The following is a 144179-nucleotide window of genomic DNA, read 5'->3' on the forward strand; positions in this document are numbered from 1 at the left end:
GGAGAGGTTGGGAGTGACTATAAATAGAATACATTGTATAAAATTCTCAAAGATTTAAGAAAAAATATTACCTTTTCAAAAATGGCTATTTGTAGTGACACACACCTTTAATCCCAGCATGTGGGAGCAAGAGCCAGGGGGATCTCTAAGTTCTAGACCAGCATAGTCTACATAGAGAATTCTTGGAGGCCAGCCAGAGCTATATAGTGGGTCTCTGCCTCTAAATGAATAAATAGCAAATTATTGAAAAGGAAAAAATAAAAGACACATTTCTCAGTATCCACTTTTGAAGAGACACTCAGATCACACAAATATTCCTAGAAAAATTAGTGAAACCAAGTATCTTCCTTGCTTAAAATTCTTAAAGTCTTACTCTGTTATCTACACAATATACTATGAACTTTCTGGTATAAAATATAGAGATCTTCGTGTTCCGAACATTTTTTTTCTCATTGGATATTTGTTTATCATTCATTCTGTGCTATCATTGGAGAAGGCAATTGGGCTGGAATTTTTATATGCATATATATTCACACATACATATATTTATGTATTATATACATATATTTATTTATGTTACATATTTCATTGTAGCATAATAAAGACAATCTGTATTACACAGCTCTGACAAAATAATATAGCAAAGACACTGAGAAGCTAATTTTAGTAGAAAGATTTCTTTAAACAACAAGCATTCTTTAGACACATACTTTGATAGGCATGAACAGAGACCTTTTGCTTTAGAATGCCAGAAAAGGTATCAAAGAAGTGAAGACATTTGAGTAATTAAGGAAAAATTTGTCAAATGAACTGAGGGGAAGAAGGCACTCCAATCACAGACAGTAAGTAATGCAAACAAAGACAAGAGGCCCCCAAGAACTTAGAAATTGTGTGTAGAGAGATGAAGGCATCTGTTGGATGATAGTACAAGGTAGAGTAGTGAGGGGCAGTTCCTAGAGAAGAGATTGATGAAGTCTGCTAGGTTAGGTTTGGGAGATTATTTGTGCAACACTAATGGTTTGAAACTTACCCTTACGTAGGAACCTCAATGGGTCCTATTACTCAGAGGCTAGTGAATGAAATTGCATGTGAAATAGACAACCTGGTGATCTATTTCAGTGATAAGGGGAGACTGGAGGACCAGAGATCAGTATGAAGGCAAGGGGATAGGACTTAGTGTGAGAGGAGTTAAGACCGTGAAGATTAAGGTAGTGTTGACAGCATTGAAGAACATAGGGTGAATTCCAAAGGCTGTGAAGTTTAAGTGAATAATAACTTGGTTGACTTAAGTAGACATTCAAAGTGAATAGAATGGTGAGCAAGAAAGAAAGAGAGGCATGGTTCCTTACCAGTGGACAGGAACTCCTTGACACCCAAGGTAATGAATGAAGCTTTGAGAATCAAAAACGGCAAATAAACAGAAACCAGAAAGACATTCTATAGTCGTATTTGTACTGCTACAGATAAAGAGGACTTCTTGTGCCTACTCAAAAACTTGTACCATCATGAAGACAATAACAAAGTGAAGGCAAGACTGATGTGTGCCAGTTCAGTGGGAAATAGCCTAGCAGTGGAGTTCAGGTCCCATAATAATTTTTTAAACCCCAATTTAATTTTTATATGCCTTAGGTCACCCCTCTCTTCAATTCTTTGTCTGTGGAGGCCAGAAGGGAGCATCAGATTACCTGTAAGTGGAGTTACATATACCTGTGAGATGCCCTGTGTGTGCTGTGAATCAAACATGGGTCTTCTGGAAGAATTGCCACAGCTCCTGACTGATGAGCCATATCTCCAAGTCCATGCTAGAGAATTCTTTCGGAGATTTTCATTCTCATTTCAGTGAACACAGCCATGTAGACGGGTAGATGTCAGCTCCACTGATCTTGGCAGAGATGATTAATTTCTGTTAAATACCAAGTTCTCAGAACTTAGCTTCTCAAACTGTGAGCTGCAACCCCATATGATGTCATCACGTATTGGAATGTGGAGTGGGGGAGTCACAAATTTTGGCAACAGTGAAAGGTTTCTGAACATGCAATGACCAAAAAGTAAGTTAAAGTCAATTATGCACTGAATCTGAGGTGTTCCTAGCAACAAAAGCCTGTGTTGCACTGAATGCCATTGTGACAGCCATGTCTCTGAACACACAGAATGTACTCTTTATGCTGCACATATCATCACATCACATGTTGTCAATGAACACTGTCTAGTACAACTGCAGTTGTTAATACTGATTGCCAAGTTGACAGCATCTAGAGTCAACTAGAAGACATAACACTGTGCATATCCATGAAGGAATGTCCAAATTCCATTAATGGAAGTGTAAAGACCCAGCCTAAATATGGATGCAGGCATTCCATGGCCTAGGTCCAGACTGAAAATCTAGGAGAAAGTAAGTAAAACATGAGCATTTGCCTTCCTCTGCTAGCTGACAACTGATAACACTGTCACCAGCGGGCTGCCTTACAGTACTGCTCCCATAATTTTCCCATCAAGAAAAATCGTACCTTCAAACTGTTAGCCAAAATGAACCCCTTTCTTCTTCAAGCTGCTTTTGTGAAGCCTGTAGCCATGGAAATGAGAAAAATTATTAATAGAACCCCTTATCTCTAACTCAAGAATAACAATGACACACAAATGCGTGAAGCATTCCACATTAAAATGAAAAGAATATTGTTTATCAATTGCAGTGTTATCCCTTGTACTTACAAGGTTTTCTGTGCTTATTGAAATATAACGGTTCAATTACAGAAAAGAAAAACTTTATCCGTTTCCTACTGTCATTCCTCAGAGTATATCAGTAAATGATTGTATGCCTATATAGCAATCATTGCATAAAACTTTCCCAGGTAGAAAGTGGTCCTAAGTGGGAACTGTTTAAGATGCACCAGTCTAGAATACTACTCAACATTCAGCACTTGCCCATCTGATTCTTTAAGTTGATGATTGAGCTGTATGAATGGGTTACAGGAGTCCTGTCACTGCAATCCTTGCATCCCACATCAGCAGCAGTTTTCTGTTATTTAACAAACCCATAAACTACATTGTGCCATCAACCTAAACTGTCAGCTGTTGGTTTCCATTTTAAAGGAATGTATTCATTTCTGCTAGATAACCATGTTCTTAACACCTGTCGATCAACCTTTGCCCATCTCTCCTCGTTCCCCCCTTTCCTCCAGCCTCCACATATTATCATTCTGCTCTTCTTTTCCTTGAGGTAAACTGTTTTAGGTTTTACGGAGGAGTGAGATAGTGCATTACGTTTAATTCCGTCTCTCCTATTTCATTCTGAAGTTTTGTCTTTGTTGCAAATGCAGTGTTTCATCATTTTTATGGCTGAGTACCACTCCATTCATTTACCAGCTCTTCAGTAGATAAGCACTTAGGTGCTTTCCATTTCTTGATTCTTAAGATTGTGCTATATGCAGCTCAGGCAGTTCTGTCATGCAGCATTAAGACTTCTATTCAAGCATTGTCTCACCTGGGTTCTATAGCATTTCTTTGAGACACTCAAATGCTGGCTTCTGGGGAGATGCTTCCCATATCAGTGTGTGCTCTATGCTCTTCCTTACTGAAGTTGGACTTTTTCTCTACTCCTCTTTTCATGTCTTGTCCCTTGACCTTACCTGCAACTGAAGGCTGAGACTGATTGATGTGAAGGAAATCCTAATTCCCCAGGGAGTTACGAGGTTGGAATGACCTGAACTCAATGAAAGCCAGTGGGCCATCCATCAGGAGCTTCTAGGAAAGGTTCCTTCTCTTAAATGATGACTTCATACTTAAAATTACTCTAGTCAGTTGGCCCTTACCTGAGGATGATGTAAATTCTGCAGCTGAGTCACTCAGTCTTGAGGCTTGCTCTACCTCTAGACTTCCTGTTATGTGAGAAAATAAATTTCTGTGTACTAAGGTCTTTATAATTGGGACAGGATTCTTTCAAATGGGCCATTTTGCAAACTATGTTTCAATAAGGGAGTTCCAATTCCTATGATAAAGAGGGCTTTCTGAGGCTATTCAAGGCGCTAAAAGGTCTGTATGAGCATTAAGTGTCATTTATGAAAACTTCTGACTTACATAGTCCTTTAAAAATATTATTTTATAAGTTTTAAAATGTTTCTAGTTTATTACTTGAGAATTTTGTGCAATACATTTTTTTATCATATTCTCTTTCTTCCGCCAACTTCTCCTAGATCCTCCCCTCTCCCTACCGACACAACTACATGTTCTTTCTCCCTATTAAAAATAACTTTATTTATTGCTGGGTAGTGGTGGTGCATGCCTTTAGTCCCAGCACTTGGGAGGCAGAGACAGGCAGATCTCTGAGTTTGAGGCCAGCCTGGCCTACAGAGTGAGTTCCAGGACAGCTAGGATGGCTACACAGAGAAACTCTGTCTCTAAAAACTGAAAAAAAAAACCCAAACAAACAAAAAACCAAAACCAAAACCAACAAAAAACCACTTTATTTAGTTAGCCAATTAATTGACTGGGTTTTTGTTTTTCATTTTGAGACAGGATCTTTCTTTGTAACTTAAGCTGGCATGTAATTCACTATAAAGACCAAGCTGACCTAGAACTTGTGGGTTTCCTCCCTCACCCTCCTGAATCATGGGGTTGTACTACTATGCCTGGCCTTATCTTATAATGTGAAACAGCATATTCTATAAATATGAAAAACATTAATGAAACTATTGATATTTACTCTTGAGGAATGAAGTTCATGTTTCAAAAAAAGATCTTCACGTATAGAATGAACTTCTTCAGTTCCTTTACAATGGAGCTCAGGAAAAATACTCAAGCTCACACTACCACAGGCACTGTAATGAAATGAGAAAATCCATCATTGGTTTGCCATTGTGAGTAAGCAGTGTGATATGAGAAATAAAAAGGCCTTCATAAATAAAGATGTAGTCCCAAAGATGCTAGTACTAAATGATATATCCACTCACCATGCTTTTCTTCCCTCACATTGCTTCTTCACAACAGCTGTCCAGGCAGTACCATGAAGAGTGTCCCCTTTTCTAGTTGTTAGTTTCCCACCTGCTCTCTGGCTATTATTACATTAGAATGAAAATGACACCTCCCAAATTCTTGAACATCTAATTTTTGCTACATGTTGAGTAAATGGGAAGGATTGTAGTTCATTATCTCTGCCTCACTATAAATCAAAGGCTCAGTAAAAATTACCACATTCATCATTTGCAGGTTTTATATCTAGAATTGTTATTTGAATTGCATAAGAGAAAGATTCACATATGTGTTCCACAATAATTTCTGGCAGATTTAGGAAAGGTAAACACAAAAATATAAAGTAATCACCTGGGATTTAAACAGCAAAACAGAACACAGTAAGTCACGACACTAAGCTGTAACAGGCACAGGCTCGGGGAGGTGAGCCAGCCCAACTCCATAGATGTGTTTATCTTGGAAGATCCATGCAGGAAGAAGGAGAAAGATTACAGTTCCCAAGAAGTAAAATTAGGGCAGGTCTGATCCACATTATGAGAATGCATTATCTTATAAGGATACAGCTGAAGTAAGCTTGGTTATGAAAGCCAAGGCAAAATTACATATAAATACACTTACATATGTTTACTTATATCTACATACGCATATACAGGCACTTAAAACTCACATACTTGAATGGTTCTAATAACTAGATATTTTGCAATTATAGACTGACATCAGTAATATCCAACAGATTATCTCATATGTTCCTTATAAGACTGGGACTTAGATAGGGCGGTTGAGCTTTCCAATATGAATAAAGGAACTACATCTGAGAAATAGTTAATTGAGATAGCTTTTTACTTTCTTGTTTTTTTCTTTTGCACTCTATAAGTAAGTATGGCATATATGCATGGTATAAATGCATGTATGTAGAAACCAAAAGAGGATTTTCAGTGTCACTGTTGACCTATTCTATTGAGAGATTCTCTACTGAACATGGAGATAGATTGATAGTCACCAAGCTCCAACAAGCCTGCCTCTGTCCTTTGCAGTGCTGGGGTTATAGATCCACACAGCTATGCCGGTCTTTTTATGTAGAGACTGGGATTTGAACTCAAATTCTCACTCTTGTGCAGCAAGCATTCTTACCCACTGAGCCATCCCCTTATCATCTTGACTTGAGATTTTAAACTGAAACTTTTGGACTCAGATTCTTATCTAATAAATGCTCTATTTGGGAACACCAAGTCTCATTGTTTCAAGACATCTTAAAATGGTCTAGCTTAACTCATTTTTGATTCAAGGACCAATTCTACACTTGATTATTTGGTTGATAAGTTCATCATGTCCTGTGGAAAATAAAAAGAAAACACAAAAATTACATGTAGAGAGATTTGTCAAGTTTCTACCAACACCTTTCATCGAAAAGAACAAAGATAATGCACACAATCATCATCCTGAAATGATGATCCTTTGCTTTGTTCCAGTGAATAAATAATTATTCTGGTGGAAGCTCCACCTCAACTCCCCTCCCTCCTCTCTTTCCCTAAACTTGCCCCTTCAAAACCCACCAAACACAGCTCCTCCCCGAAAGAGGCTCAAGACCACCCCTGCAAGGTATGTAAGCTGCATCCCAGAAAACAGACATGTGGTTTTTCTGGTCTCTCATCCCAGTCTCCTCTCTGAGGGGCCAGGGAATCACCCGGGAATGCTTTACCCTTTAAACCTGGGCTTTTCCAATTTGGTCTGGTTGGGTTTAATTTGGATTGAGGAGAGGCCTTCAGAGTGCAAAGACTTACAAATAATAAATAAATAATCAAGTCTCATATTTGCTAATTAGATAAAATATAAAACATAAACAAGAAAATCTTCACGTAACTTCTGAGTAGAAAGGAAACTGTCATGGGTGCACATCGCCTCAGTTTGGCAGTGCTTAACTGTGTGACCTTTGGCAGATCAATTATTCTTTCTGTGCATGGATTATATAATGTGCTAAATGACTGGGTTAAAAGAGATGATGCTTCAGGGCTTTTCTACTCAAAGGCTTTACATCACCCAATGAGTTGAATATAGCCAGTAATGTGGCCAAACAAGGGTAGTACTTGAGTGGTCTCTCTTGTCCTCTTGTGATTTTTAGGTGAATTATTACAAGAGTTGGGCAGAATTCTGTTGAGTGGTGTTGATTGTGTTACTCTGGAGCATATTAGATATTGAGTTGGCTTAGCAAAAAGTAATTTTAAAACCTAGGCCAGCCTTGAAAGTAATTTTATTTTACCAAGATAAGCCTATTAACAGAATCTTCCCTGATTTCTGTCCAGAACTACCCCAGGATTTTACCTGTTACTTGTGGAGGTCCATAGAAGTTTCTTAGTGAGATCTGAGCTTGCTTTACCCAGCAGGACTGCATTAGAGGATGGCTTGACCATGTGCACGATTACCAGGTGATTGGAAGGGTTTTTGCACTTGGCTGTGCTAGGGGGAAATCTTTTGCTCCTCCCCTTAGCATTCTTATAAAAAGCCCTTTTGAAGAGACAGAAGGGGCTGGTGGATAATGATCCAGGCCCTCCCAAGGCTATCCTGTGTTTCTATCTGTTGCTCTCCCCTCTATCCTTCTATCTAAATATTTCTCACTCCTCCTTCCTCAAGAGTACCCTAGAGAAAACAGTGGGAGCAGGCCTCCCACAGAGAAATAGGTAGGCCTCCCACAGTTACTTCATTGAGTTGTTCTTTTCCTTCTACTCATTACATAATGTCATTTAAAGTTACTGGGTCATAGACCGTGGACTAATTGTGGCTGCTTCCTACACTGACTAGACAATTGATTGTTCTAGTACATGGGATAATGTGGACAATGAGGCAGTGAGTAAGGGTGGGGAGGCTGGTGATGCCTTCGCCCCAAGCAACTGCACAGCACTTCATCTGCATGCAGTTTAACACAGATATGGATGGGACGCTATATGTTTTCCCAATTTCTTAAGTATCTTGGATGAATTTGTGGAGAAGTGAATGTACAATGCTTTCATGTTTCAGGACAGATAAACTAGGTCAGGTTATGGTTTTACCACTGTCTGATTATATTAAACACAGACAAAGTATCTATGTCTTAACATTATCTATAGAATGGGACTTTGGATATATATGTTATCAATTCTGCAAAACTTTAAGGAAGATTCTGTAGGTGATGTGTCACATCCCAGGACTAATTCTAGCCATGACCTTTTGATGGCTGGGAGACGGCTAGAATGAGGAATTCTGTCCACCCATTGCAATGGGAGAGTGGTGGGCAGAGACTCTATTATATATCTATTAGGAGTTCCAAGTCAGCCAACACAGTTTAGTATGTATAGGAAAGATATGGTTAAAGACAAGTGATAGTTACCTCGTGTAGTTTACTTACTTCTGGGATCAGTTATCTACATAGTTCTTAAGAGTTAAGAGACTCACTAAATCCCAATGTCAATCAATATATGTAATAACTTGTCCTGTGACCTAAGGTAAGTATCTCTTCCCCTCAGACATTCATCAGCAAATGAAAGCACTGAACTAAGTAAACACTAAACTTTCAGTTTAACAGGTCTAAGGTCAAATATACTACTTGTTAGCTATGGAAACTTAATCTTTCTAAGCCCCAGTTCACATACCTTCAAAATGAAAGCAATAATTTTTATACAAAATTTCTGTGAGAAAACTCATGTGACATACTCAACAATCTCTTGGAAACAAAAATTATGTTGCTGCTGTCATTTGGTGTCGCTTGTTAAATCTGAGACAGTGATTCCTCATGGAGGTGGCTGAACATTATGAGGGAAATTGACGAACCGTTCCTTGGACATCAAGTCAAGTTGAGAGTATTGAATTCTACCAGCAAAGAAGTAGGCTTGTTCTTTGAAAAGCAATTTAGTATTGGATTTAAGGGGGCTGGATATTACTTGAGTAGATAAAACTGGAAAAGTAGGAATCAAATTCACTATATTTGACTCTAGTGGATAACAAAAAATATAGGGAAAGTGAACACTCTTGGGACTCCTGGAGCACTTAGCCAAGATGAATATAAATCAGGAGTCTCTAAGCCTCAGTAGCATCATAGTCATGAGCAGGATGGGATCTGATTAAAAAAATCATTGAGTACCCATTGAAAACTACACATAATAAACTTAGCATGAGATACTATTCATATTTATAGAAGAAATTAAGACTCAATTTCATTCCTGGAAAATGAGCACCGGTGATGTTGGCCTGTGATTTCATCCAGTTGTCTGCAGAGAAATACCTATGGAGAGAAGGATTCACAGAAACTGAAAGAAGTTTGACTTTTTTTGTCTTAGCCCTTTGTTCTATTGTATAAATAAGGAAAAGTAGGTGTTATAACAATACATACCATGTTTTTAAAAAATGAGATCGAATATTTGTAAATAGTGGAGTCCTGAGATGTCCTCGCTCTTGAGTCCCTAGAGGACTGATTCCTCTCCTGGTTCTTAGTATTTGTTGGCCACTATTGTTGTTTGCTTTCCTCGGTATCACTCAAAATATGAATCCTTCTCTATCCATCTGGATCATGGTTTTCACACTTCATAAGGGTTATCTGAAGAGTGCATTAAAAGGCAGCTTTTGCAACATTTCTCCAAAAATTCCAATTTATGATGGGTAGGAAGCCATGGTACTCAATATTGAAAATTTTATAATACAACATACTAGGCAAGAAATAATAGGCAGGTAAACAATAAGTGAACAAATAATTATAGATGTGATAAATGACACAGAGGAAGCTCATGGTACTTCACTAGAAAACTATGGTAACATTTCATGTGAGATATTAAATTTGAGAGATGTAAGCAATAGAAAATCCTAGCATATAGCACATAGTTTTTATTTGTAATGAAAATGATGATGACAATGATAATACTAAAAGTAATGTTTTCACAATGATAGTAACTTTAAAGAATTACTTTTGGGGCCTGGAGAGATGGCTCAGCAGTTAACTACACTTGTTGCTCTTTTAGAGGTCCAAAGTTCAATTCCCAGAATCCATATTAGGCAGCTTACAACTGCCCAATTTCAGATCATCAGACATCATCTTCTTGGCCTTGTTGGCATCCACACACGTTGCATACACTTTCATAGATACACACACACACACACACACACACACACACACACACACACACATACACACACACACATTTTAAAAAATGCCTTTTATTTAGAGCCATTTAGCTATTTATATAGAATCAATCAAAAGAAGTGTGGGTATCACAAATAAAGATAAAACAACTATTTAGAACTTCAAAAGCCAGGTGAAAGAACTTGGCAGCTTGATGTCCAGGTGCTGGTGGAAACTGACAGGATGCCATATGGGTTCATGTCTGTCAGAAGCTATATTTTGAACAGTAGATGATGTGTTGCTCATGGCAATTGAGAGAAACAGAAAACAAGGACCACACCTATGATTTTGGCATGATGAATTATATGTAACTGTAATCTGGCACACTGGGGTTAAAGGATATCTGGAGATAAGAAAGGTTAAGAGCTATACTTTAAAGAAATGAAAGCAAGCAGATGAGCATGAGACACTTGGTAATAGTAATAATAATAAATACACTATTAGTATACTTCGGTAATAATAATAAATCAAGGTTTGGGATGTCTTGGATAGAACTGATAAGAAGTTATGACCAGTTAGAAGTTCTTGAACAAAATAGATATTGAAAACAATTTGAAAGTTTCAAGGTGGTGGTGAGGAAGTTCTGAATACAAGGAACCAAAGAGGACGAAGAGTTTTTTCATGAGTTAGAAACAGTAAACTTGGATTTGAATATATGTTTAATAGTGTTTCATTAAAAGAAGTTTGGGTCAAGAGTAAGGTTAAAATGGGAAATACAGATTTGGAGCTATGTATCCTGAATACTATAGAGTTTCCTCCACTATCATGCTGTGTGAACCCAGTTCCCACAGGACTTTGTTTACTCCCCTGTGGGGAATGCCTCTGCCTGTCCAAAAAATGATACCAGCAAGGTTCCTCCTGACACCCCAGCAATACAGCATAGTCAAGGACGTTGTGCAAACAGCCCCTGTCTGGCAATGAGATTTTCTACCCCCTGAACACACCTGGTAAAAGCGATGAGAACTATTCAGTATGTTTATTATTCATTCTCTGTCCCAGATACGAACCCTGAGCTATCCTGGAACTAATGCCTCAGAGAAGCCCAGTAAAGGACTCTTGAACAGTACAGCCTAGAGTCTCCTGCTCCTGGTGAATCTCGAATTCTACTTCAGTTCTTCAGTACTGGTTATTTGAGGTCAGCATAGGTTATCTGCATGTATCAGAAGTGGTGGATCAGATACTAAATTTCAAAAAGTATCATATTTAAGAGTAGGCAATGAAATTCGAATTTTCATGAAATTCGGAATGTTGATTTCATTTGATAAGTTCCCATCATATATCTGATTGTTGTCTCACAACATGCTCTATCTGGAGACATACAGAACCAAGGCACATAGAGATGGAATAAATGGTCTCAGCCTGGATTTAGCCAATGGAAGAAGTGGAAGTCTAGGTTAAATATATCTAAATCCGAAGCTTTACTATCATGTGAAAATTGCTTGACTTTATTGATTAGAGTCAAAAATTTCTAAGAAATAACTGAAGTTAGTTCAAAATACTATAGCGCAGAAGAAGATCGAATATTTAGAATGCCGGAATGTTGCCTTTATTGGAATAAAGAGATAGCAAAGCTAAGAAAGAATAGCTATCTTGAGATCATAAGAGAGGGAGAAGAGACTTTGCCTATGATTATGAGGAAGAAACTGATTAGGAGTTACAGATCAGGGAAGACAGAGAGAGACATAGAGTAAGAAAGAGGACTTTAGATTTTGCATCTTGAAGGTGGAGGGATTCCTCATATGATGAAGCATAGGGTGTATCTTGGTGTATAAGTTACTAATTCAGGTAATTCAACAATAAAAAGTTATTGGAGAACACAAAGAACCTAATTAAGGGAGCAATCAGAGGACATAACAATACTTTGTGTGTTGTTTAATCCAAATTAAGTTTTATGCAACCTTTTGTATTCAGAGAGGCAAATTATATATTTGTAGATGACTTTTAGGATATTTTCTTAGCACAATCCCCTTGGATTTTATGTCATATGGGTAGGTAGAAATTAATACCCAATTATTTAGAAAACTTAACTATATTAAATAATATTCTCTAAAAGATTGGCTCCTTGATATCTCACTTAAAAATATTTTTTCTTTACCATTAGGTTCAGTGTATGAGGTAGCCAATTGTGTAACTAGACTTTCTGTTGCATGTAGCCAGCTACCCATGGGTCTTTGAGTTGCAGTGCTAATAGGGGCAGGAGTCTCCACATTTCCAAGGTCCTACATTCTTTAGTGACAGATCAACTGAACTTTCTTTCCACCACCGTGTCTGAGAAGGTATTTTTCCTCCTTCAGATGACATTTCAGGAAGTTGACACACTTATTCCACCTAGAGTCACAGCTACTTCCTTCCTACTCAAATACTTTTCGAGTCCTATAAATATCTTCTTTCATCCAGCCCTCCTGTCTTCTTATTGAAACAAGTGAATAATTCTCAGGAAGAAAAACAAGCCTCCATAAACAAGAGCTTTCACAAAACTTGGTCCTTGTGGTCCTAATGTGGGAGAGCCAGGGCATTTCCAGTTCTCTAACTAGTTAGAGACAGCAATACCTTGCCTAAGCTTCTTTATCCTAGTTAGTAATGGTGGCCATTTGGAGAAACTTGATTTTGAAAATCCAAGCTCAATTTCCAAAAGCATCATCTAATTTGTACAGTAAATTCAGAGATGAAAACAACACATTTAGGTAATAATGATGTCACCTTTCCATTTACTGATTAAAAACTTTACCCTCAATGTTTTCAGCAAAAGCAAACAATACATCTTCTTTCTCTTCCTTTCCCTACCCCCTCCTCCTTCTCTTCCTCCTCCGCATCTTTACCCTCTTCCTCCTACTGTTCTTTTTCCCCTTTTTACTTTCTTTTAAGATTTGAGTTTATTTCATGGAGGCCAGAATATGGCACATGATCCCCTAGAGCTGGAGTTACAGGCAGTTGTGAGCCACTGAGTGGATGTGGGTGCTAGGAACCAAACATGTGTCCTCGAGCACTTTTAACCACTGAACCCTCTCTCCAGCCTTCCCTCCTCTTTATTTCATTACTAAAATATTCCTTGCATATCCCCTTAAGTACTCACGCATTGAGTGGGGACATCTGAATATCTGTTTCAAAGAATTTTTTTTCCCTAGAATGAAAAACTTTATTCAAAGTTAAGGAGGATATGCAATAAATAACAGTTACTAACAGAAGAGTAAATGTCCACTCTAAGGAAAAAAAATAGCTATTGTACTTTAAGCACATTTCTAGTTTCATTTCAGATCCTCTCAATAGGCAAAAATCCTTGCAAAGTAGATATGTGATATTCTAAATATATGAGGAATTTTGTCCTCTTGAGATGACATTTTTCCTTTCTTAGGTCCATTCATCTAGGTTTATTAGATTTTCCTCTATAATGAGATAAAATGTTCTCTGTGTATCTTCTACCCATGGACCTCTACCCATTACCTACAGCCACATGCAGCACCCACTTTCCTGAGGCCACCTTTTAGTCTTTCCAGGTCCTCTACTCAGAGAACAGTATCACTATTACTTATGAATCTAAAGAATGTATCATCCAGTTTCCTTTAGGGAAATCTCCTGTTTCCTTTTGGGAATACTTTATTGATTACATCCTTAAAACTTGATAATAACAGTTTATTATAGTTTTTAATGTGTTCCTTCAATGAGTTATAGCACAATTCAATTTTATCCTTCCATTATTACAGTAACTTGTTACTATAAGTCCAGAGTCCATGTTGATATTTTGGGGTAGCCAACAATGATCCACATTGATAATAGAGTGAATTATAAATATGAATGTCTTTTCCTATGATCACTCTACAATAATTGTGTCTCTGTACTCAGATTCCTAGTAAAGGCTCCTCAATCTCTTTGTAGAAATAATCTCTTAAACTGGAAAGTTGACATCTAGGGACTTTCAGTTAGAAATTTATGCCTCATTTACATAAAACTCAGCAATTCTGGATGTTTCACTTATTAACTAATGTATTTAATTTATTAACTTGGTTGTAACAGTGCTAGTGTAAGGGAAATAGGATCCCTTACAACAGTTTGGACTTCTATGACCACTGATATATTTCACCTGCTCTACCATAAAAAAGAGAATATAATTCCCTGTCATCTTTTATGTATGCGTTCTTTCAATCATAATATGCTACTGAGATTGATTCAAGTTGCTATGAAAACTTTTAATGCCCCAAAGACCTCCATTTCTAAAGAATGAAGTAGAAATGATCTGGGTAGATCAACTGTGAGGCCTTTTTTGAGTTCTGGAAGTCAGTGAAAAGCTCTCTCCTTTGTTTTGCAATAATTAAAATGTAGGAATTTTGACCTGAATCAGTTGCCATGACACCATAACAATACTGGGAATGACAGTTTTGATGCGTAATCCAGTGAGAGCATTGACATTGCATGTCTGGTCAGGGAACATTTTATGCACCTGCATTATGTAAGGTTAGAACCAGTGTTCCAGCTATGGATGCCCTCACTGACATCTGAGTTCTCCCACATCCAGCATTCTTCCCGGGTGACTTGCTAAGTTGGATTACACACATCGCAATTAAAAAAAAAATTGATAAACAGGATTAAAATAAAACTCAATTCAAAACTCCTACTTACTTCTGTTTGGCAATATACATTTGTCATGTTTAAGAATAAATCTACAAGGTCAGGCAGACTGGTATTCAAATTCTGGTTCTTAATTCCTATCTGTAAGACCATGGACAAACTGGTGAAATCGAGTCTACATTTCTTCATCTGAAAATGAGATAAGGATAGCTACCTCCCAGGTTACTATGAGGGATTGATGAAATAATGCATGTAAAGTGATCAGAGTTCCTGGAACTAGGATCCTGTGTAGTTTAAGCTGGTCATGAGCGCTGCTGTTTTTCTACAGTCAGCAATCCTATGATCCTGCAATTCTGATTTCTCAGGGATAGTCCATCTCGATGGCTCTTCACATTTGATGGAAAAAGATTGGTGTAATCACTGAGTTGTGGACTGCCAAATGGTTTTTAACCAATGCTATAGAGAGGGAACATTCTAAAGAGAATGGATTGGAGCAATAGAATGAACAGTAAGAACAATGGCCTGAGAATAGGAGCCCTGATTCCTTATGATTTCTCTAGCAATGGGACATTTCATGATTTTTGAATGAACCATTACATTTCTTTGGGAAAAGCAAAATCCTTAATGGTTTAGAGTACAGTATTTTTGTTTGTTTGTTTTTGTTTTTCCCCATTTGAACCATATTTTACCACTTAATCTCAATTTTCTTAAACATTTCCAAAGGAAATTTCCCCTTAGGCAGGGCAATATTGCACAGAAGTTAAGAAAATGGGTTAATTCTCAGTGTCAACGTTGCTATTACCAATACGGATGAGATTCCACGGAGTTTATTTGATTTCTCTGTTCTTTGACTTCTTGATTTTAAAATGAATTTCTATGAGTTGGCTAAGAACATTTTAAATGATGTCTCACCCAGAATAACCTGTTAACGAATGTTAAGTATTATTTGGAGAACAGCCATTATGGCATTTACCTCTTCAGATTGTTGAGCATATCCAGATGAGACAGGATACTCTAAGTGTCTGGGACAGATCCTCAAGCTACCTCACATGCTATTGCTAAACATTGTGACTTATGAAAACACAGTTTGGATAGATGTAATGAGGAGATGTGAGGAAAAGTCAAATTTCCCAGTATTGAAATAATAGGATCATTATTTTTTTCAGTGAGAGAATAAGGAAACATGAATGGGAGAAACTGAAATTGCAAAATCCATGATACAAAAGAATGATTTTCGTTTTTGCTTTATAACAGGAAAAATCAAGCAGAAATTCTCAAATCAGTCAATAAAAGTTTATAAAAAATAATAGTGATAATAATACCAATAAAATATGTTTGCATGAATAAACAGTTCTTTATAAGGTAGAGGCCTTGCTCTATGTAGTTTGTGTTCTCTGCAGAAAAACAAACACTAAAGAAATAAGTATAGTCGTAAAAAGGGACTCAATATGGTGATTGCTCTACAGAGGTAAGAAGATAAACAACACGTTAGAAAGTGACTGGGCTTGGAAGTGAGCAAAAGAGAGTCTGATTTAGATTTTTGTAAATAGAAGTCTCTGAAAAACTAACAGTTACGATGAATGATGTATAATGGTACAGAACCAGGCATTCATAACACCATGTTTTCTGGGCAGATGGAGCACCTGACCTATGATACTGAAGTAGAAAGGGACTGCACATGTTGGAAGAGCTGGAACAGTGTGGATGGCTCTAGAATGTAATAAATGAGGCTTTGAAATAACAATATGATTTGATATTGGAAAATTCATAATCACCTTGTGAGACACAGCTAGGGCTTGTATCTAATTCCACATGTGAAGTTTAATGGAAAATAAATAAAAGGCTGTAAAATTTAACCCAACTGCCCTAATGTATTTTTTTTTCTGATTAGTCATCTCATGCTATTATGTGAAAAATGGCTTGATAGCAGTATCCAAATAAGATCAAGAAAGCTGAGAAGGCTGGAGCGATATGAGTAGGGCAAGACATAAGTAGCTTCCTTCAGAGGACTGGGGAGAGGTGGAGAGATTCATAGGGGTTTCCAGTGAAAGATTTTATAGGTTTTATTGGAAGAGTGGACATCCAAAATCAGATAAGAATTCTAAGAAAATTGAATTTTCTGGGAAATTGAATTTCTGTTGCAGCCACTTCCAAGGATAGGCTAATGTGATGGAGGTTGGGACTAGAGAGTTGAGGGGATCCAGCCTAAACAGCTGTATCACTGTTACTTTACAAGTAATTTTAGTGGTACACCTAAGGTATTATTTTTTTAGTGGTAAATCCTATAATTATACTTATTTTATGTCATTAGTATAAAAGAACAAATTATTAGATTGAGATTACCTCATTTACAATATCTACTGATGTTGAATGCCTGAATAGGCATTCTTGAACAATAATATGCAAATGTCCAAAAATATCTGACATAATTCTTGACATGATTAATCAAAAGAGAAGTTAAAACCAAGATCATAATAAGATATCGTTTCTTTTCATTTAGAATGTCTATTATCACAAAGATCAAGAAATATTAGCTAAAAATTTTAGAACTTCAATTAGTGTTGTCAATGCAGAAGACAAAGGATGGAATTCTCATATACCATCGGTAAAAATATAAATTAGTATAGTTATTATGGAAAATATGAAATTTCATATATATATATACAGAGAGAGAGAAATATAACTGTTATCCAGATATCAATTCCTTGACATACATCAGAAAAAGGGAATTACTAATATTGAGAGAATATTATATTCTTACCAAACCAATATTTTGAAAAAAATCAAGATTATAGGATCAATCTAGATGACCGTTGACAGAAAAAATAGATTAAAAAAATGTGGCCTTTCTGTGCTCCCGCGGGCCTAGTGAACAGGCACCACCTGAACATGCAGAACGATGCCAGTGAGTTTGTGGGCCTGCATGTGCCACGGAAATGCTCCATGAGCAACTGCATCATTGGTGCCGAGGACCACGCATCCATCCCAATGAATGTGGCCCAGGTTGACAGGGTCACAGGGTGGTGTAATACCCAGTTAAAAACCTATGCTCTCTATGGGGCCATTTGAAGGATGGGCAAATCAGGTGACTCTATTCTCTGATTGGCTAAGACTGATGGAATTGTCTCAAAGACCAGAAGAGATCGGGGAATATTTGTCATGAATAAAAGTGAGAAAAAAGAAAGAAAGAAGGAGAGAGAGAGAGAGCGAACGAATGAAAGAAAGTGGTAAACACATGCAATAGAATATTATCCAACCATAAAACATTCTGTTATTTTCAGAAACATGTACAGGATCAGAATATAGTAGGTTAGGAGAACCATATTTAGCACAAAAAGGCAAATGCTTTTGTCACTTGTATGAGGAAACAAGAGTTGATCTCAAAGAAGAGAATAGCGTAGTGGTTATCAGAATCTGGGATGGGCATTAGGTGCAGAGGGATGATGAGACGATAGTAGAAGCAAGTGTGGGAAAGGAATTGGAAAATGCAGATGGATAGAGGACAATTAGTGGAAGCAAATGCACAGTTACATACAAAGAATAATGTCTAATGTTTTATAATACAATAGATTATAATTGATACCAATTTGTTGAATATTTCAAAAATAGATGTTCCTACACATAAATAATTGATATCTGGGTCCAAGGAGATGGTACAGTTCACAAACTACTTTTTTCCCAATCATATATCCAGCACTTGTGTAGAACTTGAACATGGCAACCTAAATTCCTGTAATCCCAACGCTAAGGAGGTGGAGACAGGAGAATTCTTGATGTCCGTTGGCCGGATAACTTCACCTCATTGAACCAGGCAGTGGTGGTACACACCTTTAATCCTAGGACTTGGAAGGCATAGGCAGGTGGATCTCTGAGTTCAAGGCCAGTCTGGTCTACAGAGTGTGTTCCACGAGAGCCAGGGCTACACAGAGAAACCCTTTCTTGAAAAAACTAAAAACCAACCAACCAACAAACAAAAAGCCAAACTTTACCTTCACCTGATTATGAGGTCTAGGTTCAATTGGAAACCTTACCTCAAAAAACAAGAGCAATTGAGGCACGTGGGCATATCCCCGGACTATTGAACAGAACAAAATAATCATACTGTCTAATACCTACTGAGACCTTAATACAGCAGGAACTGCCATAAAATTTATATAATATAATTTACTTAATTTTAACTTGTGTAATCATGAGATAGCAACTGTAAAATCCATGAACAATTAGAGATAAGAAGTAATGTAACCTGCCTACATTTCCAGATGCAGAACCATGGAGAGTCTGCTTTCATCACCATGGTCTTCTGACTTTCAACAAGACATTTGAGCATTTTCCTCACAAATAGGAAACAGCCTGAGACTATATATGTGGCCTAGTCCTCAAGCACTGTAGTAGTTATGAGAAAATACATATAGGCTACATAATACATTGTTTTGCTCAAGGATGATCTGGTTAGAACTTGGTTGAAGCCCTGAGAGTGACCATTTCTGCTCTTTGTATTTGTGCAGGTGACCAGTTATACTCACTCACCACCATTATTAACAACTATTGGGAGTTTCTAGGTGCTGTGCACATATTTATAAGTACTGTAGGTATTAGCAACAATCTTCATATGAGCCTTACCCTCCCTTAGATGGAACAAGGCTAAGCCAAATTCACAAGATCCAATAGCATGAAGTACCAAAGGCTGTGTTTGAAGTTTGCCTGTCTCTAGCTTCAAAATCCCAACATTTCATCAATGGAAATTGAATGGCTATGCACAGCCAGTGTCAAGGATAAAGGGTTGATTTGCATATATTCCAATTATCACATTATGTGGACTTTGAAAAATAGAGAAAAAAAAAAAAACCTTGGCTAAGAAGAGTTACTGGAAGATGTTTTCAGGGGAAGAAAGAATGTAAGAGCTGGAGGATGGGGAGGAGAGCTGTGAAATGCTGTCCCCTGGATATGACACGACTGTTGCACACATGGAGTCACTACAGCTGTGGTTACCTACACATGATCAAGCCAGTTAAAGTTTCTCCAGCAGGAAGGGGAGGGACTACTCCTGGCTGAGATCCTATTGAAAGTTGACAGTTGCTGAGGAAGAAAAATCACTTTTCTTTGAAGTGTGGCTTCTGGTAGGTTGTCCATGCCCCTATGGATGATACCATACCCAAACTCATATGGGTAGTACCAATTGGACTCAGTGGGTGGGTGGATTATGAAAAAGACTAGAAGACATAACATTGTAAGGAAGATGTGTTGGGGGAGAGACAATGAAGGAAGGGAGGTAGACAAGATCAAAATGTACTATACGTATATATGAAAATTTCAAAGTATAAAAACGTATAGAAACATCAGATTACTCCTAATTTTAAGAGAAAATCACAAAATAAGACTTTTAAAAAATAACTAGGAATGGGTATCATTTATTGAGTGATGCTAAATCTCAAGAATATTCACGTTTTACCTTATTAATACAATAACTCTAAAATCCTACACTAGTGGAGTTGATATGTTCACGGCCATTCAATGTTGGGTTCAGGATCCTGGCACTAAGCTATAATGCTAAAGCTTTTGCTTTGTTTTAATGTGTTCCTGTTACAGTAATGCAGTTGGACAACGCTTGAAATTGAGAGTGGTGGGAGCATGCAGGGCAATGGGGTCATCCTCAAGGAAAAAGATCCCAAATAAATCCCAGTTCACAAGAGCATGTAGAAAAATGTGTAGTTTTTCTAGTTGGCCTTTTCTTTCTTATTTCTTTTAAAATTTCACTTCATTTATCTTTCTTGAAAAAGCCAAAGATAGTTCATTATTATAAAGGTTTTTTTTTTTATTTACCAACTTAAACTTGTTCGTGTAAGGATGTGTTTTATATATGTTTGGCAGAAGAATGTTGTGGGGGGGCATTATGTGGTATGTGTGTCTGTGTGTGTATGTGTTCCATGTGTGGGAATGGTGTGGAAATGTGATGTGAATGTGGCAAATGAATGCACTTGTTAAGTGCTTAGGGGTGAAATTATATAAACAGTATTTACAGCTTCAATTTGATTCTGAGCTATAGAAGAGATTTAAATGAGATATAGTAAGAAAATGGATACTGAGTTGAAAGTAATTAATACTTAGGAAGGAAAAGGTATACCACATATTTGTGCTTTAATCTTCATTATGATGTTTCTTGGACATTTTATCCTGAACTGAACTCCTAGCTGCTAAATGTAAGTAAAAACATTTACTTCACAATATGAGTATAAGAATGTTTAATGTGCTTTATAAGGTCTGATTCTGACATTAGTAATTAAGAGATTTTTTCTGAGCCAGAAAATAAGTCATAATTTTTAATTCATTCTAAGCAAACTAAAGTTTTAACTAAAAAAACTTTGGAAACTTAAAGAATGAGGTTTTTTTCTTATCACTGAATATTCATTTGTCATTGCAGTTAGACTGATTCCATCCTGTTAGAGATAGAACTAGAAAAAGAAATATCGACTTATCATTCAATCACTAAAATTATAATGTCAACTGGGTAATCTGAATTTAATATCTGTGTGCAAGAGGATGTCGTAGAAGAGTGTGGTCAATTACTCTAGCACTCAGATTTTACAGCTCTAGATCCAGGGCTCAGAGAGAAAAACTGCTAAAACTTAGCTTTTAAAAATAATGTAGTCAATGCTTAATTGACTAATTAAGTCTAAATGCATTTGGTTTCTAGTCTGCTTTTTCTCGGCTCCTCCTCCTATCCCTTTTATCTGTCATTATCGCCCTGAAAAACTACTAAATGGATAGACCGCTTCATCTGTATGTTTTTATTTATATACCGAGAATTTGATTTAAGAAAGCAGTCGTCTGTTTTGGTTGCTTCTTAGAGGAAGCTGGGGTAGAAATAAAATGATTAAGTGAACTTAAATATATATGGGTACTTCTGCATAAAAAGACATCCTCTAAATCCAATAATTGACCAGAAATATGTACAAAGTCCAACAAAGACATAATTTGCCAGAATTTTAAAAGGATTTTGACTTTTCCCCACCGGGGCAGGATTTCTGGGTGTAGCCTTGGTTGTCCTGGAACTTGCTTTGTAGATCAGGCTGGCCTCCGAACTCACAGAGATCCACTTGTCTCTGCTTCCTAAGTGCTGAGATTAAAAGCATGTGTCATGACCACCCAGTTATAATTTTGATATTTTATGGTAATATGTGCATAATCGTGAAAGGAAAACATATGTTAGACTGTTCTCTTGTTTTGAAGCTTCACAATTTTACAATTTTGAGTTCTGTATCATGTAAAAAGTATGTGTCATATAATCAGAATTGATTGAGAAGCGTTTTCTTCATCTCAGGGAAAAATGGGTTTTCTTGCTCCCAATGTTCTTGCTTTCAGTGATAAACTTGAGTGTTATTCCTCTTGCTCTTGACTTTTTATTGGTTTCCTCTATGTTACACTCTCAAATTTTAGCAATACAATTGCTTAGTTAAAATAATATCCATAACCTTTATTTAGCAGATGTCTTTTCACATGGCATCCTCAGTCAATAGATAGTCAGCTTGAGGACTGTGCATCTACCTTAGGCCATTTATTGGCTAGGTCACTCATGATCAAAGAAAAGCCTGTAACTTCTCTTTCCTTACATAATCAGGTGAGACAGTTTCCTGCAGACATGGCAAGTATTGTGGAAGACATCATTTTCATCACTCTTATATTTGGAGATGGAAGGGAATTTGGTTCTCTCTTCATGGAATAAGAAATCTCTGACAGAGAAGAAATAAATTTTGTCCTAAAACAGTTGTCTTAAAATTGTTATCCAAGCAATTGCATCTAGTCAGTGTATCATATCTGGATACTTTGAAATGTTTCTCCTCTGCTTGGTATTAACAGTCTGGCAATCGACTTTGTTAAAGAACACTATCTTGTATTGAACACTTTCTTTGTGAGGTATCAATTTTTTGTTGTATTTGTGAAAACAACTGTTATCCCTGAATGTGTTGGTAGATGAAGAGAGATTGGTGTGTGCAAATATAGATTGTGTGTGTGTGTTCATCCGTCCTGGGGATTGACTCCAAGACTGTGCTCACAATATTCAAGTGCCCTGCCTTTGAACTCCAGAACTAAACCCTGCTTAAGCAACTATAAAACTTTTAAATTCTATTTTCTTCCAATTTCGTTCATATATCTTGGCTGACTACCAATAAGATTCTTTATGCAGTTTCACTTTAATATGTTATTTTATGAACTTTGAACAAATTTTAATGACATGTCACTATTGGTTATATAAAATCAGTAAGTTTTTATTAATCGTGATTTTTTAACTTGTGAAGCTATACTTCAATTTGGAATGCAAAAAAATATGGATGCATTCAACAAATATTCAAAGTAAGAAAGTTATCAAAGACATCTATTTAAATATAACATTGATTTCAGGTAGGTCTTCTGTAAAGAAGAGGTTAGATATTGATGAATTCTAGATGGGACAGCCATGGCAAATAAGTCACATTCAGAGCAGAACCTAGGTGTGGTATCCCTTTTAGATCCAGTGCATTCTTAAATTCCATAATCATTTAAATTCATCCTGCTAGGATTAAACTAAACTTTGTAATATCACTTTTCCATAAAATAATGCCCTCCTTAATTTCACCTACAGATCCAGAAATATTTTTTCTCTTAAGGCACTTGCCAAATTCACTTTTCCCAAAAGTCCATTCTTCATCTCTCAGCTGATTGTGCAATTACTCTGTGGAATTTCACACTGAATTTTATCTTTCTGTAGGTACAAACTTGTGTTTGAAGATGACCCACACTGAGAATTTGGTTTATCTGTCTTACGGCATCATGACTTTCTCTTAAGACAAGGTTCCTGATTCATTTCCAATAACTACCACAGAGTGAAACTGATGTTCATTTTATCTGAACCAATGAATGAATGAGATGTTTTGATAGAAATATAAGATGATGAAAGAGGTTGACTTTAGAAGTGGAGGAATGAGCAGCACATGGGAATGGCTTGGTCCACAGGAAAAGATATACTTCTCTATCAGGTGAGGACTGGGGCAAGTTATAATGTGAAATCCAGAAACCACAGCAGAAAGTGTCCACATTTGGCATCATTGAGATTTTCCAAACTGTTTTTCATGTTTTCTTTCTTTCTATTCATCAATAAATTAATCCACCAACAAATAGGGTTACACTTCTTTTCTGATACCATCATGCTTGATGCTGGCTACACAGGAAATTCAGGAGCTATGCCTCCTGTCCTTGAGATGAAGGAGGAGACACCTCCTTCTCCCCTTGAAAGCTAAGCACACATATATCTTATGTACATTGTGACCACATTCAAGATTTCATTATTTAAGCAATTATTCAGACACAGTGAAGATAAACATTACAAGTCTGAAAGAGATGCCCAGGCGGTTTCTAGAGAAGAAAGTAGAGACGAAGTTAGTTATATAGACTTTGGACTGTAAAGTCAAGATAGGCTATACTTAGAAGAGAAGGAGACAGAAATTCAAGACAGATTCTAAAATGTAACAAACTGAACCTCCTTGAGTTGGTAAAGATTTTTCGCTAAGCATAAGCCCAAGTTAGCTTATTATAGAGGCATCTTCTTATCCGTGTTTGTTATCTAAATTATGAAACTAGCCTGGGTGTCCATCAGTGAATGAATGCATAAACATGCTGGATACAGATGCAATGGAGTTTTATTCAGCCATAAAGAAAAAAATTAGGCTGGATTTCGTGATGTATATCTTAATCCTGCAATTGGGAGGCAGAAGCAGGAGGATCATCTGTCCCCTGACAGCTTGGGCTTTATAACGAATTCAAGGTCAGAAAGAAAAAGGAATAAATACATAGAGATGACCATATTAGATGAAATAGCTCAGGCTCAGGGAAACAAGTATCACATGTTTTCTCTCATATTTGGAATCAGAATGAAATGAGGAGGAAAAGACTGTAAAGAGAGCACTGTTTGGAATATGGGAGGGAGAAAGCATGAGATGGGAGAGATAAGAAAGGATAGTGGAGGGTTGGGTGTGAGCATTCTATGCATCTATTCTACACATCTATGAGAACTAGAAAATGAAACTCTTTACTTGGTATAATTAACACAGAAAGAAGCTGTTTGAGAAAGAGGGACCTGACAGTTAGACATGGAAGAAAACAGCCTTTGAGAAACAGAGTCAAATAAAGGAGAGGGATAGGAAAAAATAAAAAAACAAGTTAAAACCTCTAGTCTACAAATCTTGGAAGCTATTCTGTCTCTGGCCATGGAGGAGTTACTGACTGCTAGCAGATTTGTTCATGCACCCTGCACACAGTAGATTGAGACTAATATTTTAAGTTATTACTAAGAAACTGGGCAAAATAAATCGTTCCATAGTTATTCAATAGGAAGTGGTCAGCCCTGAAATCATTCATTTACATAAAAGTAACATTATACATAGCAGGTTGTTTTTATGTATTTAGGAATATACACGCATAAGTATATGTAACAACAAATAAATAGAGGCCGTGAATTTGAGACTGAGCAGGGTGGGGTATATGGATGGAAAGGGTTGGAGAGGAAAGTGGAAAATGATATAATTATATTTTAATTTCAAAATGTAAGTAATGAAAAATTAAAAGTAGGCATTAGCTCTTCTGGCTACCCATATTGCCCTTTGAATATCATAGGGCTTTTTTGTAATAGAATGATGGCCTAGTCACCAAGATTTTTATAGCCAATTCTGGTTGAAAAGCACACAGCATGGCTTCTGTATCTCTCCACTGGCCCTCTGAACTGGGTTATTCCTTGCTGAGCATGTGTCTTATGCATTGTAGAATATTTAGCAGCATCTCAGGTCATTTTCTTCCAGGTGCTATAGTGCCTTCCTAGGTACAACAACCAAAATCTGAGACTTTGACAAATGTCCTCTAGGAGCAGAACAGCCTCCCAGTGGGAGCTACTGGAAACAGTAAAGCTAATGAAAATGTACATTTTTAATCTGCTAATGACATTAGTAATCTAGAGTCAAACTCTGCACTAAATGATGCATACGAGACTGAGAATATTCTCTGGAATATAAAATGATGAAATGACAATCAGTCCCTAAGCCACACATAAATACGTTTTGGAAAAAAAAAAATGTTACAGGGCCTGGGAGTGGCTTAGTAAGCAGTTGAAGGCACTGAATGCTCTTTCTGGAGACCAAGGTTCGGTTCCTGGCACCCACATGGAAATTTAACAACATCTGTAACTTCAGTTTCAAGGTATCTAATGCCGTCTTCTGGCCTTTGAGGGCACCAGGTGCTCAAATAGTTCATAGACATAAATTCAGGCAAAAAGTATATACACAGAGCAAATAAGAACAAAAACCTTTAAAGAAAATAACAAATAAGGTACACACTGGACTGGGAACTGGGAAAGCTGAAACTTCTGACCTCTGCTGCTTTTTACCAATTGGTCATTCAATCAGTATCCTCCACCTGGCAGTGACTGGAATAAGGAAAAAGGAATTCAATATATTAAAATATACTAAGGTTCCTACCAGCTTTAAGTCCTGTTTATGAACCTATGGTTCTCTAGATAATAAACTTCTAGAGATCACATGTTGAATGTGTTTTCTTACCCAAGTCTACCCTCAATGGTTTTCCTTCTTTCTTTTTTTCTGATTCACAAGGGTCTCTCAGAACAATCCCTTCTGGTTAATGAGCGACAGAGAGAAGGTGTGATCTGGCAAAGGCATTTATTTGCCCTAAAATGATATGAAGTTGGAAAAGAGGGCTGGGTTCAGACTGCTCTGGTTTTGTAAGCACGTTTTGTTGAACTCGTAAATGTGAGTTAAGTGAGCAAGGCTTCTAGCATGAGATCCTGTGGGAAGCTGCAGTCCTCAGACCTCTACACTGGCCTCTACACTGGCCTCTCTTCCCAGAAAACGGATGTCAGTGGACACTCAGCATTTCCGCCACAAGTAGGCAGTCACTGCATCATTGCATCACGGCTCTAAAATGAGAGATTACTCTGCCTCCCAAGATTGTTTTCCACACACCAGCTAATTAGGCAACATGACAGCAGGGTGGAGTGATACTGGTTGTCTCCACACCCACAGTGGATTTGGCTGGGTGCCGCTGCAAACCACCCCCACAGCAGGGCCATTTTCTGCAGCCACGCCCAGATACAGCAGCACATTGTTATTTTTTAAGGGCTTATTTAATTTAAAAGCGCGTATATTAGTTAATCTAGATGTAAAACAGAAAAGTGTCAGCTCTTTTTTGCCTTTAATTAATCCCTCTCTTTGTCTTTTATTCTTTCCTTTTTCTTGTTTTTCAAACTGACAATTGGCCTTGTAGAGTATGCCCCATCATGAAAACAACTGGTGTAGCTTGACACACAATTTCAATTTGGACTAAAGTAGGCCTTGGAATATCAGGAATGGCAGCCAACTTTAACTAAGTCATCCCAAAGAGCATTTTTATCTTGTACTGTATGATTATATATTCAAGACAAAATGGATATATGTAGGTTGGAATTTTTATTTACAAAAAAAGGAATATGGCTTCAGATACATAAATACACATACCTTTTCCATTTCCAAGGTGCCTTGCTTCATGAGTAATCCAGGAATTGATTCTGTCCTGACAGACTCACATCAGCCAACAGCGAGGACAGGAATTCAAAGTCAGGCTTCCTAATATCACACCAATATGATTTTGACTGCATTCATGACCTTGCTAGTGACTTCACTGAGAATAACACAAAAGAACATTTTTCCTTCAGCGTGCGGATTCAGCATTTGATTTTTAAACAAAGGGAAATGTTTGACCATTTCAGAGCTTAGAATGAGCTGTTTTTCATGGACCAAATGATCTGTCAGTCTACTCAGCCATGTATGACTATTATTCATTGAAAGTGACCCAGTTCCCCGCAAAGGTTTCACCATCTTGCAAACAATAAGCTGTCCGAGGGAAGGGGCATTGGTGAGTAAATGACTCCAACGCTCTGGAGGTTAGGAGCTTGCCTCCTTAAAATCAGGTACTATTTTGGGCACTTCTCATATTATATTCTTCAAAGAGACTTAGAAGTAGATTTCCCCATTGTGATCTCAACGTAGCATCAATAGGCAGGCTTCTATTAACAGACAGCTACAGCTGACCGTGTCCCGTGCCTCCAAATACCACCTAAAGACTTCACATGACTTAACTCGCTTAATCCTCAGGGCAATCACTGTTAACAATTCTTAGTTTCATTATGACAAAGCAAGCTGACCTGGAGAATTTAGATAAATTACCTAGTGGTAACATGACAAAGAAGTTAGTGCTTAAACACAGTTAGCATTACTCTGAAGTTCAAGGCTTCATTTATGGGTTAAATTTCCAACTGGCTCTCAAGCGGACTTTACTATATATCACATTAGCAGTTACCCATGCTAATAAAGCCAACTGCTACAGCTTTCTCACATCATCACCCTGACATGCCTATCAATTTTGCCAAGTGGAAAGTATTGTAATCATTGTCCACTGAGGTAAAGATGGTGACAAGGCAGCATTTATAAAAAGTCATTATCTTCTATGTAGGTTAGAGAACCTATATCCATCAGGCATTGAAAAATATACTAGCAGAAGATGATTCAAAAAAATTGAAGATGCTTTATTGGGGAATCTGGAGTGGGATATGTCTATCTTCTTATCTATCATATCTGTAATCTTATCAATCATCTATATACCTACATATCAATTATTTTTCTATCTATAAAATCTAACATCGATATATAATTTGTCTATAATATCTATATATGCATCTGTATTTGTCTATTAATAGTCTATTAATTATAATAGATATCATTTAGTTATAGTATTTTCTATCCATCTGTAATATCTGTCATCTATCGAGCTTTCTAGCTCTCTAACTAGCTGTCTACCTGTCTCTAGTTCTCTTTCTCTGGAGAACCCTGACTAACACTGAGGAAGAAGAGCTCAATGCATTTAAATGTCTTATGAAATGCCCCAAATATCTAATTACTTTGCTAAAAATAGCATTTCTAGTCTCAAAAATAATACTCATTTAATATGAAAATCTTACCAGACGAAAGTAGAAAGAGAAACATAAAATATGAAGTAAATATACTCACAGAGGAAAGAAATCTTAAGATCTTTAGGAAGGGAGGAATTTATTTCTACCTACCATAGTATATAATATGTGAGCTCTTTAACAGTCTAACAGTGAATGTACTTTTTTCTATAGTCAGAATTGTTAACAAGATTTTTATGAAGGATTTTCCTTTTGGGCTGAGTTGTGACATAGTTAATCACTTACATAACCACCACTGCAATCCAGATGCACAGTAGTTCCATCACCCCAGATGTTCACAACTGTCCTCCTCCTCTTACTTCTGGTATGATCTAATTATTGTCTCTAAATTATTTTCATTTTAAACTGTCACACGAATGGACTCATGCAACATTTTATGTCTTGCCTATCACAGAATAATGTCACTGAGATCCATGCATGTTGTAGCAGGGTTGGCAGTACATTTTTGTTCTATAGTGGCAATCCATTGCACAGATGGGCTATTGTTTGTCTGCCCATTTATGAGTTCATATAAATATTAACTTTTCCAGGTTTTAGTGATAATGAATAATGTTATTGTAAGTATTTTTATATACAAATATTTAAATTTATCTTGGGCAAATATCTAGGAGCTGGACTGTTATGTTGTATGGTAAATATATGTAGAATTTTATAATGTATAGCATTTAATAACATTTTCAGAAATGATTGTAAATTCATGGGAATTTGAAAGATGATACACAGAGGTCCTCTGTGTTCTTTACCCATGGTTCCTAATAGTTAAGTCCTAATTATAATACAATAGAATTTGATGTAGTCTATCTGAATACTTGGTGTCATGCCATTCCATGCATAGATTTATTAACAATACACAAATTGTCAAATTTTCATTACCTTTAAAGCCATATCCTGCCTTTATAGTCATATTAATTTTTTGTCCGTCACATTAACTCCTGAAAACTACTAATGTTCCCATGTCTACAATTTTATAGTTATAAGTTAATTACAATTTTATATTATATAAAATGTACTATAAGAACATTTAGAGAAAGGCCCATTTGAGTTGCTGTAGATGCATATAATTCACTAGTTTTTAGTGCTGATGGTTATATCTAATGTTTTATTTTTGATAACAACACTACTGCTGTAAGTTTTTCTTAGAATTTATTCTTGTAAAAGAGTTCCCACAGTTTTCTTTTCTTTTTTTAATTAAGAAAATTTTTTTGATTCAGCTCAAACCTCCCCCATCCCTTGCCCTCCATTGCCCCACCCCCACCCCCAGTTTGCTCATGTAGATCTCATCTATTTCTCCATCGCTGGGTGATCCCTGTGTCTATCCTTGGGTACTACTTATAAGCTAGTCTCCCTGGAGCTGTGGATCAGGAACAGAGTGGGAGAACAAAGAGATACCATGATAAATGAAGGCACCATGAGACTAGGGAGAAGCAGAGTGCTAGAGAGGTCCCCAGGAATCCACAAATATGACTCCACCATGGACTACTGGCAATGGTTGAGAGGGTGCCTGAGCTGGTGATCAGATGGCTGAATACCCTAACTGTCATCATAGAACCCTCATCCAATGACTGACGGAAGCAGATGAAGAGATCCACAGCCAGGTCCCAGGTGGAGCTCTAGAAGTCCAATCAACGAGAGAGGAGGGATGCTATGAGCAAGAGATATTGAGACCATGACTGGAAAAAGCACAGAGACAACCAGCCAAACTAGTGGAAACACATGAACTGTGGACCAATAGCTGAGAAGCCCCCATGGCACTGGACTAGGCCCTCTGGATAAGCGAGACAGTTGTTTAGCTTGAACTGTTTAGGAGGCCCCCAGGCAGTGGGACCAGGACCTGTCCCTAGTGCATGAGGCAGTTTTTTAGAACCTAGTGCCTATGGTGAGACACTTTGCAAAGCCGTGGTGCAGGGAGGAGGGCTTTGGACCTGCCTCAATTGAATGTACCAGGCTCTGCTGACTCCCCTTGGGAGACCTTGCCTTGGAGGAGGTGGGAATGAGGAGTGGTTTGGGGAGGGGGAAGGCTGGGGAATGGGAGGAGAGAGGACAGGGGAATCCATGGTTGATCTGTAAAATGAGTAGAAAATCTCTTAATTAAAAAAAAGAAGAAAACAAAGCATCCATAACCCTCAAAAAAAAATGAAAATTTTTTTATTCATCTTACATACCAATCAAAGATTCCCTTCTTCCCTCCTCCAGCTCCTCCACTGTTTTCATTCTCATGTATCTATAGCAGTTGAAAGAGACCATACACTTTCACATACTGTTCTTGGATCTTGTGTGTGCTGTTCCTCTACTTAAACACCACTCATATTACATCCTCATATGCTCAAACATCCTTAAGCATCAAGGGCAATTTCAAAGGCTACATCTTTCAAAACAGTCACTGTTCATTGCTTTGATATAAATAATATAATATGTATTTCCTGTGCTTTCTTGATACCATTTATGTTCTATTGAGTCAGTTACTTCTTCTTTTTTTTTTTTTTTCAAGACAGGGTTTCTCTGTGTAGCTTTGCGCCTCTCCTGGAACTCACTTGGTAGCCCAGGCTGGCCTCGAACTCACAGAGATTCGTCTGGCTCTGCCTCCCGAGTGCTGGGATTAAAGGCGTGCGCCACCACCACCCGGCTAGTTATTTTTCTTATTTAAGTATTATCATCTTAATAATATGTTATAAGTTGCTACAGTCTGACCAGAGCAGTTTTTTGTTGTTGTTGTTGTTTATTCTTTCCTTCCCTTCCCTAGGCATTGTGCAGCTATTTACTCTGAACGGAAGTGTTTCCCTCCAGAGGGAGGGTGGGGACTCATAAGACACAAGAGATAATGATTCTTAGAGCCTCAAAAAGTTAGAAGCTTCCCAAGTCCCCTCCTCAATGTTACAAAAGCAGTAAACCCTTGCTGAAGGGCACTACATTCTCTTCAGTGGAGCTGCCTACAAGATGGGCAGGGAGCTAGAGAGGTGCATATTTTGTGAGTCATCAACTATGATGAGCTAGGCCATTCAATGGTGCAGCCATGTCTGAGTCAGACATATTCCTGTAAGAAACCCCTCACTCAGGCTCCCGTAACTTGATGCACCCATTGACCTAGCAAGCTTGGCTTGGTTGGAATTGTTCCTTGCTTCTGTCATCAGTTCATTATCTGATGAACAGATGCTTGTTCACATCTCCTGGGGAAAATGCACATGTGTGCAAGGTTTTCAGGCTTCAGTTACAGGAATCCAGCATGCTTCCTATACATGGATATTGATTTAAAGTTTTGATTAGGATAAATCTTCATAGATTAGAGAAGAGGAAAATGTGAAATTCCATGTATCTATGTTGATTGTATTCTTAACTATAACACTACTGTCACTTCTCATTAATTCCTATGTAGCACCCACATTTTATAGTTTAAAGTCCACTTACTCCGCTGGTGGCCCAGTTAGTAGCTGCTTATTTACATGGGCAACAACTGTGCACTGTTTTCCGATGTCTCCTGAGAATGAAACAGCCTGGGTGAGGTAAATAGCTGCGTCTTACTTCCACTCAGACTGTCCGTAGATATCTGTTTCTTCCAAAGGACCCAGGTCCCAGCTTTGCTTCTTTGGAGTACATAGAGTAAAACTACTATTTTGTTCTGCTTGATAATAAACAATTTGAATTAGATTTATTTCAATGGGTAAAATTCTTGATTGAAGTAATTTAGAAATAGATAATATGCAATTTGTTGATACTACTTGACAATCATTTTAGTCTAACCAAATGATTAATTGAAAATAAACTCTTGTCCACCTCTCTGTTATTAGGTACAGGGCTTCTAGATTTCAAGTGTCTTCTAGATGGGTTGATATTCGTCTTCGAGAAGAAATTTTCTTCAGTCCTGGTAATCTTTGTTTTGAAGTCATGTTGCCTAATACAAGTATAGCTATTCAAGTTTTCTTTTGATTAATTTTAACATCATTTTTGACCTGTCCTTCACATTTTACACACTTGCATTTTTGTGTTTAATGTATACTCCTAGCGAGCAGCAAATGGGCAGCAAATGCTTTTTAAATCTAATCCGACAATAGCTATATTTTAATGTAAATAGTTGCATATGTGATATGTTTATGTAGATCACTCTAAAATAAAAATTTGTTTAATTTACATATCAATCATAGAAAATAGCTACTTATTATACAGATTGTTGTTAATACAAGATTACCAGTTTGTTACTTATATTACATGTTTTCAATTTGTTCCATTTTTTTTAATTCTTTTTCAAAAATGAGGAAATGTTCTGCAAAATGCCATCTTCTGGGCATGATACAGCCATTGCGATAAAAACTCGCTACAGTTGGGAATGCCTATGCTGAATTTGCACAAGAATGGGCCTCTCAGTAATCAGACATTAATGGAAGAAGAGCTCAAGGGACTCACGCCTGCTGAACTATTTACAACTAATAGAGCCACAGACGGGGAGGCATTGTCTTTAGTTGAGTACTCACTGATGACACTACCAGTCCTTAATCATAGTTCCAAGCCAGCAGTGATACATGTGGTCCTGTTTAATCTAACTGAGACACAAAACCAAACCAAAAGTCATGGGCCTGGTAGGGATGATGGGGTTGGAGCTGTGGGGAGTGGATAGGAATGGGAAGAAGATAAGAGAAGGTGTATGCCCTTGGAGAGTAATTAGAATAGTTTATATACATGTATGAAATTGTCAAATAACAAAATTAATGGAAAGCAGCACATCTTTCTGTAAATGTGGCTATGCTTGATATCAGATAGATGAGTCCACTCAAAATCTGGGTTACTGTCTTAATTGATCATAGTACAATAGTTCATTTGGTATTCATTAAAATGTCCTTCCCAAGTAAAAACAGTCTTTCTTCTATTTCCTTTTTCCTTTCCATTAGATGAATCACATACTTTTGTGTAGCATTCTGTATGTTAGTTTACTAGTTATAAATTATCTTTGGTTGTTACTACTTTTAAATAATTCTTTTTTTTAATTTTTTTTTATTTACTTATTATGTATACAGTGTTCTGTCTGCATGTATCCCTGCAGGCCAGAAGAGGGCACCAGATGTCATTACAGATGGTTGTGAGCCACCATGTGGTTGCTGGGAATTGAACTCAAGACCTTTGGAAGAGCAAGCAGTGCTTCTTAACCTCTGAGCCATCTCTCCAGGCCTATTCATTATATATATATATATGAATTTTTTGTATCTTTACACATGCAGTTTCCCTTTCTAGTTTTTTTTTCTTTGTAGAGGTCATATTTTATAAGGTATGGTTTTTTCTGCCTGGAAATCTCAGCATTTCTTTTAGTGCAGATCTTCAGCAACTAATATGTTTTTTAACTTCCCTATGGTAACTTTCCCTAATGTTTTTATTTTACCTTCACTTTAAAAGGCAATCTTTTTGAGCATAGAAATTTCGTCTGAGTTAGCAGTTCCTTTAAGGAAGCTTTTATACTGCCTGTTCAATGACCTTACTTCCAAACAGGAATCTGATTTTTATGAAAACAAATCTTTCCATAGGCTCTCACTTTTTGTTTTAATTTTACTATGGATAGTTCATTGCGATTCTTGGACCCACCAGTGTGGAAACGTTTGTGATGTTGTTGCTTTATGCTTTTTTTTTTTCTTCTTCCCAAGCCCTACACTGGGAGACCAGATTGGTATTCAGTTAGGCTGCTCTAGCTCTCCTTCAGTTATTGATGCTCCATGTTTACTTTGTTTTCCATCTTATTTTGCCTAGTTCCTATTGTGTGCTTTCAAGTTCACTACGTCTTTCTGTGTGTATGTGTTTTATGTTTTGTTTTTTAAACATGATCAGATTCATTGTTAACTACATTTAGTCTATTCTTACATTAAAGTCAAAGTTTAATTTCTATACTTCTTTTTTTTTAACCTTTCACGTGTAATGTTACATGTTTTGTGCATGTAAAACATGTTCCTAGTTAGTGGCTGTTTTAATTTCCTTTTCTTAGAATTCTGACACCCATAACAGCTGCATAACAAGTTTCAATCAATTCTGATGGATCTTTATTTCCCACAGGTCATTGATTCTTGTTCATTGGCAGACCTTCAGAATCTTAGATTGATAACAGGCATTAACAATACATTCTTGGTTGATGAATTGGGTGCACATGCATTTGTGTCTATATGTGTGTGGTGTACATTCTATCCCCCAGGACCATATAATGAGTTTATCTTTTGCTATTAAGTTCTTTTGGGTAGAATTAGAGAAATAAATATTTGGTCTCTGGCAACTTATTTTATTCTACTAAGGCAGAGCTCCTTTGAATGCTTAGTCTAAGGCCTTGTGAATTGTCAGGATATTCAGCCTGGATGGTGAGGAAGAAGGTACTGCTCCTGACACCATGACATCACTGGATAGGAAGGAAGGTACTGTCCCTGACACCATGACATCACTGGATGGTGAGAAAGGTACTGCTCCTGACACCATGACATCACTGGATAGGGAGGAAGGTACTGTCCCTGACACCATGACATCACTGGATGGTGAGAAAGGTACTGCTCCTGACACCATGACATCACTGGATAGGGAGGAAGGTACTGTCCCTGACACCATGACATCACTGGATGGTGAGAAAGGTACTGTCCCTGACACCATGACATCACTGGATGGGGAGGAAGGTACTGTCCCTGACACAATGACATCACTGGATGGTGAGAAAGGTACTGTCCCTGACACCATGACATCACTGGATGGGGAGGAAGGTACTGTCCCTGACACCATGACATCACTGGATGGTGAGAAAGGTACTGTCCCTGACACCATGACATCACTGGATGGGGAGGAAGGTGCTGTCCCTGACACCATGACATCACTGGATAGGGAGGAAGGTACTGTCCCTGACACCATGACATCACTGGATGGGGAGGAAGGTACTGTCCCTGACACTGTGACATCACGGGGCACTGCTTTCTCTGTCATTTGAATAGGAAATGCTTTTCCTTAATCACAACTTGCTCTCCCATACGTTCTCTTTAAAATTTTTATTTTATTATTTTATGTGCATGGGTGTTTCTCCTGCCTCTGTGTCTATGCACATTCTTACTTCTTGGTGCCCTCAGAGGTCAAAAGAGGGCCTTGGATTCTCTCAGAACTGGGTTGCAGATGCTTGTGAGATACCAGGTAGGTGCTGGGAATTGAACCCATGTCTTGTGGAAGAGCAGCCCAAGCTCTTAACAGCCAACCTATCTCTCCAGCCCAGCTCCCCAAAATAAATAATAAACATGCTACTAAATCCTTGGGTAACATTCAGGTCTCTGGAGTTCTCACTTTGTTTAGGTCTTTCTTGTCTAGTTCTCCTCCCTGGGAACTCTCACTTCTCTCTGACTTATTTTCCAACAAGCTAGTCTTCTCCTCAGGTCTGTGTAGCTGACCTTGGGCTTTTCCCTCCACACTCTGCAGCTAGGAAGTACTCTCAAGCCAGAAAGCTCGTGCAGTATTACGACACTGTTTTGTTTCTCCTCTCACTTGGAGATCAGTTATTTTCATTTCAAGAGATTGGTATGCACACTTGTGGTAATTGTATTCTACCTTTTATCCCCTTTGATTTTTATTTCGCTGTTGTTCCTCCTCTTCCTCTCTCTTTACTATCAATGGGAGTGTAATTCTAGGATGGGACTAATGTTTGCTACTGTTGCAGTACAACACTCTGTGGCTGAGGAGTCGAAGGTAACAGTAAAGAAGCTTTTGCTGTTGCCTATCAAATTGCCTTCTAAACATTCATGTATAGTCCCAAAGACTATTGCTCCTATCAACCTTGGTCACGGAGAGAAATTCTTATTTGGAGTAGGTTGTGGTTATTACAATGACTCATAACTAGAAGCTGCTGAGAATGAGTGATTATGCTGTGGTGGGGTGGCTTGATGTCTAGCCATAAGTAGAAAAAATAATAATCCACTATATCGAAGCTTTCAAAACTAAGGAAGGAAGCATGAAGAAATGGCAGAGAAAATATAGGAGCCAGAAAGTGATGTGTGGTGTCGTCATGTCCTTCAGATGGAAACATTCTCTCCCAGAGGGAAAAGGATGACTTCTAAGACTCAGGAAGCTCACAAAATTTAGAGCATTGAAAACTCCTGAGTTTTTCCCCATAGTTACATAAGCAGCAAACCTTGGAGGCAGTAGAAGAGAATCTTGGCTGGAGCTGCCTGCGAATTGCACAGTGAACTGTGATGCATTGTTCCTGAACCATAACCCATGCCGGAGCGTGCTTTTCAGTGTTATAGAACTACTTGGGTCACCTGCACTCCTGTTCTCATGCATGTTCCTGTAAATAACCACAATAAAATTATCAGCTCAATCCGTGGCTGATATGTAGAACTGAATTGTATTGCAAAATAAAAAAAAAAAAAGTTCAAGCTAGCATATTTTAAAAAAAATATGTTAGAACCCTTCAAAAATTGTTCCAATGACTTCAATGTTGGAGACGTACCAGTTTATTGTAGTTTTATAAATTTTCACATTATTTGGGAAAAAAAATTATCAGCTCACCAAACTAGATTTGAATGGAATGATTTCTTTGGTCTGTTGTCGCCACTTTAAGTTTTAAAAGTCTGCGTGTCTCCATAGGAAAAGTTTGGGGATACCTAGTATCTTTGAATGGATTTAACTCTTTTGTTGACTATGAGAGAGTACACATATAAACTAGAATAAGAACGGTCTTAATTTCCAAGACAACTCTTCTAGTTCCTGCTGACAAGCTGGAGGCCATTCATTCAGTCACACTGCTCTTTAATCTTGCTGACCGTGACGTGGAAATGAGATACTCTCTGCTTACCCTCCCATGAGGATGAACTGAACGTGCAGTACATGACTTGCTATGGCTTACCTCATGGTTTTTCAACTTTAGGGTGGTGGGAAAAAGGAACACAGTCAGTAGAAATCAAATTTTGGATTTTGAGTTTTTATGTTTGTGCAGGATAGCCATATGTAGTAGAAAACTCTTTAGAGATACCAAGTGGATCAGAAATGCTACCTCACATTGCACTGCTTTGCTAGGCTATGGTGTTCAGTGAATCATGAGCATTAAACATATTGTTGACATGTGATCATTTCTATTTGTTATAGGCTTATCAAAGTATAACCTTGTCATAAGTTGACATACACTGTATAAAATATAAGACTTTTTATAGATACATATTGTTGAAAATTTAGTTTACCACATTAATATATTTTAATAATTCACCAATGTCAGAAATAAAACAAGTTATATAAATACATGATCTTGTTCTTTTAAATGCTCTCTGTTTAAAGTATTGATAAATAATGTAGGTGTCTATATGCTCTAAAAATTTGTTATTCTTTTTCTCCAGTAAGTAGAAATAGAAACATATTTATGAGGAAAATTACAGTCTTGATTAAAAATATTTTATATATATAATTTCTTCATATAAATGTAGGAAATGGTCAAATAATTAAAAAATAGAAAAAGAAAACTATTTCATTCAATAATTACCTTTATGAATACATATTGCTGTGCAACAAAATGCACACATACTAGATAAGCACAATAAATTGGTGATATCTTTATTAATTCCAGTAACTATAAAAAGTTATTAAATCATTTGTTATACATTTTTTTCTTTACATTTTTTTCATTTTTCTTTATCAAGAAAATTTCTACTCACTCCACATACCACCTACAGATCCTCCCTCCTCTCTCCTCTCACCCCTCAGCCCTCTCTCCCAAGTCACCCCGCATCCCCATATCCCCCAAATCAAGGTCTCCCATGGGGAGTCAGCAGAGCCCAGCACACTGAGCCTAGGTAGGTCCCAGACCCTTCCCACTGCACCAAGGCTGTGCAAGGCATCACACCAGAGGCACCGGATTCCCAGAAACCTGACCATGCACGAGGGACAGATTCCGATCCCCCTGCCTGGGTGCCCCCCAAACAGTTTGAGCCAAACAACCGTCTTCCGTATCCAGAGGGCCTAGTCCAGTCCCATGGGGGCTCCTCAGTCACCAGTCCACAGTTTACGGGCTTCCACTAGTGTGGCTGGTCATCTCTGCACATCCTCCCATCATGATCTCAACATCCCTCACCTGAAGAATCCCTCCTCTCTCTCATCAATTAGATTCCCGGAGCTCAGCCTGGTACCTGACTGTGAATCTCTGCATCTGCCTCCATCAGTCACTGGACAAAGGCTCTATGATGACAGCTAGGTTATTTGCTAGACTGGTCACCAGAGTAGACCAGTCCAGGCGCCCTCTGGACCATTGCCAGAAGACCAAGGTGGGGTCATCCTTGTGGATTCCTGAGAGCCTCCCCAGCACCCTGACTCTTCCTATTCCCATGATGTCCTCATCTATCCTGGTGTCTTCCTCCCTGCCCTCCCACTCTGTCCCTGTTCCAGCTTGACCCTCCCATTTCCCTATGTTCTCATCCCCCACTCCTCACCCTCTGCTACCCCCCCCCACCCAGTCCGCTCATGTAGATTGCATCCACTTCTCCTTCACAGAGTCATCCATGTGTCCTTCCTAGGGTCTTTCCCTGTTTTGCTATACATTTTTAACATAATTCTTTTTATTGATTCTTTGGATGTTTCACATAATGCACTCCAATCCCACTCATTTTCCAGTCCATCCATGTCTGCCCTCCACCCCTGTAGCCTCCTTCCATAAAATAAAATAAAACCATTTCACACTTCTGTCTTTCCAACCTCTCCATCAGACATTAACTGTCATAGTGGTCTTGGAAGCTGCAGTGTTTCATGCAGTATATATACCCATATGCCCTAACAGTTTTACTTTTGAATGAATGTTCATTGCAATGAGTTGTTGGTTTGGATCAAAGTCTCTGGCTTCTGGTACACCATCGATACTGGCCCCTCTCTGAAATTTCTCTCTGATATCCTGCTATTACCTGAGTCATGGAGATACTGCAGCTATGGTTCATGCACTCCAGCAGGTCATAGATGGTGTAGATGTTGAGGTTGGCCAACTCAAAGTCCTAGACGTGGGCCTGGGTGATAACTGAGCTGATCAGTCCTAGCCTCCACCAGGACCACCACCCTCTGGTGAGGATCAGATCCAACTCTCTCACACACTCCATCTGGGTTAGCTCTCCCCAGGTGAGGGGTGAGAACAGCTCTCCTGTGTGCAGGGCCAGCTCTCCCTGGCCTTTGGGGCCAATTCTTCTGGAAGGGTGGGGCAGTTCTCCCACTGAGGCAATCAGCCAGGAATAGTACTAGTTCTCAAATGGCCAAACTACTTGGGCCAGCTCACTCATGTCCCCCCATGGTAACACTGGTCATGGACATGAACACAGACCCCGGCCATGGCAGGACCATGGACTCAGACATGGCCTTAGGCCTCAGCCAGTACCCAGATGTCGCCATGGCCCCAGATGGCAGCCCAAGCCATCCAGATTAGCATAGCCCTGGTGACAATGTGGCCCTCAGACAGCAATGTGGCCTTAGGTGGCATACTGAACCAGAGGCATCTGCATGGCCCTTGGTGGTAACACAGGCCATGGATATCATCACAGATCCCAGCTGCAACAGACCCAGACACCAACCTGAGCCACAATGCAGGCTCATACGTCAGCATGGCCCTGGGTGGCAGCACAGACCACTAAGATTTGTATGGCCTTGGTGGCAGCATGGCCCTTGGACACCAACATGGCCTCAGGTGGTGGCCCGGACCCCAGGCATCCTCACCGTTTTTGGTGGTAACATGGACCACAAACATCAGTCATCACAGACCCCAACTGCGGTAGGGTCATGGACCAATTATGGCCCTCAGGCACAGATAGAGCCCAGACATCATCACGGCCTCTGGTGGCAGCATAGGCTACCCATATCAAACTGTTTCTCACCACCTTCACTTCTTCAGTTCGGTCTCTCCACAGTGTAGGAACTACTTTGCTTTTTCATTCTCTCTCATTTCTCTGTCACATGACTGTTCACTGTAGTGATGATCACCATGGCTGTCCTCTGCCTGCTTGCCTGCTTACCCAGGGCACAGGGCCTACTATACAGTTTTTATTCCTTTCCTTCATAATATAACCCATGTTTTCTTAAGGGAAAAAGAAAAACATGTATATTTTACATCTTAGACTGGTATTAGGCGTTCAGTTCCAAGGCTGTTTCAAGTTGGCAACTACACTTCTTTGATATAGAGTACTTGGGCCAGAAACATTTAAATTATTTTCTAGAACATACTCACTTCCATCATGCAATTTTACAGTAGAGACTAAATAATAAAGATACAAATATCACACAGGAGGACTCATTTCAAATAACCAAATCCAGCACATGAAAATAATGTCTGTGTTAATTTTAATTTCACCTAAGCATATTAGATAACTAAGTAGTTACGTGGTGAGGGCATGGTGCAGCTAGAGGGTGATATAAATGATTAATAAAAGTAAGAGGGTGTGGAGGAGGGAGAGGAGGAGGAGAGAGGAGAGGAAATTACAAGGACAAAACTTTAGCTCCTATATTTTTTTAAAAAAATGGTTCATTCCAGTTAATTGAAATTTTTCAAAAAAGTGTGCTTCACTTTTCAGTGTTCAAATTCACTTTTACATTGCCTATACACTGCCCATTCCATCTACAAGTGAGGCTTACATAAATTAATCCTCTTAATTCTTTCTATGGTTGGATTGAAGATCACCTATTGGTTCAGCAAGGAAAAACCATTCTATTGGTAGATTATAGTCTTACAGAAGGATTTAAACAAATTGCCAGTAGAATTATTCATGTACCACAGAATAATGAAAAGAATTGTGCAACTGTGTCTTCAAGTTGTGTTGAGGTTGAACGGTTGGATGCCCAGATTGTTTCTCTCATAGGTTATATGGTCTCCTTCGTGCTTGTCAGTGATAACTCATATTGCCTTCTCTTACTTCATCACTTTTTCTCTAGCTACCATAAAGTCCTCCTTCATTTTCCTTGCAGTAAAACAGTCTCTTCTTTATATCTGCTTAGAATGTGGATGCTTCCCTTCAGCTGGTTTTCATCAACGAATAGGAATTTGTTTTTTAAAATAATCTAAGAGATGGCTCAGCAATTTAAGGCACTTGTTGCTTTTGCAGAGGACCTGGGTCTGGTTCCCAGCACCCACATGTTAGATTGCTAGCACCACCATCTATAGCTCATTTCCAGGTGATGTGACACCCTCATCTAACTACTGAGGACACCAGGCATGTATTTGGTTCACATATATACATTCAGGTAAAATACTCATACACATAAAAGATGTATTTTTAAAAGAATTTAATATGCATAATTTAATCTGAAATCCCTTCATTTTTACAAGTAAAATCTCTGTAATGTATAACAGCTTCTCAATTAACATCTTCATAAAAGTCCCTGGTAGAGTTGGTGAAACAATGACTTATTTTCCTGTGTCTTTCACTAATCTGTGATAATCTCAAAAAAAAACAAAATGTAGATGTAATTCTAAACAGTTTTATTAAATAAGAAACACAGAGCCAAATAAAGAGTTAAAAGCCCAAAGATCAGAGCAGTAGCCAAGAGCTAAGACCACCTTATCTTACCACTTGCTGCTGTCCTTCCCCTCAGAGAGAGACTATCTTCCTGTGTCCTGTCTTTTTATCACCTTCCTTTTCTGCCTTCTCATTGGTTCTAAACCCAACCACATGACTTCCTTGTCACTGCCTGCCTATACAGACCTCCAGGTCTCTATGGTTGGTACTGGGATTAAAGGTGTGTGTCACCATGCTGGCTGTGTCCTTGAACACACAGAGACTTTGCTTGCCACGTGATCGGATTAAGGGTGTGTGCTACCACTACCAGACTTCTGCTTAATGACTTGCTCTTAGCTCTGATCCCCAGGCAACTTTATATATTAACATACAAATAAAATCACATTTCAGCACAAATGAAATATCACCATAATAAAATATAGTTTTGTAAGATTAAATTAAATGAAAAGTTTTAATTACTTGCATTTCATAAAAATACTGTTTACAATAAAACTACTAAATCTACCCAAAAAGTCATAATGAAATACATTCTTTTTATGTGCATAAAAAATGAAGGATGAGTTTATTGTTTCCATTGTCTGTGGGAAGGCGGGAGATTATCCTCCCTAAGTGTCAGTTAGTAAACAAGTTCAGCTTAGTAACAATTACCAACCTCCCTCACACTGTTTCTTTAGCTACCGTCTGGGTCTTAAGTGATAGAGGACTTGTCTTGCACTTCTCAGGATCAGGTTTAATCCTCTGCACCACAAAAATAAATAAAATAGTAAGAGTTTCCTCACTGAGAATTGGATTGTGGTCAGAGGCAGCATCCAGGCTTGATTCCTAGCATCAGAACAAAGACACAAAACAGAAAACAAAGTTCTCAGCCAAGACACAGTATCTTCTACTGTCAACAAATGTCCAGGTCTGTTCTACAGCTTCATAACTTTAGTACAAAGACAAGTAGCTGATGTAAATCTCAATTTCCCACCATATAAGTGCTTGTATTTTAGCACACACTGTGTGTGAAGCTCTGTTAATATGTAGAGTGAAGGTATTTTGTCAAAGAATTCACACACACACTACCACCACCACCCCTATCAAACTGGGAAACTTAACAGAAACATCAATTCCCATACTCCTGTAGGCTAGTATTCCAAGATTAAGGTGTATACAGACTTGCTCTTAGCCTCACACTGACTTTGTGATGAGTCTTTATGTGCTCTTTCCTCTGTGGATGCATGCCTGATGTCTGTCAAGGTTTCAACTTTTCTTTTCGTGTAAGGACATCAGTAAGTTTTGCTTAAGGCCCACTCCAGTGGCCTCACTTTAATCTAATTCTAAGACGCCACTGCACAGAGCTTCAACATGTGCTTTAAATCAGAGTGTGGGATACAATTCAGATCAAAACACTGAATGTCTGCATTAGTGCAGATGTGGTAATGTTTACTATGCCATGTAATATTTATGTTTTTTGTTTGGTTTTTAAATTCAATTTCCATCTTATTTGTTAAGTAGATGTAGCACAAACTCATTTAACCCATAACAACTTGAAGGCTGTTTACAGTTTGATTTTACTTGAATAAATTAACAATGATGCATGGATTTTCAGATACCTATAGTCAATTATTTCCAAACATGTTATAACTATTTGTATAGAAGCAATTACAGCATATGCTCAGTGTAATAGAGGCAGAATAAGTATGTCTATAATGCTTAGGAGAATGGGTTCTGGAGTTTGTGTCTTACTTGCATGACACCATGTACAAAAATAACTACTTATAAGTTGAATGACCTCAGGAAAGTTATAGGACTTCACCAAACCACAGTTCCCTGCAAAAATAATCTAATTATATAAATCCATTGCATTTATTGTCTTATCTGTTAAGTGTATAATACACGTTAACAAATTTTATATTTCCTTGAAAAGTATATTAGCAAATCATATTTGTGTACTATAATTTTTTAATTTTATTTTATGTGTCTCTGGAGCCTGCAGAGGCCAGAAGAAGCTGTTCTCATTCTTGCTGACAGAACACACAAAAACTACATCCATAAATACATGGTGTTCTTTTACATCTATTCACTGCATGTGTAGTGTTTCAGAATGAATATGTTATGTTTATTAGTGTTCTTTGTCTTAAGGAGGATAGCTCCAAAAAATCTTTTGTTTCAGATTGTTAGAATAAATCCTAGTAGTAATTGGAATTTACAACATTTTAACATGGTAGACACTGAAGGGATTGAAGCAATAGTAACTGTAGGGAGAAACTGGATGTTGTATTTAAAGGCAAATCATGCAACCTCATATGTAATATTTAATGCATTATAAATTAGACATTGAAGCTGGGCAGTGGTGGCTCATGCCCTTAACCTCAGCACTCGGGAGGTAGAGGCAAGCAGATCTCTGTAAGTTCGAGGCCAGTCTGGGCTACAGAGTGAGTTCCAAGAAAGGCTCCAAAACTACACAGAGAAACCCTGTCTCAAAAAAACAAAAACAAAAACAAACAAACAAAAAAAAACTAGACATTGAGTTTTTCCTGTTTTCTTAACCTTAATCTAATAAAAGCAATAATTATGTCTATAAATAGCTGTCTATATACTCACTGAACAAACAATAACCTCATTCTATTCTTAGATGCAAATAGATTCTTATCTCTTTCATTCTAAGTCTTTCCAGGTAAACAGACAGGAATTCTCTAAGAGGGAGTGAAGTGGATTGTTAATTAAGCATTCTGAGATAACAAGTTCAGTAAAGGCTGTCTTCCAGTATGTATCTTTTCCAAAGAAGTATCAAGACATAAAACAGATAGAGGTAATAATAGAATTCTAGGAGGAAGGAATTAAAAGTAAGAAAATAAATATTTTATTTTATCTTCTAAGATAGTCTAAGAAATATAGATACTCCTCAAATAATAAATTTTGGGGTCCAAAGAAATTCATAAACTGTTGAGAATACTGTACTTAAAAAGTGGAACTCAAACAAACACTGTCAACAAAGCCAGGAACATATTATGAGATAGGTCATGGTCTCTAGAAAGAAACCTACTACTATTATTCTGCTATATGGTCATTGCATTACAATTCCTGACAATGGATCACTGTACCACAGATTAATGCATTGATCAACCCTCTTCAGAGAAGTTTTTCCCCCTAGTGGATGACAATGAATGAAAATATTCACACCTGGACAGTTTTCAGAGAATAAGAGCTTTTGAATGCTCAGACAGAATGATGTTCATATCACACCACACCCTTAATCTCAGGGATCTGTGAAGAGGAGAAGGTGCAAAGATTGTAAGAGCTGGAGGTTCTGGATGACTTCAAGAAAACAATGTTTTCCAGACACAACAGAGTAGCTGTGCATACAAAAGCGCAGAGACTGTGAGTTCATATTGTGATTGCACAAGACCCATACAAACTCAAGCTGGACAAAATCCCAGCATGGAGGAGGGGAGAGGGAAAGAATCCCCACTCCTACAATTGTTTGCATTTGATAGCTTTGGGTGAAGGAAAGTCATTTTTCATTAGTAATGTAACAACAAGGATATGGCCCACACTCCCAGACACAAGCACAATGCCTAGAAGTAATTGACCAACACAAACAGGACTCAATGAGCTTAAAAAAGAAATAGAGAGATGGAGGGATGAAGATAGATGGATGAAGAGGTGGGTAGAATGTGGAAGGAGTTGATGAAGGGATGAATATGATTAAAATACATTGTATAAGATTCTCAAAGAATTAATAAAAATATCATTTTAAAAATATGGAAGATAGTAAGTAGTAAAGATTGTACAGCAGTGTGCAGGTACTTAATGTCCCCTAACTCACCATTTACAACGGCTAGTAAATTTTGTTATGCCTATTTTTGTTGTAGGATAATCTTTTTGTGCACTGTGAAGATGTGTCTCTGCCAAGGCACCTTCTGATTGGATTAATAAAGAGCTGAATGGCCAATGGCTAGGCAAGAAGGGATATGTGGGACTTCTGGGGAGAGAGAGGAACTTGGGGGAAGGAGTCAAAGAAACAGAAATTTGCCAGCCAGACACAAAGGAAGTGGGACCCACAGTACTGAGCAGAGGTAACAAGCCATGTGGCAGAAGGTAGATTAATATAAATGGGTTGATTTAAGTTTTAAGTGCTAGCCTAAGCTAAGGCCCAAGTTTTCATAATCAATAATAAATCACTGTGTCATTATTTGGTAGCTGGCAGTTCAAAGAAAGTCCAGCTACATATTTTACCACCAAAAATACATTTAACACTTCTAACCTACTACGCATCATTACCCTAGCCCATCTTAAATGTTCTTAGAGTTCTTCCATTACACTATTATGGGAAAATAACCTAATAGCATACCTGTTTAACAATGAAGCAGTCAGTATCCCCAGTAGTGTACTCAACAGTCTACTCAAAGTACAAGCTGATTGGCTGCAAAATTTTAGTCCATTTTACAGCTGAAAACTGCAAGTCAAAACTCTTAAGTTGGGGGAAGACCTTTACACTTGTGCTGTTTTGTTTTTTTTTTGTTTTTTTTTTTTGGTTTGATTTTTGCCAACTTGCCACAAGCTACAATTGTCTAAGAAAAAGGAACCTTAAATAAGGGATTGCCTCTATCAGACTACCTATGAGAAAGTCTGTGGGACCATTTTCTTGATTAATGATTGATGTGGGGAGCCTAATCAATGTGGACAGTGCCACCCCTGGGCAGGAAGTTCAGGGTGGTATATGAAAGGAGGCTAAGGAAGCCTCAGACAGCCAATCAGTAAGCAATATTCTTCCATGGGCCCTGCTTCAGTTCCTCCTTCCACATTCCAATGCTGACTTTCATTCACGATGGTCAGCAATGGGGCATGTAAGCTGAATGACTCTTCTGTCTAGGTTGGTTTTGGTCTTAGGGTTTTTTTTTTCTCATAGCAACAGAAAGCAAACCAGGACAATGTTCTTCATCATCATCTATTTGACTATTGAGATATAGATATAGATATAGATATAGATATAGATCTATAGATATTGTGTGTGTGTGTGTGTGTGTGTGTGTGTGTGTGTGTGTGTAAAGAAAATCATAGAGAATCAACAGGAAAGGCAAATCAACATAATATTAAACAAAAGACAGTTGTAGAGCTCAGGAGTTACACAAGATCATAGCTTTTTGGGGTTTTTTGTTGTTGTTGTTGTTGTTTTTGTTTTTGTTTTTTAATTAACCACCAGAAACATCAAGGAGCTCAATGCATAGGAAAAGAGAAAACTAACTTTGATGTTTAGAAATATCCTTTGTTTTGGGGAACATTGCTGGTCTATGAAAATACTGCCTATTTTTTTTCTTCTTTGTCAGTACCTCTCACATGGGTTCAGATTTGAATCTGACAAATGAACAAGATTGGAAAGTTCATAGCTTTTTACTATCTAATCCTTTTCCTTTCTAGAAAGAGGAAATAGAGTTCTATATCTTTGATGAGTAAACTGAATGTTCAGAAAACAAGGACATGAATCTAAGAGATATTCTCTCATAGTCTAGCAATAATCTAAGCCCAACTCCAATCTCATTCATTTGAATTTAACAACTGTGGTTTTAAGAAACAAAGAGTGATTGACAGAGCATGTGATTAATCCTTTCCAGATTTGCAACGTTCCTGATGTGAACTGGAGGGAAAGCCCTGATGGCATAGGCAGCTAATGGGATCTTTCAATATTGGGGGAACTGGGTGTTCTTCCCCTGGGAGTGGAAGCTCTGGCTGTCAGTGAGGAGCACTTTGCCAGGAGGGAGGAATCCACCTCTTTCATGTTTCCTCATAGCAGAGATTCTTCAAAGAGAGACTCACCTGTTGGTTCTTTTGTTCCTCCTTGGCTCTATATCCACCCGTGAGAATAGTATTCACCTTGTCTACAGTCGGCATCATCAAGTCATTTTACACAGTTACTAATTCTGTTGTGAAGTACTAACTTGCCCACTATCAAGCTGAGAGGGTTTCATGTGGCCTGACTGGGCAAATGCAAAATAAAATACATTACGATGTGTACATGAATATTTAAGAGGCTTTTATAGACACAAGGATTTTCCTATGAACAAAATTATGAAATGAAAAGATTTTTATTTTAACTTTGGAATATAGATGCTCAGTAAACTTGCAACTGTTGTGGAGATCCAGATTCAAGCAGGTTGACTTTTCTGAAGAACTTAAATTATCTAGTCCAGGCACAGTACTGGGAGACCAGCTATCAGTAGCTGTAAAGCTCACCACATATTCTTGGTATTGCTAGAGTTGTAAAGTTACATACGTATACAATCACAACACCTGGGTAACATTGGAGCCTTGCAATGCAATCTTACAGCCCATGCATTATTTACTCTGCTTTACATGTTAGGAAACTGAGTCTCAGAGGAAGGAAGTGACTTGCCCAAGGCAGCATAGTAACTGGTGAGTCAAGTTTTGGACCCAGAGAGACCTTGTTCCAAAGCTAGTTCATTTCCATTATGCTATAGTCACAGAGACAGGAATAGCAACAGACTGCCTGTCTCCCTGGTCCGTTTTCCTTGCACTAAGTTGTGACAGACTCTGGGTTTTGAACTTATAACAGCAATGCATAGACCTTGCTCTCCATGCTCACTACTTTTCATGGACACTGAAATGTGAGAAAAGTATTACAAAATTAGTAGTTTATGGTTGTTTATGTGTAATAAATTATTTATTTATTATGAGAGAAAAGAAAAGGGAGGAAAATCTAATTTTGATATTGCTGAGATTATAACAAGTTCTTTCATTTCAGGACTTTCTTCTTCTATGTATGTGGGGACCCTGAGAACTACTGAAATCAAACTATTTGGTTGTAGCTTCAGATTCTTTTTTTTATTATTATTTAGAGATTTTTCTATTCATTTTACATACCAACCACAGACTCCCCTTTCCTCCCTCCTCCCGACCCCAAGCCTTCCCTACCAACCAACCCCCCCATTCCCACCTCCTCCAAGGCAAGCTCTCCCATGGGGAGTCAGCAGAGCCTGGTACATTCAGCTAGGGCAGGTCCAAGCACCTCCTCCATGCACCAAGGCTGCACAAAGTATCCCACCATAGGCACTGGGCTCCAAAAATCCGGCTCATGAGATTTTTCTAAAATTTATTCTTCTCTTATACTATATATATCCCAATGTCAGTCTCTCCTCCCTCCCTCCCTCCTCCCAGTACCCTCTCCACCAGATCCAGTCCTCTTCCATTTCCCTTCAGAAAAGAGCAGGTCTCATAGGGATATCAACTGAACACAGCATAACAAGATGCAATAAGACGAATCACAAACCCTAGTATCAAGGTTGGACAAGGCAACCCACTAGGAGGGAAAGCTTCCCACAAGCAGGTAAAAGAGTAACAGATACCCCTACTCCCATTGTTAGGAGTCCAATGAAAACTCCCAATATCCTTTAGGTGGGAAATCTAAGCCAACAGATCAACAGAAAGATGATCTGGCTTACAGAATGTACTCCTTGTAGAATAGGAAAAACAAATCAACAATGTATTAGAAAAAGGTCACATTTATGTATTTATAATCTTTAATAACTTACTATTTTTTTCTTTGCAGAAAGGCCAAGTAACAATAGAATAAATTTAATTTAGTAGAAACAGAATAATTTAGATATGTATGGGCTATAGAAAGTTTAATCCTGAATCTCTAATATTTAGGAGGAGCACAGTATTTGGCTAAGATAAATTATTCTTTTGATTGAGAATTATTTTTGTGGTTCTAGGTAGGTATGAAATTCAGCATCTCTCATATGTTGAACAAGCACTATATGAAATTCAGCATCTCTCATATGTTGAACAAGAATTATATCAGTAGCCCAAGAGAAGTTTTAAAAAGTCGTTATGTACAAGACATATTTTCACAAAGTCTCTGCTTTACCTGTGTGTGGAGTGGAAAGAATCCCAACTTTGTAGTTCCTATATAGCCAGTAAGTCCTACTTCAGAATATCTACCAATAGAATCAATGGGAATCCTAGGTTCTCTCAGTATACACAACTTTCCTCAGATGTGGAAACCTTTACATTTTTCCTGATGGGTAGGACAACCAATCTGTCTACTTTTTCCTTTCCTTTTCACTTAGGAAGGGAGGTCAGTTTGATGAGGAGGTAGTATTCCTGGCATCACAGGGGAGCTCACATAGGATTAGAAATTGTAGGCTGTAGGTAGGGTCCTTTCTCTAGCCTTCTGGGTTGGGTATCCTGAAAACATATGACTGTTTTAGAATTAGGCATTATCTGCTTGAATCTGATACTATGGCAGGACCTTACAAGATGGAAACTAAACTGATGTTGTCTGAGGAGTCTAACATGAGCCTGAACAACTGGTTCTGTGTGTGTGTGTCACCAGGATGTATAAAAGTGAGCTGCAGCTCACATGCTCAGTCCTAGATCACCAGCTGAGCAATGCACAGAGCAGACCTGTAACCGACTTACATCATCTTCAGCATGAAGACAGCCACAGTGCTAGTGCTTCTGACCCTGGCTCTTTATCTCACACAAGGTGAGCAATTTGAACACATTTGAAGTTTCTTGCCATACATCTCAGACCCTGGGGAAGGGACTTTTCTCCCCCACCCCTCACTTAGAAAAAAAATATTCTAATATATTTATGTATATAACATGCATATATATAAAATGTTAAAACCTTGAACTATCTTTAAAAATGAAAGTAATTTGAGAACAATTGAACTTCTATCTATGAGAAACCATTCTAATAATTTCATACTACTTCTGAAAAGTCAACAGATTATTCTGTTTCTTTTCTTCACCAAGTATCCAGTTTATACTACCTATAGATATAAGACACTTAAAACTGGCATGTATTACTATGTATATTTTAATCATATGTTAAATATAATTTAATTATAGTGACTGTTCCTGTTTTAAAACAATATGATTTATGTATTTATCTTTCTTTTCTTCACCAAGTATCTAGTTTATACTACCTATAGATATAAGACACTTAAAACTGACATGTAATTACTATGTATATTTTAATCATATGTTAATTATAATTTAATTATAGTGACTGTTCCTGTTTTAAAACAATATGATTTATGTATTTATCTTATCTTAAAATTCAAAATGAATTGAAAATATTGTTCCTGAAGAATAAAGGACTTTTGTGAGAGCTACAAAATAAATTTCCTAACTTTGTGTTTAATTGTTGGGGTGGCATGGGCTACATAGATTTATCTTTCTCTGACTAGTTCCCTTTAAAACACTGAACCTCAGATATAAAGCTATTGAGATCATTATACACAAATGATGTCATTTCCTAAAATAAATATATAGGTATAAGAGAGTAAGTCAATGAGAGTGTAATAGTCTGTGACTTTAATTAATCTTAATTTCTTATAGATCTCTGATTTTTGCCTCTGTAATAATGAAGTAGAATAGCCAGAGTTCAGAAAATGAAATTTCATATATATATATATATATATATATATATATATATATATATAAATTTAAACTTCATATCATCTGGGTATTTTAAGTTATATTCAAATTATTTGTGTATTTGACATATGCACTATATTATCATCTATCAAAGTAGAATGCTGTGCTTCACTCTGCAATGAGTTTTTAGGAAGTAGATAATCTGGTAGGTTTAGAGACCACGGGAGCATTTTTTTCCAAAGTAGATGGACTTTCCTAAGTGATTGGGCCTTTGTGACTGTGCCATCATTTGATTTGCCACCACAAATCTTAATACATTCAAGATGATTTGTGGTTTTAAAATACATTGCCAGTAAAGCAATGAGAGGCTTGCATTGAGTGAATCCTATGTCTAATTTATTAAATAGTTTACATCCTCTTAACTTTGGTTTCTGCATTTTTGTCTCAGATGCTGCCAGTGGGAATACAATTCAGGTCAGTCTTGCTTTTTTTCATTGAACTCACTCCAAGTTTCCAAAAGAAAAATAATTTGTGGCTAACACCTTCATGGTAGTAACACAGAGAATATACTGACAGGTACTAATAACTTTTGTTAAAGACACAGAAACAAGTCTTTATGGATCAAACATGAGTACTTCTCTCTCTGTCTCTTTCTCTGTCTCTCTGTCCCTGTTTCTCTTTCTTTCTCAATGTATTATTGATGTAAGGTGTTTGCAAGGCACAATCTGTCATGCTAAAATAGTACTTTAAAACTCCATAGACAACTCCATAGATATAAAAAAACAAACCAAGAAATTACTATTTTTCCATTCAACAGGTGAAGAAGCCAGGATAAAACATGAATTTTTCTGGTAATCATTATGCAAAGAAAGATGTATCTGTAGACATTACATAGTCATCACACACACACACACACACACACACACACACACACACCCCATATATATATAATTAAATACATATTTATTTAATATCTATTATATTTCTGATCTTATTTGAAATGCCAGGATATTCTAAAGTAAACAAAGGATGTAACATTCATGCCTTCTGAAACTTTAGTTTTTGTGACAGTAAACAAAGGAATAGGCAAATTACAAAAATATTTGACACATCCAATAATAATGCTAGGAAGGAAAAAAGAGTCAGATATAGAATATTCCAGGAACTAGATGGATGTCTCCATTTCTGAATGGGATAAACATATAGAGTTTTCTATGGTGGGAAAACATGGGAACAAGGATTGAAAACCAAGGGAGATCTTGGCAGCTTACAACAGCCCAGGTAGAAGCACCTGTGAGGGCAGAACCCTAGATACAGGAAGGTATTCAACTGCCTATGACAGGCCTGTTATTGAAAAATAAAAGAATCATCTTGTATAGAAATACATTTTATATCTGTTTGAAAGATAATTGAAAAGGCTATGTCTTTGTCATGTACATATTTTATTTTTATCCACAGGCTGCTATGTATGCCATTGGTGTATCATTTAAAACAACATTGCTGGTGTAGCAAAATTTGCTACATCTCTCCAAGGCCATGAATACTAAATAAAGATATGAAGCAGCTTTTCTTTAGACCAAACTTCTTTAAAGACATAATTAAAATATTTGTATCTTACTGTAACTTTTTTTTAAGAAAAGAAACATTGTCACATAAATATCCTACAGTATTTCACTATATAGAGCCTCTATTATTTCACACAAGTTTGGCTAATAAATGAGAGTTCAATAAAACATGGCAGAGTCTTGGTTTTAGAGAACTGGACACATGTTGAAATCTCAGATCCCAGGCAATTGTTGAAAATTCTTGCATTGAATTTCTTTCATATCATTAAATTCTACTGTACTGAATATTTTCTTGAAAACCACAGGTATATTGACATAAAAGGCAAGATGCACACAAGAAAACAGTCATCACTCTGGGAAAGTTTCCAAGAATACTCTTTGGATACTGTCCCCCAAAAGAAAACTATTCATGATGCTGGGATGTCTGCTACTCTCCTGAAAATTCATTAACTTGAGGTCTTAGCAATATAGTATCCTGTTGAATAATTTAAACATAGGCCAGCACACCATGGACTAGCACTGTCACCACCAGAAAGGAGCTTACATAGAGGCTGCAATCTGTCAGCAGAGAAGGGTCATTATAAAGCCAAAACAAATTGGTTAGCATTGTAATGTGAAAACAGGAGCAAGGCCAGCTCCTGGAGGATTTGATTACAAGGTATGTGGACGGACAGAAGACAACAACAGGAGCACGTGACCTGAGGTGGAGGAGGCAGTGTTTTTCTGAGATGTGGAAATGGAGAGCAACTTTAGTGAAACAAAAGCAAGCTGATGGCTTGGAGTTATGCTGCAGAATCATCTCCCATGGCTCTGAGGGATGACGTCTCAGTCTAGATGCTCCAGGGTCAATCTACTGTTCTTTGATCATTTTAGGGACACTCAGTTTTCCCTAGAGAGAAACATGTCTAGTGCTGTCCATTTCTACGGTCTTTCACTGCATCCCAGGAAACTGTGCTGGGGTATTCAAACCTCAGAAAACCACCAGGGATCCATCTCTGAGCACGCTGAATGCTGTGAGCAAGTTTCTTAACTCACTCCCTAAACCTCTGGCTCCCATTGGTTTTGTTGTTGTTGATGATGTTGCTGTATTTAAAGCTGGATCTCATAAGGAATTACATCTGACTGTGACATTATGAAGTTTGACTGTCCAGTCAGAACTGCTCTGGGTTGATGCTGTTTTTTTATGATTTAACTATTAAAATTATTTAGAGTTTCATTCTAGTATTATCATGACTCTTTTTTTGTAAACATGTTGCCCAATATCTACCTCATAAGAGTTGTTTTATTGCAAAGATACTAGGCTATATAGCCTTTCTGTTATAAGGTTTTGAAAGCTCTATAGAGCCATTTACAATCTAGGAAGTAAGCTTCTAAACTGGCATAAAACATCAAAGAACCAGATACCAAATCTCAAGATGGCCACTTCCTAGTCTGTTACCATAAATTGCTACTTTGTCTCTCTGAGAGATCACTGAGCAGTGATAACAGTCCAAGATGATTTAGCAGGTGACCTTTAGCAAGTCGTCCCCGTGATGGACTGGTAGCTGATACCCCTTTTAACGCCTTACTAATCATTCTGTAGGTAGTTGCAACTTCCAAACATATTTAAGAAGCTGGATTAGATACAGTGGTGCCCATTAGTCTCTATGAGCTACTCAGACCAGCATCCTTCCTCTACTTTACTAAGTATTATCATATTGAATTTAACAGTAATCTCATAATGAATGATTGTTGATGGACTGAATTATTGTAAAGCTTTTGTAGAGTCCACAGATTCCTATGATCAGTTCTGTGAAAGAGATATGTTTGATAGGTGTAACTAAAGTTTTATTACTTGTCTTCTGATGGAAGCATCTAGGAGCAGGGTTTGTTTTTTCAGGAAATCTAAAGAAAGCATTAACCTTAGATTTGGCAAGTTTGATCTAAGGGTCTAGTAAACATTCCCTGTTAGTAATGAAGATAGCATTTTGAATCACTGCTCACTTCCACAGCACAAATGCACTGTTGATTTTCAAATGTACTTCAGTCTTAGGAAAGGCAAAGTGACACAGAGAGCAGGTTGTCAATTAAACATACTGAGCACAGGAATGAAAACAGATTCTCTTTATTTAAGAGACTTTTCCACTATTCTTTAGTGTTGGTTTTAAAATTCAAAATGGTCTCCACGCACCCTTTTAAATGTGGTAAATAGGGACCATTGACATTTACCAAAAGGAAGTCCAAATCAAGAAGATCACAACATGTCTTTGAGGATGTTGCACAGGTAATAGTAGTACTTGAAGTGTGCCAAAGGTTAAAATGGGATTCCAAGTACCTTAGCCTATCCTAAGCCTTTGGGAGAAGAGTCCTGAGTCTTCAGCCTGATTAGCTCTGAAGTGAGTCAGCCTCTAACACAAGGCCAATGGTGTGCCAAAGGATATGGAATTTGTTCAGAGAATGAATCATTATAGAAGCTTGTCATCCAAATATGAAGGAACATTTTGTAAACATTTAATAACTGCTAATATTGCTATGAGAAATGCAGTATACACTTCAGAGTATATGACAGGGCCCCTTGGTAGTGTCCAGTGCTCATACACTGAGTCTCAGTTTTTTAGTAATTCTCTCACATTCTAGTAGCTTTTTACTGTTGTTTCACTGTGCACTAGCATTTAATATATCAGCTTAGCTCATTATTATTATAATAGCCAGTGTCACCATAACAGTAGTAACAAAGGAAGACATTTTACTAATTGAGTATTTATAACATGTCAACGATTCTGTGAGGTCACTAGTGTAACCACAGAAGATCAAGGAGGATCCTTTGCCTCCATACATTTTTCTGTTTAATCAATTATATTAGATAAGTGTTTATTAGGTGAGTTTACTGCTTTTAATGGATAAGCCAGAATCATTATTTTTGTGTTGTTTGAACTGACTGCATGGCTTTTTTTACATAGGCATAGTGCTATTGAACAATGTTATTTTATGAAGTTCTTAAATGATATAACTATATTTTTCCAGGGTGTATGTAGAAAACTTCGAGCATTGATGGAAATTAATAAGCAGTTGTGTTCCGAAGACAACGAACATATGCCAAACCCCAATGACAATAACAATGAGCTATGTATCTTGTGCAAACGGATACTGTGAGTAAAATCTTTTGCCTTCCACTTGTTCAAATCACCAGCTAGGCTCTGAAATGATGGGGGTATGACAGTGGTCTGTTTGTAATTTTTCTTCAACTCAATTTTCTTTTCAAGCTAGAAGAGTAAACACACACGCTGAGCAGACCTTTTTGACACCTCCCATCAGATAAAACCAGATAATTGTCACCCATGCAGAAAGACTTTAATGATCACTCAATGGGATTTCAAAGGCCTTTCAGGGAGCCCCATGGGAATATCTTAACCAGCACTCTGTAGTCTTCTCAGGATGTAGTTCCACTTCGAGCTTCCTGCTTCTCAGATAAAAAGAACTTAAGACAGTCAGATTCCTGGGCCTGTTGAGACTTGATTCTGCTGTAGCTTAGAGGCTGAGAAGATTCTCTAGGAAGAAAGCAGACTTGTCTGGTGGCGGCCAGCCAGCAGAGAGATTTATGCAGAATGCATTTCGACCGGTTGAGGTGCCAGGGAGAATCTGCTGGGACTGCATGGGGGTGTGGTGGACTAAAGATCTGACAGTAGCTTTCACTGCCGTGCTCAGAAAGAATACTGGAAATTTACCAGGATGTTACTCAATGTCTCAGCATCTATCCAATGTCCCTTAACTTGATTTCTTTCTCATCAATGGCAAACAGAAGACAGTAGAAGGTTTGAGTTTTTGATTCTAAATCCTCAAAGCAGAGTATCACAATTCATTTTAGGATTCCTTTTGGATATTTTTCCTAGTGTCAGGGATTGATCTTAAGGCTTCCTGAATGCTAGGCAAGGACTATATCACTGTCATACATCTGCAGGCCCCTAATCAGTTTTTTAACAGGGATCTCGAGATCTTCCGTTTTTGAATACTGTCAAGACTTCAACACTGGTATCCAGGCAATGCTAAACTTATCTGTTTAAGACAATTATCCTATAATTGGTTTTTCAAAAGTCACGATGGTCTATGTCAAGGATTTAATGTGACATATTCAATAATATTGATATAACAAAGCACTAAAATTATGTATTACTTCTACTGAAGGGACTGAAGGATGAAGAAACACACAGGACAGGACTTAGGATGAGGGGAGGCCATGCATGTGTAACACTTTCTCACTCTTTTGAAAGCTGCATGTGAACCAGCAAGCATTTTGTTCACAACAAAGATTCCCTTTTGTCATATATGTGAAATCAAATCTATACATTGAGTAATATTCCTGATCATTTTAACAAGAATAAAATAGTTCATTACTAGAGCCACTTGTTAAATTGTTATTTTTTCACCTGTGTAATAAAATAGTTGGCTCACCAGGGAAGAAGGGGACTATGGATTGCTAGAGTTATGTTACCATTGATAATGGGCTGTTGAATTCAATGTACATAGTCTTTCAAATGTTGCAAATAATGACACAGACGGTGTTTAGAGTAGCAATATATTCATCTTGCTGCATGACATATTCAAAGTCAGGTATGTAGTTAAACAACAAGTTTCTTGCCTCTCCTTGTCCATATTTGAGACTTTTTTTGAGCACAGAGGGGATAGCTGCACAGTCTATTTTCACTTTAGGCATTCAGGTGGGGCTCAGGAAATAGTCAAAGCAACTAGACCATGGAAACTTTTATTCCTATAGGTTGGCAAGCAATTTTAACTTCAAATTATGCTGTTCCTTTCTCTTTCTCAGAGAAGAAGAAGAAGAAGAAAAGTCCAAGACTACCAGGGTGGGAGATTTATCAAGAGCCACCAGGGCGACTGTCCCAGCAAAGGTGAGCCTGACTGGAGTCAACCAATCAGTTTGCTTTTGAGAAGATGCTGGACTCCATTTAGAGTTATCTGTTTGTTTCCTAATTACCTGTTGTGAAGCCAACCACTTAGAAGGGAGGGAATGTGGCTTAGTCTAAGGGTGGGCTAAGCATCTGGTACAGCTTGTCCATAGGCCCAACCCATAACCCAACTCAGAAAACACTGGCAGATGCTGAGAGGTGGAGCAAGCCAGATGGTGTGAGCTTTCTGGGACTATTTCTCTTACCTCCTGCCTGTCTAGTTCCTGTAAGAATCTTTCTTGGACTACAGAGATAGTTACACATCTCAGAACTTGTATTGTCTGTGTAATATGGACAATCTGTGTATCTCTGGGTGTCATTATTTTATCAACTAAAACTTAAAAGCTAGCTACAGTGTTTAATATGTATCAGCAGGCATTTGATGCAGTCTCTTTGAACTTTCTTTTCCCGTTTTATTCCTTTCTATTTCTTGTGTATAACACCTGGAGTGTTCTCCTAATTCAACTGGACTCATTTGTATCTATTTTGCAGGTTGAGATTCAAGTTAATATTTTCTTGAGTTAGTGTCCAATGCTTAAAAGAAAAACAGGTTGTAAAATCAAAAAGGGAAAAAAAATACTAAACAGTTAAGAGGCATCACACAATCATTTCACTGAAACAATATATTTTTTTAGAGAAAAAAATCAAAAAATAAATTTAAAAATATTAATAAATAAAATAAACATTTCCACATTGATGGAAATGTCTGTCTTACAAAATCTCACAATTTTTGGATGACCAAACATAAGCTATTACCAGTTAGCCTGACAAGCACATCACTTCCATGTCCCCTATGTTGCTTTTTCTTTAATTTCTTCCTTCTCTTCCTCCTCCTTTGGCTGTGGCCTATAATTAAAATGATCAGTCAAGGTAGACACTCCCTAATTACTTGTATCATCCATGGTCTAACCCAGCTACCATCTTCCTTGGCACAGCAGCCCAGGAATGTCTGAGAACTTCTGCCTCCGTGGTAAACATAGTTGACTGAATTCTTCTTCGGGGCTCAGTCAGTTTCACTCTTAAAACAATACCAGGCCAGCCCCTCAGCTAGCCAATATTTACAAATCCTTTGTCTATAATTAAAGGGACTACATTTTAAGCCATAAAAGTGAGGAGGACTCCTTATTATTTTGAAATCTGAGTTACTCTTTTGACATAAGACCACTCTGTAATTTCCTTTCTTCTATTCCTTATGTCTCCTTGATTAGAACTTTGGTCAACCCTTGTTGTTCAAAAATATAAAACACAAGAAATGAGAACAAAATAAACATAACACACACACACACACACACACACACACACACACACACACACCAGTCTTAACAAATTTATTTAAATGCTACAAGCTGCAGAAAACATGAAATAGGAATTCAGCTGACTATGGCAAAAGCTCTTACCTGGAAGAGTCAAGTACTCTTATAGAGGGAAGCCAAAACTCAAGGAGTATTGGTGATACTGGATTTTGACTATATTAGCTGTGTCATACAGTGAATTTCTTGTGTGCTGTTGTAGCTTTCTCATTTGATTCTTTTCCCAAGAACTTCTAACAATGTGTTTGATCATTTACTGGGCACAACTTCCCCTATGCTTCTGGGGTATTTTAGGTAACATTCCCCAGCTGTGTTTATTCTTCATTAGCAAATATCTGGCCAAGGCCATTCTCCAGACAAAAGTATTTCATCTGAGATATTTCTCCTACATCCAAGGACAGACAGCAGATAGATAAGCATTAGCTCATCTCACCCACAGATAAGAGAAAATAATCACTAACAATTAAATCCTTAACTCCTTACCTTCATTCTGGTTTATTAACACAAGACCTTAATTTAAGAGATTTACCGCTTACTATTCTTGGATGCTGTTTTGGACATCTGCTAGTTATTGAGTAAAAGCAACTATCTCCCACTGACCCAAAGAGACTGATGACTAGGCCAGGCAGATGATAGGTGTCAAGGTTCATTTCCTGTGCAAATTAATCCTCCCTCTTTTATTTCAGCACAGGTGTTATTCCTAGTTCTAAAGATTCTCCCCTAGCAATTAACTCAGAGCAAAAGTGCTTTTACTAACCAAATACTACATATTCTAATGCAGTTTGCCTAGCAACCAAATAAACTTCTCCCACCCTACCAGAAAGTAGAGCAGCCAAGAAAGCTGGGACAAATATGGTGCCAAAGAATAAAAGGCAGTTTTACTTTATTAATGACTTATACAGACATAAACTCCTAACCTATTTACCCAGCCACTTCTAAGATTATAGTCTGAGCACATAAATTCCTTTTTAGAATCCCTAATTGATTTTAGCCCTTAGTTGACCTTACCAGAGAACTCCCATTAGTCACTCCCCTTTTTAGGTTGTAAAAGAAAGCCTGACAATCACTACCTGGTGTAAACTCTTATCTGCCTTTATAACCCTGAAAGAATTCAAGCCTTGTGACCCTGCCTTGGCCAGAGAATTGCTGATTGTATGTGTATATAAACTGGAAACTTCAGAGACTTGAGGGAGAACGAAGATGGAAAGAACTAAGAACAATGAGAGAACTAAGATAGAATAATGAGAGAACAGCAGAAGAAGAAACAGAGAGGAGCTAAGTGTGAGAACAGAAAAGACACTGTGTACAGGGAATTGACTTAGAAGAATAAAGTGAGTAGACTAAAGAGCTCAGTGTGCTTAGATTCATTTGATAGCCCTCCGATTAGATTCCCACCCACTTGTAGTGTCTTCCGCCAGACTCTGAGAGAATTCTCCTCAGGGCAGGTACATGGGGAGAATTAGATAGTTAAAGACTACTACTACTTGAATGTTTACACCTGTAGAATGAAATTTACTAAAATACAAGTAGGAATCTTAAAATATAAAATGATAGAATTCTGTCTGCTATGTTAATTCTCTTAGTTTGATGATTGTGATGACTTTTTTTCTTAGCAATTGATAATACAATCTGGGTAAATTATAGTTTAACTATTTTCCTTCAGTATTAGTTAATTCTTCATTTCTCTTTCATTCCTTACATTACTAGCAAGGATTTTGGGTTAAACACCTGAAAACTGGATGATACTAATTATTAAACCACTTCATCTTTCCTCATATTAAAGGGAACACCTCTACAGTTTTAGCTACTAACTAAATTTTTTTTCTGGGGTGGAGATTAGTATGAATTTTATCTACTTTCAGAAAGCTATATTGATTCCCAATCTGCTGAATATGTGTGTTGGTCATTATCAAATGCTTTTCCATAATTGTTAAAATAATTTTAGATTTTAATATAATAATCTTAGAGATTTCTTGTTGTGAGACTATTGTTTTGAGCTATATCATAGTTAGTCAGAATAAATTTTTATGTACTTTTGGATAGTAATACTTCATAGATTTTGCAATTTTGTATATAAGGCAAAGGAGCAATATATTTTTGTTTTTAATTATTCTTATCAAATTTGGAATCAATACTTAAAAATATCCTACATGGTGAGACTTCAGGCTATGTAGAAATCAGAAAATTTCTTCCAAATGAGATATAAGCTAGAAAAAATTAATCAAACATCTCTTTAGTGCTCTGAAAATTATCTACAGTCTATGCCATTGTTCTGGAGACTGCTGCACTTAGAAAAGTGAGAAGAATGATTCTATGGCTTAGCAATAAATCATCTCTTTTCCTTACCAGTTACTATTGAGGCTCTATGCCAGGATAGCCCTGGCATTGGCAGCTGCAAAGCACTGTTAAAAGGGAATATCATGAAACTGCACCACCCAGACATGTTTTGGTGGATGTGATGGTCTCCACCAGGAGCAAGAAGGATGTACCTGGGGTTACAGTCCTGCTTGGGAAAAGAAGTGCCTCAGGCTTCAAAGTCTAGAGAAGGTCCCAATACTTCACCCCCCAGTGAACCCTAAATTTATGCAAGATCTCAGAAGACAAAGCACCCAAGTGAAAACGCAGTGTGAAGCTGACCCCTTGCCCAAAACTCCCTCTGCAGTAGGTAGCAGTCTTTTTAGGCAGAGATGTTCAACCATACACTATGTCAACTCAATGGTTGACCATTAAGCTCCAAAATCATTAGGGATTTAAAAAAAAAGAAAGTCAGGCTTGCAAATAACAGCTACTTGTATTTTCTTAGCAGACATATCAGCTACCACAAATCATGTGAAGGAAGATTTCAGAAATTTAATATAATCAAAGTAAAAAAAGGTAGAACAAAAGTAAACTTTAGAGGAGAATTAAGAATTGTGTCTCTGTAGTATATTCTATACTGTGCACAGTTTTAAAAGTAGGAATATTGAAAATGAAGAATATAAGTTTAATATATAGAAGAAATATCAATATAAAATGTCTCTGAGTATATACAGTTGTTCAATTTGACAGAAAAAATATATTTGGAGTAGTCATTTAAAAATGCACACAAAATATTGAAGCAATCATGTTGTAACTTCAAAGGAAAGAATAAGAAGAAAGACAAATTATTTTTAAAAATAGAAATGTTAATATTCTTGGACTTACCTGAAAAAATATGAAAGCAGATTTATTATATTATATATTATATCATGTGTTATATATCATATTTAATATGCAGTATATTATATATAACATATATTATATGTATTATTAATACAATTTATTTCATTATAAAAGCAGATTTATTATTGAATTATAAAGAAATAAAATTAGTGGACACACAGGGAGAAAACTGCTTACAAAATGGAAAGACTTGCAGGTTTTCTGGAACAAGAGCTGTGTAATAGGAATGCCGGACAAAAACAAAGAAAGCAAAAAAGACTAGAGGGAAAAACCATGTAAAAGATGCTGAAAGGGGGCTGGTAAAATCTAGTAGCTTAGAAAATAACTGCGTGTATATACAGGTTCCCTGATGGAGAACAACTATCGAAAAAAGCTGCCATCATGTTTAGAGATCAAAGAATAAACAGTTTGTCCTTAAAATTAACGAGAGAAAATAGTAGTTTATTCTTTTTGTTTTTAGTCAACATTGAACTGGAGCTTGTAGTCATTGTTAGGCATATTTATTTAAATAAATACATAGACTTCATGGGAGAATCCATGACAGCCAGCCAGACCGCCTCCAAGAATATAGAAAGCATTCAACATTATGTAAAACCCTATAACAATGCAGGATTTTTTTTCTTTTGTTCTCTCTCTGTTGTAGAATATTATTTGAAGGTGTGTTACTTTTGTTTATATTGCATTTGTTTAACTCTGTGAAGCTGTGATACTGTGTCTGTCTAAAACACCTGATGGTCTAATAAAGAACTGAATGGCCAATAAAAAAAATCAAAAATAAATAAATAAATAATAGTTCTTGTAAAGGAAACAACATATCTACAATTGCAGAATTGTAATATGATATATGTGCATGTAAATTACTAAGTTCACACAAAAGAAAAACCATTAGAGCTAGTAAATGTGTACAGAATTGTTTCAGTGTACAAGCTCAGTTGTAAAGGCAACTGTAGTTCTATGCACTAGCAATGAATACTTCAAGAATTAAATGATTCAATTAATTAATCAGAACATAAAATGCATAATAATAAGTGTGTGGCTCACACTACAAAGCATTGCAAAGAGTAATGAAAGATTTAATAGTCATGTACCCTATGTTCAGGAACTATGAGGATGTACAAGATCATAAAGATCTATCTAGGGATCTCATAGGCCTCCCAGCATCACAGCTCAATGTTATATTCACATGTTTGTAATGATACTGGCTTAAACAAACCTACTGCGCTGTCCATCATATAAAGCTGTACTGTGTGCAAATGTGTGGACTTCATAACAGGTGTTAGGTAAATGTTGCTAGTTTACATACTTAATATGCTTTACTTTTCCTAATTATTTTAGAGGTACTTCTACTTACAAAAACAATTTAGTTTAAAAGAGTGGCATGTGATATAAGCCAGAGTCATGCATTCCTGTGTCTCTTGATTACATCATCTTATTGGTTTGATTTAATCTTTTGTTGTTCTGCTCATAATGGCCCTGGAATCAGTAGTGGGGTGTGTGTGTGTGTGTGTGTGTGTGTGTGTGTGTGTGTGTGTATTTGTTATATATTTTAATCGAGGTGAGTAGTAGACCATACTATATGTTTTTGTGATTTTATCTCTGATGTTCTTACAATAATAAAAATCACTTAAACAATGTAATTCTCAGTACATGCTCCCATAATTAAATGATGCATTGTTATAAACTTTGAAGGTGAAATAATCCATTCTTCTCATTATTTGGAAAAGTCAATATTTTCAAGATACTGATTTTTAAAAAAATCTACAAATTCAACTTATATCATATCAAAATATAGCCATGATTATTTTTACATGAATATTATACAGTTGATCAAGCTTCTGGTGAATGGATTGCTAGGGCAAGGAATAAGAGCAAAAGCTCTTATTCTGGAACCTGGCCCAGTTTGCTGCCTTTCTTCCCGGTCAGGATCCATCTGCGAGCGCTCAGTAATTGTCAGTATTAGGAAGAGGTGTTTTCTGTAGGTTGTGATTCACCAAACTTGGAGTCTGGAGGGCGAGGAAGTGGAGTAACGAAGGCCTGCACCTGTTCCCTCACCTCCCAGCTGGCCTTTTGATTCACCCTGTCATCCCCAGCCAACACCTGTGACCTAGTATGCTGCCCTTGCTTTTTCTGAGAAAGGGCCATGGCCACAATGGTCCCATGTCAAGTCACTTTGATCCCCAATCTCCTATGGATGTTTCTACATCTTCTACAAAGGACATCTTAAAGAAAGTCAATGGCTCACCTGTCTTTTCCTTCTGTTACAACCACTTTCTTCTCTGCTTGAACAGCACAATCATCCAGCTCCCACAACTCTTTGCCCTTTCCTGCTCTTCCCCCAATTCTCTAAGGGTTGGCTCCTTCTCACTAATGTCATTCCACCACAAAAATAATCCTTTTAGAAAGATGTTTCTGGGACAATGACATTTTAGTGAAGTATATGATAGCTGTGTTACTGTCTTTGGCTTATTTTTGTAGCACTTACCATGATATAAAACTGTTGTTGATAATGTTGTGATTTTCCTGTTCGTATAAATCCCTCAGAACAGTATTCTAACTTGGCTTACAATGCAATCTCACAAAATAATAGACTACCCAAAGTCTTATAAATATGTAATAAATTTTCTAGTATAAATGAGAAAATTAATGAATGAAATGACATATATGTGACTTTATTTCCATTCTGTAACTATTATGAAACATGGTACAGCTAGTGGGATCATGCTGTAGTTTTTCTTACCACTTTAATCTTTTTCCCTCTAGAATGCTCCAATCTGACCCTCTAACTGATAAGTTCACTATAATTGCATACATTCTACTTTTTTTACATCTGCACTATGTAAATCATCACTGGCATACATCATATGTTCCATATACAGTATTGAAAACTTTAATGGCAGCAAAATTTGATTTTCAATGTGATATTGACAGTTAAATGGATTTGATTTTAGATGGAAGTTAAAGTCAAATCTCACTGCATATTTTGTGTTAGCTTATTTCACAATAATTCTTTCCAAATCATGTTTCATAATTCTTTCTTTGATCCTTACCATAAATGTAGAATGTGGGCTGGGTATGCATTCCTATTTTTCACATGAAGAAAGTGAGGTTCCAAGAGGTAAAGTGAGTGGGAAGCAGATCAGAAGTTGGAAGACTTGTCTTCGGGTACTGCCAGGCACGGTAGCTTTCTCACCATACAGGTTTGTCCTTAAGCATATGCCATGCTATTACAGCAGTGACCTGGAGATTTCTGTCATCATCCTTGAAGGATGTTTAGTCTTCTTTCCATGGTTGTGAGTAGACAAAGCATTTTAAATAACAACAAGATCAAAAACCATTTTGCATTCAGATCGTTCTAATTACTATGCCTACATTAAAAACTTAAATATCGCTGTGGTATCAACAGTTGGTAAAATTATACCCATTTTGTAAATGAGAACACATCAGTACAGACCAGTTAAATTACCTGCAGAGATCACACAGTGGTAGCAGTAGAATTGGGAAGCCGGAAATCTGGCTTAATCACTATCCTAATGTATCATAATAGAACATTTTCTCTAGTTTATAATTTCAGAGGGTTTCTATGTCCATTATCTGCTGGGGCTCATTATAACTCTGTGGAGGCTACAGGCAGAATTTGGCTGCAACACAGTGTGCTCAATTTCATTAATGAGGGCTTGGCCTATCTCACTCAGACAGCAGTTGGCTGAAACCATATTCAAATCTTTTCTTTTCAAATCTAACCCTATCTCTGCCTTCACACTACAGTTCATTGTCCATGATTTTATTAGCTGGCTGATCTCTACAATTATCTTTTCTGCAGTGAGTTACATTCTGGGTTTAACATACTAATCTATTTATGTGTCTAAGGAGTATTCTGACTTTTTGACATTCTTGTGTCTCTTGCAGTTGAATTGTGAAGAATTCAAGCAAGGAGGAAAAGACGGGGATTTTGCCTGTACCTCTGATGCTTCTGCAGTTTGTGGCACAGATGGGAAAACATACCGCAACAGATGTGAGCTGTGTGCCCAGAATGAGTGAGTAATCTATGAAACAGACACGATGTCTGTGCAGTTGCATGACATGTTCTCCTCTGTAGTATTTGTAATCCATTTGCTATCAATTAATCTCCAATAGACTGTGTGCACAGCTCCTTTTCCTACTCTTTCAGGGAAATGTGCATAGTAAAACATTTTATATCTTTTTTTTTTGTTTTGTTTTGTTTTTCGAGACAGGGTTTCTCTGCGTAGCTTTGCGCCTTTCCTGGAACTCACTTGGTAGCCCAGGCTGGCCTCAAACTCACAGAGATACGCCTGGCTCTGCCTCCCGAGTGCTGGGATTAAAGGCGTGCGCCACCACCACCCGGCTTAACATTTTATATCTTACAGAGTACAATTGTTTTGGCAATTACCACAGACTCTGTGAAGTAAACAGGACATGCAGATACAAATGCATACACATAAATAGATGCTACACATACATATGCTATGCATATCTATCTTCCCTCATCTATCAATCTGTTATTCTCTGATTATATTCTTTTATGTGTAGAGTGTCATCATCATCAAATAACATTTAAATAATCAAGAAATTAAAATATTATATAGTATGTAATTGGAAGGTTGAATATTGAACTTTTTGCCAAATAGATATCATATCTTACTGGCCTACATTATCCGCTGTATTCTTCCTCCACCCTCAGTGCTTGTTATACCAATAAGATGCACACCTGCTTTGCAGCCTTTGTTTATGACCTCAGACTTGAATGAACTGCTCTTTTGTTTCTGGAAACACAATAACCAATGTTCAAGAAGGTTAGCATGGCAATAGTTACTCTTTGAGATTCTGAGTGTTTTGTTCCTTCTTATAAAGCTCTCAGCAAAACAAAACTGCATTTAGCCCTTCTGATCTATTCATGATTGTATTTGCAGACTGCTCTCAGCAGTCATCAAGAGAGAATATACAGAAATACAAAACCCAGGGCCAGTGCAGGTGGTCACCAAGCATGACAACCCACATTCCATCCCTGAGACACACATGGCAGAAGAGAGAATTAACTCTAGTAGGTTATACTCTGGCCTCCACTTGCATGATGTAGCAAGAACACTCGCACCCTACCTCTCACACTAAATAATAAATAAATAAATTGACAAATAAAGCAATATAATTTTAAAATAAAAAAGCGGGGCTGGAGAGATGGCTCAGAGGTTAAGAGCACTGACTGCTCTTCCAAAGGTCCTGAGTTCAATTCCCAGCAACCACATGGTGGCTCACAACCATCTGTAATGACATCTGGTGCCCTCTTCTGGCCTGCAGTCATACATGCTGTATACGTAATAAATAAATCTTTTTTAAAAAAAAAAGGTGTTTAAAAAATAAATAAATAAAATAAAATAAAAAAGCTAAATAGGTAAATAAAGAACATTCCACTTTTTCATAAGGCATGCATCTTATGATACTACTTTAAACATACTGAACATTTAATTCTCACTATATCATAAGTGAGAGTTCCTAGCTTCAATTTTTAATTCTCTGATCCATGTGATATTTTCTCCCAGAATACCATATGACTCATTGTATTGTTTCTTGCTCTGACTTCTAGAAGACTTCACACAATATTCCAGGTTACTTTGAATACTTTCTATCAGCCTTCATACCTTGAAAAATCTGTTTGTCCTACTATCCTTCCATTTTTAATTTGGTTCTGAGCTTTGTGTTTTTATTGTTATATACATGCTGAATTATAAGCTTCTTCTATAGAAAGTAGAAATTATTTTACACTTATGCTTCTGTTTTTGATATTCTTTAAAGTTCTACTAGTTTAAGCAAAGTTAGTCATAAGACTTTTCATGCATTCCATGTAAAATAAAATATAAGGTAGCACAAAAGTTCTAAAATGAAAAAAGACAAATTAAAATTGAATGTTTTATAAAAATTAACAATGACAACCACAAACAACAAAGTTCTTGGAGAAGTACCAACCATCTACTATAAGCCTGAAATGTAGCCATCCAACATGACTCCATTTTCTTATTATTTTTTAAAGTTATAAACAGGGGCTTTGACTATGCAAGCTAAATAAAGAATAAAATATAACACTGTTTTCAGCTATAGAAGTGATTAGAACTCAATGAGAAGGTGGACAGGATGGGCAATTCTATCACGTTAATTCCTGTGTCAATGAACTTTTTGATTCCAGGAAGAGCAAAAACCAAGTTGACATAAAAAGTGAAGGTGAATGTGGCAGCAGCACTTTAGAGAAGGTAAGGACAAGTGCCAGTGTGGGGAACACTGGCTTCAATGTGAAGCTACGGTTCTCAACCTTCCTGATGCTGCGACCCTTTAATACACTTCCTCATGTTGTGGTGACAACCCCCCCCCCACACACACACACACAACATACAACTATTTAAAACCAGAGTGGCCAGTTTACTTTGGTAGAAACCTCAGCTTGGGCTCTCACTGTCAGGAATCCTTGATCTAATCACTTACAGAAATGAGATTTAGACTAAGTAACTATTTTCTAGCTAAGATTCCATGAGGTTTTGATGTTAGGGGAAGATGGAAAGTACCATACATTTCACCCTTACTTTTCTAGTTGAATACCTATCCTTATTTTCATGGTTTGATACTTTCATCTCTGAAGTTGCCAGCCTCCATCAAGTCTTTTAGTATATGTTGTTTTTAAGGACCTCCTTGTCTACATCACCTAGGACATTATGAACAGGTTGAGAGCGAGGACAGTGATCCACTTGAGTTCTAGCATAACTGTCACTGTTTTCTAATAAGCAAATGAGTAAGTGAACAGTTTTGGACTTACACGTGAGTTACACAGATACACAAAGCTGTTTCTATGTGACCAGCATTTTCTGAAAGTGGAATTGCAAGCACCCAATCACACCTCTATGCGCCATCTCCTTTCCCTCTTCTTTAGGATGTGTGCAGTGATTTTCGGGCCTATGTGCAAGATGGAAGACTCGGATGTACGAGGGAAAATGATCCAGTCCGTGGTCCTGATGGGAGGACCCACGGCAATAGGTGTGCCATGTGTGCTGAGCTCTTGTAAGTAGCCTCCCCAGGTGGACTTACGAGGATGCCCTTATTTCCTTCCCTGGGAGTCCCAGAATGATAAAGTCCTCTTCATGGTGCATGTGATCTTTTGTCTTTTTAAGTGAGATAGGTCTAGCTCCAAGATGGGCTTCTTGTCTTTTTCTTCATTTTACTACAACCTTTCTAAAAGAAAAATTTGAAACTTCATTTTAAAATGTATAATGCCTTAAAAAAAAAAACACAGTGTTTTATAATATAATACTTTAAACTTGGGGGCAAGGTTGGAGCAAATAAAGAGGAGGCAGAATTGATGAATACATACTTTGTTTAAATGTGCTTGAATGGTATCTAATGCCTTATACACTGAGTATTTTAAAAAAAAGAGACTGACTTAGAAAGCACTTAAGCATTGGATAATCAAAATTGGTCATTTGACATGTAGGATTTCTTTGGACTCATATAGGGACCCTTTGAGTAATGACACCTAATTTTAAATAGTATCATAAAGTGGTAGCAATAATAATGAGGATTGATGAAGATAATATGATGTCTGGACTTATTCTTAGTGTAGAAGGTAAGTGCATATAAAAGAAGATCTACTGGCTTCATTTTTCCCTGGGTGCCTGAAACTTTCTTACCTAGGAGGCACGAGTCTTCAGTGTTCAAACCTCCCCAAATTCTGTAGCTTTTTTGCTTCATTTATTTGTCATTTTCTGTCCTAACAGAAAAGGAGAATCTGCCTTTTCTAAATTGATTTCCTGCAGGATGGGCCTGGGACAGCAGAATGAGTCTACTAATGGGTCACAAATGAGGTCCAAAAAGCTCAATTCAAGTTTAGCTTTTAGCAATAACCCTGCTTTGACATGAAGGCAAACCAATATCTGGTTTAGAATGTTGCACAGGAGGGTGTGGTATGGCAATACCTGAAAGGCTCAGCTTGGTTTCACCCTTGTCATAGCATTGTTTCAAGGCTCTTGGTTCTGCCTGTTAGAGGGAATTTTCCTGGCAATCTTCTGTTTGTCACTCAGGGTGGCACACCCATTTGGCTCTACAGAACAAAGCTTCTAATTGACTTGCCATGAGTCAGCTTCACACCCTTCCTTATCTTTGGCAATGTCTTGGTCGCCAGCATCCAGGACAGGGAAGTGCTTGCCTCCTGTGAGTGGATCGGTTTCAACAGGTTATAGTAAAGGATGTGGAAGCCTCTAGTGCTTAGAGCAGGGTGGACAGTGAGAAGATGACTGGACCATAAACAGATTCTGTTCCCTTGGCAGTTTAAAAGAAGCTCGAGAAAATGCCACGCGTGAGAGAGAAAGCAGAATTCAGAGAGATGCTGAGAAGGTAAATGGTTTACTGCTACAGTGTAGCATGTAGGCCTATATTTGTGGACAAAATCTCATTTGTACCTTTGAAGGAACACAATAATGCCATTGTCTCATACTACTTCATGCATTTCACATTAATTAAAATTCCTCAAATACACTATTCTTAGTATAGTTATCAATAGGGTCGTTTGAAGCCAGATCTTCTCATCTAAAGTTCAACACTTATCATTCTTTCCTTTATCTTCTTCCCCTCACAAAAGAAAGAGAAAAAGAAATCTTATACACACAAAATTCTGTTGATCTCTTTTCCTTTTATTAATTTTTTCAGGTTAGCATACAAAAAATTGGTGGCATGGTGGCATTTTCCTACATATGTACCAGTATACTTTGTGTTTGGTCATTCTGTCCATTTGTATCAACTCCCTCTCTCTCTTCTCTCTCTCTCTCTCTCTCTCTCTCTCTCTCTCTCTCTCTCTCTCTCTCTCTCTCTCTCTCTCTCTCTCTCGGTATAACCATTTTGCTTTGAATACATTTTTTAAACTTCAAGCACAGTATAAATTGGATAGGAAAATTTCTGAAGAGTTAAGTCTCTTAGGCAATATATTTAATGGTGCTTTACTCTAAAATTCTGTTGAAAGAAATGGAGCTATTCACTTTTCTATGTGGCCATTTTTTCAGTAAGACCCTTCTTGATAAAGGACTTGCTCTTCTTAAATAAAGACCTCAAATATTGAGACAGTAGCTTAAAAATACTCTTAAAATTACCTTTTGTCATATTTGTTTGATGTTATAAATTCAGCCTTGGCTTCTTAAATCACCAGGGTTATTAAACCCCTATTTCAATGGAAAGGATGGCAGTGACTTAGCTAAATGACTGCCCTTTTGTTAGAAAGGGGAGACACCTGGACTTTGGTTTCATCCTGCCATGCTGTGGGCGTTGAGAATAAGCAAAGCACCTCCTTTCTGGGCCTCAATTTTGTCCGAAGAATAAGGACATTGGTTAAAGACCTCAATCTTACCTTCTGGTTGTATCATGTTCTCACCACTAATACCCAGAACCCTCCACAGACCATTCAATACTAAGCCAAAGATGGAATACAATGCCTTTTGTGGGGTTTGTGTACTCCAGCCTGAAACTCTGGGCTAGCCTGACATTGCTTCCCATCTACTCTATGTAAACAGGGCTGTTTTCCAGCAAGCCCTGAGCATCCTAGCCTCTTCCTCTTGGTGGCCAGGGTCATTAGGCACCACTAGGCTGAGCAGGACTGCTTTTCAGTGATGGCTCAATGTGTGCCCTGTAATTAACCTGTCAGTGGGTTGCTCACAAAAGTGCTTCTTCAGAACCTTCTTGAATGAATCATAAGTTATAAACTGAAATTATCATTGTTGCTGTTATGGAAATCATGGAGCACTGATTTTTATGACCGTGTTATGATGATCAGGTGGCTGTTTTTTGCATCTTATTCCAAGTTTATTACCCAGAAAGTGTAGGGTATACTCATCTCTCCTTTCAAAACGAGTATCTTATTAAGGTATTAATAGGATTTTAAAAAAAAATCTTCAGGAAGAAATTTGAACTTCAAATATAAATCAAAATACTTAGCTAGAAAAATCTCATTGTATAGGTGGTAACACCAAGGTTCCAAAGGCACTATGACTTTGCTAGAATCACTTACTGAGTTAGATCCACAGCACAGTTGCCAACACCACCTTACTCTTGCTCTCTGTCTGCTGCTTACACTGTCTTGGCTGAGGTGGAAAGTGTAGCTGAAAGTTTTCCTGTGTCCCACCCAGCCCACAGCCACTCAGACCCAAGTAGACACACAGAGCTTATGTTAATTATAACTGTTTGGCCATTAGCTCAGGCTTACTACTGACTAGCTCTTGTACTTAAACTCAGCCCATTTCTGTTAATCTATATGTCACCATCTTTTCTGTGGCTGTACCTGTGTACCATTAAATGCTGCTCCCTGGACGGCAGACTGGCATCTTCTGACTCAGCCTTCCTCTTCCCAGAATTCTCCTTGTCTGCTTATGCCTTCTATGCTTCCTGCCTGGCTACTGACCAATCATCATTTTTTAAACTAGTGTACAAAAGCATTATACCACAGCATTTCCCCTTTGTGTTTAATTGAAAAGGAAATTTTTAGCTTTAACATAGTAAAATTGTATATAACAAAACAATTATCAAGCAAGAATTACAGTTATAATAAGAAAGATTAAGGTGGCATAGTTAGTTATTGTTTTTATAGATTAGGCTACAGTAAAACAATATATACTAGCTCACATAGAGGCTCTCAAGCCTAGTAGTGAGTGTGTGTGTGCACACGTGCTTGTGTGTGTGTGTGTGTGTGTGTGTGTGTGTGTGTGTTATCTTTACCAAATAGAATTCTGAAAGTCCAGAACCAAATTATCAAGAAGCCTGGCAACAAATCTCTCTTGTACTTTATTGGTAGTATCCGTTATTTTTTAGAATTTCTAGGTAAGTATAGTTCACATAGGTCAGGGTAAAGGTGTTCCATTCACTCTCTGAGGTTTTAATTTTTTAAATTTTTTTATTTTATAATTTAATTTAATTTTACATATCAGCCACAGATTCCCCTGTCCTCCCTCCTCTGGCCCCCCTGCCCTCCCCTCAGCCCACCCCCCATTCTCATCTCCTCCAGGGCAAGGACTCCCTGGAGATTCAGCTCAGCCTGGTAGATTCAGTCAAGGCAGGTCCAGTCCCCTCCTCCCTTCACCCAGGCTGAGCAAAGTGACCCTGCATAGGCCGAAAGATGGCTCAGCTGTTAAAGGCTAGGCTCACAATCTCTGAGGTTTTATCACCTACAGAGACAGAAATGGATATAGTAAACGGATGGCCAGATACCACCTTGCTCCTATCTCTCTGCAGATGAGGTTAAATTGGTCTTGACTATGAAGTATTAAAACAGCCGTTTTCAAAAGTTCAGTATTCTCATTCTGTTGGGCTTGTGTGAGAATATCATGAAAGACCTTTTTATTTCCCTGAATATTTGAAAAAATAAGAAGTGCTTTTAGTTTTGAAAAATGCATGCTAAGCCTTACTGTTTCCCCAGCCCTTTTACTTTAAAAAAGTACACCACACAGATGCTACAAATGTCAGTTAACTTGCTAAAATAATTCACTTTTAGATAATTCTCATTTAGATAGTGTTATGTGAATCAGCATTCCCAGATTTATCATTCTGTGATTGTAAATCTATTATTCAAAATGCCAAGATTGAAGACCAGAAAATGACAAATACAATGGCTTGTTCCCCCCAACCCCCAAAGGAACTTTGTAAGGAATTTGAAAACCAAGTGAGAAGTGGAAGACTCTTTTGTACCCGGGAGAGTGACCCAATCCGTGGCCCTGATGGCAAGATGCACGGGAACAAGTGTGCTCTGTGTGCTGATGTTTTGTGAGTATAACTCAGCTACTCCTCAGTGCACTGAGAAGGTGGAGATGCAGAGTGATGGATGGGTGACAGCAACCACGAGTCAGGCTTTTTGCCACTGTGATGTATTTGAACAGATTTACATCTTCCTAAAACCATAAGCCCATGGGCCAAATGTTATATGTCTGTGTGTCTGAGCACAAACTAATTCTATCGTCCAGTTGGAAAGCAGGTGGACAACACCCTCAGTAACACCTGTGAGTCCTGTGCCTTTGTGACCTTTTAGTGAACTAGTCATAGTACAGAACGGAGAAAGATTTTATAATCAGTAATTAACTCAGTGTGTCAGGACTGACAGGACATTTTCAAAAATTCTTTACATTCATGATATCATCTGAGAATATAAGTCACAGAAGGCCTAACCCACAACACAACTTATACAGGCCTCATTACACTTTCAGCTCCTCTGAGTTATGAACTTATGAACAAAGTTATGGGTTAAAAACTCATGTTTTGCTGTTTGTTTACTTTTTTGAGAGAAGTCTGTAACCCAGGTTAGGCTGGAACTCATTATTAGCCCAGACTACTCTCAGACTCGTGACAAACCTCTGGCCATAGCCTCTGAAATACTGCACTTACCAGTGTGAGCAACCACATTGAGCTGAGTTCCATGAACTCTTTCTTACATGTTGTCTTAATGCATTAAGTTGTAGACTACATTAAGACTGTTTCCCCTAGATAAAACTTTCCACTTCATAGTTGAAAATCAATCTTCATAATTCCTAGTTATGGTCTTTCATAACCATCATCACAATCAGCAATTACTTAGTTATTTCTATAATTATTAGTTGATTATTACTGTTCTTTCCAAGGCTATAAATCCTAAGAGAACAATGGATAGGTTGGTGTTGTTTTCTAGTGTTTTCCCAGGCTGAGTCCATTGTTGTCCCCAAAGTAGGTACTAACTGAATGATGAGTGAGTGAACGAAAGTGCACATGAATGAAGACCCTGCCGCCCATAAGCTTAAATCTACTAGTGAAGCAACACATGGGTCTGTGTACACACATTTACATACTTCAAAACAGAATGAAACCTATTCAGCAAAATAAAATTCAACAATAAAAGCACTGACAGATAAAAAGCTCATTTCTGTTTAGAACCTGGAATATCTCCTTTAAAAAGCACAATTTAAAATGGGGAGATTTAAGAGAAAGTAAAATGTTTATGCACATAAGTATGTACTTGTGTGCACATATATGTATATGCATGCAAAATGAAAAGGCCTTTTTGGAAATATGAGGTACCTTAAATCACCAGGAAAACTCCATTGCTCAGTCTGTGTCTAGTGAATATTGTGCAACACGAAGATTCAAAACATCATCTCTTCATTTATTTATTTTTCTCCAGCATGAGACAATTTTCGGAAGAAAAAAGTAAAGCAGAGAAAAAACAGAGAGATGCCGAAGAAAGGGCTAAAGCTAAAATGGAGATTGAGGTGAGGTTTAGTGAGCCAAGCTAGCTGGGACTTCTGTGTGTTAAGATGTGTACAAGCATACTACTTCAGAATGCATTGTCAATGTGTTGAACTATTCTTTTATTTTTCATTTGTGATCTCTCCCTACCTTCCTCCTTCCCTTACTCCCTCCTTCCCATTTAATAATCTAATTAATTTCTTTAAGTTTCATCTCTATCCACTCAAAATCTCCACAGACCTTGTTGTTAGTGTTTCTAAAACAAAGACTTAATTATGTTATGCTTTATTATAAATATTTATCATGGTCTTATTTCATAAGAATAGAGCCTAAATTCCCCTCAATGTATGTGTATTGTAACTGGTTTTCAAGGTAACCTTTTTCAGCTCTTTCAAATACTTCCTATCACTATCCAACTAATTCTTAACTGCCACATTCATTGAAATGTTAGATTGTTTCAAGAAAATATGCTAGTCACTGCCTCTATAACTATGACAATGATAATTTCTGAAAAATTTGGAAAAAATTTCCATATGATTTTCCTGAAAATATCCTCAAAATAGAGCTCAATCAAAAGTTCTTGGAACTTTTATGCATCATTCTTTCCTTTGTATTAGCATATACTTAATTCAGACCCCGCTATATCCCTTAAGTTTATATATGGCAATTACTTATTCTTCCCAGTTGTCTAGAAAAGGAAACTAAGGCATATTCATACTTATAACTATGAATATACTTGGTAAGTATGTATGACTGTGAACACACTATTCATATGAACATTACAAGGATAGACTTACAACTTTTTTAATGGCCTAAATATTTAAAGTCTTTGTTTTCCTCTTTGATTCCTTTTGTCAAGTTTCATTTATACACAATGCTGAGAAATACAGATGTAGAACATATCCTGCACCTTAAATATCTCATTTTCCTTGTTCAGAAACGCTGCAGTGAATTCCGGGATCGTGCAAAGAACAGAACACTTTTCTGTACCAGAGAAAATGACCCTATTCAAGGTCTGGATGGAAAAACACATGGCAACTTGTGTTCCACGTGCCAAGCTTTCTTGTGAGTATGGAGTTTTGAGGTGTCAAAGAAAGAAGACCCTTACACATGGCCTACTAGGACCAGCTTGTTTTATTCATGGGAAACTGACTCAAAATAAGCAAGGCAGTTGAGTAAGGTACATGGAGAATGTTACTAATATAGAGCTAGGGGTAAATGCTTCCAGTTACTTGCTTTGAGATGCCTTATTTTCTGTTTCTTAATCTGGAGCCTTGCTACAAAATGATCCAGTATAAATATTGGAGGTTTCATGTGCAACCCATCTAAGCATCTAGAGGGTTAAGTTCCAACACTATGATTTAACTGAGTTAAGTTGCCCACAAGTAAACATACCATACACAACCACAAACACCTATGAAATTACCTTAAATGGTATTTTACATGCTGTGAAATTTCTTATCAACTTAGAGTTACTATCTCTCTTTCACAATTTAGAATACTACTCATATTATTTCACTGAACTCAAATTAAGTACTTGATTATATTTATAATACAAAAATATTTATCTTTTTGTTTTCATTGATAATCATATATGTTTTAAATGCTACCAATTATATGTAGATAAAATATCATTTTGTTTTACAACACAATTTACATTATTTTAATTTATCAATGTATGGAGATACATATGTATATATGTATGCATGTATATATACATACACATACATATGAGCACACACATATATATATATATGTAATATATATAATCATTGGGTTATATCCATCTGTCTGACTTTTGTATTTTAGATAAAACATCCATGCATGAGCAATATATTTAAGTGTAAATAAAAGCAAAAGGTACATGATGTAGGAGATAGACCAGAAACGTGGAAGAAGGCATTGGTGCACTCTGATTTGAGAGCATGGCTGAGACCAGTCTGCCTCTCATCTTCCCTGACAATAGAGCAGATGTGCCAGTGTGTTTTCCTAAGGTTATTTTCAGCCTCTGGGTACAAGGCCACTGGTATGCCAGTGTTGATACTTCTTTGATGGATGCTGATAATCTTTTTCTCACCACAAACAGAAAGATAGTTAATAGAAAGCAAGTTTACAGACGTACTACTCCCACCATTCTTTTGATGGGGAAACTCTGAAGATGTTATAGGATCATAGAATATTGCAAGCAGTTTTGTTACTTCTTGTTATTACACAGTGATAAAGGGGCAAACTCTTCATCCCCAGGCTGAGAAGGAAGAAGAGATGATCAATGTGCAAAAATCAGTGGATCCCTTTTATTTTCATATTTTTTCATTCAGTGAAGCAGAAGCTGAGGAAAAGAAGAAGGCTGAAGCTGAAACCAGAAACAGAAGAGGGTCTGAAGACTTGGAGACATATGCCGTGAGTGGGATCTACCCTGTCACTGTGCTGGGCACATCTGCTAGGGCCTAGCTGAAAGTCATAATCCTTCAGTCTGAAATGAAGTTGACAGGAGTGCTATGTGAAACTGATACATTCTTCCTGTTAAGAGAAACACAGTGGAAAGTGAAAACTAGAATGTGAGAACTTGAGTTTTACTCCTAGTTTCAACACAAACCACTTTCCAGGGAATCTCTTCATGTATGCTTCTTGTGATGGATTCTTAAAACTTCCTATCCGAGTTAAGATTTAAAAACTTGATTTCATAAAAGCATGGCTTAAAAAAAATAGCATTTACTTTATTGTGTGTGTGTGTGTGTGTGTGTGTGTGTGTGTGTGTGTGTGGTGTGTGCATGCATGTATATGCATGTGTGGGTGCGTGGTTACCCAGGAGCACATGTGGAGGGTAGAGGTCAGAGGACAATTTGGAGGAGTTGGTTCTCCCTATCTGCCATGTGGGTTCTGGGGATTGAACTCGGGTCATCAGACTTGGTGATAACTGCCTTTGCCTGCTTAGATTCTTTCAGGGGAGAAAACATGATTTTTAAGTCTGAAATGTTGCAACAGTCATCTCCAGAGACTTGCATGTCTCTGCATTGTTTCAACGATAAAAGTCTTCTACGTTTAGACTATCCTTTCCCTTACACTACCATTGAGATAATACAGAAACTATCTGCATATTGCTTGTCTTGCTTAAACCCCACACTGTAGGTCTAAAGAGATGACTCATAGGAACAGGTGCTGGGTGACAAACTTGACACCTTGAGATCAATCATTGGAACTTATATTTTAAAAAGTAAAGCTGGATGCAGTCCATTGTGATCGCAGCACTCCTATAGCAAGATGGGAGGAGAGTCCATGCCTAGAAAGGTGGACTGAAGCAAGAGCCAGCTCCTGAAAGTTTCCTGTGACCTCGGTGATGTGTGCCTTGAGACCTTCACACACACACACACACACACACACACACACACACACACACACACACGTACACAGAGTTCATCAATCACAGGATATATTTAAATGTCCTCAGCTCCCTATTTAAATATTCTCACCTCCCTTCCAGCTTTATCACTTAACAACATTTATGCTTCTTTCAAAGTTTAGAACTACTCTAGGGTAAGCCACTACTTACCCTAAAATTAAAGAGACCATCTCCATTAAGAAATAAATATCCACATTTTAGTGACTTTTGTGTTCTGGCAAAACATGTGTTCATTCCCTCCATTTTCCTCCTGGATCTTACAGAAGCTGTGTGATGGATATCGCAAGGTCAGAAAGAATGGAGTACTATACTGCACCAGAGAGAATGACCCAATCAGGGGCCCAGATGGGAAAGTCCATGGCAACACATGCTCCATGTGTCAGGCTTTATTGTGAGTACAGCAGCGGCCCCAGGGCTTGTGGGGGGTCTGGGGCATGGGAACTATCGTGAGAAGATTTGGGGGGAGGGTCTTTAAGTGGAGAGAAAAATGCATTTTCTTCATCTAGATATTTCTCAGCTTTGAGGGTCACATTTAAACAGCGACAATCAACAGCAAAAACAAATGGAGAGCTTTCAGACTGTAACTATTAAGACGGAAACAGCTATAGATGAGTCAGGAAACACAGAGAAAGAAGTAATACATGAGATCACTTGTACGTGCAACTTCAAAAAATCCAGATGATAGTAGGCAGCAGAACATGGTTGCCAGTGGCTAGGGTAGTAAAAGGTGTGTAGTGTGGGTGAGGAGATGCTGAACAAAGGGTACAGTTGGGTGGGAAAGTCTCCTCTTTCATATCATGTCTTTGAGAGAACAGAGCCATTCTAATTCATTAACTAACAGATAGATAGATAGATAGATAGATAGATAGATAGATAGATAGATAGATAGATAGATAATACTGCAAGCTTGATGTGCAGGGCTTTGGGGTTGCTTGAGAAAAATGAAAACATTGAATCATGAGCCCATGAGTAAAATGGATCTTTGCTATGGAGATAGGACTTGTTTCTTCATAGTCTCTTTTCCCCCTTTTCTCATAGTATTCAAGAAGACAAAGCAAGAGCAAAGGTTAGAAGAGAAGCTGCAAAGGTAATTTTCTTAGACCCGCTGCTGCCCTGCCCTACAGTTTGGGTTCCACAATGGCATGATGTTCTAGGTGTCCCATAGCATAGTGTTTGCTGTCTAAACTGCATGCCTGATGGAAACAAATGAAACCTTTAACTTTCATACACACCGTAGTCCAACTGCTTGGGAGGCTGGTTTGAGCCCAGAAGTTAAAGAAAAGCCTGAGGTGTCTTTTTATTAGTTTGAAACAAGTAAGACCAGTGGTTAGTGGATGAGTGGGAGAGAGAGAGAGAGAGAGAGAGAGAGAGAGAGAGAGAGAGAGAGAGAGAGAGAGAGAGAAAGAGAAAGAGAGAAAAAACACTTTATGCAAAAATGATCATGATTAGATGCTTTCAGAATACCAACCTTATTTCATTATTGTTCAAATTTTGAGGCTCATTTATAGTGAAAATTCAGAGGGTCCACTCTTTTGTAAGGGATTTTTTTCACGCATTTGTCTTTTATTAGATTTAATTCATTAGGCATGGATTTTTTAATACTTAACTTGTGCTGTTTACTGATATTAATTTACATCATCCATACTGTTAAAGTGTATCAAGTGGACAGTAAAAGATTCCAATCATTCTAACTTCCAATGTCATGCATGTATGTTGTCGTATTTGTCATGGGGAAAGTGCTACCCTTCTTAACCCCGGTTACCAATATTATTTATTTTGACTTTCCAATCACTCTTAGTCTACTTCCTTGTTTTTCCAGTTTTAATGTTTTGTAGATCACTAAGACAAGTATGTCTGTGTAGAGGACAGGTTACTTCCACCCAATAGCCGAATACAAGATTTACCCAATGTGAATTTTTAACATCCTTGAATGGACAAACTTAATCATTATTTGGGGAAAGTTGACATAGTTTAAACAATAACTCTTTTGTTAGCTGGAATTATCTTTTTTTTATTAGTAATTCAGATCTGAAAATTTGAGTATACATGGTATATGACAAGCTACTGAGCCCTGTTAAGTACCCCCAATGCTCCTAATACACTCCTTTTTCTCTCCTCTCTGATCGTGTTGCTCTGGTTCACATCCACATGCTCCATCCCTAGATGAGGATCTCCTGAATATATGTCAGAATCCCCAGACTTCAGGCTTGCTCTCTCCTTCTTATACAAACACTAATTCCTTAGCTGAACATATGTTTCCCTTTTCTTTCTCAGAATACTGAACACAAATGATAGCTCAGAAATAACTTCAGTTCCTCCAGGAAAGCTTGTTTACTGAATCTCTTCCCCCGTGATATTTCATGAGCTTTACAGGCTGCCGCATGCAGTTCAACACACATACAGATGTATCTATTGGTATCTACCAAAATGTTCTGCCTTGTTCTGAAGTCCAGTTATAAACATTTTCAGTGCAGATACATGTTTATACTTCTGCTGCAAATGCCAGACTCTCAAGAACTCTCTTTCTTCTTTAAAAAAAACTGTAATTCCCTTTTATTCTTGAGAATTTCATATAGTATGCAATGGAATGTGATCTTATCCATCCTCTATTTCTCCCTCCCCTTCTATGCTGCCTAACACACCCTTCTTGCAGCTTCATGTCTTTCTTTTTATTTTTCCGGTAACCCACTAAATTCAGTTAGAGCTGCCAATATATGCATGGGTATGGGACCACTGACAAAAGCATGAGACCTACCAGTGGCTAGATCATCAAAGAATAATGATTATCTCTCCCTTAGGAACCATCCACTGCCAATAGCTCCTTAATAAGGATGGAGCCTAGAGAAAATCTTGCCCAACTCTGCTGGATTTTTGTGCAGGCAACCACAGCTGCTATGAGTTCATGGTTATAATGGCCATGGCGTATCCAACAGACAGCATTTCAGAGCAGTCCTTCCCATCCTACAGCTCTTACAATTTTCTACCTCCTCTTTGGTGGTGTGCCCCAACCCTTGTCAGGGAGGAAGTTAATTGGTGATGATGTTCCATCTAGGACTAAACACTCTTCCTGTAGGCACTTTGACCAGTTATGTATGCCTACTGTAAAAGGGAGCTTCTATTACCAAGGTTGAAGTCAGCTTGAGTGTGTAGGTATAAACATAACTGTTTAGAAGCCAGTTTGACAATGTGGCCACTTATTGAAATAACAAAAGCAGATTCTACCTTGGGTCCTGTTACTTCCTCAGCCATGGGCTTTGGACCAGGATTGTAGCACCAGGCATAAAATTCCCTCCTGTTGAGCAAGCTTCACATCCTATCAGAAAGCAGTTAGTTACTCCATAACAATTGTGCCACTATTATACCCATGTGTCCTTCTTGCCTGATAGGTGGGTAGCCTAGAAAGTGAGTTGAGCACTAGGTAAGACCATTGATATTTTTCTTCTAGTAATCTAGACAGCATCTTCTGGTACTATGAAAGCTGAGCAGCAGGAAAGTAGTTTCCAAGTCAGCTCGAGACTAATTTTCTATTTCTTGTAGCCAAAGTATGTGGGTTTTTTTTTTAACAAACATTTTGCTATGTAGTAGGATAGTTAACTAAGAGCAATGGCACTAGCTGGTATTGTTTTGGAGACTTCTGGGGCCTCGCTGACCAATAACTTATAGAAAGGTGCCCCATGCTTTGTATTGCAGTTTTTATTTAAAAATGGAAACAAAATTGTCTGCCCATGCAGGATAATTCTGTTCCAATTCTTTTTGCAAAATGTATTTTGAAATTAACTTACTCACTAGTTGGTTTTGAGAAAGCATTTTCATGCATATTTAGTTGTGCTTAACCTACCTACTACACCTTCCTCTCCCCAGCCTCATCCCCAGCCCCCATGCCTGCTTAATTCTATAACACCAAGTAATCCATCCTCCTCTCTAATATTTCATGTGTTCTACTATCTCTCCAATTGTATGGTTTAATTGGGTTGTGAGGCTTCCATATGGCTTTTCACACAACTTTTCTTGGGTTTAGCCCTCCCCTTATTCCTTGGTTCCCCACATATACCTGTGTCCTATCCTGATAAAGTCTTTTTACCCTCGGCGTTCAATCACTCTGTTTCTGTGTTATCTATAAGCTACAGTCCCCCTCCTTCAATCTGTACTCCCCCTCAAAGGCCCCTTTCTCTCTACCTGGTTTCTTCTTTGATCCAACTTAATTATACATGTGAAACAATGTATTTGAACCTAAGATCCTCACATGAGAGAGAACATGTAGCATTTGTCTTTGAGACTCCGAGTTATCTCACTCAGTATAATTTTTTCTGATCTGTCATTTACCCTCATGGTTTCTATTTTCTGTACAGCTGACTAGCCCATTGTGCATATGAGCTCCTGCTGAGCACTTTGTTCTTGATGATTTATTGCAACATTATCATTTCTCTTTTAATTTTTCTGAATCACTGAGCATTATTTATTACTCACAGTAAGAAAAGATCCAGGAAGAGTAGTAAGTGCCTTAAGATGTATCTTTTTCATTTCACAGGAAATCTGCAGTGAGTTCCGGGACCAAGCAAAGGATGGAATGCTCATGTGCACCAGGGAAAATGACCCTGTTGTTGGGCCAGATGGAAAAACACATGCAAACAAGTGTGCCATGTGTGCAAGTGTGTTGTGAGTATACACCCTCATTTATTTCTCCATCTAATCATTCACCATTATTCTTCCCTGAGTTTGAGATTCCAGGATGTACCATAGGTTATATGCTAGAAAAAATTCTTAAAAGCAGATGGACATGATATTAAGCAATAGTGAATAATAAAGTGACATCATGTTCTATTCACTTCTAATTGAATAGAAAATTCTATTGTCTTCTAATTATGTCAAGTGGCTAGACTCATACTAAGTGTTTATAATACTTGACAGTCTTCATTTACAACAAAAAGAAAGCACAAGTCTCAGATTGGATCAGGTGTTTTCTTTGGCCTCTCTCCTGCCTCTGATAGTCTGTGATTCTATAAATATATTCATATATGGGTTTTAGAAAGCAAGAAAGAAAAAAGAAAGAAAGAAAGAAAGAAAGAAAGGAAGGAAGGAAGAAAGAAAGAAAGAAAGAAAGAAAGGAAAGAAAGAAAGAAAGAAAGAAAGAAAGAAAGAAAGAAAGAAAGAAAGAAAGAAAGAAAGAAAGAAAGTTGGGTGGAGAATTGTGGGGCTAGTATACAAGGACTGTTAAAATACTTGACCAAGAAGTGGAATGTAGAACATTGTATTTACCCTTTTAGGGATATTGTCACTCTCTGCCAGTGAAAGGCATGCTTTGGTAAGTGCCTTAGTGGAGGGCAAAGCCCCTAAAAGATAAGCTCATGAACTAAAATGTACAAAAATGCCTGTATGTCCAGTTAGTCAAGGCCTTCTGGGACTTCCTTTTGCTGAGTGATATGGGTAAACCTGTTGCCAGAGTTCTTTTATGTGGAACAATATGGAAGGTGTCCCATTCTAGTTTATACTCCAACCATGATTATAGCCCACTAAGATTCAGGAGCTACCTTTTGAGGCTGATAATAAGACTAAGCTCCTCCTGAAAGTCACCTCAAAATAAGTGTTGGGTGATTATCTTCAAATTATGGGCCTAGATTTCTTGCGCTGCATTACTCTTCTACCCTTATCTATCTTCAGATTGTATTTATGTAAAACACAAAACTATTGATCATCTCAGTCTTCAGAGATCCTTAAGTGTATGCCTATAATTCCTTAAGAAAAGAGATAGTGTAAGTAGATCAATAGGATAAGGAATGGCCTAAGATTCATGAAATAGCAGGTTTGTCTCATTGTCCTCATTGATGGTGATGATCAGATATATGGAATGCTAATAATTTATGAGTTTTGAAATGTTATATGGCAGTAGAACATGGCAAGAATGAGGGTGGGCTTGCTGGTCCACGCTTGGATCTCAGCCCTTGGAGGCTAGAGCAGGAAGATCATGAGTTTGAAGCCTGCCTAGGCTACATGGCAAGACATTGTCTCAAAATAACAGCAAATGCAAAAGCAAAACCTAGAATCATAGGCTTATGGTGGGCCTCATAAAGCTTACTGTCGAGTCTTACTGGGCTTCTTTCATGACTGCAACTAAAATTTGAATTGTAATGTAATTATCTCTGTTAAAATATTTAAATTGTTATTTTATAGTGAAGGATTGTTTGTGTCATGATGGGCTCATCATCTGACTTGACATCCTTCCTTGCTTTCATCAATGATACCATAGTTACTTGGGAGGATAAAATTTCACAATTTAGAAAAGAATCAAGGTAATTGTGGCTTGTTATAGATTGAAGTTAGTGATCTACAGAAAATAATGGTAGCAAAGGTCCTTGCAAACTTATGTGTTTCTTTGTCATTGTTACTGCTTTTTAAGAAATGTCGTATAGATGGATTTCTTTGCATATTGTCCAAAATAATCGCACCTCTTAGGAAAGATCCTTTTGTCCTGAAAGCTTTTATATATTTATTTTTATCATCATCACTATCATCATCATCATCAGTACATGTGTGCCTCTGTGTGTGTGTGCACGACACAGAAAACAAATAAAGCTGAAAGGACAACTTTCTGGAGTCGTTTTTCTCCTTCCATGATGGGGTCCTGGGACTGAACCCAGGTCATCAGGCTTGCACAACAAGCACTTGTACCTGCTGAGCTTCCTCCCTGGTCCAGTGTCCAGGAGACTTCTGAGATTTGGTTGGGGGCATTCTATTCCTTCTGGAAATGTGTCAGAGTAATTGGAGAAATGAATTTAGCTCTTGCCATCTATTGTAGCCTAATAGAAGAGGAAGAGAAGAAAAAAGATGACCAAGGAGAGAAGGAGAAGGTTGAGGCTGGAAAGTCGAAGAGAGAAGCAATACAGGTATCTGCTCCAGGTCGTCATGCCACACATGCACAGTCATCATTCTCTTTGGCAAAATCGCAGTCTCAGCATCCTTAATGACTTTGCCAACTGGGAGCATACATTTGAATCCTTGTCTAAGGAACTGTCTGTCTCCCTTATTACATTTATTTATCCTTATTTTCTGGTGTTCTACAAGCTGGACTTCAAGCTTTCATATACTCCTTTCCTCTAGTATTTCCTTATTTGGAAACTCTCCTTTTGTGTATGTGGTGCTGATGGTAGTAGTTTCTCTCTCTCTCTCTCTCTCTCTCTCTCTCTCTCTCTCTCTCTCTCTCTCTCTCTCTCTCTCTCTCTCTGTGTGTGTGTGTGTGTGTGTGTGTGTGTGTGGTGCATTTGTAAGAGTGTGATTGTGCATCTCCTGTGTGGGAAATGGATGCCAGAGAGGAACAGTTAGTTATAACTTCCATGCTCACTCCCCAACACTGGAGTTACAGCCACACACAGCCATGCTTAGCACTTTATGTGAGAGCTGAGGATTAAAAGTATCTATTATTCCGCATACCACAAACTTCATTACCAATCCAAGATACTAAATTGTTATGCTTTTTGTCTCTCATAGTTACTATATCAAAACAATGTTTAATGTTCTATAATCATTTTAATAGCAACAATTTTATGTTCCAAATAATGTGTTACTTAAGTCTGTGAACAGGGTATCAGCTAAAACTGATATCTGACATCACTTTGTGCATCTGTAACATTTTGTTGCAAGACATCACAGTTTTTTGGGGGGCAGGGCTAAGGTAGGGGAAGTTTTATAGTAGTAATTTGGTTCTCAAACCCTCCTTCATTTGACAGGAGTTATGCAGCAAATACCGTCCCCAGATAAGAAATGGTCGGCTCCCCTGCCCCAGAAAGAATGACCCCATTGAGGGCCTGGATGGGAAGATCCATGAAAACACCTGCTCCATGTGTGAGGCCTTCTTGTAAGTACAATTGCAGCCAGTATAGCTGAGTGTCAAATGTGGGGGTGGACTGGCCAGCTTACACCAAGACACTGATAATGAAGCCTGTCTTTCTTTGTGCTGAGTTTGGGGGATATATTTTCACCAAGACACACACTGACAGCACTTTCTTTGTACTATTTTGTACTGCACATGGTAGGGTCATGTGCTAATACCAGATCTCCCCAAAGTTGATGACATAAAATTGCTAGGTCTTGATTTCTCCATCTTTGAGGTGACCACCGTGACTAATACAACAAATTGAAAATTTGTTAATACTTAATTATTATTCTTCTAGTTGCTTTCTGGGAAGAAAGACAACTCTTTATTCATCAAAAACATAGTGGGAGATGTATTTGCTGTTGTGGGACAACATTTGTGTTTTTTATTTATTTATTTATTTTATTTATTTTATTTTTTTGGTTTTTCGAGACAGGGTTTCTCTGTGTAGCTTTGCGCCTTTCCTGGAACTCACTTGGTAGTCCAGGCTGGCCTCGAACTCACAGAGATCCACTTGGCTCTGCCTCCCGAGTGCTGGGATTAAAGGCGTGCGCCACCACTGCCCGGCGTGTTTTATATTTAAAGCTTTATTTTTAAAGCAATGTTAAAAGGAAGAAGAGAGATATAGAGGAGAGGATTTATTTTCGTTTTTTCTCTTTAAAACACTATGGATTGGTGCTAGAAATGATTCTTGCCCACCCTTCTCTTGCAGCCAGCAAGAAGCAAAGGAAAATGGATCTGGTTTCAGAGTAAGGGCTAAAAGAGACATTACAAAGGTAATTATCCCGTGATGCTCCAAGCACAATAGAAAGGTCAAGTTTTGCCATTTTGCTGTAAACATCACATAGAATTATTGAAGACTCTGGCTGGGAGGAAACATGGGGTTCATATAGTCCAGAATTTGACAATAATTTTTTTTATGACTGCATAGTTAAATTCGCTTACCAAGCAGTAGTTTTCCATAAAACTTTAATCATATATCTTTAGTTTTAGTTAACTATCTACCCACCACATCCCGTTCTTAATAACCAGGGAGTATATTATTTCAGTTCTGTGGCCCTGCAGTCTCTGCCACTACTACTAACTCTGCAGCTGTAGCTAGAAAAACAGAATCACAAACCCATTAGTGTGTCTAGATTCTCTTCGATCTTTATTAGAGGGTTATGGGGGACAGATGGCCAAACTTTGATCACAGTACACAGCTTCATACTTACTTCGTTCTCAGATTGTGCGATGGAAATTTGAGCCTCGAGAGAAGGAAGTAATTACAAAACTGGTGTTTTATTGGTATTAGCACCCATATTTTAAATTTCTTACAACAGATAAAGTAGAAAGAAAAAATACAATTTAAATGTAGGGGTCCTGACCCCAAGCCCAGAAGTCTTCCTCAGACACTTTGCTTTATTTATTTATTTATTTTTGGTTGTCAACTATGGGAGAGAAATTTTATAAATGCAGCATCCCTAAGAAATATTTTTGGTGGTTCACAATGATTGACTCTAGGTAACTTACTACAGACCATGGTAACTTCTCTGTACCCATCAAAGGCCATGAGCACTAGAATCAAATCTCGGAAGAACCCCTGAGTTTTGAACCTGGGCAATGACTTACTTACACACTTAAATTGCAGACAAGTGTGAATCTGAAATTTAAAACAACATGAGTGTTTTAAGTTTCCAATGTCTTCAAGAGAAAGTCCTTCAGTAGAATGCAGTTTCTGCCATCACATTAGCTTTGGCAGGCCTATCATGTTGCTAATTACGAGCAATCAAGGGATCTGGGAATAAACAAGAAAGAAGAACTATGGGTGGGGATGTGTTCTCTATCCTTACTGGCTTTTAACTAGAGAAGAGGATTTTAGAAGAAACACAAAAATCAATCCTAATTGCCACCAGTAAGTGACCCTCTGCTGTTAAGTGATTGGCTTTTTCTCTCTCGTCTTCATATTTTAGAGCTAGCATCTCTTAGGTACTTTCTAGACTTTAGACACTAAGCATTTACAAACAAATATTGACTGTATAGTGTCCATTATTAAATTATGAAGTATATTCTTATTTCCATTGTGTATGCAAGGCAATTCAACCTCATTTAGGCTTTCTTGGTAGGAAACTGGAATTCTAACAATGTGACATTGCCATGAGCAGAGTGGTGCTTGCTGGACCACACTTGGGACATCATTCTAAACTCTTCAGAAAAGGAAGAGGATCTAATGCAACAGATGTTGTTGAAATGGTGTCATAAACAGAAAAACTGCAGTATCTGGGCATATATGGCACTTGAGAGAGAATATGGGGAGGCATTTCTAATATGCAGTTGCTGGTGCTTTAGAGTTCTGTTCCAGTCTACTTCCATCCTGCCTTAACCTCATTTGATCAGCTGGGAGCACATTAGTCAAGGAACATCACTGTATCTATAGCTTTCAAGGATACAAAAAAGACATTTGTAGAAAAGAGATGGGAATTCACTGAATTCCAATTACCTTCTCCAGCCTCAATATGAAGAATCTGAAGGAGATACGTACTGACTTTATCAAAGACTCAAAGCAAAAGAAGCTAAGAGGCCCATCTGTCAGGCCCACCCGACACTGAGAATCACTACAAGGAAACAGCTTGTATGGAGGGTCTAAGACATGGGGTTGTTTCCTGATTAGAATCTACAAGCAACTCCTTGTAGGAATGGAGGTTGAAGCCACTATTGCAGATGCCAAAGTCAACTATTTAAATAAATTGACTTAATCAGTTGTTGAAGACAAATGGAAAGCTTTTTTTCCAAATATTGGAAGGAATCTAATTTGGAAGAAGAAAAATTTTCCTGAATATTTATTAATATTTCGTCTTCATATACTGCTCTCAAGGAACATATTCATCATATTTTATTAATTTAGGAAAATAAGCCTTAAATATAGGAATCTCATAAGATTTGTTAAGATTCCAATACTCAGCCGGGCGGTGGTGGCGCACGCCTTTAATCCCAGCACTCGGGAGGCAGAGCCAGGCGGATCTCTGTGAGTTCGAGGCCAGCCTGGGCTACCAAGTGAGTTCCAGGAAAGGCGCAAAGCTACACAGAGAAACCCTGTCTCGAAAAAAAAAAAAAAGAAAGAAAGAAAGAAAGAAAAAAGTTTCCAATACTCCTCAAAGTAGTATTGTAGCTAACTTGTTGGAATTATCTGGTAGAAATTTTATTTGGGGATGAAGCATCTGGAAAGGTAATGGAACAGCCACAGGTCTTTAAAAAGAGATTGGAAAATACCTTTGTTATGTATCATGCAAAAAGGAATCAAGAGAGTATGGAAGATAGGTGAACTTTGAGGTTTTTCTTCAGAATATGAAAGTGTTTGATTCTATATGTATGCTATTTTTATTGCATTATGACAGAATAGAAATAAGCAATAAGCCCCTGAGCAAGGATTATGCCCAATCCTCAGAAAATGTGGTTGAAGAGCAGTGAGATAGCTCAGGGATTAAAGGTCCTTGCCACTAAGCCTGGCAATATGAGTTCAATCCCCATGACCCACGTGGTGGAACGGAGAACTGATCCCACAAGCTGTCTCTGACCTCCACGCCTGAGTCATGGTGCATGCACACACACACACACACACACACACACACACACACACATTAAAGAAATAAATGTTTTTAATGTAAAGGGAAATACAGTTTATTAAGAGAATCTTACATACATATGGATTCAGACTCAATTTCAAAGTGGAAAAACCACAAAGCCTTTTGTGGGTCCGATGTGCTTGGTAAGAATTGAATAATACAATCACCAGAGGTGGGGAAATCCTTTGGTTCTCTCTCTCTCTCTCTCTCTCTCTCTCTCTCTCTCTCTCTCTCTCTCTCTCTCTCTCTCTCTCTTTCTCTTTCTCAGTGGCAAATAAGAAGCCAACAAAGTGATATATCTGAGACAATATTTAAACTTTTGAAATTCCCTTCTTCTCTTAGGACTGCAGTGAATTTCTGAGTCTTTTAAATGGTGGGGAACTTTTCTGCACACGAGAAAATGACCCTGTGCGTGGCCCAGATGGCAAGACCCATGGGAACAAGTGTGCCATGTGCAAGGCTTTCTTGTAAGTACAAGACACACACTCCAGCTCCTACTGTGAGTCCAGAGAGTAGGAGAGGCAACAAGCCTGCACACTTACACATATATAATATTGTAGACAAGAGATACACAATGCAATTCCTACTGTGAGTGAAGAAAATGGGAAAGGCAATAATCCGGGCAGACTTACACATAAATAATATTGTACATGATATTACTTACATATGAAAGAAATGAATGATTATCTGTAAAGTATCTTCAGGTGAATCACTCTTCTTCATCCTTCAATATTTATAATTCTAGAAACAAACATTATACTATTTGATTGTTACCTTTTTTATTAGTTCTCTCAGTAAATAATCACATCTTTGCTCATAAAAAAATTATCCATTGTCGAATATATTTCTTCTACTCTTTATCTTAGAAATTCAATTAGGAAGAAAATACACAGATTTTATTTGTCACTCTGTACCGTATTTTTGGCAAGTATACTTCAGGAAATAAAGATAAGTAATGCCTCACACAGAGTTTGGAAGTACATCTAAAATACACAAGTCATTCAGGAGACATTCACTGAGCACCTACAGTATTCAGTGTGTGTAATCATTAGACAAAGATGAATGAGATTAATTCTCAGAGATCATACAACTTGGAGTTTCTTAAACCTTTGCCACTCACAACTCATTTTCCCCAAGAAAATGTTATTCTACATCTAAGCACACAAATCAAACACTTACTTGTAACTATCCTGAAGAACTTTAAATCAAATAATTATTTACTATATATTTAATTAGGGAAAATCAAATGAAAATGAAATTTACAACTGTTCAGTTGTAAATTAGAAATTAAATCTTGCCTGAATATTTCATACTGCACGACACAAAACATTTTCAAATTTTTCATAGTTGATTAATATTTTTACTTTATAATCATCAATGCTGAGAATGCTATTTTGTATAAATATGTCATCTTAAATGGAAGAAGTATACTTGAAGTCATTTCAAGAATTGTTTGAAATTTTGTCTTAATCTGAAGACAAAATTTATTTAAAAAATATTTTATGAAATACAAGTCAGCAACTCACAGAGCAATTTCTAAAATCAAATACTCTAATATAATATGATCAAAAGAGGAACTAGCTTGCTCCATCCATGTTGAAGAATGATGATGGAAGATTATTAAAAGTCTTTAGTTCCCACAGTTAAGTCATTATGTTCCTGTATGAACATAAAACTTGTAATGTACAGAAAAATGAAATCACTGCAATTCCTAACTTGTAATAGTTTTGAACCTGAGCTGAGATCGTAGGCAATTTTGAGTGGCTGCCAACTCACAGAGTGGAAAGTGTGCGTATTGTGTGTTCAAAACAAATGCTGCAGTGAGATTCCATGACACAACATAGGCAATGACAGGGATCCATTGCCTGAGTCATTGGAAATTTGATATTTTGAGACAGGGTTTCTCTTTGAAACAGTCCTGGCTGTCCCAGAACTCACTCTGTAGACCAGGCTGGCTTCGAACTCAGAGTCACAGAGATCCACCTGCCTTTGTCTCCGGAGTGCTGAGACTAAAGGCATGTACCATCACCACCCAGCTTAGAAACTACTTTTTGATCATTGCACATTCAGAAAACTTTAATGTTGTTCTTCAGTGAGGGAACAGCTAATAGAATGTTTTGGGTGGAAATAGACCTGAACCTTATAATCTGGGTAAGAGATATAAATGACAGGGCCATGTGAGAGAATAGCAGAACTGCATAAGTTCCAGTTTAGGAAAACTGTGGTGTGTAAGGAACAAACATCTAGAACTTAGGAATTTTACCAACTTTCAGAGTCAAACCAAGGACTTGGACATCAATTCTACATGTAGTGAGGGCTGCAGAAATGTTTCAGTTAGGGGAAGAAATGGTAAAAAAAAAAAAAAAAAAAAAAAAAAAAAAAAAAAAAGGCTCATTTAGAAAAATGCATACAGCAACAATCAATAGAAGAAAACCTAACATTCCCTATGCTACTGGTGTGAGGGGATTAATGGATGCCGTTACCCAGTGAGGGGAAACACATGTGGTCAAGGTGAAGGTGGGTGACAGAAAGATGTTAACAGGCAAAAACTTTAAGAAACAAAGCCAAAGGTCCTGAGCAAACATTTAGGAAGCTCTAATTAGCTGGTGGTTAAGTATATGTTGCTTTTCTCCTAGTACAATGAAAACTTTGCCAAACAAAGAATTCCACATAATCCATCTGTTATATTTTTTTTTCTGAGAAGAGGGCCTATAATACAGATGTTAAATAAACACTGATATATTCCATCTATATCCAATTGAGACATTTCATAGGTTCATAGCAACGTGTTCTTCATTTAGTAAGCTATTATTCCTTCCACTTTCTGACTTTCAGCAAGAAAGAACACGAAGAAAGAATGAGGAAAGAAGAGGAAAATCAGAGAATCACTTCAGGGCATGGTTCCGGTGGTGGGAGACAGAAGGCTAAGGTGAGAGGTAGCCCCACCTCACTGCATGAAAAGGCAGAACTCATGGCTGGTGGGATTGTGATGGGGCACGAGGTAAAGGGAAAGGCAGAGTGCCAAGAGAAACAAGTCCTTGGAAGGACAGTCTTCCATCTCATCTCAGCCTTTGGGGAAGACATTACAAATTCTGCTGCTGTGTGACTCTAGGCTTCTTTAGATCTGGAAATAATTGGAGACAGTGAACCTTCCCAGTCTCCTGACCCCCTTTTAGGACTCTAGTCTTGTGTCAATATTGATGCTCATTAGCATCTTCACTTTTTTCACTCTTTCTTTATCACTGTGGATGAGGCTAAGCCTTTGAGTTATCTTTTCTACTGTCCAAAGCAGGACAGTACAATAAAACAGAAAAGACTATGGGAGCCTATACAATTGGCCCTTACCATATGGACTTGTGAGACTCTGGATGAGTTACTTCCTCTCTTTTATCTCAAAGTTCTCTTAAAGAGAAAAAGGAAATAATTTAGGTACCTTGAGCACGTTTGAGACATTTTACAGCATGAGCATGGCATTATTGCATGAGGTACAGCAACATTTCATGAGATTTCTGCCTCCTATTCACCTTTTTATGGCCATAAGGAGAGCAAGGCCATCTCTTGGCTCCCAAATGCACTATCTGTGATAAAAATCCATCTTTTCTGTTTTTTTTTTTTCCCCTAACGCTTCTCTTTAGGACAATGAATTCTCACTCTCAGGAAGTAGACATGCTCAGTCTGGTTGTCTGTCTTCTCAGACAGTGAACCTGTCTGGTGAACATATTGCATTATTCTGGAGAAGGAATCACAAATGATGCCTAAATAAATAAATGAAGGCATGATTGCTTCATTGAAACATTACACATCCGAACAAGCAGGAATGTAGATTTGGTCTTTAGTCTACTGTTTTTCTGACCTTTGATCTGTGCTATCAGACCTTAGCCACTGTGTGATTTCCCTGTGTAAGTATTTAAACACAGTAAGGCCTATGAATCTGATCCTTTATCATTAGAACATGGATGATTCTAGCCCCTTTTTCTCTGTGGACTGCAACCCTTGGTGATGAAATATTTGCAAGGGTGAAAGAAAAGGATGTTTCTGATAGTGATTGCTTCATGAACTTGGCAATAATAAAATAGACTAACTATGTGGCCTGCTTTCTTCTCCCTTTTCAGGAAGAATGTGCTCAATATTGGGAAAGCATGAAAAAAGGAGAACTCAGCTGTACTAGAGAGAGTGACCCTGTACGTGGTGCTGATGGGAAACCATACAATAATAAATGTGTCATGTGTAAAGAGCTACTGTAAGTACTTTTCATAGCAAGTGTGTCAAAAAGACATGCATTTCTCCTGAATGGATGATATTTCTCCTTTTCTATGGCTCCTTCTGTGAAAGTTCTTTTCATTAATCCCAATTTTTTTTTTAATGTTTCCTGAGGAACATAACCTCAAGGGGGGCAGTTAATCAAGTGGCTGATGGTCCTCATTTGCCACTGTAACTCTGTGACCTCTGAGTGTCATCGTGACAGAAAGTTGACCTAGTGAAATTTAATGATAGTCCTCTGGAGAAGCAGACCACTGTTTAAGAGAGCTAGTTTCTTGTCACGTGTATGAAATATACTTAACTACAGAAACAGGAGTTGTTACTTCTGTTTATTTTCCCTTGGTGAATTATTAGAGTATTTTATGACATAGTTCAGCCACTTTGGTTCACCCTGTTAGGGTCAATAACACAGTCCCATCTGTAAACTGAATCAGTCCTAGGTGACCCTAAACATTAATAGCTCGAAAATTATTAAGAATCAGCCTGAATAATCTTCTCGGGGGCCCAGAAGAGAAGCTACAAATGACATGAATTGTTTTTGGAAAAAAGAATCTAAGTACACTGAGCTCTTTCATCCGTTTACTTTATTCCTCTGGAATAAAATTCTGTCTACACAGCTTCAGTTCTGTTTTTATGCCTAGCTCCTTTCTTGCCTGATTTCTCTCTACATTAATCTGCTATCCCCTCTAAGTTCCACCTTAATTCTCCCATCTAGTTCTGCCCCATCTAGGTTCTCATCCATCTAATTCTTTCCCATCTCAGCTCATTTCCCATCTCCTTCTTTCTTATCTTCTTCTTCCTCATCTTGTTCTTTTCCATCTGGTTCTTCCTCATCTTCCATCTCATTCCTCTAATACTCTCTTCTATCCCTCCAATCTGGTTCTTCCCCATCTCAGTTCATTCCTCTCCAGTTCTTACCCATCTAGTTTTTACATTTTTTTCTCTTTACCCATCTCATCCTCTTTTCTCTTCTCCATCTAGTCCCCCAAGTCTTTGAGGTTTACAGTTATATACCCATGTAAAGCAGGGTCACCAGGCTTGAATTCCCTCAGGGTCAAAAAGAGGGGCAATGAGAGCCACACAAAGGAGAAGTAATTGCCAGCCATCATCTGCAGCCCAAAAGGGAAGTGACTAATGGGTAATAGAATCAACTGAGGACTAAATTTGGTTAATATCTGAGCAAGGGGGATTTTATGTGCTCAACTATATTCTTAGAAGCAGTTAATTAAAGTGTTAGGAGTCTATCAGTGATGAGTGAAAATAAAACTGCCTTTTTTTCCTTTGGCCCCTTATCTGTCCAAGCTGTCTTGGCTACTGTGGTTTTCTGGAAGGGTGGGGGAGTGTACTCGGTGGCTGGGCAGCCTGAGTCAGCCTGATGTACCTGTAATTAGAAACCCTTTAGTTCTGAGTTAATAGTTAAAGGTAGATCTAAAGCTAGAGATAAGACTTTGGAAAGGGAGAAAGTTAAGCTTTATTAGCACATCTGCCAGGCCTACTCAAACAGATAGTCTAGATGCTTAAGTCTGTTCTTAGAGAGTACAGAGGTATCTCTGATAAGGTACTTTCCTTCATCTGGGGATGGTCCTGTACAGATGCTGCTAATGACAATAATGGCAGAAAGGCCTGAAATTAGGGATCCTGGCTGCGTTACTGCACAGAAGATTATCTAAACATTCCATCTGTAGAGGGGAAATTGTGCCCAATGAATGATGGAAAAGCTACAATAGCACATGAGAAATTCATGGTAGGAAATGGCTGATAATCAAAAGCCAAATATCGCCAAGACTCCTTAAGCCTCGGCTTTACCTCTGGAAGGCCCTTGGCTTCTTCCAGGTAAAATCCTACAGTCAGCTGAAATCCTACTTCATATTATTGTGGCTTGCAGCATTTGTGGAAGCTTTTAGTTGTGGCATTCAGTTGTAGCATGATTAGTAAATATGTAGCATCTATCTCTCATCCCACAAAGTATAATTCACTCATTCTTCACTTTTCTGAAGGTTATGTGATGAACTCTTATCCAAATGCTGACATTCTGTGAGATGTTTTTTTAAAGGTCTCATGGAGAGTGGTTTTGAGGGCTCCAGCTACAGTCCATTTCTTCTGCACAGCAACCTAGAGCTTACTCTGCATTGTTAGCGTGTGTAACATGTATTATTATGGGTGGGAGACCTGGAGCTGACTGGCCAGTGGCCTTCACAGATCCTCTTGTCTCTGTATCTCCATCTCTGGGATTAAACGCATCTGCCACCAACCCCTGCTTTTGATATGGATGCTGGGGATTTGAACTTGTGTCCTCGCGTCTGTGAGGCAAACAATTTAACAACTGAGCTATCTCTCCAGGCAATTATTGGAGATTTATCACTAAAGGTATAACTATAATTAGATTTTCATCATGCTGTGGCATTCCAGGAACCCTCTATTTTCAATAATTAAATTGGTTAAAATGTTATGACTTACTTTTGTTTGAATTTACTATTTATGCAATTATTGGGGGCCATGCCTTAAGAAATAATATACAATGATTGAATTTTTTTTTAACCTCAAAATCATGGATCACCATTCTAGGAATGTGGACTAACACTGGAGATGTGTTTGGATAGAAAGTATGAGGGCTGTAATCAAATGACTTGATAATGTATTTTGTGGTGAAGGAGGCTCCTACCCTGGAATCTTAGTAATGGAGTAGTCTGTGGCTCTTAAAGAGCGGAGACACTCACTGTGAAAGAGAAGGTTTAGAACAAATGCCCTCAGACCCCTTCATTCCTGCATTTGCATTTGTGCCAACAAGATGACTATTGACCCTTCCTCTCATAGGCAGAGAGAAATGGAGGAAAAGAATAAATATTCTGCCTCAAGATCAAATGAGACTGGATCAGCCACAAAAAAGGTAAGTGGAACAAGATTGTTGTAGATGTGGTCAACGGAGATCTTCCTTTTGGACTGTCAGCACTAACACTGGATTTTATATTGCTGCTATAAAAAGTTAATATAGACACTGTCTCACAGTGCTGCAAGTTATTCTCCTATGTTCATGGAGGTCAGACATTCCAAATGACCCCACTATAACCAAGGTGTTCGTGGACCTATGTATGCTCCATTGTGGAAGCTCCAGGGTGGGGTGTTTCTTCCCTGTCTCTTGACTTCTTTGATTTTGTGATTGCCTTCTGTCCAGCATGCTTACTCATGTCTGATTCTCAATTCTTCTTGTACCAATTCCTCTGCTTGAATAAGAACCCTCGTGGTTACAATGAGTTCTCTCCACTCGTCCCAAATAACCTTCCCACTTCAAATACAACTGATTGTGCTCTTAATTCTCCATTTAGATGATTACATTAATTGATAAAGCAACATATTACATACGTCAGACATGAAGACATGGATGCCCTTATGTCATAATCCTGCCTACCTCAGCAAGGTTTTATGGCTTGCCAGACAATTAAATGGAAATCTTCAGCTTTCCAAACCCAGTCAATTACTATGTGAAACAGCATTTCTGATTATCTTTCCTTATTTATTTTCAGGATGTGTGTGATCAGTTTAGAAGTCAAATGAAAAATGGGAAACTTCTCTGTACTCGGGAAAGTGACCCTACCCGGGGTCCAGATGGCAAGACTCATGGCAACAAGTGTGCCATGTGCAAAGAAAGACTGTAAGTGTTTTCCTAAACAGTATTTGGGCTGGGAGTCCAGATAGTATAACAATCACATTGCAGCAGTTTGAGCAGAATAGCAAATGGTTTAGAAGTGAGTCCTATCTGTCCCTGGTCTATGGGCAAGCTTCTGGGAATCCGGTGCCTGTGGTGTGACACCTTGCACAGCCTTGGTGCAGTGGGAAGGGCTTGGACCTGCCTAGGCTCAGTGTGCTGGGCTCTGCTGACTCCCCATGGAAGACCTTGATTTGGGGGATGTGGGATGTAGGGTGGCTTGGGAAAGAGGGCTGGAGGTGGGAGGAGGGAGGAGGGGGGGGGTCTGTGGAGTGAGTAGAAAATTCCTTAATAAAGAAAAATGAAAAAAAAAGAGTGAGTCCTCTAAACAAGAGATATTTATTCACTTTGGTAGAACTGTTTCTTCCCATCCTTTCTCTCAGGGAAAGAGAGGCCGCTGAAAAGAAAAAAAAAGAGGATGAAGACAAGAGAAACACGGGGAAAAACAAGAATGATAAGGAGGTAATACATCAGACATTTTAATACCTGAATTTGATGGGTTCATGTTAAGGAGAGGCAGGTGATGGCTTCGGAGCCAGCATGAAATTACTTTTCAGAAAATGGGCTTTATTAAGAGAGATGACCTTGCACCCATGGGAGCGTGATGGGGCCATGGTGAAGTAGGTGAGTATTATGAGGGATGATGCATCATGTCAGAGGCTGCATAATGGGACTGTGAGGTGGAAGAAAATTATAGACCTTCTAAAAACATTAAGAAGATCAGTTTAGGGAGAAAAGGCTACAATGGACAGACGGTAAGGGTGAGAGACAGTGAGGCAGAGAGAGCTCTAGGGTTGGGGAGTCTGGCCAAAGTTCAAAGCCAGTTCCAGGAGAGGCATCAGAGCTGTCTGGTTGAAGTGGCACAGATAGGAGCATGTGTGTGCAAGTTTCTGTCGTATGCACAGGAGACAGTGTGCAGACGTAAAGAGGCACTTTTTTTTTTTTTTTGCACATTTGTTTTGCCTCTACAGAAGAAAGGGAGCAACCAGCCTCAGGGGAGATGGGGACCTGAGCTAGCAGGGGAGGTATGCCTTGATTCTTTCTGGCTAGGCTCAGATCTTTGAGACTCAAGCACTTAACGCAGTGAACACCTTAAAGCCGCAGGCTCACCCAACGTTTCATTGTAAAGGGAATCCACGTAACTAACACTTTTGAAAATGCCCATTCTCTCCCAATCGTTGAGAATGTGATAATAAACAGAAAGAGACATGGCTAACTCTGCCAAAAACAGCATGTCACTCTGTGTTAGAAACAGCTCCAACATGAGTACTCCACATTCGCAGGACCAGCAGCAGTTATCAGTGTTGTGACTATCCACCCAGTGGATTTCATTTGAAGCTCTAAAAGGCAATTGGGCCACGGGAAAGGGTTTGGCTTGGGCATGGGGGAGGAAAAGGTAAGCACCAAAGATTTCAGTCAGGAAAAGAAATCAATTTGGATCGCGCACAGTAACTTCTCCAGATGGCACTTGACTGCCACCTGGTGTTCAACTTGGGGCTTTACAACCAGTGCTCACCTTTTCACAACGACACCGAATATCCATTATTATGCAGCACATCTCACCTGTGACATCCAATTAGAAAGACAAATTTGCAATTCTCTCTATATAATATTCAGAATATTGCTTTGAAGTGTGTCAAAAGAGAGCTATAGATTTCTTCATATGAGCAAATCAAAATAAGATCTGAAAACTCTTATGTCCAAATAGTTTGAAAAAAATCTGTCTCGTGAACATCTCTGGTTTTACCACTGAGAAAAGTTCAAGAGACAGGAGCCTCTCACACAAACTATAAGCAGATCAGGAGGTCAAATCCTGAAGGCCATCAGTACAATGATGATGAGTGTTACTGTTCACATGTATGTGTGCAGTAGTGTGAACACCTGGAAAAGAAAACACCTCCATCTGCTTCTGAAAATGATGTGTGTGAGACAAATAATATAGTGATCAGATGTTCAAGTCCAGAGATAATTTTGATAATTCCGTGGTACAAGTAAGCATGAGATTGTCTGTAGGAAAAAAAAAAAACTCTCAGTCTAAGTCTCTAAGTCTCTGTCAGTATTTTAATGACAGTGTCTCCAAAGGTCTCTTTGGAGTTCAGGGAGTTCAAAGTAAGATCTCATGGGATCAGTTCCTTTGACATTGTTTTAAAGTTGATTTTTTTTAAATAAAAAAAAAACCAGCTCTATTTTCTTATAAATTAATGGCTTTATTCTCTGTCATGGAAAAGCAAAGAAATAAAAATGAAGAACCTCTCTGTCAGTAGATACCTGGTCACCAACCCAATATTTACCTTGATCATTTAATATTTCCAAGTCTTTTCTAAAATGCAAAATGAGAAAAATGATTGCACATCACATGAGCTGACATGTAATTCACATGACAGAAAATATTTTAAAGATGCGATTGTGTGACAAGCTGGCTCAGAAGGTGACATGGCAATTGTCACCAAGCATGAAACTCTGAGTTTGATCCGTGGAATTCATGCAGGTCCCCTGACTGCACACGTGACATGTAAGCATGCCCACATACGTGTACATGCACACAAATAATAAATGTAAAACCATCATTGAGGAACAGAACTGTGAGTTTATTTGAATGTCTTCCAGGTGAACATTTTCAGTCCATTCTGTATCTTGAATCTGACAGTTTTTACACATAAAATAGTGAATACAGTTGCAGACAGGCAAGATTTGGGACATAGCTCCCCAGAAGACTTTGTACAAATGAGATGAGCTGTCTTAGGCAGGGATAAAATTCCACTGGAGAAGGCAAATCAAGCAAAGTAACTTTAAATCACAGTCTTTTCTCTGAAATCTCCTTCTCTCTATTTTCTTCCCAGTATTATGAGTCCTAACTGTCACTGTGCTTTCAGATGGTAAATGTTTAGAGTAAGACAGTGATATGTCTCTTCCTCTCTGTCCTAGTGATTTCGGATGATAAATGCTAGGCTAAGGTAGTAATATATGTCTATGTGCTCTTGTCAGGATCAATGTCATGAATTCCGGAGCATGCAGAAAGATGGGCTACTGATCTGCACCAGAGAAAATGATCCCATCCGAGGCCCAGATGGCAAGACGCATGTTAACAAGTGTGCCATGTGTCAGAGTATATTGTACGTGAACAGGCTTGTTGATGAATATGATAAATTGTGCTTGTTTACCAGAAAAGAATTAGTCACTTAAAAGCCTATGACACTTGGTTTCATAAATTATAGATAAATACATCTCCTCATGTATGTAGACTAGTGTTAGTTTTCAAGGTACTCAGGGAGGAGCTGTTCTTTTAAAAGATGAGAAGCATAATCCTACCTAGGTCTTCTGAGATGGGAAACCATCATGATACATTTACAAATCAGCATCTTTTGTTTATTCATTAATTTTATTTATCTGTTTATTTTATTTACTTTTTATTTATCTATTTATTTGTTTACTTATTTATGTTGGTTTTTCGAGACAGGGTTTCTCTGTGTAGCTCTGGCTGTCCTGGAACTCACTCTGTAGACCAGGCTGGCTATGAACTCGCAGAGATCTGCCTGCCTCTGCCTCCTGAGCACTGGGATTAGACACCAGAACTGAACTGAGGTTCTGTGAAATACACAGCTCTCATCAGTGGCAGTCAGTGTCTTTAAATGAAAAAGCTCAGCTACTGATGAGAGCCATGTATCTCACAGAACTTTAGTTCATCGTGTATGTGAAGGAATTACAATGACCACACATACAGTTTTGGTGGAGATCCAAGGAGACAGCGTTTTCTAAAATGCTCATCAACTTTAAAGGATTGTAACTATGAAAAGAAGAAACAAAACAGAGTATAAGCAGAATGCAACTTTAAAAGTTCAAAAAAAGGAGAAATGGAGCTATAGTCTGGATGAGAGAATAAAATAAACATATTCTCTTAAGAAGCAACAGCCCTTTAGCTTCCTTTAAATCGGGATGATAGTGAAGCAACAAAATCAGTAAACATTGAGCATGTTGCCACAATAGACCATGAACAGTCCAACCATCAGAGACAACAGATAAAAATGTATGTCTAGATGTTTTTAAGGTATAGGACCATAGCGTTACATTTATTAACGTTTGGTATTGGAAAAATACTTGGTTAAAGACAATTCAGCATGATCCTAGAGATATTTCTTTATTGGTTTTCTTTATTTAATTCTGCAGTGAACGAGAAGCTAGTGAAAGAAAAACGAGGAATGAAGAAAACTCAAGTCCTCAGCCTGCAAATGAGAGAAAGGTTGGATTTTAAAGGATACAGTAGGGCTTTACCACTCACCCTCAGAATTTTACCTTTCCATGTAGTCTTTAAGTGAGAAAAATACTAACATTATACTTAAAATTTTAGTTTTGACAACAATCTCACTTTCAGTCACAATACAAGATATATCAACACACACACACACACACACACACACACACACACACACACACGTGGAGTTAATCCTTTAAAACATTCTTAGAGAATTATCCCATAGTCTATGTCAATTTTTGTCTTTCTACCTTTACAGAAATATGAATTGGAAACTAGAAGACCCAGCTTTCTTTCACCTCAACTACATGCTTATAGTTGACACTTTAAATGTGAAAGGAAGCTTTAGGTAGCTTGTAGATGTTGACTTTAATGATTCCTGTAACAAACAGACATCCTAAGACTCATGTTTGACTCGTCTTTGATGATGTTTTCTGTTTTCTCCAGATGGTTTTCTCAGCATCCATCAATCAATAGCATGCATGTATTACAATACTATTTCTCTTTACTTCTCTCTCTTTTTTTTTGGGGGGGGGGGTTGACACAGGTTTTCTCTGTGTAGCTTTGGAGCCTGTCCTGGAACTCACTTTGTAGACCTGGCTGGCCTGGAACTCACAGAGATCCACCTGCCTCTGCCTCCCAAGTGCTGGGATTAAAGACGTGCGCCGCTGCCGCTGCCGCCGCCGCTGTCACCCCCCCACCCCGCACCGATTCTCTTTACTTCTTAATATTGAAAAGAAGGCAGCATCTTCACTCAGTCATTTCACAGTGATCATCACATTTTTAGCCCAGAGTGCTTTGAGATTTTCCTTGGCTTAAGATCATGGAAAAGAGAGGACAGATGACGGGTAGGCAAATTAGCAGGAGATGAGACATGCCTGTCAAGTCTTATGTTTCCCTACCTTTCAGGACCAGTGCGGAGAAGTTCACAACACAGCAGAGGATGCAAAACCTAGGCAGGCCAGGAGTTCTTTGCCCTCCGTTGCTGGGATGAGCGAAGTGAGTACTAGCCAAGAGCCACAAGATATCTCCTAAAGCCAAGTTTGATTAAAAAAAAAAAAAAAAAAAAACACCCAGCGACAAGGGGAAAGCTCATGCCCACCTCCCCTATCTCATTCCCTAGGATGAGTGCAGTGAGTTCCGAAAACTTATGAGGAATAACAAGCTTCTCTGTCCACAAAAGGATGACCCAGTGCACGATGCTGATGGGACCGTCTATCAAAACAAGTGCCACATGTGCAGAGATGTCTTGTGAGTAAGCTCATTGTGCTCAGCAACCAGCAGGGAATGCACATTTTTACAAAGTGCTGATTGAATACATGTATGTGCTCATGAGTCCAAGAGAAACGACATGGCCAAAGGCTGCAAATTAAGACACAAGGGTTTGGAGATAGGAAGTGAAGGTGTACGTCCTTACCAGAGCACTCATTCCAAATCCTTGGTCCAGAACTACGTGAGAGCTGAAAGAAAAGCCATTAAAAAAATACTAAGTTTTATACCTTAGAATGCATTAAATAAGGGTCTCGGGAGCTAAATGATTTGACCAGTGAACAAACCCATGTCAAGTTGAGTGAACACTGTGGTGGTTTAAAGCACCCATGAAGACAACATCAATACTCCGTAGTTTTTCATAGAGAATGTTCTTGAGATAGGGATGACTTATCAGTGCCGCTCAGTGTGTGTTTTAAAACATCTCATTCTGGTCATATCCTAATGGATTGTTCTAGGGTTCCCTCATCTTTTCCTGGGACTGTCTGTCTTTACATGAGAAGTTACAGAGGTTTTGTGAATATCCTTTTTAATGCTTTTTTCTTTCTTTCTTCTTCTAGTGAAAAGGAAGCTTTGGAAAGGTCGGAACTTCAAGAAAATCCATCACACATTAGGGTTACTAAAGAAGAAGATGATTCAGGATTTTCCAGCTCCTCTGAGGTAAGAAGTTTCTCCTTGGAATATCAGGTCAGCTGCTTTTGTCCTCCAGGGGTTGGGGAGCCTGGCAGCAGATCAAAGCCAGTTTCAGGGGAAGCATCCTAATTGTTTGATTGGAGTGGCCCAATGAAAACATTTGTTTACAAGTCTTTGCCATACACATGGTCGGTAGTGTGGCAGAGATAAATAAGGACAGTTTTTACATATTTCTTTTGCCACTACAGAAGATAAAGACCAGAGAGTCTCCTAGGGAAGTAGAGACCAGAGTTAGCAAGGGAGGTTTGGACTAATTTTTTCAGATTGGAATCTGATCTCTTAGAGTGACCAGTATCTTAAACAGGCAAGCCCATACCAAGGTCCATTGCCAAGGAAATTCATTATTTAAGAGTGAATATTGTTTCTAGCATGATTATTTTTCTCAACTCAATTCTAGAAACATGTCCCAGCTTGTTATGCTTCAGATCATTAAAGAGTTCACTCACTGCTTCATTCTTGTTTGTTTTTTTTCTTCATACTAATATTCTCTAGTTAAAAGATGCCAAAGCCAGGAAGTTATGCCAACTCAATATGACGTCAAATAATATGTGCATTTGAAAAAAATGTATCACAGTCCTATTCTTTCTTTCTTTCTTTCTTTCTTTATTTATTTATTTATTATCTATTTCTTTGTTTCTTTTTTTTAATTTTACAATAAATTCGGTTCTACATATCAGCCACGGATTCCCTTGTTCTCCCCCCTCCCGCCCCCCTCACATTCCCCCCAGCCCAGCCCCCATTCCCACCTCCTCCAGGGCAAAGCCTCCCCCGAGGACTGAGATCAACCTGGTAGACTCAGTCCAGGCAGGTCCAGTTCCCTCCTCCCAGGCCGAGCCAAGCGATCCTGCATAGGCCCCAGGTTTCAAACAGCCAACTCATGCAATGAGCACAGGACCCACTGCCTGGATGCCTCCCAAACAGATCAAGCCAATCAACTGTCTCACCTATTCAGAGGGCCTGATCCAGCTGGGGGCCCCTCAGCCATTGGTTCATAGTTCATGTGTTTCCATTCGTTTGTCTATTTGTCCCTGTGCTTTATCCAACCTTGGTTTCAACAATTCTCACCTAATTAACGAGAAAGAGGAGGGTTTATATGAACGAGAACAGTCCTATTCTTAATAGTTGTCTCAGATGCAATTAGGAAAACCAATGTTTCTCCAATCCCATACAATCCCTTGAAAGTCTTAAGCAACTATGCTCTCTACTTGACCCATGTAGGACTCTGACATGTGCAAACACTACCGAATATTACCCAGGATGGGTTATCTTTGCCCAAAGAATATACAGCCTGTCTGTGGGGATGACGGCCAAACATATGCTAACCCCTGCCTGCTCTGTCATGAAAACCTGTAAGTACCCATATTACACCATCTCATCTTGTAGTGTGGAGGTTTCCAACTGCAATGTTGCCTACCATAGGGCTCTAATATCTGTTGTCAGTTAGTCACCACTTCAAAATTCAAAATGTGTTTATGTTTAAAATAAAAAGGATATAGTAGTATGCTTTTAATATAATTGTCTGTCTATTATTTCATACTTCAGAATAGTAGGAAAAGAGGAAAGAGTGGTGATGAGCTCACAATGATTGAAGAACATCTCTGTAAAACTGTGTAGACTCATGTAGATGATGAGTGTGTGACCATCATCCGTCTGGCATATAGGAAGAGAAAGCAGTTGAGAACCACCACATATATGGTGTCTGTACCACCCGCAATATCTAAGAGATTGTATGACTGTAAGACAGTCATTGGTTTCCCATCATCTCTAAGCCTTCCTCTTGAAGGAATTAGTACCACCCAACAGAAACTATGCTTGCATCAATGGCATGTATGATATCTGTTCTCAGCTTTATTACTGTTTGTATGTGTTGGGCAATTATCTCATCATGTGGAGTCTCAATTTCTTCCCTGGAAAAAATTGGAGACCACTCCTTAAGCTGCTGAGTTCACTGATTATTGAGAAGAACTTAGATATGAAAGTATAGGTTAAGTGCAAAGAGCTGTTTAATTCTTTCATTATTTGTTTTAGCTTGGTTGATTTTCTTCTCAAATACCAATTTTGCAAAAACTCCTCATTGTTCCTATACATATCACTCACCATCTCCCAGCCTCCCTGTGAGCAATTTTCCTTGGACCTATGCTGGCAGTGCTTCATAACTAGAAATGTGAACTATAAACTGTGTACTTACATGCCATTGTACCTGTAGGTACTGTGTGGTGATAAGACATTTTCCCATTTCAACATCAAGCTTTCATAACCTGATGTAGAGTCCTGTTATTATCTTAGTACATGGGTGGACCTGATACTTGAAGAGTTCCATTGGTTTATTGAATGTCACAAAACTCACAAAAAAATAGAAAATATCTTACCTTTGCTTTTTCTGAGTCTAAATAATTGAGGTTTAACTTTAGTTGCTTTACTATACTATTGTTATCTCCAATGCTATTGTTATCTCACCATTTGTGAGACTAGAAATTCCATTGATAATATAAAGATGTGGCACAACGTGTGGACTCAAAAATCTATGAGCTCATAGGCTCCCTGACTATATCAATGGACATTAAATATTTGTTTAAATAATGAATTAACCTTTCTAGGAATTCAGTTACTGTATATACACGGTATCTTCTACCCCTAAATCCTTTGATTCCTTTTTATTATAAACCTGAGGACCTTACATTATCAATACTATTTAATCAAATTTTTTCATTATCTATGCCAGCCTGGGGTAAACTCTAGTCAAGAAAGCTTCCTAGAAGCTCAAGTGAAGAAAGGTTAATGCACCTGGGGTGCATGCCAAGGCTAATGAAGGTGGGACTAGACCTCATAGAGAAGACTCAGGCTTTCCATGGAAGAGGAACCAATATTTACTGAAGGGTTAGAGGAAGGTATAGGGGAGCAACTTCAAATTAAGCCAATTCTGCTTCTGTGACAGACAATGGATCCTTCCCCAGCACTGCAGATGAGAAGCAGGATCTTTCTTTACAAAATTTCTTAAGTTAAAGGTCTTAAAATTCTCTCAAATATAATTTCAGGTTCTAGAAATAATTCTGTATTATTGTATTTTGTTCTATTGTCTACCCCCAAAGTTATATTATAGATACTTTATATAGCCAAATTTCTCTCTGGGATCTAATTTTCTCACCTACAAAATAAAGTCATGTGGGCTAGTGAGGTGGTTCAGCAGGTGAGGGCACTGACTGCTTGTACCTTTCTACCTGAATTCAATCCCCAGAACCCACAGTGAAAGCAGCGAACTGGTTCCCAAAAGTTTCCTCTGACCTCTACATCAGTGCTACAGTACATAAGTGCCAGTGCTCATAACACACACACATGGACACACAGGCACACACGGACACACACACATGTGGAGTGAGTCTCTCTCTCTCTCTCTCTCTCTCTCTCTCTCTCTCTCTCTCTCTCTTTCTCTCTCTTTCTGTCTCTCTCTCTTTCTGTCTCATTGAAATTAAATTTATAAAAGAGCTATGGATTAAGAAGCAAATGAGTCTGTTTTGGTTGAAATGTGATGAAATCGGCTGAGAACTAAGGAACAGAAAAGAGAAGACAAATCTAGATGATGCTAACTAGAAAATGGTTCCATGAATATTCTAGACTTTTATACTCATTTCAGTTTGTTTGGTACTCAAGTATTATCTACATTTATTTCTCATCCTTCCTGAGTATTTTCCCCATCATTGAAATATCTCTTCTTTTTTAGGATCCATCAGACTAATACACAAATACGTAGTCAAGGAAAGTGTGAGGAGAGCAGCAACCCGGAAGCAATGCCTGCTGGCACACCTGCATCTGTGAGTCACTGGCCTTTGGGTGATGGTGGTAGTTGCTGTGGGTTATGTTTTGGTTCTCTGCACTTGGAAATGAGAATTTGTCGGGCCAGATAGGTCACACTTGTAGATCAGATGACTTGAGAACTAGTCACTTTACTACCAGGATGATTAAGTAATTATTGAAGCATGTGGTAATGAGATGAAGACCAAGAGAGGCAGATAGTAACTGCTGAATTGTAAAACTTATGTTTTTGCATATTTGCAAAGAATTTAATTTCCCTCAGTGTCAAAAATTGGCCTTTTATTTAAATTTCTAACAGGATATTTGAACATACATTATTTACTTTGAAATTCTCCCTGGTGGCTCTATCTGAAGCCCATTTCCCAGGTTATATGACATAGAACTTGATAATACAGAAACCTTTAATGAAAGGTTGGTTTGAATTCTGGTTTTTAATATTTTTCATATAGAATATTTCTAGTGAATCACATACATACTCTTAATCTTTTAATGAATTATTGAAAACATTCAACATACACTAACATTAGAATATTTCTCACAGTGTCTAAAAATTAATGGCATCTATTACTATCATCATCATCATCATCATTACCCTATATTAACCCAAGAAGGAATTTAAGAAACATTCTAAAGTTTAAACTTAGAAGAAAAAGAAATATGGACACAGTTATCACTTAACTTGAATAAATAAATTAGTTTAAGTGAATGTGTTTTTAAGAAATACATTTACATGTTATTTACATCTAATAACTACTATTTTAATGTTGATTGTTACTAGAAATACTTGTTATTATACTCCATTATGATGCCACATAAAACTTGGGCAATAACAAAATTGGTAAATATTCCACTTTATTTGCAAATCTTAATCAAGCCATGTTGCCTGGTGAGGGAAAACACAGATTGGGAGATTTTCGGTTTCAGATCAACAGTGGGAAGACACACTGTAATGGGCTGAGAGCTGGAATCTTTCACCTCCTTCCCATGTAAACTTGCAACCTGTTTCCTTACTCTAGGCCTTTACACATACATGAATTAAAAAGGGTTTAACCAATTCTAGTACACTATTGTTTGTTACTTTTGCATACAAATTCTTATTGGCTTGATTCCCATTTTATTGGACGAATATACTCTTCTACCTCCTCATAATCCCACTTAAATACATGTCCTAGGGTAAAGAGATCTCAGTAATTTTCTGAAAGTTCAATGTAATAGAATAGCCTTGAACCACACTTCCCTGTAACTCTAATCTTGTGTAGGTAACTTAACAAAAACTACTTCATGTGGAACTTACCTGAAGATTATACGAAAATGGATTTCCTTAACTAATGAAGGATTGTGCCAAAGGCATGACCTAACTGGAGAATTTAGAAAGTCATTAAATTCTGATGCACAATATCCTTATCTGTGAGATGCTGCTAGTGACAGCATCATCATGAGGGAGCAGGCAATCAATAGCAGAGTTAAGCCATGATTGTTTTTGTGTCCACCTCAACATTTGTTGTATATTAGCTGCTCAGGTAATAATCATCATAACATATAGAATGTGAGCATTATTTAATATTGTTAGGTTTTGGCATGAATTAATGCATTGCTTTATGATACAGACCATATCCCTGTAGTTTCAATGAGTTCTAGCATCTAACCTATCTGTCTTCTTTTGCAGGAAAAAAATGATGCAATGATTGGTCAAAGTCACAAGGAAAAAGCTATGCCTTGATTCTGCCTACCTTCACCATCTGTGTATATAAAGAATTCTTCATTCATCTTTTTACTATAGAAAACAACACAGAGCTGTTGGTATTGGACTCACTGGTTTTCAGTCTTTCCATCTCTTTCCTTTTAGACTCAGTGACCTGAGGATGTGGAGAAATGTCCACTCAGTCTGTACTCTGGAAATCTGATCACAATGTTGTCTGCCCAACTGCCTGTTTAATAAAAGTAGAAACTCAGCAGAGCATCCTTTTTGGGATTTGTTTCTCACTGCTAGATAATAGGAATTTAAAAAAAAAAAACAGAAGCTGGATATATGGTACCCTTTGTCTTACACTGGTAGATAATTTGCTGCCATCGTTGGGAATAAGTCCCTAGAATGAAAGATGAGGGGCAATATGGGCTCTCAGGCAGCCAATACATGTGTGAAACTGTCTGCCACCATATCAGACCCTTTACCTAGTATCTGTATTCCATAAATACCATACCTCAATTACATAAGTCCTATAATTGACACAATCTAGTAATTTCTCAGACATAATTATTTACCTCTTGATAATTTCCTTTTTATTTTTTGAGATTATGCCATGGTTTTCTACCTACAGTCTGAGAAAGACTAGTAAATGAATCTACAATGTATGTAAATCTCCAGAGTGGCAATCTCCAACAGAAATGTTGTATGAGCCATATATATATATATATATATATATATATATATATATATATATATATACACTAATTTTTTTAGTAGTTAACAAAATAACTAGGTAAAATTAATTCTAATTCTGTATCTTATCTAGCCCAATATATCACGTATTAACTAAACTAATACAAATGTTTTATTTAATAAACCTTTGATATTGATGTGTATTTTCCACTATTCATAGCTCTAGTTTGGACCAGTCATGTTTCAAGTGTTCAATGGCCACACGTAGATAGATGGAGGTGGCTATAGTGGAGAATGCAGCTACACCGTGCAACAATAGACATCTGAGGAGGAACGAACATTAGACAGGGGTGGCTCCAGGCTCTCTACTGAAATGCTGCTATTCTCAGACTGTAGTTGCTGGTGTTCTGTGGTACCAGATTCACTCCATGATTCTAGGCTGAGGCAGCACAAACTCCAGAAGGCACATAGAGAATATTACATGTCTCCTAGCTACAGGAGAAAGTGTTCAGAGTGTGACTGACCTGCTTAGACCTAAGAAGTTAATTTTGTATTTTCTCTCTGCTCTTTTGTTTTTATAAATAAATCTCCACTAAGCGAAATACAATGGGATTTTATTATTGCTGTCCTTCATAATTGAGTGAAAATTAATCAGTCTCCATGCTGTATTTTTATGTGTCATGAAGAAACAATGATCAATAACCATTTGTCAATCATTGTTGGGACTTTTTTCCTGGTAATTCTGGTATGAACAAGATAAATTCAGAGATTCTCACATGTCTCTTTCTTGCTCATATGTAGGAAATCTGGAGACTCTATTTTCATGAACTTTTGAGAAACAGATGTTTATCATGTCATTTTCAATAATTTGTTGATGTCTAATCAATAAATCCTTTATATTCCACTTGTTCTTTTTTAATACAATGTGCATGAAAACTCCTTGATTTAGCCAACCCTTTATAATCATCATGAAACTTTGTTTCATGTTCAATTCATTAAAAATATTGTATGAAGCTGCATTTGGCCTGTAAGCAATATGTGAGGCACAAAAAAGTGATTTTAGAATTTAAACCTAATTCTTTTTTATATATTTAAATTTTTGTTGTTCATTTTACACACCAACCACAGATTTCCCTCTCATCCCTCCTCCCGCTCCCTCACTTTTCTTCTCCCACCCCTCATTCCCTCCTCCAACAGAGTAAGCTCTCCCATGGGGGGACAGCTAAGTCTGGTACATTCAGCTGAGGCAGGATCAAGGCCCTCCCTGCTTTATCAGGGGTGAGCAAGTTGTCCCACCATAGGTAATGGGATCCAGAAAGCTGGCCGGATCATGCAACAGGAATATATCCTGATCACGCTACCAGGGGCCCTCAAACAGACCCAGCTACACAACTGTCTCCTGGCTCTAGACTGGTCCCATGCAGGTTCCACAGCTGTCATTCTAAAGTTCATGAGTTCCTTTGAGCTTGTTAAACCTAAATCTTAACCACCAAGATATGTCATTATCTAGGAAAATGATCCAGAATGTCAAAAGAAAGGAAACAAAGACCGAAATCCAAAACACTCTGTTCCCTCGCTCTTTAAAAATAAATAAAAGGTAGATAGATAGATAGATAGATAGATAGATAGATAGATAGATAGATAGATAGATAGATAGATAGATAGATAGACAGACAGATAGATAGATAGATAACCGGCAACCTGTATTTACAGCAGTAGAAAGTGAGTCAAATTTGGACTGTAAGGCTTCAGTGTCCCTGATATAGACCAACACAGCAGTGGACACACTCATCTCCCTTATTCTCTGTAGCTTGTGCTCTCTCCACTTCCTTCCATTCCACTTAATACCAAGCAGCCCTCTGATTCTTTGCACTCTGTAATAGGAAACAATAAAATACAACACTTATGAATACTTAATATTTGCTTGAAACTTAGAAAAGTGGATGGAAAGGCTTGAATGTGTGTCCTACGCTGGTGAAGTGGATCATTAACTCTGCTGCATTCTCTCAGAATCCACAGGCTAAGGGACCCTGATCTTGCACATATGGCTTCTAAAGGCATGAGAAAGTAAATTCCTATTTTTATGAGCTATGTAACAATGGTTTTTTGTTGTGTTCTTTCCATTGTGTGACCTTTTCAGTTCCCTTTGAATAAGGTGACTCTTGTTTCTTATCCAGTTATATTATAAATGTGTCCTCAGATACCTCAAAATTTCAAAAACAAACCAAGCAAAGAATGCCCTGCTTTTCCCTCACACCTCACTGGCACACAGATGCCTTTTGCCTTCCAGTTTTATCTAAATAAATGTTGGGAGTTTTATCTAAGTAAGATGTGGTTGTAAATAATTCTTTAAGCATGGCCTATAAGCAGAACATGATAGTCAGTTGTAGAGAGATACCTGGAATCATGGGAAAGCCTTCAAGTGGCTTCTATAACTTCCAAGATGAACTATCCAAATCCTCCTGACATGCAAAGCCTCTATAAGCCTCACTCAACTTTTGCATTCTACTCCTTCCTTTTTCTAGGGACATAATTTCCTTCAATTTGTTCCTGACTGTCCTCTCCTCCTAAAAAGCAGTTTTCATAGTGCTAGAGAAACTAGGGTCCCATGCTTACATGCTGTCCCCCTGTCTACCTCCAACACTATGAAGACCATTAGACACCCTACCCCCTCTCCTTCTTTTTCCTCTTCCATCTTGCAAAATTCAATGTTTCCCTATTCTGAGTTGATATTTCCTACCACTTTCCTCTGGATACTTTGGATTTTTTTTATGTATGAATGTGTTTATTTCCTTTTTAAGATCCCAATAATACCTCAATCCTCCACCTATGTTTCCGGGATCTGCAGTTGGAGAGTCACCTGACATAGGCTTACTAAAGGGCACCTGGCAGGGCTGCACACCCTCAAATTGGCCTCACTTAGAAGCACAAGGTAAATATTCTAGAGGAATAGAAAGTGAATGAATTTCCCACTGGGCCTGAACTGGAGGGGTAGGGACTGAGTCAATGCTGACTGACTGATACTACCATCATTTGGTTTAGTCTACTCACCCAACAAGAAGAAATTAAGATGAAATCCAAGCAATAAGAAATGAACCAAAGTTTGGAGCTGGAGACTTCAAGGGCTTGCTTTTTGTACACAGTATCTACACAATATGGGATTTTAGTTTTTGTTTGAAAAATGTCTATTTAACCAAATGGCAGAATTTAAAACTGACATTATACTCAATATATCTATTTTTTTAATTTAAGAAAAATTTCCACTCATTCTACATATCAACCACAGATTCCCCCTCCCATCCCTCCTCCAGCTTCCCTACCCCCAGTTTCCCCCTCAGCCTTCCCTGCTCCATCCCCTCCTCCAAAAGGATAAGGGCTCCCATGGAGAGTCAGCAAAGCCTGTTACATTCAGTTGAGGCAGGACCAAGCCTCTCTCCACTGCATCAAAGCTGAACAAGGCATCTCACCATAGGTAGTGGGCTCCAGAAAGCTAGCGCATGCACCAGGGATAGATCCTGATCCCATTGCCAGGGGTCCCTCAAACTGATCCAGCTACACAACTGTCTCCTGTATGCAGAGGGTCTAGTCTGATCCAGTGCAGGTTCCACAGCTGTCGGTCTAAAGTTCATGAGTTGCTATGAGTTTGGTTCAATTGTCTCTGCAGATTTTCCCATCATGATCTTGACCACCCTTCCTCATATAATCCCTGTTCCCTCTCTTCAACTGGACTCCCGAAGCTTGGCCTGGTGCTTGGCTGTGGATCTCTGTATCTGCTTCCATCAGTTATTGGATGAAGGTTCTATGATGACAGGGTATTCACCAATCTGATTACCAGGGTAGGCCAGTTCAGGCACACTCTCCACTATTTCTAGTAGTTTCAGTGGGTGTCATCCTTGTGGATTCCTGGAAATTTCCCCAGCACCAGGTTCTCCCTAACCCTATAATGTCTCCCTCTATCAAGATATCTCTTTCATTGCTCTCCTACTCTGCCCCTCCCCCAGCTCAACCATCCCATTCTCTCATGTTCTTATCCCCCATCCCCTCCCATCTGTTGCTGCCTCCTTGGCCCCAGTTTATTCATGGAGATCTCATCTACTTCCCCTTCCCAGTGTGATCCATGCATCCCTCTTAGGGTCCTCCTTGTTTCCTAGCTTCTCTAGAGCTGTGGGTTGTAGTCTGGTTATCCTTTGCTTTACATCTAGTATCCACTTATGAGTGAGTACATACCATGTTTGTCTTTCTGCGTCTGGGTTACCTCACTCAGGATGATATTTTCTAGTCCTATCCATTTGCCTGTAAATTTCATAATGTCATTGTTTCTTACAGCTGAGTAGTACTCCATTGTGTATATGTACCACATTTTCTTTATCTGTTCTTTGGTTACTCAATATATCTTTAAAGTGCTTTTTTTATTTTAAGTTCTAGAGAAGAACAGAATTTCAACTGCAACTTTTTTTTTTTTACTTAGCTGTTCCTGCTGAATCATATATTTTTTATTTTTATTATTTAAAACAATTTTTAAATTTAAATAAATTTTATCATATTCTTTCCCTCACCCTAAGTCCTTCCAGATACCTGTCCCCTCCCTACACACCCAACTTTTAGTTCTTTCTTTAATAAAAAACAAGCAAACAAAATCCAAATACAGCAAACCTCCCAAAATTCCCCCAATAAATAAATAAATAAAACAACATCTAAACAGAAAAAAAAGCATGAAATAAAAGCACACACAAAACAAGCAAACAAACAAACAAACAAAAAAACCTGTAAGGAGTTCATTATACATTGGTCAACTACTCCTGAACATGAGGCCTGTCCTGGAGCAGGTGATAAACACAGTGTCACTCTAGTGGAGAAAACTGATTCCCCTCTCCCAGTAGGTATAAATGACAACTGTGTCATTTTAATACAACATATCAAACAGCTACATTGGCCCTAAAAGCTATGATTTAAAAAAAAACAAAAACTAGTGACTAAGTTTTCTTGTCGTTTTTCCCTTCTTGTCATATATTAGAAAGAGCTGTGAACTTTGCACCAGTAGTTACGTACAAACAGGAAAAAGGTATAAATCAAGGTCAAAGAAAACTATGTTATCAGTCACTTGACAACAGTCTGAGCTTCAGTATTGGTCAACAGCACTGCTCAGCATTCTTCAACAATTTATTTCTAGAATACTAAATATCTAAGTGTGGAAGAATGAAATTGAACCCTTATACATCGTGGTTCTTTGTAGGAAAATGGCCCCCATAGGCTTATATTTGAATGCTTAGTTTCCAGTGGGTGGAACTGTTTGGGAAGGATTAGATGATGTGGGCTGCGGAAGAAGGTGTGTCACTGGGGGCAAGCTGTGTGGTTTCAAAGACAGGGTGTAGGGGAAGAATTGGAAAGAAGAGAATAGAGTGGATTTTATCTAAACACATGTACATGTTTGAATGTGAAATAAAATATTTGATAAAAAGAATAAGGTCTCAGGATATGAAAGGTTATATACTAATATAATTACAGAAATTAAAGATTGATGAGGTCTTATTGACTATGTTGTCACCCATCCTCTTTGTAAATGGCAAGAATTCAGTGTTCAGGAAGAAAGTGATTACAAAAAGAAAAAGTAAGGTTCCTAAATCTCAATAATGGGAAGAAATCAAAGATAACCAGGAAGCTGATGGTTATCCCTATAAAGGACTTTGCCTGAGGTTATCCAGTCTGCACAAGTAGGGTTTTAAGCAATCCCATTCCAAACTGAGTAACCATTATCCCATTGGGCTTCTCTGCTATTTTTGTCTTTAGGAATGGAAAACATCCAAAATATAGAGCATTCTTCTCGTAATATCTTATTAGCCGCATTTATAGTAATTGGCATGCACAATTACTCTGCTCCATTAAACTTCAGATCTCTGAAAGGTGACAAGGGATGTAATTTGCACATGAGTCAAGGTTTCATGGCCATGGGATCACAGAGCATTGAACACATTGACTGAGTCCAAGTGTGATTAAGATTAAGCAAAGCTCAGATTTTGCCTCACAAACTTCAACTTTTGATTGGTAATAAATATTATTTTCAAAACTATGACTTGATTAGTTCTTCATATTTTCACACACATGGAAAGTTTTAAATATATGCACAAGAGGAGAAAATGAAACAGCGGACACTCATGTATCTTTCAGCTAATCTTGACAAACTCATGGCCCAAGACCTCAGAAGTAAAAATACAGATTTCTTCTGTGAGTAAAGTATTGCATCATTTAGGAGCAATCATGCAATAAAGCTCACTTATGTAAATGTATTGGGGTAAACAAACAAAAAAAGCTTACCAGAAAAGAAATGTGTCATTGAACATGAATATGTCCAGCCAGTGCCTGCAAACAGCCTTTACCCCATGTCCCAACATCTTTGGGACAGGAAGGTACTCTCCATGCTATCAAAAGAGAAAACATCAAGCCACCCACAAACCCTTTGATCTACAATGGAGTTCTGCCTGCAAGATAGGCTAGGGCAACAGTGTCACAAAGCTTGTGGGAGTAATCAAACAATAACTGATTTGACTTAAGGCCCACTCCACAAGATGGAATACTTACCCAAGATTGCTTGGGTGACCAGGGAACTAGGGTAAAAATCAAATAATATTGGTCTAAGAAATGAAAAAATATATTGATAACATGACTCGTAATTTGGGGGGTCCTGCAAGCTCTACTGCCTTCCGAGAAATGAACCAGGGGTGTCAAGAAAGAAATCTGGTTTAACACGACTTAGTTAGCCTGGCAGTTCAAAGTTCTGGAGTCTGACCGCCAGCGGCTTATTTTATTTTTTCACATATTTAAGCACAGTACAACTTTGGGGAAAGTTTCCTTGTGACAATTACCACAATAAAGGTTAAGGCATAACTATATAAAACTCCCTTGAAAAGTACATGTCTTTTACAAAGTGAATGTGACCTCTTCCACAAGAATTTGTTCTATTGCCTGAGAAACAATGCTCAGGATAAGGGCTTAAAGAGAAAGGATTTGTAATAAGCATAACGATGGATTCTATTAACTGGAAAATGTTCAAGATAAAGGGGATCTGGTGAAGGATGGCTCTATAGAATAGCAAAGATTACCAGGTTATTAACACATTCATTCCCAGTCTTCTGAAGAGAAAACAGGTAGGCACATCCCTTCCACTGAGGAGAAGAGTACGTGTGTTTAACATCTCTAGTTTCTCTGTTGCTGTCTGTAAGCATGTGGACCTTGTGCCTTCTACATCTAATGATATTCGATTATACACAGAGATGCCTTGTTCAATTGTCATCAGAGAAGCTTCTTCCTGCAGAAAAGGGGAACAAATATACAGACCCACAACCACATTACGTGGAGAGTGAGAGACCCTGAAACACTCAGCCCTAAATGGGATGTCTCCATCAAAACCCTTCCCTTAGAGCTCAGAGAACCTCAGGGAAGGGAAGGCAGAAAGGGTGTAAGAGCCAGAGGAGGTGCAGGTCACCAAGAAAACAAGGCCCTCTAAATCAACATGAGCAAAGTTCTTACCAGTTCTCAAAGACTGGGTCAGCATGCACAGGTACTGCACAGGTCTGCACCAGGTCCTCTGCACTCTATTGTGGCTTCCAGTTTAGTGTTTTTATGGGATTCCTGAGTGTGTGAAGGAGTGGGTCTCTGATTCTTGTGCCCTCTCTTGGGCTTTTTTCCCTCAACTGGTTTGTCTTGACCAACTTCAGTGTGATAGTTTATGTTTTAACTTACTCTATTTTGTTTAGTTATATTTTAAAATATGAATGAATGAATGAATGAAAAACTAGACATTAGGGTAAAGATTGACAACTGAACTGGCTTTTATACTTGCTGGGAGAGGGAAAATCAGTTTTTCCCATAGAGTGACACTGGATATATCAACCTCTCCAGGATAAGCCTCATGTTCAGGAGCAGTTGATCAATATATAATGGGCTCCCCAGTTTTTTTATCGTGTGCTTTTATTTGATTACAGTTTGTTTAGGGGAGTTGTTTGTTTGTTTGTTTCCTTTTCTTTTGGGTGCTTTATTATTGGGGTTAAAAGTTGGGTGGGAAGGGAGGAGGGAAGGATCTGGAAGCACTTGAGGAAGGGGAAGAATATGATCAAAACACATTTAAATTTTAAATTTGTTTTAAATAATAAAAAGAAAGAAATGTGTCCTTATATCTGTAAGGGCTCATCTGAAAATTTAAATGAAAAAATTAATTTTTGCCTTAGAAACAGTGGACAGCTCTCAGACTTGAAGATTTAGTCTAGGATTGAAAAAAGTCTGTGCATGAGGAGCTCAGCTTGCAGAGAGCAAAGTTTTCTTTCAAATTTTCCTGACTGTGATTCACAGCTAAGACAAACCAACATACAACCCCCTTGGCTCAGCCCACAGAACTATTTATTCTGCTTTCTGGAAGGATGTAGCACTTGATTCAAGAATCACAAAATAACACCAATTTACATCTTAATGTATATGTTTGCTTACTTGAAATAGGCACAGAGATTTATATTGCACCATAATTTTATCCTATTCTATTTTCTTAGGGTTTGTTTTAAAATAGTGGAAGTATAAAACAAATTTTGCAGCTCCTTAGAGAATTAGAATTACAGATTGCAAACAAACATTTTCACTGTTCAGTCTCAACATCAGTGCTTCATTTTAGCAAGTGAGAGGGGGTCTGTGACTGTGTGATCAGACTTGTGCATCAGCTCCAACAGTGACAGAAGCAGGCATACATCAGTTCACACATCTCAGAACAGTGCAAATGAGAGCCGAGCCTCTCCTGTACACTGGCAAAGCCCTTCCATTAAGACATTCTGTATGTGGAGTTTGTTGTCCTAAGTGAAAGACAGCCTTTGAAAAGTGATAAAAATTGAGGGGACAATCAGACAGACCTAAGTGAGTTAGTTAATCATCAGGGCCACATTTTAAGGACTTTTTAGGTGTTTTCCTTCTTATTTGTAGGTTATAGTTTTTTTTTTTAATTTTCCCCCATCTTGATAATTCCTGTTACATATTTTTTTTCCAGAGCTGAGGACCGAACCCAGGGCCTTGCACTTGCTAGGCAAGCGCTCTACCACTGAGCTAAATCCCCAACCCCCCGTTACATATTTTTAACAATTTAATTTTATATTGTAAAAATTACATGTATATTTATTAACATTGACATAAATATCATTTCATTGCTCTTTTAATAAAGAATATATTAATATATACAATTATGCAGATGGGGCTATGAATTTTATTAAGAGCACCTTGGCCAGTCCAAAGAATAAAATAGATCACAGATTCTGTTACACAAATCATTGGTCAAGAGCAGAGACTGGGCAAGTGTGGCTAATGCAGTCCTGAGACTTCCAGATAACCTAATAGAAGGAAACACTTCATCCTCTAATCTATGGTGGAAAGAACAATTTTGTGGCATTCAATGGCTTTTCTGGGAAAGAGAAACATCTGCTGAAATCTAAAGGAAAGAAGACCTTTGGAAAGGTAGAATGGCTGTCCCCCCACAGTTCTTTGACTCTGAAATAGAGGAGTGAGTTTCTGCATAACGACAACGGAGTCATAGATCAGTCTTGGGTTACTAGAGTTTTCCCCATCCTTGAAACCTGTGTTGTGCAATGGAAGAATTTGTTTTTGGGTTTGTTGATTCAAAGTGACATTGGAACAACGAAATGGAATTATTTCATAGCTAACAATGGGATCATGTCAGCCAACGAGAAAATTTTATGTTGTCACTTTAAAATTAATACAATAGATGATAAGAAGCATAGATTGGGGTTCCCCAATACAGGTCTGATCATTAATCAATATCTATTCTATTCTCTCAATATTAGTTCTAGTGGGATTTGGAAGGGTATGAAAATGCTAAAGATATTTTGGCCTTTTTTCTTCCACATACTATCTGTTGGTTTTTTTTTTCCTGAAAGCTTCAAGATTAAATAATGTTTACAGACTAGTGTTACTGTTTACATCTGTTGAATGAAGCTGTGTGGTTGCAATACGCAATCATCTTTATCTTATAAAGTTGGTACTCACTTTTACATAGTTGATGCACTGGATCTCTGGGTTTTATTGTTTCATTTCTCAATTCTGATGAGAGTAATACAGTAGCCATCATTAACACTCTAATGTCTCAAAACTCAGAAAATTCAAGTATTGGAAGTTACTTTCTTGGGCTTGCATAATTATTTACTTAGTGATTTTTTTCCTGTCTGAGGCATTGGCTACATTAGAGATAGAGATATATAGGCCATTTGTTTCAACCTTGTGTTTCCAGTGTTCCTTCCTGGTTCTGACCAATCAAAATCCCAGTCTCCACAAGGCCTATGGGACTCACCCAATCAGTGATGAGCTGTTAATAAATTTGTCCCTAGTGCATGAACTGGCTTTTTGGAGCTCATTTCCTATAGAGGGATATCTTGCTCAGCCTCAATACAGGGGGGAGGGGCTTGATCCTGCCTCAACTTGATATACCAGATTTTGTTGACTCCCCATAGGAGACTTTACCCTCTCTGAGGAGTGGATGGGGGGTTGGGAGGAGGGGAGTTGGGGGGTGAGTGGGAAAAGGGAGGGGGAACTGTGGTTCATATGTAACATGGAAAAAAACCTTTTAAATAAAATAAAAAGTTGCAATAAATCAAAGTAGAAACATTTAATTATTTATTCTCAAGTGGAAAGTAATTTCACATTCAGTATTATTATTAATTTTTAGACACAGAGTTAAACACATTTGTTTGCATATGCAGAACTCCCATAAAAACACAAAACCAGAAACCATAAAAAGGACTTGCAAGGTTGAAAACAAAGAAGCAACAGAAAGCCCTGACAAAGCATTATGAAGCAAAGAATGTCCAAAAGTGCCATTGAGTTCATTTTGGCCAACTACTGGTGAGCACGGGGCCTTGCCTTAGTGGTATGTATGTGTAGTTAGACTCTATTGGAGGAAACCAATTTCTCATTTGTAAATGGTTATCAGTTGGAGATAGCTTCTGGGTTAGGGACGTGGGCTTAGGTCCACTTCCCCTCTCAGCACTGGGATCCCATCTGGCCAAGGACTGTGCAGGCCCTGTGCATGCTGCCATAATCTCTGTGGGTTCATATTTGCACCATCCTGCTGTCATTTAGGAGTCACTATTCCCTTGGTGTCCTCTACCCCTTCTGACTCCTAAAGTTTTTCTGCCTCTTCCACAGGTTTCCCTAAGCCCTGAAAGTAGGGGATTGATGGAAACATCCCATTTAGGATGGTCTCTCATTCTCTACACCTTGTCCAGCAGTGGCTCTCTGAATTTATTTGCACCTACTATAGGAGTAAGCATCTCTGATGATGGCTCAGAATGACACTGATCTGAGTATCACAGAATGTTGTTAAGAGTCATTTTATTGCTGTGTTCCTTCGGCAGAACAGTTGTATTTTGTTTTCCCCTAAGGCCCCTGGCCTATCTAGTCTTAGGTTTTGGGCCACATAAACAGTATCAGGTATGAGTTCCATCTCATGAAGTGGGCCTTAAGTCCAATCAGATATTGGTTGGTTAGTCCCAGAAGCTTTGAGCCATGATTGCCATAACACATCTTGCAGTGAGGTCCCCATGGTAGATCTAAGGGTTTGTAGCTGGATTAGAGTTTTCCTTTCTCCTTTGGGAGAAAGTATCATGAGCACTGACCAGTAGGGGGTGAAGTTCCCATGTAGGCACCAGCTCAGCTTCTCCATGTCTAATGATTTATGTAGGTGTTGTCTTCAGAAATAGTCCTAGGCATCAGTTTATGAGGAGCAACCAATAGCCTTGGCAATAGCCTTGGTTTCTTGGCAATAGCCTCCAGGTCTCTATGGTTGGGACTGGGATTAAAGGCGTGTGTCACCACGCTTGGCTGTGTCCTTGAACTCACAGACACTCTGCCTGCCATGTGATCGGATTAAGGGCATGTGCTACCACCGCCTGACTTTTGTTTATGGATGGCTATCTATGTCCTCTGATCTCCAGGCAAACTTTATTTATTAACATACAAATAAAATATCACCACAGTGGTTGTTTGGGAGTTCTCATGGGGTCCCTTCAACCAAAAATTCAATTATGTGACCCATTCCTGGAACTGGAGGCTTCATTTGGTGATGCAAGATGTTCATTTGGGATGCCCTCTCTCCATCTTCCCTCACAAGTATATTTAACAATGAATGAGTCTATGGCTCTGACCCTATGACACCTACACCAATAGCCATGACTAAAAAGCCATCAAAATTAAAGCACGGGGAAATTTCTACAATGCAGAGGGAAATCACTTTCCATGTGGGCAAAATACTGTTGCCAGATGTGTTTCTACATATGTAAGCCTTCATAAATAGTGAAATGCCTCTTCTTTCTGAACTGGGGAGTAAATCATTCACCTAAGATTATTACATTATTGTCAAAGTGGCCTGCAATATAAATATGGCACGCAAAGTAGATAAAAGCATCATTGGCAAATACTGGTTTTACAGAACCACGTGTTTCATTACAACAGTTTCACTCATGCGTATAATGTGTTTAGTTCATAATCATTCCCTCCATTGCCCTCTCTTCTCACCCACCTTCTAATGCCCTTTCTCACCTCCAATAGTCCACTCTCTACTTTCCTGTCTTTATTTCTTTAATCTAGCTTTCTGCATATGGAAAGCTTTCATATTTTAGGTGACAAGCATATCAAAATATTAAAACAGAGTAAGATACATGAACCAAGGCAAATACAAATCTGTTATTAAAGAATTTTAATAACAATTAAAATTCAGAATCACCATAATTACCAACAATTGAAAAATATTAATACGGCCAGGCAGTGGTGGCACATGCCTTTAATCCCAGCACTCGGGAGGCAGAGCCAGGCGGATCTCTGTGAGTTCAAGGCCAGCCTGGGCTACCAAGTGAGTTCCAGGAAAAGGCGCAAAGCTACACAGAGAAACCCTGTCTCGAAAAACCAAAAAAAAAAAAAAAAAAAAAAAAAAAAAAAAAAAAAAAAAAAAGAAAAATATTAATACGATTATCACTCACATATGTAATGAGCTATGGCCTAAAACATATAAAGGCAAGCTTTAAATGATTATTTGAAACTATTTGAAAATGTGGCAGTTTAGTTTTCTTTGGAAAAAAAGCAAAAAACAATGTACACTGAAAAACATGATTGACTATTGGGATAAACAGTGTATTGTGTGTCATTATCTGGATATCTGTTTAGTTTTAAAGTGGAATAGTTAAGTCAACATTTTTAACACTTCTTTTGAACTTGTGAGACTCCATGTCATTTTTTTTTAAGTTTATCTTCCAAATTCTCTAAGTGAATATGTATTGCCTTCATAGAAGGAAACAAAATGTTCTTTACAGAAAACCAGAAAGAAGCAGAAAACTCGGGCCACCAAAGGAGCCCAACCATGCTAACACTATCCCCATTAACAGTGCAAAGGCTCAGGTTGCCTAAGGGACAAGGCTGTACCCACTGCAGATGGCATCAGTGGATCTCATGCACCACTGCAAATCACCGCTCCAGCCTTCTCTATCTCAGATGTTTGTGTTTTTTTCATTCTGCCTGAGAAGTCTTAACTGTTGGGGGATATGTACTGTGTTTGGCTATGTTCTTTCCAACTGTAGCACGCATGCTCACATGCCACCCTGGCTGCCCTATCTAGGAATCACTTCTCACCCCCCTCAAGTCCTTTTCAACATCCCCTGCTGAGATCTGACCTTAACCTAAGTGGAATCATGATGGACCTACAAGGGCCTGCTCAGCCCAGCACACAATGCCTCAGTGCTTTTTCCTACGCAGCTAATATCCTCTCAGGAGGTCCCAAAACTTAAGTTTTAAAGAACAGGTAACAGCAAAGGAGAGCTCATTAACTTAGTCTCCTCCTTCTACGGTGGGTCACCTGTGGCATAGGGCATGAAAGAATCGGAGTGAAGTTGGTGTGATTTGGACTGTTGCTGCCCCCCATTCCTGAAGAACTAGAAAAGATAGTAGGATAAGATAGTGATGTGCTTAGCAAGACCATGGTGCCCAAAGTTGTCTCAACATCAGGCAAGGCAGGAGTCCTGGATATTCTGCCAAAAATGTCCAATCATCGTGGAGAGTGCTATTCTCTAGAGACAGTATTATGTCTTGGATAATAGAGCTTTGGTTGCCCTGATATGGGGACATGGTGAAGGTTTTTCGTTTTTGTTTTGGTTGGTTTGGTTTTCTTGTTTTTCAATATCCCAGAATACCCTCCAAAGTGTTTAATATTCAGTCAGAAGATTCTCGACATAGCCAAGTTTGCCTGTAATGTCACTAATCTTATCTTGATTCAAAGACTCCGTCTCTACTTTATGAGAAAATATAGACTCTCACCCCCTATTGCTCCAGTAATGCCCCATTTTGGTTTTTTAACATTTCATAAAAATAAATGTGGATGAAATTTGGGGTAAGGAGTTTCTTTTTCAAGAGATGTAAAATGCCTCCACACTAGAATAGTACAGTTGTTCACACAGAATAGAAGCTTCTGCTCCCCCGCTTCCCTGTTTCCTGAGTATTCACAGGTCTGCCACTGAACTCAATAATTTTAATCTTTTGACTTTTTAGATGATTAGTCAAGGTTTAACTTTCCCTATACATTTATTTTTGAAGTGGGGAAGAACAGGCTTTTAAATTGGAGTGTGCAGTGGATTGATCTTTCAAGAGTTGTTTTAGCATTGTGATGATGTCTCCTGCGGAAATTTTATCAAAAGGTGGTATCCTGAACCAGCTTCTCAGAACAGCATTCCAAAGATATACCAGAAGGAAAAATGGTCAAATATTCCCAGGTACTATGGTCACTTTTGTTCTTCATCATGCTACATTTGGTGCTCCTGTCTGGTGAGTAATTTAGCTTTTCCACTAGGAATATAAATTTTTGTGGGTGTTAACATTGTAATCTGAAAGAAAATGCTTTGAATTAAAAATGTTTTTTTAATGAAAAATGTATGTAAATATAGGTACAAACACCTACATACTTGCTTATCCATATATATATATGTTTAGAGAGACAGTGAGATCTGGGTCAGAGAGGTAAAGTTTGGTTTTCCTGGCTATGACGTGCAGGTTGTGGGACCTGTTGCATGGGGAAAAGGAGGCTTTGATATTCAGGGAGGTAGTTAGTGGGAAGTGGCCAGCAGTATGTCTTCATGCAGCATACACCTCGAAAACATTTGAAAATGCCCCACAGTGATCTCCAGTGGCCCAGGACCTCTGTGGTCTTTCTAGAGAAGAGATCATGCTGAAAATCACAAGAACAGAATTCTCAGTTTTTCACACATCTATCATGAACTACTGAATATTAACAAGGTGTTGTTTCCTCCCCTGCAAAATGCATGGTCCAAACCAAAAAACTATCAAGTTCTAATGTTTCCCCCATCTTTCTCAACTACCTGCTACACCAGCTCTGAATCCTCCCCAGCTTGGATAGTATTAATCAATGAAAGTGTTTCTCTGGCATGGCACCCTCCTGAAGTGGTGACACCCTGGTCCCCTCTGCTGACTATCTATAGCAGCAGGAGTGCCGGTCCATATTTTGAAAGGGGTGAATAAACATATAAATGATATAGTGTTTTCAATCAAGATTACCCAGTAAAATAGTAGAGCTTTTTTTTACTTCAGTCAGTAGATCAGGCTATGATTTATCAGTAATTAAATTCTGTAACATATTTACGTAATCTCTAGTTCCAGGTGCTCGTGTTTGGTGGCCACCACATGGAGTTATTAAGGTAATTGCCTACTAGGCTTTCTAGGATTCAGATTCAAATCCAATCTTTAAAAGATTTTTTTTTTTAAAGAAATTGTGTGTAGCATTTTACCTGTTTTTATATAAGTGTGCTGCATATGTGCCAGGTGCCCACAGTGGCCAGAAAAAGACACTGAACCTTCTGGAACTGGAGTTACCAATTGTTATAAGCTTTTGTGAGGGTACTGGGAACTGAACCCTGGTCCTCTGCAAGAGCAACAAGTGAGCCAGTGCTTTTAAACATTGAGCCATCTCTCCAGGCTCTGAAGCAAATAGTTTATTTTATTTTATATATCTGTTCTTTGAGAATTTCATACAAGTATACTATGTGTCTTCGTTTTTCTACTCCTGGGCCCTCTCTAACTTCTCTTAGACCCCCACTTTCCCCTACTAACTTCCTACCTTTTCATTTTTCTCTTCAAACCCCACTAACTCAAACTACTGCTGCTCATGATCACATGGGTATATGACTCATAGACTGCCCCTGCTCCAGCGAATCTTATTTTTTTAAAAATCTGTCATTTTACAAGTTTAGCACAACAATGAAATTTACGAAATTCTTTAAGGTCTATTCACATGAGGGTTACCGGCCCTCAGTTGGTTAGAGTCTACAATAGAGTGATCTAAACTGGGAACCAAGTCAAATGTACACACACACACACACACACACACACGAGAGAGAGAGAGAGAGAGAGAGAGAGAGAGAGAGAGAGAGAGAGAGAGAGAGAGAGAGAACATCCCAAGGTATTTAACTATTTCTGAATGGTGACAGCTTCCAGTTGCCAGCTGTGAGGGACCCACAGACTTGAATATTCACAAAGCTCTGGAGGAGTTGTGCTTTTGTATAGAGAGGGAACAGAGCACATTCTTCTAGGCTGAAAATATGGAAAGTAGCAATCTCTTGGATTCTAGAAGCAAGAAAATGTAAAAAAAAATCTGGGCATAGGCTCAAATTGTGTTTGCAGCTTGTGTATGAGTGAAACAGAATGGTGGGTTTTTTTTTTTCTTTTGGTTTTTTGCCTTTTTCTTTTTGTCTATCCTGCTCAGCTTTGTGTGCATTGTGGGGCCAACACACGTTTGATTAGTGAAATAAAAGATAAATTGAAGGTCATTTCTTTTGTGCTTTTATAGATTTGCTTTATAGTATTCTTTCACTTTAGAAGTACTTGTGGGCCGGGCAGTGGTGGTGCAGGCCTTTAATCCCAGCACTCGGGAGGCAGAGGCAGGAGGACCTCTGTGAGTTCGAGACCAGCCTGGTCTACAGAGCGAGACCCAGGAAAGGCGCAAAGCTACACAGAGAAACCCTGTCTCGAAAAACAAACAAACAAACAAACAAAAAAATACTTGAGCTTGCACTTGTTTTCCTTCGTGAATTTAGATGTTTTCTTTCCCCTCACTATAGTTTACCAGACCGGTAGGAGTTCCTGACCACAAGCCATAATACTTATCAGACCACAGAACAAGATACGTACCTACCTGCAGAGTGGAGATAGACTCCAGTGCCGTTGCCCTGTGCGGACAGAGTAGAAGAGCCTCGTGACATTGGAACAGGATTCGGACTCGCTCAGATGACCCTAGTACAGTCCACAAGTGACCTATTGTTTCAGCATGGTTCTAATTACAGTTTTTTTTCTGCTCAATTTCAGATCAAGTGTCCTTACAAGAAAGTAAACTTGAGCTGGTTTAATAAAACAGTGGACCCTTGCCCCAACTTAAAGCAGCCCATCTGTGGCACCAATTTCGTAACCTATGATAATCCCTGCATCTTATGTTTTGAGAGCTTGTGAGTATTTGGGGCCGGGGGTGGGGGGAGAACTAAGACTAAGCTTGTTGGTTGAGATTTCTGTCCACCCTGCCCACCACCAAGGCCAGCAGCCATGAAGCCTGTCTTTCCGATTTGCAGAGACAGCAATTGGTCCCTCTTTAGAAAAGCCATAGTAACCGAAGGTTTATTGGCATATAGGGTAGACTCATTAGACTGAACAGTGCCCCTTAAGTGCTTTCTCTGAGTCCTAATATCCCCGTAATTGATGGATTCCCTACAGAAATTCTAAAACACCTTCAACCCTCACCACTTGGATTTTTAAAACAAATTTTACTTTTATCTTCTGTTAGATATTTTCTGCTGCTTCTATGTCTAAAACTTCCAACTATACTAGAATAACAGCAGACTTTGGTCCATTGCCTGGGATTGATTACTCAGATATTTGGATTTACATGAGAGGAAATCAGTCATTAGACATCCAGATTGCGATGCCACAGTGATTTTAGCTGTGATCTATGTGAAGCAGTATATTTTATAAGAAGAAAATCATTTCTTGTGGTGTCAGATTGGAGCCCTTACTCCAGCAACCCTTCAGTAATTTTGTACAAGGAGCAAAGAAGAGACCACACAAGCCCCTGGGCATCCCACTAATTACTAATTTAGCCACAGGATGAGGGTGTTGAATGATAGCTGATAGCACTTATAGCTTATACATCACAGACTCAGGCCCAACCGGACAGATTATTTTCAAAGAGCCTCTAAGTATTTTCAGTGACAAATGCCCTGGCCTTTGCTCTAAGCAATTCCCTTTATAGTCGGTATCCTAATTTCCCAAAGTAAAATGTCTTAATGAAATGCTTCTTATGCCTCCACTTAGGAAATCTCATGGGAGAATTAGATTTTATCATGATGGAAGGTGCTAGGTGAGTGAACTTGGATGTGCAAGAAGATATCTTTCACTCCTGTCCAGCACAACCACTTCCTTCTTATGTGTTATCCATCTTTCTGCCTTCCCTTGCATAGATTCTTGGTGACAAAGTCCTGCTAGAAGCTGATGACTCCAGGGTCCTTCTATGTTTTCCTTGATATATAAACTATTCTGGCCTGGAAATGTAGCTCACTTGTAAATCACCATCTCACAGGTCGGAGGACTCTGGGATCAATCTGACCACTACAAATAAACAAGCAAACATGCCTTAACATCTTGACTGGTGTCGTGTGTCTGTGTCTCAGATCTTCATAGTAGAGCTGATTGAACATTTGAACCTTAGGTCAAAGACAAATAGTACATTTTATCAGCTCTCATAACATTTTTAACAATGGCCTTATTTATGTAAAACCTCTATGGCTTCTCCAGATCAAATTCTTTTAGATTTCACTGTCATTTTAAAAATTAATCAAATTATAGTACCTGGTGGTTCTCCTAATCAATCCCTGTTGTCCAGCTTTTAAATTGCTCATTAAATATTTAAACTTTTCATTATTTATATCTTTTTGATATGTAGTCTTGCTGTGTTGTCCCGGTCAGCCTTATGTCCAAGTTGATCTCAAATTTGAAATCCTCCTGCCTTAGCCTCTCAAGCATTTGTACCCAGCTGGAATAAGGTCTGAGTCTTGATACATAAACATCTTTACATGTCTAACATGGCCCTGTTTCTTTGATGGCCCTACTTTTCTCCATAGAAGAAGCATACATCGTTCATACCTATGAATGTCCCATTGATCATTTTTCTTAAATTCTGATGACACATTTTATCCTCTGGAGTATGTAAGAATATATGTCTCTGCAAGTCATAATACCTCATTTGTGTGCATGTACACGTATTTCCTAATATGGTCATCAGACTGGTATGCACTCAAGTGCTATCTTCTTTCAGTAGCTTGGCCACATCTGGTCTGGGAGAAAAATGACTTTTTTACTTGTCAGTGCTCTGTAAGCTTGCATCTGTTTGATGGCTCTGTGGTGCATGAAGGGGTACGGTGAAAACGAAATCACCTCAGATATTTAATCTTTAGAATTTGAAAGCAAAGAGCCTTGGGGGAAAAGGAGGTATTCTGCCTTCATAGCATGCCAACTCCCATTACATCAAGTCCCTGGGACAGGAACATCAAGAGCTCTAGGCATGGTTGTTTCCAAATGCTACTGATTTTATATCAGCTTCATGAATCTCTTCTTTAAAAGTCCAAATCCCACATTAAGGTCACACAGTGAATTTTTTAAGTAGGCGCTGTTGGCATCCTGTGAAAGATCTGGGTTCTGTAATCTTTTTATTTGCGTATTTCTCTCCAAAACAGGCAGCAATCTGCAATCTGTTGAACCCTTTCCATAGCATGGTTCTGAGAGTTAGGCTCTCCTTCCTCTCAGCTCTGTGTCCTCAGTTCAGGGTAATACCAAATGGGTTACTCCTTCTTACTCCTAAAATCGCCCATAATGTGAATGCCCACGCCAACCATGCAGATAACTTGGGGCTCAAAAACAATATCCTTCAATGTCTTGTGCTATTCAGTCTAATGCTGTCTTAAGTTTTTACCTACTACATCACAGATAGTTTCTCTGAGAACGTATTGTCAGAAAGGAAAGTAAAATGTCTTTATCATGCCACTTTACTTATTTTTCCTCCAGAATTTTCTAAAGTTTGCAGTAGAATATAATGCCATTCCTTTCCGTAAGAATTCCAAAGGACAAGACTATTCCGTAAGAATACAGGTGATTTTAGCAAACAGAAACTTGTGTATGTAAAAATATGCTAAACATAACTGGTAAAAGGCTTTGATGCTATTTTTTTTTTCTGTAGACATTTCTAAAGAGAGAAAAAAAAGATCAACATGTGTCTAAATGTGAGATTATCTTCTAGTGTGACTCAGGCATAGTCTCTCTACATCTCTCAAGGCTGCAACACAGAAAGCGATCTCTGCCTTCAGAATCCTAGCTCTAGAAGTCACTAGTCACTGCTCTCGGCCTTTTCTTCCCTCCCACACTCACTCTTTCCTTCTCTTTTGTCCCTTGTCCTCTTCTTCCCCATCCTCCCCCTCCTCCTCCTCCTCTTCCTTCCTCTCACGTTCTCTCTTGTCTCTCATCTGCTACTAGATGATTACTTTCCTCTTTGGGACCTTGTTTGAAATTTTTAAATATGTTACTTAAACATATCACTTCTCAGCCTTATGGCCAAGACCAAGTGTTTTCATCGAGACATATAACTTTTAATCCTGTAGTTCCTAACCACTTCCAGGCTTCTCCTGTTCTCATCTTACCCATCCCACAACCTCAGACTCATAGTCATCCTACCGTCTATGTACCTTAAATATCTACATCATGAGACCACACCATCATCCTAGCACCAGATACTAGATGTCTTCATTTCTTTGACATATGGAATCTTTAATCATTTCATACAAATTTAAGTCCTTTTTTTTTCTTCTTTTAAATTTGATCCTTCATGTTTTCATACAATAGAAGATAAATTAAATGTTCTCTCTGAAGTCCTTAATACTAAAGCTGAACTTCTATCCGTAATGTCTACATATTCTTATTTCATCATAGGCATGGATAATATTATACCTTCAAGTATTTATTTATATTATACCTTCAAGTATTTATTTAATTCAAACTATTGTGTTTTAGTAGGTTTTGATATTCTTCTTATTTATCTCAGCCTCCATCTTATTCATCAAACCATCATTCTTTTAACATTGCATGAGCAGTTAAACACAACCTGTTAAAATCACTACCCATTGTGAATAACAACACACGTTAGCATCTCAGTCTAACACATAAGGCAAATTGCTTGCTCTGCTACACTAACTATCAAGAAAGTCAACTGTGAAGAAGCCTTGAAGGACTGGGACCAACTTCTATCTGGCCATCAGGTGGCAGTAAAGTACTGCAGCTTAGAACAACACCTTGGAGGACATTTGCTTGATCCTGTGCAGTAAAGGTGTCTTGGAGCAGATCGAGTTGTGCACATTCTGTAAGCTACAGACATCTCCTAACTTCACAGGACAATGCTCTTGTCCCCAGAAAGGTGACAGTGGCTGATATACATCATGTTTACCTTTTACTAAGGTCTCACAATGGGGACCAACACACTTAGGGAAAGTTTGCAGCAGAATATTCTAACCAATGGGTGTTCTAGCAAATGGCATGTTTATAAGTAATTTTAAAATTGCTCCTCTAATTCTGTGAAGTTCCTTTTAGTTTTAGGTTCTTGTTAGTAACAAGTTCAGTAAGTTAACTCCAAGGCACAGACCTGAATAAACTGTTTCTCATACATTTTCCAATCATGATTTAGGAATGACGGGGGCCTTGGCTTATTTAAACAAACAAGAACATCCATTGTTAGTAAAAAAAAAAAAAAAAAAAAAAAAAAAAAACATACAGATGACAACCAAAAAACCCACACAGTGTTAATTTCCCTTAACTTAAAATTTGTTTATATGATATTTTGATAGCTCATAATTGTACACACTTATAAGGCACAATATGATGTTCTGAGCACTGTATTTTGTGGTGAGATAGTTGGAATTTCTTCTCATATGTTTCAAAGGAAGGTAACTAAATTGGGCTGCTGTGAAACTGATCTCAGAAACTTATTATTCTCCATTGACACTAAAATTAGTATCTCCTGACTAATGTATGTTCCCTCCAAACTCCACTATGCATATTCCTGTCTCCTTCTATGAGTTTGATCTGCTTGGACTCCACATGTAAGTGAGATCTGGCAGCTTTTGTTGGTCTTTACCTAGCTAATCTCACTCATTTTTCTAGCTTTTTTCATGATGTTGCCAATGACAGAATTTCCTATTTATGAAAAAACCAATCTCCATTGCTTAGTTCTTACCTATCCATTGGTGAACAAGCTCTGAGGTCAATTTCCTATTTGTCCCTTGGGACTGACATTACAGAAACGGTACTGTTTCTATCTCGTTAAGCACTCAGGATTTTTATCAATGCATAGAAACTACATACTCAGTGTAGGCATGTATCTGTACTCATCCATTCAGAGTAAACACTACTTGTCACTGTGTTATATCTGGAGACCTCTAGGTCTTCTCTTCTAGTTTGACTTTGTCACCTATGTTTTGGGCTCCCATTCAAAAATATCATGGCCCAGGCCAACAGCATGGAGCTTTTCCCTGTGACTATTCTAGGTTTCAGATCTCACAGGTTACACTTTAGTCTATTTTTATATAAGGCAGGAGAATATTTTCCTCCCATCTAGCACTGGATCTCTTAGGCAGCCTTTCCACACTCTGCTAACCACTATTCTATCCTCAGTTTGCATGAAAAGAACTTTTGTGTGTGTCAGTTCAACATGTGCATGGTATCATACAGTATTTCTTTCTATGTCTGAATTATTTCAGTTAATGTAATGAATTTGGGGTTAATTGGTAAAGTAAATAATGATATCTTATTTTTATGGCTGAGTAGTATACTGTGTATGTGTATCCTATTTTGTATCCTTTAATTCATTCTTCGAGAATTCCACATGTGTATACAATGCATTATCATTATAACCCTTCCCCCTCAAACACTTCCAAGACCACATCATTATTGCACCCATGGGCATGTCTTGCCAGAACAGTGGTTGTAGCTCACAGTGTTCTTCACAGGGTAATAGTTTTGATGACTTTACTTCCATCAGTAGCAAGGACAGTACATTCTGGACGTAAGAATGCTAGCCAGTAGAAAGGATATATCTAAGTAAATATTTTGATTTCTCCACATCATCTGACCCAACTGTGCGATGTGTTAAGCAATAGGCCTTACCATATCTGCTGTTCTGACCTACATCTCCTTACTTCCTTCACTCATTCCTACCATAGTAACTAGTCTATTGTTTCTCTGGCTCTAAATGCTTGACATATTCTCTTTTGACCACTTATATGTCAGACTAGGAAATATTATCCTTCTGTTTGTGGCTTAGATCACTGGTCCACATATTTTCCAAGCATAACCATATTGTGGTGAATGGTAAGATCTCTCATTGTTATTTTACATCTATCATAGTTTATTTATCCATTTGTCATTTGACAGACACTTAGATTGTTTCTGTAACTTGGATTTTTTTCTATTACAATGAACATAGAAGTATGTAACTTGAGGAGTTGATTATCTCACATTCTTTGAGTGCATGCCCAGAAGCAGACCATGAGTCATATAGCACAAATCAAATCAAAAGCAAGTCAAGCAAACTCAGATTGATTTGTTATTTTTGAGAGGCAAGAATACCTAAGGTCTACCCATTCAATGAAAATTTTAAATACAATTAAACTCATAGAAAAATACAACCTGCCAATATTGAACTATGAAGCACTAGAAAAGTTTAACCAATAAACAAAAGAGTTAAATTAAAAATTAAGGTTCATGGACTCTGGACTGACAGCTAGGGAGCCTGCATGGGACCAACCTAGGCCCTCTGCATGTGTGTAATAGTTGTGTAGCTTGGTCTGTTTGTAGGGCTCCTAGCAGTGGGATCAGGACCTGTCCTTGGCACTTGAATTGGCTTTTGGGAACTCAATCCACAAGCTGAATTGCCTTGCCCAACCTTGATGGAGGAGGAAAAGCTTGGCACTGCCTCAACTTGATATGCCATGCTGTGTTGACTCCCATGGGAGGCCTGCCCCTTTCTGAATGGAGATGATGGAGGAGGAGTTGGGGGGTGGGGGTAAAAGGCTGGTAGGAGGAGGGAACAGGAGAAGAGGAGGGAGGGGAAACTGTGGTTGGTATATAAAATAAATGAAAAATAATTTAATAATAATAAAAAAGAAATTAAGTTTTCCCAACAGGAAAAAACCAGGAGGAGTTCATTTTCAATTTGAAACCTATAAAATATTCAAACAATAGTTAATTCTGCTACTTCTTAAATTCCTCTCCTTAAATAGAACTAGAAGAATTATTTCTAAGCACATAATACACAGCTAGTACAGTAACAATAAAGCCAGGCAGATGCATAACTTCAAAAACAGAAATGACCGGTTACTAACTCTGATGGACATTGATGCAAAATACCAAATAAAAATACTAGAAGAGATCTCAAAAAAATCAACAGATTATACATTATGACTAAATATAGTTGTTCTTTTTCTATATCATGTAAGTCTTTAGCATTATGTTAATGTTTTTCTATGTTATGAAAAAGAAAATTAAAAATGAAATGACTGTGTTTTTTATATAAGAACATTTTCAAATCATAACCTTCTTTCTGAACAAAATTTCAGAGCACTTTAATAATAGTAGAAAAGGTACTTATCATAAAAAGACCATCTACAGAAAATTGACAGCTAACATCATAGTCAACAAAGAAATATCTGTCTTTGCCTTGTTCTGTATTAAGAAGGAACGACTTTCAGTATTTCTTTGTTGATTAGATGCATGCTCTTGTTATTTCCATAGTACCATAGACCCAGAAGCACAAGTAATAGCACTCTGACAAGAAAAAAATCAGAATTAAAAATCAGAAAGGAAGAAATAAAATTATCTATATTTGAAAATGATATGATCTCATCTGCAGGAAACCTCCGCTATTCCACAAAACGCTGGATGAGGATGAGTTGGAGAGATGGCTCAGGGGTTAAAAATTCTTGCTGCTCTGTAATGAACTGGATTTGGTTCCCAGAATCCACATGGTTGCTCACAGTCATCTCTAAACCCTGTTTAGAGAGTCTACCACCCTCTCCTGACTTCCTTGGCTACCAGACTCTCAAACACTCATACACACAAAATGAAAGTAAGTAAATAAGTAATAAAGTCAGTAAATTTTCAGAATATGAAATCAGCATAGAAAAGTCAGGTGAAAAAATAATGACCTTCAAAAGTGAAATCTGAAATATGTATATTTCAATATGATATATATATATATATATATATATATATATATATATAATAAAAATAAATTTAACCAAGGAGGTAAGCAATCTCTGCAGTGAAAACTGTAGTATCAGTGAAAAAAAATCTTAAATTCTGACAGGGACGATTGGCATTTAAGTGAGTTTGGGGGGACGTGTCATTTTCTTCACTGGTGTAGTACTGCTCAGTTGACGTTGCTCCAGTGAATAATGTGCCACCCACACTTAGGCAAGAAGCTCTGATGAAACTCAGTGGGTCACACACAGAGAAATCATGAAAGCAAGGAGAAACATTGTGGGGACAAAGGGCTAAAGCTGGAGAGGGAAGGAAATGAGAAAGGAATGGGTAAGGCAAATAATTGAAATTTGCTCAATAAATGTATAAAGCTGTTAAACAATTTTAAAAAACAAGAAAAAGTTCAAAGACCAAAATAAACAGAAAGATACACCATATTTATAGATCACAGAATTATGTTCAAATGTCCATGCACTTAATCCAACATAAAGATTCATTATAATTTTTTTAATCCCTAGGGCATTCTTCACAGGAATATAGTAAAATAAAACTAAAATTTGGGGACACAAAGGACTCTGAGGAGTCATAGAAATTTTAAGAAAGAAGAATAGAACAACTTCTTGATTTAAGTTGTGTTACAAAGCTCTATTATCAAACAATATTTTACTGGCATGAAAATCATGAGGTCAAAGGAACAGATACAGAGCCCAGAACCAAAAGAACACAATGGGAAATTACAGCCTTTTCCCTGAGTTGTCAAAGCTGGATTTACTCCAACAAAAAGGTGAAGCAGAACCTTATCTTATACTCCATGCAACCATTTTCAACATCACCCTTTACAATAGCCACAAATGATATAAAATACCCTGGGGTAACTCTAACTAAGCAAGCAAAGGACCTGTATGACAAGAACTTTGTCCCTGAAAAAAAGAAATTGAAGAAGATGTCAGAAAATGGAAAGATCTCCCATGCTCATGAATAGGCAGGATTAAGATAGTAAAAATGGCAATCTTATCAAAAGCAATCTACAGATTCAATGCAATCCCCATCAAAATCCCAACACAATTCTTCACAGACCTCAAAAGGACAATACTCAACTTCATATGGAAAAACAAAAAACCCAGGATAGCTAAAACAATCCTTTACAATAAAGGACTCTGGAGGCATCATGATCCCTGACTTCAAGCTCTACTATAGAGCTCCAGTAATAAAAACAGCTTGCTACTAGCATAAAAACTGACATGTGGACCAATGGAACCGAACTGCAGATCCTGACATTAATCTGCATACCTATGAACATACGATTTTTTGACAAAAAAAAAAGGTTATATTCTTAATATCTAAATTTTGTGACCTCTTAGATAAACATCACGTTATGGCCATTGGAGTTTTCCAGTCATATAACTATTGTTCCTTGTCTAGAGATATTTCTAAGAAAAATTATGCCTTAAAAATGGTTGTTACATATAGAGATATCAGTTTAATGTAACTCTGAGATAAAGAGTATTGATGTATGATGACATTATTTTTGGCTCTTTTTTTGCATGAGGGGGTGCATGTGTGAATGTGTGTGCTATATGCACATGTGTGCATGGAGGATGGGTACATGGATCTCCATGCATATGTGGAGGACAGTAGTTGATGTCACATCTCTCTTGAACCTGGAGCTAATGGATTGGCTGGACTGATTAGCCAGAAACCCCCCAGGATTTCTTGTCTCTTTCTACCAGTGCTGGGCTTGCTGGTCCTCTCTGCCACACCCAGGCTTTTTATTTCGGTGCTGGATAGCTGAGCCTGGGTTATCATGCTTGTGCACCAAACGCTTTGTAGACTGTGTCATAGATCTCAAATCTGATCACTATAGTTGTCATCATCATCATCACCATCATCATCATCATCAAAAAGTATGTGGAAGAGTAGCCTTGGCAACCATCAAATGGAAAGTCTATATATGTGCACATGATTAAGAAAGAACTGTCAACTTCTCTTTATGATGTAACATCTGTTTGAAAAATAGTACTAATAGAACCCTTCCAGTGCCATGGGGAGTATCTTGCTCAATTTCCTCAGCTTGCTGAACGTTTTCCAGCAGAGAGAATGGGACATGGAAAGATGAGTATGTCAAAAGCATCCACTATGTACTATAATAACAACTTCTGTGAATATACACTTACTCAATATCACTGTTCCAATGGAAATCAGGTCATATTATCATCATGACTAAATTTTAAGAGAGGAAATGCCCAGATTGCAGAATAGCATCTGAACCTGAAGCAAAACCTTTGTCTCTTTGTCAGTCATATCCCCATAGATCTCACTGTTACAAAAGGACTCATGACTAAGAGAGGAGTAAATCACTGCCTGGGATTGAGACGACTTTGTACACCACCTCCCTAACACACCTGGATCTATTTGATTAAGTGACTAATTCTTTGTCTTCCACAGAGGACTGTAAATTATTTGCTTGCTGATCTTGTGTCAACTTGGTGCCCTTTGGACTGATTCTTGTAGGTGTTTTATATGTATTTATTAAGCAATTTATAAGCTTGAGAGCCAACTATTGTATAACACAAAGAACCATGATCCTGTTCCAGCTCCTTATCCACTGCTGCACAACTGTGGAGAATTTAACCTTGCTGAGCATCTGTTTTCTCACCTATAAAATGATATGATACTTTATCAACACTTCACATGATTAAACATTAAAGGTTAATATCACAACAAATACAGTATTCAAAGGACATGCTCAAGAAAAGAGATGAGGGCCAACTCACGAAAAGGCAAGAGGTCAAGTGAACTACTTTCTCCCCTTTTCATGAGAGTTCCAAAGCATGACTGAGAACTGAGACACAACTCCTCTTTGAGATACTAAATCCAAAGCTTTATTCTGTGATAACCGAGTGCTAAATCTGCTGTTTAAAAAAATCCCCAAACAAAAAATAAGTAAATAAAAATATTTTTTAAAAATCCCCAAAGAAAAGGACAAGTACTTCAAACAAAAAACATTACAATGGACAGCATTATAATCTCTCCTACTACAAGAACATGAGAATTGTTCAAAACATATATTAAAATTTAAAAAATTACATTAAAAACAAATAGAATATAATAATATACACCAAAGGACAAGGGTAATACCGTGCTCTTTAGCACTAATTGCAGAGCTGGATTCGAGTCAGAAAACATTGAGAATCCTCATTCTCAAACACATTTCCTATTTAAATGAGACATAAGAACAATTCCTAAAAGATCTATAGTAGGTTCCTACCACATCTAGTTATGTACTATTAGTATGTAGACTCTTTCTCTTTCTAACAAAGACAAATTATTTTTTCTCTTTATTAGTAGAAAGAAGATCCATTGTCTGGGCTTGGCAGATTACACCTGCAACCCAAATGCTTGAGAGTCAAAGATAGGAAGATGGTCTTAACTTTAAGGTCAGCCTAGACTACATAGTAAGTTACAAGCCAGCCTGAGCTACATATAGAATAAGACTATCTAAAATCAATAAAATAAAATGCAACTAGGCATTATGGAACACACCTATTCCAGTACTTGAAGGCTGGAGACAGGAGAATCAGGAGTTCAAGGCCAGCCTCAGAAAATTAGAGACCAGTCTGGAATACACAATACTCTGTCTGGAAAAAAAGTCCTAAATAAGTTATAGAGTAAAAGAAAAGAAGAAAAATGTCAATACAATGACCATAAATTCCATTTTAAGAAATTAGAAAAGAAAGAGGAAATGAAGCCCAAATAAACACAGGAAATAAATATCACAAAATAAAATAAAATAAAATAAAAATAAAAAACAAGAAAGCATGAGGGGAAAAGGGGAATCTAAAAATTAAGTAAAAGCAAGTTACTTACAATTAGTAAAACTGTCACACCTCTAATCTCGTCAATCAGAAACAATACAAAGATATAAAATACTCATAAGAGTGGCTGATGTAGTAAGCTAAGCACTTTGTACATCTTTTCAAACATTACTGAACTAAAAATTCTAGCCAAAGCAGGAAGAAAAGAAAGAAGAAAAAGAAGAGAAAAAATATTATAAGACAAAAAGGTAGTGAGAATTCTATTTGAAGGTAGCATGGTGTTCTATGCAGGAAATGTGATGAAACCTACTTTTCAAAAACGAACTCAGTTCAGAAAGGGGCAGGCCTCCCATGGCTATCAACAAAGCATGGCATATCAAGTTGCAGTAGGACTAAGCACTTCCCCTTGTATTAAAGCTGGAAAAGTTTCCCAAGAGCCACAGAGGAGGAGTGGATTGAGGGGGGTGACAGAGGGAGGGAAAAGGAGGAGAGGAGGAAGGGGAGACTGCAGTTGGGATGTAAAATAAATTAATTAATTAACTTTTTTTTTTTTTACAAAAGGAACTCAGTAATTGAATTTAGCAAGATTGAGAGCTACAATGTCAAGTGCAAAATAAATTGCATTTATTGAACTTTTAAGTTTAGTTAACAGATAATGCATATAGACTTATGAGAGGCAATGCATACCTGCTTACAATACTGTAGAATCATTAAAAAGCTCATCTATATCCTCATATATTTGTTATTTTAAAATCAGTTGAAATGTTTTATTTCATTAGCAGCTGTACTTTTTATTTAAATAACTTTTTGCATGTATTTTACATTCTAACCAGTTTCCCCTCCCTCCTCTCTTCCAGCCCCCTCCCTTTTCCCATCTACCCCCCTCCCCACCCACTCCTCCTCCATCCCCATTCAGAAAGGGGCGGGCCTTCCATGGGCTTGCACAAAGCATGGCATATCAAGTTGAGGCAGGACTGAGCTCCTCCTGTTTTATGGAGGCAGGGCCAGGTAATCCAGCATGGGAACAGGTTAACAAAAGCCATCTAAACACCAGGAAGAGGTCCTGCTCTCACTTAGAAGTCTTACTAAGAGTCCATGTTACACGGTTGTCAAACACATGCAGAGGGCCTAGGTCAGTTGTAGGCTCCCTGATGGTTGGTCCATGAGCTCTAGGGAACTCAGGTCAGCTGTCTCTGTGGGTTCCCCCATCATGAACCCCCAGCTGGTACATTCCTCCCTCCCTTTCTTCCGCAGGACTCAGTGCAGTGCTTGGCTGTGGATCTCTGCCTCTGCTTCTATCAGTTACTGGATAGAGTATCTCTGATGGCAATTAGGGAAGTCACCAATCTGCTTGTAGTAGATGGCCAGTTCAGGCATCCTTTCCACTATTGCTGGGACTCTTAGTTGGGGTTATCCTTGTGGGTTCCTGGGGGTTTCTCTGGAACCAGTTTTCTCCCAAATCCTGAAATTCTCCCCACATCAAGAAGTCTTTTTTGTTACTCTCCCCCTCCATCCTGCCTCCAACCCACCTCCAGCACTCAACCTGCCAACCTGCTCCCTCTTGTTTCCATTCCTCCCTGCCAACAACCTCCATCCTGAGTTTACCCAGGAGATCTTTTTATACTTCCCCTTCCCAGGGAAATCCACGTATTACTCTTTGGGCCTTCCTTGTTATCTAGCTTCTCTGAAGCTGTGGATTATAGATTGGTTATCCTACACTTTATCCCTAATAACCACCTGTGAGTGAGGACATACCATGTTTGCCTTTCTGGGTCTGGGTTTACCTCATTCAGAATGATTTTTTCTAGTTCCATCCATTTGTCTGCAAATTTCATGAGTTCATCTTTTTTTCACAGCTGAGTAGTACTTCGTTGTGTAAATGTACCACATTTTCCTTATCCATTTCTTAGTTGAGGGGCATCAAGGCTGTTTCCAGGTTCTGGCTATTACAAATAATGCTGCTATGAACATAGTTGAGCAAGTGTCTTTGTGGTATGATTGTGCATCCTTTAGTATGTGCCTAAAATTGGTATAGTTGGGTCTTGAGGTATATTGATTCCCAATTTTCTAAGAAACTGCCATACTGATTTCCAAAGTGGCTGTACAAGTTTGCACTCCCACCAGCAGTGGAGGAATATTCCCCTTGCTCCACATCCTCTCCAACATAACCCGTCACCAATGTTTTTTATCTTATCCATTCTGACAGGTGTAAGATGGTATCTCAGAATCCTTTTGATTTGCATTTCCCTGATGTTGAGCAATTCTTTAAGTGTCTTTTGGCTATTTGAGATTCTTCTGTTGAGAATTCTGTTTAGAACTGTACCCCACTTTTGAATTGGATTATTTGGTATTCTGATGTTTAGCTTCTTGAATTCTTTATATATTTTGGAGATCAGCCTTCTATCAGATGTGGGGTTGGTGAGGAACTTTTCCCACTCTGTAGGCTGCCATTTTGTTTTATTGACAGTGTCCTTTGCCTTACAGAAGCTTTTCAGTTTCAGGAGGTCCCATTTATTAAGTGTGGATCTCAGTGCCTGTACTACTGGTATTATATTCAGGAAGTAGTCTCCTAAGGCTCTTTCCCACTTTCTCTTCTATCAGGTTCAGTGTAACTGGATTTATGTTGAGGTTTTTTTATCTACTTGGGCTTGAGTTTTCTGCAGGGCAATAGATATGAATCTATTTGCATTCTTCTACATGTGAACATCCAGATATAACAGCACCATTTGTTGAAGATGCTTTCTTTTTTCCATTGTATACTTTTGGCTTCTTTGTCAAAAATCAACTGTGAACTTATGTCACGGTCTTCAATTTGATTTTGTTGATCCCAATGTCTGTTTTTATACCAATACCAAACTTTTTATTACAATAGCTGTATAGTAGATCATGAAGTCAAGGATGGTGATGCCTATAGAAGTTTCTGTATTGTACAGAATTGTTTTAGCTCTCCCGGGTTTTTTGTTTTTCCATATGAAGTTGAGTATTGCCTTTTGAGGTCTGTGAAGAATTGTGTTGGGATTTTGATGGAGATTGCATTGAATTTGTAGATTGCTTTTGGTAAGATTGCCATTTTTACTATGTTAATCTTACTTATCTGCGAGCATGGGAGATCTTCCTATTTTCTGATATCTTCTTCAATTTCTTTCTTTAAAAACTTAAAGTTCTTGTCATACAGGTCTTTCACTTTGGTTAGAGTTACCCCAAGATACTTTATATTATTTGTGGTTATTGTTGTTAGAGTCCGAGAGAAGCCCCCAAGAAAGACCAACAGTCACATATGCAATTTAACAAGAACATTTATTTCCAGCATGTTGGGGTGGCAAAAAGCAACCCAGAAAGGGAGGTCATAAACTCCTTTTAAGCTGAGTTAGGGGAATTCCAGGGAGGAGGGATTAATTTGATGCTGATTGGTGGAACAAAGATTAGTCTGGAAGCTGATTGGTTAGAGGCTGTAATGGTTATGGACTTGTTGACTGGAGGGTAGGAAAAGCTATCTTTAGCTAGCAGAAGGCTGAGGGGCATCTGCCGAGCCAGCAGAAGGAGCTTCAGGGTGCCCCTGAATTGTAGTCTTCCTGAGAACTGCTTGCTGAGCTCCAGCTAGTTCCAGTAAACTGAAACTAAGGACTGGTCCCTGGCAGGGCTGTTAGAAACCTATCATGACTCTGGTCTGGCTCCCGATTCCTCTCAATTGTAAAGGGTATTATTTCTCTGAATTCTTTCTTAGCCCATTTGTTATTTGTATATCAGAGGGCTACTGATTTTTTTAATTAATCTTGTTTCCTGTCACATTACTGAAGGTATTTTTCAGCTGTAGGAGTTCCTTGTAGAATTTTGGGGGCCCTTATGTAAACTATCATATCATCTGCAAATAGCAAAGGTTTGACTTCTTCCTTTCCGATTTGTATCCCATTGATCTCCTTTTGTTGTCTTATTGTTCTAA

The 144179-nt window shown here is 38.1% G+C and overlaps 2 protein-coding genes and 1 pseudogene across 5 annotated transcripts; all 3 read left to right on the forward strand.

The window, feature by feature from the left end:
* Positions 1-17560: 17560 nt before the first annotated feature.
* Positions 17561-20280, forward strand: LOC131896157 (small ribosomal subunit protein eS21-like; annotated as a pseudogene).
* Positions 20281-35058: 14778 nt separating this feature from the next.
* Spink5 (serine peptidase inhibitor Kazal type 5) lies at positions 35059-110387 on the forward strand. The gene is made up of 32 exons (XM_059246735.1): positions 35059-35587; positions 52005-52030; positions 56125-56249; positions 57923-58004; positions 66479-66606; positions 68769-68832; positions 69504-69631; positions 70894-70960; positions 74238-74365; positions 75750-75837; positions 76752-76879; positions 78133-78214; positions 79478-79605; positions 80253-80301; positions 83743-83870; positions 86008-86095; positions 86936-87063; positions 87794-87857; positions 91026-91150; positions 93519-93612; positions 94796-94923; positions 97758-97830; positions 98465-98592; positions 99030-99108; positions 101632-101759; positions 102811-102883; positions 103805-103894; positions 104019-104146; positions 104725-104824; positions 106076-106206; positions 108576-108666; positions 110334-110387. The coding sequence occupies exons 1-32, from the start codon at positions 35059-35061 to the stop codon at positions 110385-110387; spliced, it is 3582 nt and encodes a 1193-aa protein (XP_059102718.1).
* A 14361-nt stretch (positions 110388-124748) lies between these two features.
* On the forward strand, positions 124749-129761 carry Spink14 (serine peptidase inhibitor Kazal type 14 (putative)). Of its 4 annotated transcripts, none has more exons than XM_059246264.1 (5): positions 124749-124878; positions 125768-125894; positions 126738-126781; positions 128445-128581; positions 129441-129761. In XM_059246264.1, exons 2-5 carry the CDS (start codon positions 125825-125827, stop codon positions 129484-129486), a joined length of 297 nt encoding a protein of 98 aa, XP_059102247.1. In that variant the 5' UTR covers positions 124749-124878; positions 125768-125824; the 3' UTR covers positions 129487-129761. The 4 variants fall into 4 exon arrangements, with proteins under 4 accessions (XP_059102247.1, XP_059102246.1, XP_059102248.1 ...); XM_059246263.1 differs by having other exon boundaries at positions 124873-124923; XM_059246265.1 differs by lacking the exon at positions 124749-124878 and adding an exon at positions 124945-125227.
* Positions 129762-144179: the final 14418 nt, after the last annotated feature.

This window comes from Peromyscus eremicus, chromosome 19 (assembly GCF_949786415.1).
Source record: "Peromyscus eremicus chromosome 19, PerEre_H2_v1, whole genome shotgun sequence".
Classification (NCBI taxonomy): domain Eukaryota; kingdom Metazoa; phylum Chordata; class Mammalia; order Rodentia; family Cricetidae; genus Peromyscus; species Peromyscus eremicus.

Excerpts from the sequence above, each read along its gene's own strand:
- Spink14 (XM_059246264.1), top strand. The coding sequence starts at position 125,825 with ATGGTCAAATATTCCCAGGTACTATGGTCACTTTTGTTCTTCATCATG. Across the intron at positions 125,895-126,737 it reads ACATTTGGTGCTCCTGTCTG|TTCCAGGTGCTCGTGTTTGG; the intron begins GTGAGTAATTTA and ends CGTAATCTCTAG. Across the intron at positions 128,582-129,440 it reads ATCTTATGTTTTGAGAGCTT|GAAATCTCATGGGAGAATTA; the intron begins GTGAGTATTTGG and ends GCCTCCACTTAG.
- Spink5 (XM_059246735.1), top strand. The coding sequence starts at position 35,059 with ATGACATCACTGGATAGGAAGGAAGGTACTGTCCCTGACACCATGACA. Across the intron at positions 70,961-74,237 it reads TTCAGAGAGATGCTGAGAAG|GAACTTTGTAAGGAATTTGA; the intron begins GTAAATGGTTTA and ends CAACCCCCAAAG. Across the intron at positions 98,593-99,029 it reads GCCATGTGCAAAGAAAGACT|GGAAAGAGAGGCCGCTGAAA; the intron begins GTAAGTGTTTTC and ends CCTTTCTCTCAG.